Consider the following 115308-nt stretch of genomic DNA (forward strand, 5'->3'; position numbering starts at 1 on the left):
TAAACTTATTTTGAGAAGAACCTATATCTCAATACGCAATTTTGAATACCAAAATTTCGAAAAATTGTATGTTTTTACCATTTTTTACTGTAATTATGAAAATAATTTTATACGTAACCACCCGTTATACACATTTTCAGATTTTTCTATTTTTGCTAGTATTTTTTCCAGATACGGTTTTCCAATAAATATTGGATGTAACAAAATGTGATCGTGAGTAGTGAAAAGCAAGATTGGTCTCACAAGACTTTTAGCCTGTTAAGTACATAGAAAAGTGGCTAGCACACATTCCAAAATAAAAAATATAAAGAAGGTTGTAGTCTGTCTTATCAGGAAATGTTTGTTTTAGAGCGCTACCATCAAACTGCGATGCCATTTGAGTCAAGATACCGAGGAAAACGAGCTCCAGGTGCCATACTAGCCGAAATATGTTGGTGGAGTAAACATATTTTTCAATACGACCAGGAAGAAAATGAAGGAAAATGGAGTAACCAGGAGGAAAAAGAATATGAGGTAGAAGAAGAAGAGACAGGCATGGAATTCTTTACTGATGAATCTGATTACTCTGATAATGATGATGTTGAAATTCAATCAGTGTCGAAAAGAGCTCGTCTCTAAGGTTTTAGTACGTAAAAATTCTTTATTTTAATAAAAAAAAAAAATTATAAGAATTCAAGTCTATATTCTTTTTACTTAATCTATTTAATATTTTTACCTACAGAGTTTTTAGATATTTAAAAAAAAATTTAAAGCAGAGTATAAAAAAATTATTTTTATGAAGAAAAATCTTGTTAAAAATTTATTTTTTTAGAAAATAACAAACTTAAAGTTCAGTTTTATGTTTTTATCTTATAAATGACTTTTTTAGTACATTTTTCAACATTTTTGCTAGAAGAAATAGTGAGAAATTTTAATTATTCTCATAATTACAGTAAAAAATGGTAAAAACATACAATTTTTCGAAATTTTGGTATTCAAAATTGCGTATTGAGATATAGGTTCTTCTCAAAATAAGTTTATTTGTACATGTACGAAATTTCTGCATCAAGCTATGACAAAATAAATCGATTAAATCAAACAAAGGTCGATTTATAAGTCAAATTTAGCGTACAGGTAAAACTCGAAAATCTCATGAAAATATATTAGAAAACTTCAAAACGCAATAAAAAAAAAATCGAGCTAACTTTTAAAAACCCAGCGAGGGTTTTGCTATTGAATAGGTATATTTTCAGAAAAAAAAGGTCCGGTGTGGTTTGATTTTGATGACCCCAAAATTGTCGCACAGTGTTATTATAAACAAACAAATGTAATGTTATTAACAATTTTTATAAACATTATATTTGTCGAAGTTGTTTATCGCACAAAATTCCTAAAATTTTATCAACCATACACATAGTTATTGCTCAAGACTGACTATATTTATTTATTTTTAATAAATTTTTATGCATAGCATTGTTTAAACAAACCTTAATTAACAAATGCCTAGTATTGTTGTTTTTAGTCGCATTAACTTTGTTTTTTTTTTTAATTTTTGCTTATTTGTAAAATATTTTTTTAATCATTTATATAATTTGTCAACTAATAACATTTAGTATTGTTATTAACAATTTAATAAACAATTTTTAAGCATAAACAATTTTAGTTTAAATCAGGTCATTTTTTCAGCTTAAATTAATGAAGTCAAGTGGAAAATCAAGCTATTTAAAAAAATTTCCTTATTAGTTAAAAATTAGACATTTGTTTATATCTTGCCTAATTAACAAACGTATACTCTTAAAATTTGTAGTCTTACAGTCTTCTTCTTTTTTAATTCAGTTTCTAATATTGATAATATTTTTCAAAACTCATTTCATTTCACAATGAGTAATGATACTAATGATTGCCATTACACAAAATTTTATTTATTGATAAGTAAAGCAATTGTTTCTGGCAGCAAGGGTTTTTGTACTTTAGGATACTCTTTCCTTAAGTTTGATATGTACATGTCTGCTGAAATCAAAAGGTAATGAATTAAATCGGTATTAGTTTCAATACGACTGCTTTTTCGGGTATTATCTTGTCTGCATCTTTTGAAATCTTTATTTTTATATTAGCTTCTTGAGCTTCTTCAGATAATTGGCCGATTGGGACAACAAGAGAATCGATAATTTTCGAACCATGAACTAACATTTTGTGCATGGACGCAGGCATAAAGTACCAATCATACTTTTGTATATATAATTTTGCGGTTTGTATTGCAAAGTTATGATAAGCTTTTCTGCAAATAGGTTTTCCTGATGCTAAAGTTTGCAGGAGTACATACAAATTTTTTATAAGAGCTTTATCAAAACCAGTGATTTTTGAAATTGTTTCATAATTTTCAAAGAATCTTCGTGCCGTGTTGCCATCATTAGAAGACCCAGTACCTTGTTTTGGTGTGTCTACTATTAAGCCAAGTTGCTTTTTAATTTCACCTTTAATCTGTAATTTCCTTTTGTCACGATTAGATTTTTCTTCTGCAGTCTTACACGACCATTTTTTAATTTGTATCCTGTAACTGATGTTCAGCACACATTCCATTGGACGAATCCACAAGTGTAAGACTTGTAATCCAAACGAAAATAATTCTATCTTTTCTTCTCTATGCAAAATTTGTGACAAGTTATTCATTTCACTTGGTTTGGCTCCACAAACTATACAATTTGCTGCAGAAGGGGTCTCTGTTAAATGCTGACAAACTTTTCCATCCACCATTGTGCACATTAATTGATGCTCTACATAATAAGTGGTATTATTAATTTTAATTTTACTTGGTTTTAATTTTTTTATTTCATTTTTAATATTCCTAAATTCAGACAGTATTTTATCTTTTGATTCTTTTGCGTACTCAAACATAATTGGTAAGCAATTTTTGGCGAACAAGGTCGAGGATTTTCCCAGATAACAGAGGCCAAAGTATTATTTCCGTATTCAAGACGAAGAGGCACTAAAGACATCAGAAAAATAAAACAATTAAATCCAGACGTACCATCACCACCGTATTTTGAAATCATTTTTACTTTATTTGATTCTAAAAGAGGTGTTATATTTTCGGTACTTAATAATCTTGACGCAGTGTGGTCCAAAAGAGCTTGTAATTTAATAGAAGCTCTAGTTTCAGTAATTTCTATTGACGAACTTGGTGGATAACATTTACTTTTTGCAGATGTTATATGCTTATAGGAAGGTAGTATGTCTACATTCTTTTTCTTTAATACTTCCCTCAAAAGCTCATATGTTCTCTTTGTCAAAGATAGGTCTAGAAACATTGCAAGTGCCTCATCATCAGTGAAGGGAATTGCTTTATCATTTTCGGTCATTATTTTCTGAATGAATCGATAATCCTCTTTTTACTATGTCAACAGCTGTTTCATTATCTACTACTTGCAATGTTTTCACTAAATCTATTTTATCATCTGATAAGGAATGCCTCAATACTTCAATTCTCCTTTTTTTTTTGATTTTTCACAGCATTGATCAAAACTTTTTGATTTTTTTAATACCTGTGAAGAAGACTGTACAGAAACCGATAACTTTAAGTTTAGCCAATCTTTGTTTTCCTTTAAAAAATGGTCTTCTCTACCTTTCTTAATTGGCAAAACTTTCATCCATCTCTTATGGAAGTATGGCATAAAACTGCGGCATAGTTTAAGACGAAACGATTCCACTAAATATTCAGGAATATTGTATTTTTCTTTAAAATAATTTAAAAGCACTCCTGCATTCATTACTTTTGAAGCCAAAAGTACATTGCACATTTCTCTGTACTCAATCTCAATCAGATCCATTTTAAAAATAAAAAATTGTTGCAATCAAAATCAAAACTTAATTCTAAAAATCAAAATAAACTTCTTCAAGTAAATCAAGTTAATAATAATCAAGAAGGCATATGCAAATACAAATACGTGAATTTATATATGTACATTTGCGAATATACATACATATATACGCTCACTTAAATAGGAGAGAGCAAGATGTCGAACGTTGCCTTTCGTTTGATTTGTTTGCTTTGTCGTTCGTTCCGCGCTTTCGCTTGCAGTTCATTCAAGGCAACGGCAATGAGCAAGGTAACGACAAATGAGCAAGGTAACGACAATGAGCAAGGTAACACTAATGAGCAAGGTAACGACACATTTTTTCGTGCGTGCAGCCTGTTAAATCGAATTATAAGACGTTATCACGTCAAAAATACAATAAAACAAAAAATAAATACTGAGCTAATAATTGTAATGACTTGGAAAGAAACACTAGTATATACAGAAGGAATTGAAGTAACCGAAATTATCACTTTAGATTAACAAAAGTTAACAAACCCTGTATTAGACGCTTAACTACTCACACAAAAGTAAAAACTGACTTTGTGATAGGTTCTAGCAGTAAGAAGAAAAACAAATGAAGTATGGAATAAAACAGCGGCTTAGAAAGAAACAGCTCTTTACTTGATGCGGAAGAAAAAGCAGCTATCACAAACCAATTATATCAGTATTATCAATTGAACCACCAACAGATGATAGCATAATGCATATATAGCTAATAAAATCGAATTTTGGTTATACAAATTTTATACTGTTGTATTTCTTTTGAAATTATCCCTGTCTCCTTCTCTTCCTCTCTCGCTCTTTCTCTCTCTCTCTCTCTCTCTCTCTTATTTACACACAGAAGTTTCACTTCTACCACGTGTAGGATGCTGTACATGATTTTTTTTTTTGACAGATGATGCGTGACTACTGCCGAACTAAATACATAACTTTTTTTCAGTATTCATTAAAATTTCATCATGGAAAGAGTTACGCCTCAACAACTTTTACAAATCGTACAATTGTGCTACGAAAATCGGCGCTCTGTGAAAAGTGGTCATCGCGCGGTCAGGCCAACTTATGGTGTACATAACCGTCCTACTGATGAGGCTCATTTTTGGCTTAATGGCTATGTCAATAAATAAATTTGCCGCATTTGGGCTGAAGAGCAACTGGAGGCCATTCAAGAAGAGCCATTGAATCCATTCATTAAAACCAACCGTTTGGTGCGGCCTATGGGCTGGAGAAATCATCGCTCCATAGACGAGGATGGCGCCAATGGCGCCTTTTTGATGCCGCAAATTGAAGCCCGTGATCTCCACAACATTTGGTTCCAGCAAGATGGCGCTAATTGCCATACAGCCCGTGAAACAATGGATTTACTGCGTCGTGGATTGGCCGCCAAGATCGTTGGATATCACACGTTTGGACTTTTGTGGGGGTATATAAAGTCTAAATGTTTGCGCATAAACTTTGTGGATAAAAATTCTACACAAAAATAATAAAGATTATCTAATCAACTTGAATTTTCATTATTTTATTTCAATTTAAAATCCGATACCTCAAAATTGATCACCCTTTACAAGATCTGCCTACTAGCCAGTACGCGTGGTAACTTAAGTCATCCTGTAGTTGGTGCTTGACCAAGTTGTTCCTCAAGCTTGTGGTGTGATTTGTTGTTCTTGTTGTAACATCAAAACTATTCTCGACAAATATTTGGGGAATGCTGCTGGAGTGGCAGTTTTTGGCCGGATATAAAACAGGGCCGTTCCAGTAATGTAGACCCGATTATGATGGGAACATTCAAAAAGGTTTTGTTTATAAATTTTCTGTGAAATGTAATTAAAAAAAAAAATATGTCTGCGCCCAATCAAGTAGTAGTTTAGCAGGTTATTTGCTGATTAAATGCTTTATAAAGCCTAAATATTGATAAAACTTGAAAAAAAATGTTTGTGCTCCATACAAAATTTGCGAGTAAGACATTTTGCAATTGCTTATAACATAATAAAAAAACTCTATCTTTTGAAAAAGGGTTTTAAAATATTCCTTCTTGGGCATAAGGATACCGGTAACTGGTTAGGTTATATGATTACCCACTTGGACGATGAATAAATAAAAAAAAACGTCCTTTGTGATACTATTGTTAGGAAAAAGGGAGATGAAACAAGAACAGAGGGGATAGCTGGATGACGGGGTTTGGAATATAGCGTGTGTGTGGTGCGAGCCTACAAGACGATCCGCCCCCTACAAGACGAGCCACCTGTGACCGGCAGCTATTTTTATAAAAATAAAAAAACAGATTGATATTTTATGCCAACAGCCAATGCAATGGAAATCACACAGAAATCATTCTATTACAATAATCCCTTATATGTTGGTTGGAATTCCTTTCTTTGAAGACCCAACCGTTCCACTATGGTCCAGAAGTCACTCAAAAGTGGCGAAAATTGACCGAAATCAAGTTGTGAAATTGGTTAATTGGACCAGACTCCCTTATTATATTAAAGTAAGTGTAAATTCGGCTCAATCTTTACGTAAATTGATTACATTTTTTAATTACTGGTAGTTACTCACACTTTGGAATTCGTTGAAAATCACGTGCCGGTTTTGCAAAAACAAACCATAATATTCTTTGAATCTTAAAAGCATTTATAAGCCTTCTATCCGCTCTTTTCCTTCAAATGGTTGCCAATTCTTAAAATTCAAGTGTTTCAATCTTGAACTGATTTTTATGCTTACATGAAGTTATGTATGTGAAACTTATAATTTTCACAAATTTCAGCACAGACCCTCTAGTAATTAGCTATTAACCTCCTTTAAACACAATATTCAAATGGCTTTAGGATCATTTGGTTCCTTAGAACTTACGCTATAAGAAATTCATCCCACTTATGCAACTTTTTAGATTCACATCCATCCAATTTGGTTAACTTGGTTGCTTTATTTGCGTTAATTAAAAATTTGGTTGTCTTGTAACGCTTGCAGTTCGCCTACAACAAATGTACAGTTAAGGAAAAAACTCTACATACATCCCCTTATTTTGTATTTCTAAGATATTCGTAAGGTAAATTAATAAAGCGTTTGCATTAATATTTGAAGGACCAAAAACAAAGTTTATTTACAAAACAAAAAGCTAATTCAAAAGCATAACAATAACAGAAATAACAAAAACAATAAAAATGCATGAGAAAAAAGTCTACATACAGTGTTAAAAATCGAATAGAATATTTGATTTCTTTTAAATTAATAAAAGGAAACAATATAAAGGGTAATTTTTTAAGAGCTATAGGAAAGTCTTTCAAAAAAACACACGTCAAATTCAGAAAAATGCATGAAATTTTCATTTAAATCGATAGTACAGTCCATATAATTTAATGTTTGAAGATTATTTCATGCAAATGTTCACCGCGACTGCCCTTCAAATGGTCCATCCGCTTAGTCCAATTTTGGCATACTCTTTCCAATGTTTCGGCCGGTATCTCACATATAAATGCTTTAATGTTGTCTTCCAATGCGTTAATTGAAGCAGGCTTGTCTGACATGAGCTTTAACATAGCCCCACAAAAAATAATCTAAAGGCGTTATATCGCACGATCTGGGTGGCCAATTGACAGGTCCCGAACGAGAAATAAAATGTTCACGGAACTCGCCTCTCAACAAGTCCATTGTTACGCGTGCTGTGCGGCATGTGGCACCGTCTTGCTGAAACCACATGTCATGCAAGTCAAGCTCTTGCATTTTGGGCAAAAAAAGTTGGATATCATTTCACGGTAACGCTCACCATTTACAGTTACGTTACGATTCGCAGCATCTTTGAAGAAGTACGGTCCAATGATACCTCCGGCCCATAAACCGCACCAAACTGTGACCTTTTCTGGATACATTGGTAGCTCTTGCAATTCTTCTGGCTGATCTTTGATCTTCACTCCAAAATCGACAATTCTGCTTGTTTTCGTACCCATTGATCCAAAAATGAGCTTCGTCACTGAACACAACTTTTCGATAAAAAAGTGGATCTTCGGCCAACTTTCCAAGAGCCCATTCACCAAAAATCCTGCGTTGCGGTAGGTCGTTGGGCTTCAATTCTTGCACCAGCTGTATTTTGAAAGGCTTCACACCTAAATCCTTTCGCAAAATTTTCCACGTTGTTGAGTAACAGAGACCCAATTGCTGCGAACGGCGACGAATCGATAATTAATGGTCATCATTAATACTGGCCGATACAGCTGCGATATTTTGTTCAGTTCGCACTCTACGTAAAAGTGTTTTTTTGGTTTGATGTCCAATAATATAAATTTGGTTCTAAATTTAGTCACAATAGCTCGAATAGCCGCTTCAGTGGGTCGATTAAACTGACTATAAAATGGAAGAAGCGCGCGATAAACCTTATTAAGAGAACACGCATTTTTATAATAAAATTTAATGACTTGCAAGCGTTGTTCGTCTGTAAGGCGATTCATGGTTAAATTATAGACCAAACTGAAGATGTTTGACAATGAAACGAAACACGAAGCGTGCGTCAGCTGTTTAAACCAACTGTTTAAAAAGATAATAGCTAAAAAATCACCGGTTATTTTTAATATTTTGTAGGACCACCCTGGGCTCCAATAACCGCCTGAAGACGACGTGGCATAGACATCACCAAATTCTCCGTAATACTGGGCGCAGTTTCCGACCACGCCCGAGTTAGGGCAGTTTTCAGTGTTTCACGACTTCTGATATCATATTTGCGAGCAGATTTTTCCAAAACGTCCCAAATATGGTCAATTGGGTTAAGATCTGGTGACTGGGGAGGTGTTTTGAGCTGTCTTGGTGCATGATAAAGAAGCCAGTCTCGAACAATATGCGCAATATGCTTGGCTTTGCGTTGTCTTGTTGGAAAATCCATTGGTTTCCCAGGCCCAAGCTTTCCACAGATGGCTTCAGATTTTGTTCCAATATTGTCTTATACTGATATCTATCCATAAAGCCTTCAACAAAAACCAATCGACCAACTCCAGATGCCGCCATAGCTCCCCACACCATAACACTACCCCCACCATGTTTCACAGTAGGTATAATAGTTTTGCGATCAAGTGCAGTATTCGGTTTTCGCCAAACCTTGTTTCGGCCGTCATTCCCGAAAATATTATACTTACTTTCATCAGTAAATATAACTTTCCTCCAAAAATCCATTCCTTTCTGTAAATGTGCCTTAGCAAAATCCAGGCGAAGTTGACGATTCTTGGCTGAAACAAATGGCTTTTTCCGTGCTGTTCTATTTTTAAAGCCGCTATCATGCAAAACGTTTATTACTGTTCTTGATGAAACAGTAATATTCGAACATCTTGCAAGGTATTGTATTCGACTAGTTTCGGGGCACTTGTTTTTGGATCTTTGTGGACTTCTTTAAGGACACTACTGACATCGCGTCTTGAAAGCTTCTTCGGCCTTCCAGATCTTGGCTTGTTTTCGGTACTGTTGGGTTTTTTATAGTTTTTGACAATAGTTTGCACTGTAGAGCGACTTAATTTTACTATTTCAGCAATTTCCCCGTAAGATTTGGTTTCTTTTCGAAGATTAACCACCAAATTTCGAACTGATTGCTGATTTCTTTTCTATTTGCCATTTTTAAAGTTAAAACGTGTTTTACAAATCGCTTTCTGAATTTAAATAATTGTTATGTTTGACAGATAAAGCAAATCAAGAAAACTAATGGGTTTTTCCCTTCATTTTCCTATGTATTTTAAGATTTGCCAAAGCTGTATGTAGACTTTTTTCCACACTCGAGCTTGACTTGTTTGCAGTAGCACAGAAAACAAACTATGTGACATATCACGCTGAAATTTGCCATGTAAGCTTATAACAATCCTACCAAAAAATAAAAAAAATTATTTTTGCCATATGTCATCCGCCGACCGTTTTATTGATACCGTCTCCTTCATATTTGAGTAGAAGTTAGTAGGCTGTATGTAGAGTTTTTCCTTAACTGTAATTTCCAAAATTTCTACGAGGAGGTTGGAGTGTTATATTTGAGTCCCATTTTTATTTTATTTTTTTTTTTGCAATTTTTGAAAAGCTTTTTTTTAATTTTATTTTTTGTTAAATTTATTTTAATGTTTTTTTTAATCATATTAATTTTTTTTTTTTACGTTTTGAATATTTTTTTTTTATTTTAAGTTTTATAAATTCGTTTAATTTTTTTTTAATTCCTGTAAAGCATTTTTTTTAATTAAACTTTTGTTAAATTTATTTTAATTTGTTTTGAATTTATATTTATTTTTTTATTATGTTTTGAATAATTTTTATTTTATTTTAATTTTTATAAATTCATTTAGTAGTTTTTTGAATTTCTTTAAATTCTTTGTAACCAGAGAGTGCATTATTTTTTAAGTCGAGCTTTGGAGTATTATTTTTAGGCCCCATTTTTATTTTAATGTTTTTTTTTTAATTTTCGTTAAGATTTTTTTAAATATTAGTTTTTGTTAAATTTATTTTAATTTTTTCTTTAATTTTTTTTTAATTGAGTTGTTGTTAAATTTATTTTAATTTTCTTGAATTTGATTTGATTATCCTGCCGCTACCAGTTCTAACTAGTGGGAATACCCACCTGCCGTTGCTTAGGAGAGTTTAAATTCTTTTAGTCTAATTTTTTTAGTTTCTTTTAATTATTTTCGACCAGAGAGTGCCGGTGCATTATTTTTTATGTCGAGCCCTTCTTTATTTACATATATGAGTAATAATTTGAAATAAAGCAACCCAACCGCGTTGAACTGTAGATGCTGCTTCCAGGAGCGGCACTAAGACCGCCATAAGCTATAGGCACTCACTCGCGCTATGTGAAGTTTCATTAAAAACGGATGATTATTTTTAAAAGTTCGTGATATATTGGATCCGACATTTTGAATTTTAAAAAACTAACTGTAATCCTTCGATGCGAGGTTTCATTAAAATCGAATGATTTTTAAAAGTTCTCGACATCCAGCTCCCATACATGCGATGTTTATTAAAATCTACCTTTTCGCCACTTTTGAGCGGCTTCTGACCCACAGTGAAGGACTGCACTACTTAACATAAATACTATTGATTACTGTATATTCTCGTTAGTATAGTCGCCTAGTGAGCAAAGGATATAAAACACGAAAAATACAAAAAATAAAGCCTTTATTTCAATTCCACTGGAAACAAAAAATATTTTTCTCTAATAAAAACAACAGGTTTTCACAGTATACATGCGTGATGTGCCTGCGGATATATAATGTATGTATTAGTGTCTAACCGTATGTTTGTATGTATGTATGTATGTATGTATGTATGTATGTAAGTGTGTGTGTATGTGTGCGTTCAAGCGCTAGAGTGTTCATGTGCGTAAGGTTTTTATTATTTCTTTTGTTGTAGTCGTCGAATGAGTATAAAGCGATCACATCTCACTTTTACATCGGGCTACCCTGTTATTCACCACTGCTACATTCACGTCCATTTTCTCTTGGTTCTTGGTCCAGCACTTCCAGCACTACCACGATCAACATCGCCATCACCATCGCCGCCTTTGCTAAACGTTACGCATCACATGTGTACGCCTCAGTCGGCATTATCCAGAATGGCATCAATTAGCGCCACCACCTTCTGCCGGAAGCGGCGATTCTGTTTCCCGGACATTTCCTTCAGAAATGGATGCAAGCTGTTGAGAAATGATTGATCAGCATCAGGTGAGGAGGGCATTAAACATTGGCGATGATGTTCATTTTTACTTTTGATCCACTCGGCAAACTCCGTCAGATCGACGGCAGATGCACTACGCGGCGTTGGTTGTGTATCCACTGCTGCAGCAAAAGCGCTACTATTTACCACATTACCGCTACCACTGTTAGCACCACCGGCGATGGCACAAGCATTCATACTGGAAACGGCTGTCGCTGTACATCGTCCATGTTCTGGCGTTGTGGCACCTTGTTCCGTTTTGATGGCTGTCGGAGCCGGCATAACGACTGGTACTGGTATGGCGCACGGGGCCGTCATTGGCGGCTGTACTACTATGCGATGTTGCTGCGTTGTTGCTCCCTCATGTAGCGAAACCACAACGTCCTCCTCGGCTATGCCCACTTCCGTGGCATTGGAATCTTTGGTGTCATCACTGCTGACTATGGGTAATGGTATGTGATTGATGCGCGTCATCGGCGGTTGTGGTGTCGTTTTGCGTTGCGCAATTATGCTTGATGCGGTGCTGCCGTTCTTAAGACGCGTCTTTGTGTAGGGAATCAAGAATTGAAGATATTTAGAGAGGTAATATTTGCGTTTGCCTCGACCAGTACTAGTGCGTGACAACTTCAACGATCGAAGGAAACTACTCCTAATGGTACGCCATCGCTCACGACAGTTTCGCACTGCAAATAAAAAAGTTAAAATTAAATATAAATTATATCAAATATCAAAATTCTACCACTACTTTATAAGCTGCATATATCACTACTACATAGGCGCAGAACGCAAATTGGGGTGGAAGCTTAACGAATATGTGCCATAATCGCATCGCAGAAACATTCCTCTTTTATAAAATACTAGCTTAAACCCGCGGCCCCGCTCGCGTAGGAGTAGTTTTGAGGGATTTAGGATATGCACATAAAAGAATTGCAAACAATAATTTCATAGAAAATAATTATTTATTAAAAACCATAATATTACAATAGCCGGCATCGGTTGCTAGCCTCGTTGAATAAAATCAAAACAACCAATCAGAAAAATATCAAGCAAAATTATTTTTATTAATTTTCTATCTCAAACCGTTTTTGAACTTTGCATTTGGGTCATAGTTGAACAGCTTATGAGGATTATGAAGTCTAGAATGTCCTATAAATAGTGGGGAATAGGAAAAACTAAGATTGTTTAGATTAAATTTAAGCAAATATTCGATAATCAGTGACGAATGAGAGTGGTGGCGCGGATTGGGGGCTGTGGGAAGGGAGTTCTATCATAAAAACATGCCTATAACCTTCATTGGGTGAAAATATGAATGCATAAAAATTTGTACGTCATTGGGTGTTGTCGTTTAGTAGTGATGCGCGCAGTGTTGCCAACGCCAATAAATCTGAGTCGCTAGGGCCAATATCAAAAGTCGCTAGAAAGTCGCTAACTCCCTCAGGGGCGGATCCTAAATTTCATTCTGAGAGGTGCACAAGAGGCCAGCTGCGGACTCAAAATTTTCAGATGAATAATAATACCAACTCTACTGAAATTTGAGATCAACGGAAGTTAGTTTCAATCTCCTGAAATACTGTTTTTTTTTTTCAGAGGTAAATTCATTATTTAAGCAACCTCGAGATAGATTTAAATATTTTATATTTACTTAAAATGAATTAAAAAGTAAGTAAGCTAGAGGAATATTATTAGAAGGCCATTACGCACTGCGACCAGAGCTGATCTATTGTGAAAGGAATATTTTTGGAACCCTAGAGTTTTAGGCTTTTTGAAAATTTTAGTACAATTTTGGGTTTGTTATTCCAAAGATTGCATGGAGATACTACGATACCACCAAGGTGATGAAGTCTCTGTCTGCCCAACGCAGGACATTCACAAAGCACATGTTCTGAGCTTTCTATGTCCATCTCGCAAAAGCGGCAGACATTGGTCTCAGATAGACCAATATTATTTAGATGATACCTCAGGCTGCAGTGACCTGTAAGATATCCTGTTAAAAGACGCAGATCTACTCTGCTTAGTGAGTGAAGCTTGTCAGATATTCCTTTGTTGGGACTTAGGAATAGTTTGGCTTGACGCTGACCGGCACAGTTTAGCCAATGTGCGGCAAATTTTCTTTCTTCCCATTTCCTAAGGAATTCATTAATGTGACCTTTTGTGAGTCCACAGAAGGGCTCAGGACCAATTAGTGGCACATTTGCTCCTTGTTTTGCAAGGTCATCAGCCATTTCATTTCCCTCATGTCCTTCATGTCCCGGAATCCAGCCTAGTGTTACTATGTTGAGGTTCCCTAACGTGTTGAGAAGGTTTAGGCAATCCCTTACCAATTTAGAGGTGATAGTTGTTGATAGAAGGGCTTTTAGAGCCGCTTGGCTATCTGAAAGTATGTAGATGTGAGTACCTCTCATTTTCCTGCTAAGGCATTCTCTCACACATATTTCAATGGCATGTATTTTTGCCTGGAATATTGTTGGGTAGACTCCCATCGGAATTGATTTTTTGAATTTAGGCCCATTGATTCCTGCCCCTGTTCTACCATTTTCCAATTTGGACCCATCAGTAAACCATAGCTGGGAGCCAGGTTTGAAAGTGATAGAGTTAGTTCTCCGGTCTGTTCGTTCATTAATTATAACTTGGAAGTTCCTGAAGAGTATTGGTTTGGGTGATAGTATATCATCCCTATGAAGAGTGGGACTATGTAGGAAGTCTTCAAAGATCTTTAAATGTCCTTTCATATCCCCACTTTTAAGTTCAGATATACCTTTTAATCTTAAGGCGATCGAGCGAGCTTCCCTTTCAGAGGATAGAAAACAATCAACAGAGCCGATATCAATTCAATTGTTTCACGTACAGAACATAATAAAATCCGGGGACTCCCCGACCGCATTGCTCTTATGTGATCAGTGGTAAAAATAATTTGGTTACTCATTACAATTGTGTGACACAAGGTGTAATTGAATTGGAATATATTTTATTATTTCTTAATGGGTACAACGTATGATTTTTGTTAATTTCATAAAAAATTTTAAGGTACAAATAAATTTAGAATTTCAATTATAGATCGATAATTTATCGACGATAACACACCAATAGGTAATGCTTTGTTTTATCTATAGTCAGTAAATTGTTACTCTAGAGTATGGAAGGTAAATGGCATTCACGGGTAATCAAGTTGACAGAAAAGTACGAGTATCTATTGCCTAAAACGGTTTTGATTTGCTCTCCAAAAGTCACTAAATCATTTCTGTCGTCAAAACTTTTTTTTCCCGCCAAGACTCAAGCAAAAGTCGTCAATTCTAGCGACAAAGTCGCTAAATTGGCAACACTGGATGCGCGGACAACGTACAGACATTCATCTTTATAGTATAGATGCACTTAAGAAATATTTTTCGCTTATAGAAAACTAATATTTTCAATTGAATCTGTTTTTTACAATGCCTATAAAAATTATTATATTAAATGAAATACTAAATACTAAATATTTTCCATTGCCGGTAAATAATATTCTCCAGTGTGGAGCCGTCTTTGAAGTTTTTTGGTTTTGAGTAATGACTTTTGAATTAAGTAAATAAATGCCAAGGCACATTTAACAGGCGCGCACACCACACCAAGAATAGTGTCTTTGTTTTTTGCTTTTGTTTTTATACTGTCAAAATCTATAAATTATCTATAAATTTGATATTTTAGAGACCAAATGAATAGCAACAAAAATTAAAGCAGCTGCTATACTGCTGTTACATTTTCCATAGATAAATGCCAAATTTTATTTATTTACATATCGTCATATGAATTCAAAAAAGCCCTAAGTTACACAAAATTCAAAATCGACTTTTTAGTTGATTATCATGTACCGTATCATAATACATGTTCCTTTAAAGTTTTATAATCCAACAACCAATAATAACGTTGCTATAAACGAAATTCGAAAAGCCCTAAGTGCAAGCGTAACAAATTTGCCAACCAAAACTGTAACTTATAGTCCAGTCAAAAGAGCATTTAACTTCATAATTTTAGGAGGATGCGAGTTTATGGTTTTATTATGTAAAGCCCATCACTGTGAACTTAAATTTGAGTTTTCGGGGTCGGGGGTTGTGTCCCGCGGCCGCCATCTTGGAAATAAGGGTGCAACTAGTTTTTGCGATTATCTCGTGAATTTCGAAAGTTACGAAAATTTTGTAAAATACTTTTTTGTAGATAATAATATTATCTACAACTTTCATTCAAAACTTTTTTTTGTATATTAAAATTAATAATAAAAAAGTTATAAACAAAATTACGCGAAAAATTAAGGGATCAATTGTTTTAAAGCGTAATAACTTCTTTTTTATAGATTTTATTGAAAATATACTTTAGAGCTTTTTTATAGAGCATTCTTTTGTGAACATTTTTGTCCATAAGTTTTTTCCGCTATCTTTATTTAGTCGTATGATTTTGAGCTGCTAAGCGGAGCAACCAACACATTAGCGAAGCGCGTACATGATTACACAGGCCGACAAAATTTAACCAACATTCAGACCCAGAAACCAGACTATATATTTCCGAAGGTTTATGATGCGCTGAATCCAAATCTGGCCTCAGAATTGCTCTATCTGCTCTGGTTTTCGAGATATCCTAACCTAAAAGTGCAAAAAACTCCATTTTTTTTTTTTTTTTTTTACCAAAATTAAAGGATGGCATCTTTAAATACAAGCCTTCTTTTTTCAAATGGCGTTTTGTTTGCTCAAATATCATTTTTTTTCGCAGAGATATCGCATTTTGAAATTTTCATGTTTCGAAATTTTCCTACACCTGAAAATCGATTGAGATAACATAGACATGATATAGTCGATTACTAATTTTCTTGGGCTTGAGGGCCTGATATATATGGATTAATAGTATGTAAATTTGGAGTTTGTGGGTAAGCCTGCTTGCGGTTAAGTGGGTTAGCCTGCTCGCGGTATGATAGGGGTGGTTTCTAGGGGTTAGGGCTGTGTGTGACACACTTATGGTGTGAGACAAAATTTTAAGAAAAATAAGACTCAATTCAATAATCGGTCGGCGACGTTTAGCCGCTCGCCTCGAAGAGACTGGCACAACACGAGATGCTGCCAGGCGTGGCAGACCCCGAAGTAGCCGTTCTGCAGAGAATATTGCTGCTGTAGCCGAGGATGTCATGGAAGCGCCGTCGACATCGACCAGACGACGTGCCACGCAAATGGGTATCAGTCGACGGTCTTTACAGCGAATTTTGGTACAAGATTTGAAGATGTTTCCGTACAAAGTCCAGACGGTGCATCAGCTGTTAGCTGCTGACCGCCAATCGTGTCTAACATACGCTCAAGCCATCCTTAATCACCACCAAGAGGAAGATGATTTTTCATCAGAAATAATCATTAGTGGTGAGGCCCATTTCTATCTTAGCGGGTACGTAAATAAGCAAAATTTACGCTTCTGGGGCAGTGAAAATCCGCGTGTAACCCACGAAGAGCCATTACACCCGCTCAAAGTCACTGTTTTCGCTGGAGGAGTCATCGGACCTTTTTTCTTCGAAGACGTCGCGGGCCAAACGGTTACTGTGAATGGTGAGCGCTACAGAGCAATGATCAACGAGCTCTTTTTGCCGCAACTTGATGAATTGGGATTGGAAAACATGTGGTTCCAACAGGACGGTGCAACGGCACACACTGCACGTGCCACAACCTATATGCTGAAGGATGCATTTCCCGGGCGCCTAATCTCCCGTTTTGGCGATTTTCACTGGCCCGCAAGATCGCCTGATTCGACCGCTCCAGACTTCTTTTTGTGGGGCTTTTTGAAGTCGCGGGTTTATGTCAACAAGCCTCAGACTCTTGCAGCTCTTAAAGACAATATCCGTCAAGAATGTGAGGACCTATCGCCGGAATGTTTGGCCAAAGTGATGGAAAATGCCATAAAAAGGGCTCAAATGGCAATCAACTGTGGCGGCGGCCATTTACATGACATCATATTCTCGACTTGATGTCAAAAAAATTAAAATACCAAATAAAAAAAATCCACATGAAAAATCGAAGTTTTGCATTTTTTGTTTTAAATTACAGCCAAAACACATCGCAAGGTTACTTTTGCGCCACCTTGTATTTGTGTTGCTATACTTTTTTTGAAGTATCCGCAAATACCTACATAATTATCAGTGGGATACAATAAAAACAATAGTTACAAAAATCGGGGAGCATAAAATTTGCATTATTAATTTGCCCTCTTATTCCCGGTTATCCCGTTTACGTATGTATGTCGTCCGAATGGATACGAACGCTCCGGCTCTGAAAGTATTCAATGCGACACGAGCTGGTGGTAGCAGAGAAAGAGGAATACCTCTGATTAATGCAGACTGGTAGTAAATATTTCACAGCTTTATAGCAAAAAAAAACAGTACTCTCGTCAATTTGTGTCGGGAAGAAGAATATTTCAGAAGAGATTGGCTTCAAAATACAGAAAACCCTGTGCAAATCGGAGTATCCTGTGCACAGTTATTAGCGTACTTGTGCGCATATTTTATGGCTATATTTTTTAAGAATAGACATAGGCTCAGAGGCTTATCTCGTAATGTTGCAAATACCAATATTGAAGATTTAAAGTGTGTACTACTTAAAGTTACGACGTTCAGCTATACATTTTATTTTCCATTATTTTTCAGAGTTCATAAACTCTATTTATTTCACGTGAACATTTAACAGTGCAGAAAGTGTGGCATTGTTGATTGAGGCGATGAAAACTACCTTCTTTTTTTTATTAACATAGACAAATTTGCTAAGCTGGAGTAAAGACTCATTTTTGTTAATATCCTTTCAAGACTGCCATCTGTTCTTTAATAACATCACTTCACTTCTTCACTTTAAACTTAAATAGAAATTTTAAAATGCATACCAACTTAACTTTCTCGAGAGTTTAACAAACTTTTGTGATAAAAAAAACAATACGTTTCTCGGCTTGATGAAGGGAGCAGTAATATCAGATGCTTACTGAAAATGACCGTTATAATTATTTATAACAAAAGACTTCAAAACAATTTAATTCAATTACAGAGCAAGAAAAGTCTTGCAATCAGTCAAAATTTGTACAAAAAGTATAATAAAGGGTTTTTCAATAAGGGCGGGTAGATGTTGAAATGGAATAAAATGGCGTTTGCTGTGTGGCACGTAGCGCCGTCCTGCTGGAACCACATGTCGTCTAGGTCCATATGGTTTAATATGGGCCATAAGAAATTGGAAGGGCCACCACGTCTACCGAAAAACAGGCGCAATGCGCGCAACGTTTGCGTTAATGAACACTCATTTTGATAATAAAGTTTTATCATTTGAACGTGCTGTTCAATCGTGTAACTTGCCATGATGATTTGGCATAAACAACTGAATAATAAACAAAAGATTTGACAGATGTCACCAAAACAAAATGGCTGCCACAGGGCGCCAAAATCGACCCGCGCCAATTGAAAAACCCTATAGATAATATTCAAGGATCAAGTGCTAAGGATTAAAAAAGTTATTTGGAGGATTGGTTTGAGAAAAGGTGTAAAATATTCAATATGTGAGGGCAAAGTCGTAAGAATTTTCGAACTAAAGGAATTCCCAAAAAGTTTAAGAGTGAAATCGGCTGTTAAAAACTGTTAAATTACGACTTCGTTCGTACCACAGAAACACTGGTAGAGCACAAACGGAATTATAATATTTCATCATTAAGGCCAGTACGCAGATCTCAATAAGCTCGTAAATTCCATAAAAAAATACAAAACAACAAACAAAAAACGCTTAAGAAATGTTTAAGAATTTTTTTTGCATAATATTGTTTTACAGCGTGTATTTAATAATTTTTCTACACTTGTTCGATTTTTTTCAAAAGTTTTTTTAAGGAAAGTGCACACGGCAAATCCGGTTTTGAACAAAAATATGTGTACGTATAAGTGTGTGTGCATGTGTGCTTTATTATGATCAACATTTCTTCAGCACTACAATTCTCACACAAATAATAATAGCAACATGTCTTTAATGCGATGGACCTAAATTTCGGACAATTAGAATACTTTATATACGAGAACCTCACTATACGGCCATTGTATAAACAGCATTTGGTTTTAACGGCTTCTGTTTTTTTTTAATTATTTTTCAATTTCAATTTATTTGATTTGTTTTGTACATATATTAGTAAAACAGAGTCTTGTGGTAGTACATCATCTTATAATTCTAGAATACGAGGATGGTATACATAGAAATGCTACTTAGATTTAAAACTATTTTAACTAATAAACTTATAGACTAAAACTTAGAGTAGTAAGTGAGAAGAAGAGAAGGATGGTGGGAATGGGAGAAGGAAAGGGGGATTTAAGGTTAGAAGTAGTTAGAAACTGCAGTTTTAAAACACCTTGCTTGTTTTATAAGTTTTATTGTAGTTGGTATAGAATTCCATAGTTTTATGGCACTAACAAAGAACATGCGTTCTGATTCCAAGTAAGTGTAAGTCGGAACAATTAGATTCAATGTTCGGGTGCACTGGCATTGTTTAATGTTTTTATACAGGTACAATGGTTTTTGTGTGCATAATAATTTATGCAGGAAGAAAATAGAGCGTATTTTGAGATACGAGTCGAGGTTATGATCGAGAATCTGTTTTGAGTAGATAGATATATGGTCATATTTCCTTTTTTCAAACACGAAACGCGCTGCATTATTTAAGGGGGTGGTAGGGTTTAGCGCTAACAAAAAAAACACTTTTTTTTTGAATTTTTTACAGAAATATGGCTTAAGATACTTTAATAAAATCAGTTGCATGTTATTGTACATCTTTTCAATAAGTTTTTAAAAAATATTAATAATAAAATATTGACAAATAATGACAGAGTTTTTTTGGAGATATGTTTTTCGAGAGGTGCTCTGCGGTGCCAATCGGCATTCGTCGTAGAACCATCTGCAACCAAAAAAGTCGAATTTTTCAGTTAAAGTATGACGTAATGCTCCCCTCCACATGAATACAATTTTTTTTTTTCATTTTTATAGTTTTGGTGGCAAAAAAACGTAAAACGAGCATTTTTGGCGAAAAATTTCGCCATATTTGTAAGTGAAAAACAACCTTAAAAAAAAATAAAAAAAAACAGTGTGGGGGGGAGGTATTTTTGATTTAGAAAACGTGTGCCAAATTTGAAAAGAATCGGTTGAATAGTTTCGGAGTTGTGATTGGCACCGACTTTTAAGAAGTCGTTCCGGGAAAAACGCGTTTGAAAAAATGACTCTGAAAAATTATCTATGCTCCGCATTCGAGGTAGAGTGCCTACAAAGGCTATAACTTTGAGAGTTCTGCTCCGATCCACTTAAAATTTTGACACAACATTCTTGAAATGATTTACTATAAGATGAGTGAAGAAAAAAAATTTCGATTTTGTGACCCTACCCCTCCCTTAAAGGGATTTGCAATTTTTGTTTCGAATTATTATCAAGCCTGCAATATACTAATTCAGCGTATGATACATGAGGAACAATGAGTGATCTAACAAGTTTTAATTTAGTTTGCCGTGGCAGTAAGTAGGCAGTACAATATAGCTTTCTAAGAATATTATATACCTTGTTTACAACAAAGTTTACATGGTCAACGCATGATAATCTTGAATTTATTCTGAAACCCAGGTTAGTTACTATGTCATCAAAGTTAATATTTACTTCATTAAGTAATATTGGCGGCAAAGAGTTAAGGTCATACTTTGAATGAGAAATAGCAATCGCCTTCGTCTTTGACTCATTTAATTTCAAGTTGTTAGATTTTGACCATTTAGAAATACGAGTGAGGTCTTCATTAAGGGGTTAGGTGGGTTTCAAAATTTCAAAACATCGATTAATTTTTTTTTGTCTTATTAAATAGTATAATATGTTTAAAATATTCTCCTAAAATTTCAAATTGATCCGAGTAAAATTCTACGAGATAGACCCTTCAAAAGTTCCGCCCATCAGGCCATGTCAGTGCAGCGTTTCGTTTTTAAACGCGTTTATCTCAAAACTCGATTTTTTAAGTCGGTGGACACGATTTCTCGAAAAGTTATGAAGCGACTTTGTTCAAATTTTGCACACATCTTTGAAATAACATTATCTCGTGCTTGAACGAAGGGATTTTTTTTTTTGTATTCCAAGTAATTTTTCAAGGGCATGAAGGGTGCAAATTCTACTCAAAATAAGGGTTTTTTGTTTTCAACGCCGCTAAAAATGTAATTTTTGTTTTTTTTTTTTTTTTCTTTCGTCCAAGCACGAGTTTGAAACATCTACTAACAGAAAATTTTTTGTTTTTGAATTTCAGATGAATCTGTCATGAGTTATCCTGACTACGCCGAGAAAACTTTTTTTTGAGGGGTCATAGGAGACGACGTGTCCACGCCTTAATTTTCAAAATTTTTCAATGAAAATTTCACAAACTACTTATAAAATATGTATCTTTTATGTGTTAAATTGATGGAATGAAATATTCTGTTGATTAAATAAAAAAAAATCATAAAAATGTACCTATTTTGAGCTTTTGAAACCCACCTAACCCCTTAAGCCTTGCTATTAAATCTTCAATAAGACCTATTGGCCTTGACAGGTAGATCTGGGTGTCATCAGCATAGAGATGAATCGACGAATTTTGGCAACACTCAACAATATCATAAATTAAAATGCAAAATAAAATTGGACCTAAAATAGAGCCCAGCGGCATACCTGACGTAATTGGTTTTAGACTTGAGTAGTTATCACCACACTTCACTTGTTGTAGCCGATTCGAAAGGTAACTTTTTATTAGTTGCAGAGAAAATGCTCCAAACTTATAGTGATCGCACAATTTTTGCAATAAAACGTTGTGATCAATAGTATCAAATGCTTTTGAAAAATCGAGTAATACTAGCACTGTTAGGTAGTTTTTATCATAAGCAGAGCGAACATCTTCAAAAATTTTAAGCATAGCTGTGGAGCAACTATGCAGACTTCTGAAACCCGACTGGAAATTACTCAGCAGATTGTTCTTGTCCAAGTAGCAGGTAATTTGTCGCGCCAAAAATTTTTCAAATACTTTCGATAGGGCAGGTAAAATGCTTATTGGTCTGAAGTGCTGAGGAGCGGTAGAGCATTTTATTTTAGGCACAGGTATTATATTTGCTATCTTCCAAAGATATGGAAATGTATATTAGATGAAGTGATTGAAAAGTTAATTAAATATGTGCGTAAGTGATGGTATTACAAATGGTAGAATAATTTTAAGAAATTTAAGACAAATGCCATCGGTCCCTATGGCATTAGATTTGATAGTATGTACACATTGTATCAAATCCATCTCAGGTGCAGACACAAATTCAAACTCACCGTCATCAACATGCTCTCGTAGAGGAACTTCTACAGGTATGTCGAGTGGAGCCCTGTTAGATGCTAGAAAGTGAGTATTTAAGATTTCTGGGTCCAAACGGCACACGGACTTATTCTCTCCTGAGACACCTAAGGTTTTAAGGTTTTTCCATAGAACTTTCGGAGGTAAACTATCGTTGAGCTTCCATTGTAGATATGCCCTTTTGGCATCTCTAGTGATTGCAGTTACTTTATTTCTTGCTACACGATATTTTTGCCATGAGTGAGTGTTTCTATCATTTTTCCATTTCTTATATGCTTTACTACGCTCTCTAATTAAAGACAATATCTCACGCGTAAACCATGGTTTCCTATTTCCGTGGACTTTAACTTTACGCAACGGAACAAACCTATCAAATAGATGGCTGACTAAAGCATTGAAATGTTGCAGTTTTTCATCCACTGTTGTGAATAACCGACACATATTCCAATTAAGCTCGGCAGCCTCCTTATTTAAGAGATCATGCTGAATAAGCTTAAAGTCTCTAAAAAATATCTCCTTTACTTGATTGTGTCTGTTGAACTGGATGTTGTAAGATAAGAATATCAACTCGTGGTCGGCAACTCCAGCCATAGGAAGTTGATCAATATGACTGACGTAATCTCTGTCACTGACGTAAAATACATCCAAAAGACTTGGTTTGCAGTGGGGTGCAAAGCGAGTAGCATATTCATTAATTAAGGAAATTCCTAATGATTGGAAACTATCTATCAAACTCCTGGAGGAAAAATTATCACAAAGAAGGTCTACATTTAAATCACCACACACAATAATATGTTCATAGGAGATGTGGAATTCCGCTAATTTATCAAATATCACTGAGAGGTCATTTCTATTGCTAGGGTTGTAAATGCATGCAACAAGACGATTAGAAATGAGTTTAAGCAATCCTCTTGCATGTTCTTTGTCTACTTGTTTTGCTATTTCATTACGCATTGACAGTTTATGGTTGGGAGGATACGCAAGGTTCCTCCACCTTTAAATAAAGCAAGGAGATAATGAGATAGATAGGAATGAGATCAAAATAAAAAAGATTATATTGTAAAGCCAAGAATATGAAAAGTACAAATGAGATGAACGAAATAGAAATGATACTAAAATAAAAATGATTACAATGCAAAGCAAAGAGTTTGGAAAACATAAATGATAAATAAGAGAATAAACTTAACGCAGACATAACATTAATAATATAATGCATAAATGTTTTTGTTTTTACATATTAGCAGTTGCAATGCTCTCTATACTCGTTTTTTCAGTTATAAGTACAGCATCAGTTTAGATTTACGGCTTTGGTACATATTGGGTTGGGGGGAAAAGAAATGTCGAATTTGTGATCGAAATTTGACGCTTTATTTAACGTACTTAGAATTATTCGATTCAAGTCAAATATACCCCGTTTTGTTCGCAAACTTGTTGCCATTTAGAAGGCAACTTCATTATCCCCCCTTTATAAAACCCCCCTTCCTTATTTGCAAAAAACTCGGACAACCAGTTTTCGCAAGCCTCTTTTGAGGCGAACTTGGTATCACCAAGGGCGTTTTTCATGGACCGGAAGAGATGATAGTCACTTGGTGCCAGGTCCGGTGCGATTGGACATCCCATCTAAGCTCCCGTAGCTTCTGGCGGGTCATCAAAGATGTGTTAGGACGTGCGTTGTCCTAGTGGAACACAACACCATTCCTATTGACCGATTCTGGCCGCTTCTGGTCAATCGCCTGCTTCAAACGGTCAAGTTGCTCACAGTAGAGGACCGAATTAAGGGACTGGCCATAGTTGAGCAGCTCATAGTGGATAATTCCCTTCCAATCCCACCAAACACACAGCAAAACCTTCCTAGCCGTCAATCCGGGCTTGGCGATGGTTTGGGCCGGCTCGCCGCTTCTCGACCACGATCTTTTTCGCTTGGCGTTGTCGTACGTGATCCACTTTTCATCGCCAGTCACCAGCCGCTTCAAAAATGGGTCAAGTTCGTTCCGTTTTAGCAGAGAATCACAAGCGTTGATTCGGTCCAAGAGATTTTTCTGCGTCGACACGTGTGGCACCCAAACTGTGCTGTGCTGTGCGAATCGTTACAGTATCAGGCCTATAAACTTCATAAATTTTTGCCGCCGCCTTCGTTGCATTTTTACCTCTAAGGTAGTTAAAACGTAAAATATGACGAATTTCTTGCTTGCTGGACTCCATCTTTGACGCGCTATAACTGAATTAGGACTGAAACATACGATCACAACACTGTCAAAGATACACTTGTAGTACAGATTGTCGTCTTCAAATCGGCGTTTAGTGTGACCCAATGCAATAAGTACAACGCAAGATATGTTTAAACGTCGCGCTCAATTGACAAAATACGACATTACTTTTTCCCCAACCCAATATTTCATTATACGGCCCATAGCCGAGCTGTATGAAATAAGCTGTGATTAGCCACTCAGAGCGTCTTTCTTTTAAGGAAATATAATCTCAAAAAATATACGCCAACTAATTCATCTTTTCAATTTGACATTTTAGCATAGTTCTATTGACAGCACTGCCAAATTCGACCACACTTTGCCAAATAATATATATTTTATATTTTTTTATGCTTTGTTACTGAGCAAAACGTCACGCTCACGACAAAGGAGAGTAAATTTCCATACACGTGCATAATGCGGTGAACCGCAAAATCACGTTTGCATTAAAAATATTGAGGAGCCAGAGCTTTCGATATCCAGGCAGCTAACAGCAAAAGCCTTAACGAATGGGCGTTTGATTTCAAAATGACACCGACGACATTAGTTGTTACCGATCATTACACACGCGAAAGGCAAGGAGAGCCAAGCAGACATACAGCCATGGACAGAGAAATAGCACACAAGACTAAGTTCACTTCTAACTTCATTATAAAACATATAAATAACATTTTATTATTTGCAAAAACAATCAATTTATTTATAATATAAAATTTAATTTCAAAAAACAAATGTTTGTCCGTCCGCTTATTCCGTTCTAATCATTATTGTTGCAATGCCACTATATCAGCTGGACACCGCAATAGCACACGCTGTAATTATATTGAAATTTTAATTTAAAAATTTATAGAATCGCATTAGATTCACAAGTTACCTCAATATTTAGTTGGTTGGTCACAACTTTTTATAGTTGCATCACAACTTCGGGACATACCGAGCCATAACCGCCGAAAAAATGTATCCCACAAACTCGAAATTTTACAGGGGAAGGTTTTTTTTAAATTAAATCAGTTTGAATAAAGCCTTTATTTTAAAATTTATAATGTAAATATTTTTTTGTGTAATACATTTAATTTTAATAATTTTAAATAGATATTAGTATCATAAGGGTTGTTTTTTTGCTTTCCTTCTGGCAACCTATTATTAAAAAAGTGTGTGGGTTACACAAAAATTTATTTTAAGGAAGTAACTTCCCGTTTTTTTATTAAATTTTTTTACTTAGTCGTTAAAATTAAATTACATTTGATTTAAAAAAAAATGTATACATTTCTTAGTATATTCAATAAAACAAAAATAAAGTAATGTAATTCATATTAAAATCTTGTAAACTTGAATAACGATAGATAAAAATATATAAAGAACGCTCAATACTGTCTTCCTGGTCGGTTTCAGGTAGCAAATCTTTAACACATCCATCCCATTTTAAATTTAAATACTCGTGTTGGAATTTTACGGGTAAAGTTTTTCTATCGCAAATCGTTTTCAAATCCTTATATTTAGCAGAAGAAATGTTTAATATATCATCATATAATTGAGAAGGTCCCTCACAAAATATTTCGGAGTTTCGTCTGGATCGTGGAATTGAGTCTAGATCATAATTTATGGTTTCAGATTCATCAAAGTAGCCATATTTAAGAGTAATATTTGGAATATTTTTTTCCAATGTAACAGAGCGTAATTTTGAAAATTGAATTTTCACTGAATTTGGAAGTAACGCCTGTGAAAATGTCTTCCAGTCTTTAAAATCACTGTTAGTTAATTCAATACAATTATATTTTGTTGGGTTAGTTCTTGGATTTGATATTATGGGGTACCACTCATTTGGATATTAAAATCGTTTGTGAAATTTTCAACGTTTTCAATAAAAATTGTTGACAAACTTTAAAACTGCTATTATTGATATTGATAAAATAATTCAAGCTGCACTTTTTTCTGTCACTGTCTCCATATCGCCTTTTAATATCGACTTGTTTAACACAAGAAGACAGCCAATCTTTCTGTCTAATTTTGTTGCCGATTCCCCAAAAATGTTCATTTATTCTTACTCTTTCATCTTTAGAAATTTTATCATGACACGAATTTGGACATTTTTTCTTTAAGCACGGGTTGGGCAAAACACTCGTATTGTTTTTGCTTTCTGTAGCCCCTTTTCCCAACACACGTTTCCTCCTCGACTTCTTTTAAACTTTCCAAACTATTTAAATCAACGAATGATTCATCTGAATCGCTATACGGTACCAGGGAGAGCTGTAAAAATATCCAATAATTGAAAACAAAAACATATTTTGCAAAAAAAAACAAATTCATACCTTCGACATATTTTTCTAAAGCTTTATCTTTAATTAAAGTCTCAAAAAATTGTGTTTTTTTTATTTTTTCCCTTGTGTTTCATTTAGCTTAAAAGAGATTTTAATTGTATCCCACACAAGCGTTCAAAGAAATGTAAACATTTACATTAAACTTGTTTTTGTTATAAAATCATAACGGTTTAATCTACAGCCATGAAATTTTGACAGATGATGCAATTGATGTTGAACTATCGATTTCGATAACAAAACAAAAATCGATTATGGTGTGAGATACATCATTTTGGCGGTAATGGCTCGATACTCTCTACTAATGTCCTGCATCTGCTCACCGGTATCGAATTCCACTCTTTTTTGATTCCTTCCCATAATTCATCGGCATTTTTGAAAATTTTTCCCCCGATCTTAACCTTTACATCATTCCAAATGTTTTCTATAGGATTAAGATTGGGGATTTGAGCCGGCCAACTCAAAACTTCTACACGTTGTTTATTGAACCACACTTTCACCACCTTTGATGAATGTTTAGGATCATTATCCAGCATGAATATCCAATTCACAGGCATATTTTCAAAAGCAAATGGCTCCATTGTACTTTTAAGTATATCTAAATAAATATGTTTGTCCATTTTGCCATTAATTCGCACCAATGGACCAACGCCATACCACGAAAACGCACCCCAAGCCATAACACTTCCTCCACCATGCTTAACTGTTTTCTTAGTGTACATACATTGAGTTGTACGCTTGGTTTTTTGGGCGATGAACGAATGATTTTCCATCAGGTGCGATCCTACTAAGGTTAGTTTCATCGCTCCATAGTATTCTTTTCCAAATATTTACATCCTTACTTCTTTGTTGCAGATTTGCAAATGTCAACCGCTCTTTGATATTTTTTTTGTAAGAAGTGGTTTCTTCCTACTAATCCTTCCATACAAATTGCCTTCCATCCAGTCTACTGGATACATCAAGGTTGTGCTCTTCATTAATTTTCGTCATTATGGCATTTGAGGACTTAAAAGGATCGGCCTTACATTTCCGTACAATAATTTTATCTAATCTTGGCGTGGTTTTACGTGGCGGAGGTTTTCGTATTTTTTTGTTTTGCAAAAAACTTTTGTCTGCTTGGATCAATTTAATAGCACTATGCACCATTTTTCTAGAACAATCTAGTAATTCGGCAATTTTCGATTTGTTGGTGCATTTTTCAAAAAAGATTCCAAATAAGTTTTCCTTTTTCAAGAGTACAATGTACTCCTCGACCCATATTTAAAAAAATTGTTTTATTTAAAAAAAAAAAGAATAAATAAATAAATAATTGGCGCGTACACTTCTGTTAGGTGTTTGGCCGAGTTCCTCCTCCTATTTGTGGTGTGCGTCTTGATGTTGTTCCACAAATGGAGGGACCTACAGTTTCAAGCCGACTCCGAACGGCAGATAGTTTTTATGAGGAGCTTTTTCATGGCAGAAATACACTCGGAGGTTTGCCATTGCCTGCCGAGGGGCGACCGCTATTAGAAAAATGTTTTTATTAATTTTGCTTTCACCGAGATTCGAACCAACGACCTCTCTGTGAATTCCGAATGGTAATCACGCACCAACCCATTCGGCCACTTGCACAAAATACACAAAATACTTCAACAACTGACTGACTGGTTAATATTTGATTTAAGAATGGATGCAGAAACAAAACTGAAAATGTGCTATTTCTTTGTCCAAGTTGAATGTGCAATATACCAACAAAAACGTGATTAAAAAAAAAGACGAATCGATAACGGTAAATTTCGAACGGGATCAAGAGAGTATTGATATGACTAAAAACACATGACCAAATAATTGATCAGGCGTAGATATAAAAACATTACAGTAATAAACATTTTAAAATTAGAAGTGTACTATTTCTCTGTCCATGGCTGTAGCTGGACAAATACTTGAAGTTGAGTCAAACAGCAACAACGGAAATTGACGACGACAGCATTTTGATAGATTAAAACAACTTTTAAAAAGTTTTATAATTTATGTGTTCACTTTTTTAAGCACTTTTGCAGCAAGAATAAAATGTCTAATGAAAAAACCTTTTTAATACTAGGCCGGGTCGATTTGTGGGGAGGCAAAAAAATCGCCCATTGCTCTATGAAAATCATATTCTAGGGATCAAAATAAGAAACTTTGCCGAAGGAACCATACCTCTAAAACGAATTCTGATGTCCCCCAATTTGGGTCGAACTTTTTAGTTTCTTTTCTCATGTAAAGGCCAAAAATGGTGATATTTTGAAATGATTGTATGGGGAACCCCCCAGGGGAGTTCCAGGGGGTGTGCCACCGGCATGGATGAATCGGGCGTCCAAAGTTAGTGGGGGTCGGTCATACATTAGGACTCTATTGAAGCACTCTAAATGGGTCAAAGTGGGATTTTTCGTTCGACCCCAATTGGGGGACATCAAAATTCGTTTGAGGTATGGTTCCTTCGGCAAAGTTTCTTATTTTGATCTCTAGAATACGATTTTCACAGAGCAATGAGCGATTTTTAAATCGACCCGCCCTATAATACATAAATTTTTTAATTGCAATCGATCTGATTGAATTTGTATAAAAATATCTTATTCTTTAAGCGGATTTTCGCTCTACGGACATTTTTGTAAACGTTTGTTTAAAGAAGAAATAATAGGAATTAAAATAATGTTATACTATTTTTTGTACTATTTGAGAATTTAAAAAGCAACATATTTTTCAAACATACCTTTATTTTTAAGTAAATGTTTTCACAAACATACATATCAATGGATGTGTGCATATTTGAATACCTAAATGCATGCATGAACTTGTCTATATGTATACGAGTATAGTACTTCTAATTTCACGCTTACTCTGCACTTAACATGAACGAAAGAAGTCACTTAGAACTTTTTTCTTGCTCAAAATAGTAACTCAGTAATCTTCTCTTCTTCGATAAGTAAAAGTTTGCGTTATTAGTGGCGAATGCTTTTAGTGCCATCAAATATCGGAAAACGCATTTTGTAAAGCAAATAAAGTCATAGCAGCGACTGCAACCGCAACCAAATAAAATGAAATTAAATAAAACAAATTAATACAAAAAAAAAAAAACATTATGCACAAACACTGTAGTCGTAAACAACGCAATACGAGCCTAAAATGTACGAAAACAGCAGAGAATTGCATCAACAGCAAATAGAGCGAGAGGCAGAGAGAGAGATTGTGGAAAATCACACAACACAATTGAAGTCTATACACATGAGTGCGGTTGAATGTTTGTTATGGCAAAAGCTCCGAGCACAGAGAATGCAAGCAAAGCTTCTGCAGCAATTGCAGCTGCCGTGCTACCATTGTGGCGCTGATGTATTAATGTACTGCCTTGCGTCGCGTTTCGTCTCATCGTTACGCGTCATGTCGCACATGCAAATGCAGCAAAACACGGCAACAAGTAAACAAACCGATTGACTACTAGTTGGCGAAGCGACGTGGTGCGACGCCCCAGTCGAAGGCACCTACACAATTACACGCTTGCGAAAAACGACATTGTAAGAAGTTGTTGAGAGGGATAGGGGGTAGCAGCCGTGGGTATCGTAACTGAGCGTATTGAGGGCGCTGCTAGTGCCAACTGACCAACATATTGTACAAGCAGGCGACAATCGTAGAGCTGCGCGTACAGCGTACGGCGAGCAATGCTGCTATGGTGCGGTGTGATGGGGTGGTGTGGGCTGAGAGCGAATGACGAGCGTTGAAGTGCAGTGTAGTGCATGCATCGCGAATGCGAATGCGAAAACTTTGAAGAACGAACGGCACGCAATTCTACGCTGCGCTCTATTGTGAGCTGGTAACTCACAGTAGCTAGAAAATGCGAAAGCTCGACCACATGAACATACAAAAGAAGAAAAAATAAATAAAAAAAACTACAGCAATAACAAAAAGAAAAATGCATTGACAACAATAGCAACAAAATGCAAACGCAAATTATTATAATAGCAATAGTGCATACAATTGCAACAAAAACAACCTTGCCAGCACTAACAATTATGGTTATTAGCAATAAAGACGAAATGGGAGCAGCTGCGACGGCGCCAGCCAACAGGCAAACAATGCTTACATACCAGTATCTTTCGTCTCATTGGCGACCTCCTGCCAGGCCTTCTGGGTTTCGTCCTTCTTGCTGTAAGCTGGCAGCGTCGAGTTCCAAAGGCACGGATGGTTTTCGACCATTTGCACAAAGCGCACATTCAAGACGGGATCATCCTTGCGCGCCATGCTGACAGCGAACGACGCAATAGTTGCGCGTCGCTGGCGAACAGACTGACGACGAGAGTGTTGACAACGTTCGATGATGATGACACCGTCCGCCAAATGTACGGTGGCCGCTAGCTGTCGTATTGCTGCTAAGTCTGTCGCACCTGTTATCGTATTACCACCGCACTATATAGTACACACAAATTAAAGCCACAAGCCACTCAGACGGCTGCCCTCGTTCGCGGTTTGTGCGCAGAGTATGGTACGGCGTGGCGTAGATTTTGAGTGAGTAAATGTGTGCGTGTGTTTGTATTTGTATGCGACGCGATTTAAATAGTGAACGACGGTGCAGCAAAATCAACTTGACTGAACGAGCGTTAAGCGAAAACTGAAAAAGCTGCATTGGCGACAGCGGCGCCCCAACAATGACGACTACTGCAATGGCAATTGGCAACAGCAAAAGCAACGGCAACGGCAACGGCGGCACATTTCAGTCAGCACGAAGAACGCGCGCCGTAAGCCAAAACAGTAGCACTGTGTGCTCATTTGTGCATCAAACGTTCTAAAATGAATAATCATTGATGGAAAAATCTTATGATCAGAACCAAGTCCATTTAAGCAGCGCTTCTGGCAAGGGAACTCTCTTCATTCTATGCTGTGATTTGAATTGAAAAGTGGTAAAGAAAAGTTGTATTATTTAATTTGGTAAAAATTGCTACTTATTAAAGGAACACATACGTGTCGTATGAAATTTGTTTATAACCTGATCTTTTGTCGCACAGTACAATAAATCTAACCAAATGAACCTAATATTTTGTCTTATCCTGTCTAAACTCAGCAGCTTATAAGGCGCAACTTATAAGCTCCAAAAGTAAGAACTTTTAAGGCGGCCGATTATTGGCAATTATGCAACAATGCAGATCCAGTCAAAAAAGTAGTGAGGAGGGGGATATTCTAAATAAAAAAATATGTAAGTGTCGAGCATGATTCATAAATTAAAAAAAAAAAAAAAACTGTTGTTCTTATATTTGAAAGTTATGTTTACTTTGAAACGCATCTGACATTGGGTTGATCGATATTGAGCCACAAGAAAATGTGTGGGCCAGTGCATACCAAAAGCATTTACTTTCTTAGTGTACTCGTATGTAAATTGGTTGCATTTTTTATAAATGGAAAGAGTATAAAATTAAGCTATTTTTAATATGCATAATTCAAATTTAAGCGAAACAAATTGGCGACTTCGTGTGAATGGATATTTACATTTCGCACACAATATGGATGGAGGAGAACTATAGTTTGATTATTAAATTTTAAAGCTTGCGAGAATGACGGATGCGAAACGTAGAGAATTAAAGTGGAACGTATGTAGTTACATATAGAAATCATCATTTGCCATAGAACAGTAGCATAATACCTACTAGCATACAGGTACATTGCACGAGCAGTAATAATCTCTTCGGCCATCATGTCGTAAAAAGGAGCTTCTATTCTAATCTTCTAATCTAGCACTTATGAGTATTATTGGAGAAAAAAATTACTTGTTTGCAATTCATCTGGAACCACTGTGTGCTGCCGTCGTCACTGTCGCCGCCCAAATGCAGTTAGAGGTAGGTGTTTCTACGTGCAAGCAAACACTTGCGCTGCACAGCAAAAGTTGCGAGCAAATTGTGTTTCCCCCCTTGATAACACCGTCTCCGCTAAAGTTTAAGAGAATGCAGAATATGACGTCATCAGCAATCGAATACTGCGCGTTGCATTTGCTGTAAGCGGGCGTAAAAGCACAGTCACAAAGGGGAAAAGTTCACCACTAAAATAAGGGCTAAAGGAAGGGTGGAGTGATGAGTTTGGTGAGTGAAAATGCAACAGTACAAAGAACATTTGCGCACCGCAAGGGCATGATGGAGTCATCCTACAAATGAATGCTATTAGCATGTACGAAAGCCCAGTATTCAGTATGCATATGTACATACTATATATGCATGTAGGCATGTTTGAGTGTATGTATGAACATGCATGCATCTGTGTGCTACTAGAGCAATCGTGTTAATTGCATTCGGCCGTCGCCTCAGTGACAGCAGCGGTAACGATCGCAATGACAGTATAGTAGTTTAGCGGCAGAATCAGACGATGGAGCAACATTATCCATGCCAGCAGTAACTGCAGTTCTCTTCATGCAATGAATGCGTTTACAAAGAACATCATCTGCGCCTCACAATAGTTAGAACTTTTGCAATGAGACTGCATTTTGTTGGTTTATTTCTGATATTTAGTAAAGTTTGCGGTATGCATTATAGATTTCTTACGAGCTGTGCCGAATACTCATCGGCGGTAGAGGCAATGCGAGCGAGAGCGAACATCGGTGTAGTGTGACGAATATGCATTTGCTATCATTGTTATTGTTATTATTAGAATTTCCCTATTCTGTAACTTTTGTGTTGACTTTGTCATTCGCATTTTATTTTTGGATTATTTATGACCACTCGTTTGAGCTTTCGCTGGTAAAAATGCAAAAGTTGAGTGTCAGAGTTAATAAAGCCACAAGTATCAAGTTCCAGCACGTGTTTTCATTCACGGCTTTACATTGTAATGGAAAAAATATGTATTTACATGCATATAGACATAGATGTACATACATACATATATACACAAGCACAATGTACGTGTGCATGCCTAAACACTTTCATAAACAAAATACATGCACGCGTTTGACTTTGCTGTTTTGACTGACTATATTTTACTCGTACATACTTCCTATTGACGCGAAAAGCACTGATTAGGTTGAGACAAATCTATACATACACACATATGTACGTACAGGGTGATTCAATAAGGCCGCAGATTTGTGCAGTTATTTTATTTGTAATTAACAACTCATTTAATACCGGCTGAAATTTTTTTTGTGTATTGTTGACATTTAGTAGAATATAAAAAAATAGTCAACTGCGCGGTAGAGGGGGGAAAATACGTTAGCTGAACAAGCGAACTTGTAAAATAAATTAAAAAGTAAAACTACTTTACGCCGATTGAATTTTTTTTACATAATTTTGGACACATATGAAAATATAATAATATAAAGTAATAACCGTTATCCGAAGCATTGAAAATTCCACGCGCTGCCGAGATGTATGAACGCAATGATACGTTCGCACACACCTACCGCGGGTGCGCCAGCTAACGTTCACTTTTGCTGAGATAAATCGTAATTCTCCAAGATTGCATTACAATTTTAAGAAAGTTTTGTATTTGTAAGATAATTTTATATATTTCAAGGATTTTTGTAACCATAAGTGGGGTATTGAGTCAAGTGCTTTTTATAATCGATATAACATGTTACAAGATTTCTTTGAGTCTTTTCGGTTTGTTTCATTATTACACTATCAATAATAAGTTGCTCTTTACACCCTTGACTATTCTTCCTGCATCCTTTCGCTTTATCCTGCATCCTTTTATTATTATTATTATTATTATAAAATGGCTCTTTGTGCACTGCGACCTAAAAATATATATTGTGCAGCCATGTAGCCTACTCAAACAGTTTTAGGCTATTAATAAATCCTTAAGCTGCTGTAGGCTTAATTTCTACCAGATGCTGTAGGTTTGGATCTATAACCCCGCTTCCCAGGTAATTTAGTCTGCGTCGTGCCCCTGCTGGGCAGTCACATAGAACATGTTCTGTTGCTTTTGTGCCTCTTTACAGAGTCTACAATAATCATTTTTTGCCAAAGCACTTGTTTTCATGTGGTAATTGACTCTACAATGTCCTGCTAGTAGTTTAGTAGAGTTCTATGTATTTGCTGGTGAGGTTAAGCAGTACTCGATTAAGCCTCGTTGTTCCCGCTCACGTCAAAAGGCACTCTTGAAGCTGTTGTTTACCTCATAGAAACGTTCAGTACCAATGAAGGGAGTGTTTGCATCATTTTTCGCTAAAGTGTCCACAATTTCAGAAGAACAAAATTTCTTGATGCTAGAGTTTCGAGAATTTTAAAATATTCCCAGACCAACTTTGATTGAAATGTTACTCGTTAGAGCTGCTTGACTGTCAGAGAGAATATTGATATTGACATCACGCGTGCCTCTACGAAGGCGTTCCCAGTCACATAGACCTCCGCCTGAAAAATGGAAGTCGTTTTCCCCATTGCAATTGCCTTCTTGAAGTGTGGTCCGATAATTTCAGCGCCCTATACTGCCATTTTCTATTTTGGCCCCATCAGTTTGGGCCCATTAGATGCCGCCTGGCCAAAATGTGCACCAAACAGTCACTTATTGTACTGACTTGAGCGAAATCTCCGACGAAGTGCCAATCAAATGGCGAAAGAACCGAAAATGTCTGACCGTAGCATCCACCGCATACTGAAAAATGATCTCAAAGTCAAGCCCTACAAGATTCAAGAGGCGCATGATCTCAGTCTAAAGCAGCAACAAGTCGGACTTGAAGAGTGAAGGAGTTGCATCGCTTCGCCGAAAGCGGTAAAACTCCGAACATTGTGTTTTCTGAGGAGCAAATTTTTCAAATCAAGCGATTCGTAAACTTCCAAAACAATAGGGCTTATTTGACCGACCGTTCATACAAGAATTTGAGTCATCGATTGGCCGCCAGGAGGCAGCATCCCCACAGGTAATTGCTTGAGCCACTGTAACCGCAAATGGGCGCTCTCCAATCGTTTTCATCGAGCCTGGCGTCAAGGTAAATGTGAAATATTATCGGGAAAGTTTTCTGGAGATTGCTTTGAAGCCGTGGGCAGACAAACATTTCGGTGGCAGAACATGGACGTTTCAACAGGACTCTGCATCGTCTCACAAAGCTCGAGTGAACTAAGAATGGCTAAAAATCAACGTTCCGAACTTCATAACGTCCACACAATCGCTCTCAAATTCACCAGACTCGAATCCGATGGATAATTCTCTTTGGGTCATTTTGGAGAGCAAGGTTCGAACTAAAAGATGCACCAGTCTCGAGGCGCTGAAAAAAACCATTGTCCGCGAGTGGGCCAAAATACCTGAAAGTCACATTCGGGCAGCTTGCAACTCGTTTCTGGACCGTCTCAAGGCCATAGTCAAGGCAAAATTATTAAAATCGGTTATTTTTGACTAAGTTATTAGCATTTAAAAAAAAAATTCTTATATTATTAAAAAAAATCGATTTTGAGCCGAAAAACAAAATTGCCGATAAAGCTTGAAACAATTTTTTTTCGGGCGAACAAAAAAATACGGGTCTCATTATTTTGACCAGAGAGCAACATATTTGAGTTACATCGGAATCGAAGAACATGTCCCGAATAGCCCTTTTGAATTGAAATGGAAAGAATCTATATAAGAAATTTTTTTTTAATTATTCATAACTTAGTCAAAAATAAGCCGATTTGAATGATTCTGGGTTCAAAATAATTGTAATTACTAACACGAGCGACTTTATGCAGAAACAATTGCAAAAAAGTAGATGAAAATTTTTTATTTTGCAAAAAACAAAAAGTGCAAAACAGGTTTTTTACTCAAAAATTCATTACTCAAAAACAACTCATTTTAGCTACTGGGCATTCAGCTTAATTGAAGTTTGAGGTGTCCTCTTGATTTGGAAAAAGTTATAAAAAAAAAAAATACACTTTTTTAAATATTGAATTTCGAAAAAATTTCAATTTTTTTTCTTTTTTGCTAAATAAAAAATTTTCAACTACTTTTTTGCATTTGTTTCTACATGAAGTCGCTCGTGTAAGTAATTACGATCATTTTGAACCCAAAATTATTAAAATCGGTTCATATTTGACTAAGTTATGGGCGTTTAAAAAAATTTTTTCCTTATACAATTAAAAAAAATCGAGTTTGAGCCGAACAACAAAATTGCCGATAACTCTTGAAAAAATTTTTTTTCGGGCGAACAAAAAAATACGTGTCTCATTATTTTGACCAGAGAGCAACATATTTAAGTTTCATCGAAATCGAAGAACATGACCCGAATAGCCCGGTTGAATTGAAATGGAAAGCATCTGGGAATATTTAAGCCAATGGGGCACTCCATTCGAAGAAGTTGAAATATTTGAATGGGTGCTTTTCATGCAATACCTTCTTGAGATGAAGTGCAACCAAATTGAATGCTTGAATTGGGAAACTGGAAGAAATCCTGTTGGCAGCGCTGTGCTTGATGAACTAACTATCTGGCGTTAAAAGTATTTCACTTTGCACGAGGTAAGAAAAGTGGCTAGATAGTCAGGAACCAGCTGAAGAAAGGTGGGTGGAAATTTTGAAGCATTTTACAGGGTATAACATAACTTTTGTAAACATGGCACAAGTTGTTGAAATCAGTCTTTACTTACAAGGGACAAATACTTCAACAGAAATCTGTTTTTAAAGGAAACTCATAATCTGATAAAACAAATCCATTCTAAGGGAAAATACCTAAACTAGTAAAATTAATTCTTGAAAAAGTTATTGGGTACTACTTAATTTTGCTCAATAATCACCGAGATTATGGAAGGAACTTAGGGATTACTCAGCAACTGGGCCACAGACTGCGATTTAACCCTAGAATCGTAAGATATTTTTACCCTACGTTAATACTAATATACGTAAATTTTACGTACAACACAAAAATTTTAAATAAATGTTCAACAAAAACTTGTATATCTTCTGTTTTGATTTTATTTATTGAAAATACAAAGTTTTATGTTTCTTAAAGTGAATTATAAAACAATTTATGCGAAATTCTGCTTACATTCCTGGCATATTTTTATTTGGTGCTCACCGCATAAGGCCGCTTCATCGCATATCGAGAAATAGGTAGTTGTCATCCGTTTTTTGGAATAGTGACAAAATTTGCAGTATGTCCGTTTGCCTTTTGATGAAGAAGCTGCGCTCACTGCTCCAGTTTCCTTTATATTGAGTATATTACGGACACTGTTCTTCAGTTCTCTAGGAAGGTTTGGTATATTATCAAGTCTCTCTTGTTGCCACGGTCCTGTTAATTGTTCGTGTAGTTTTAACATATACTTTGTTCTATTTAATGGTTTCAATCCCTTTTCCATTACGTTATGAGTGTAGATAACGTAAGAATTCACTGAGGCTATATTTAACATGTTGTAAAATATGCAAAGAGGCCAAAGCCTGGTTTTCCTGTTGCATGAAATATTTTGGGCCATTTGATCAAAGGTATCTACGGCACCTTTAGTGGAATTGTAGGAGTGTATAATTTCTGGCTTTGATATAACTTCGTTCAAAGCGCCAGTAATGTGCATTGTGGATAGTAACATTACCTTCTTGTTTTGCTTAGGCTTGTAAGACACCATTGTCATTTCCTTATCAAACGCAAACATTGATGATCCATTTGGGCGAGATTTTGTTTCCAATAACTCTGGCGGTATTTCTGCTTTATTTTTGCGTAAGGTTCCCACGATAGTCAATTTGTATGGATTAGCCAGTAATTTTTGTGCTAAGGGAATACTGGTAAACCAGCTATCCATTGTAACGTTTCGATGACTTCCATGCAATGATTTGGTCAAATTTTCAACGAAGTAATTGGCTAATGGAGCACCATTGGTTTCAGTGGATTTACCAAGATAAGGACTTGCATTTATTACATATTTTGTCGCTAGCATTACCATCTTTATACCATATTTGTTTGGTTTGTTTGGCATATACATGCGGAAGGGGCACCTTCCCCGGAAACCTACAAGTTGTTCATCAATTGTAACATATGATCCTATCTTGTAAGACTTTGTGCAGTTGTAAATGAAGATGTCCCATATCATGGATATTGGAGCAAAAACCGTTTCTTTCATGCGTTCTTCTCTTGTCAAGTTGCTTTGTACCTGTCGGGGTACCTGTAATTGGGGTCAAACAGTACATCCGTGGTGAGATGATTATTTTTTAAAGTTGCGGAGAGAAATATAAGTCCAAGCAAGGCCTTCAGTTCACAAAGATTTGTATCTGAAACAGTGCAGTCTTTGATCTTATACTTTTCTCGTAGTTGTGCAATTTTTTCGTTCGTTCTCAAAAGCACTTCGTTTAGTATTTCGTCGTTAAAAAATAAGCCAAACGCATCGATGGGTTCGATAGCATCCTTGGCTCCTGGATATGGACCTAGTTTATGTTTTATTTTAATAACAGTGTTTAAAAAACATCCGCTTTTAATAATATTTACCTGGTCGAATATAAACAACATTCATAGCCATTGCTCTTCCGCTACTACGATGCACTGGATTGCTACTCCAAACATGGAATGGTCATGGTCCCAAAAGTGGACTAGAACTGGATACATCTTCAATGTCATTTAGTTGTAGCTGCACAGTTGGTGCTGACTTTTGTTTTTTTGCCGGGGGACCTTTTTTTTCAGATGCCATATTTTGAGCGGACTCCACGGCTTTCATCAGTTCCTCTTCAAAAGTATTATCCTGGAATTCAGGAAAGTAGTCTGGATCCTCCAAACTATCGTCACTGTCAAAATCAACTTCTCCTTCAAGGTTGTCCTCAGTAAAGCTTACATCGCTGTCTATACTGTCAAGGAGGGCTTCTATTTCTGCATCCGCAAGGCAACGACTTGAGTTTTCCATTATTTTCTTTTATTTCTCCTGAAAACCGCACGGAACATAAATTTCATTTACAAATATTTATACGCTAATAACAAGACCACGTAAAACTTACGTACAAAAATGTATACGTTAATGCTAAGACCACGTAAAATTTACGTGCACACTTTTTTTTAAAGAACGATTAAAGCTAAACGCGAAGTAACAACTGATTTATGATTCACTTGTTAATGCAACAATAAAATAAAGGAAGCACTGCCAAGAGGTCGTAGCGATAGCGCCGAACGGTAAAGTGTAACTGACTTTTTTTGCGACATACACGTAAAATTTACGTATATTACGATTCTAGGGTTAAGGGTAAACCCGAGCAAAACTGAACTGATGCTATTCACTAAGAAAACCAAGATACCAGACTTTAATCTCCCAAAATTAAACAGAGTTAGTCTTATGCTAGCAAAATACTTAGCTGCTATCCTTGATCTCAAACTTAGCTGGGGGTCCAATGCAGAATACAGGGTGAAGAAAGCTAATATAGCTCTTTACACGTATAAGAGAATGTTGGGTAAAAAATGGGGTCTTCAACCAAAGTTATTCAGTTGGTTCATATGCGTCACTAGTCTGGTGGCCCGCTATGGAAACAAATACAACCAAACCGAGCTAAACAAGATACAAGGATCAGCATGTATCTTAACCACAGGAGCACTTAGCACCAGTTCTACTGAAGCGCTTAACGTGCTAACACATCTGTTACCATTCGAATTACACCGAAAAACAATCGTCACATGCAGCGCAGTAGATTCGATGGCGAAATCTACACTGGCGGTTTTAATATAATATGAACTGTGGTGTGGTAGCTGGCCTCTATTCGGAACCGCTCAATTTATCCAAATCAATTCGATGTCCTAACGTATTCCAGAGAGAACTATTGCAATCAGGGAAGCATGCAAATCACTAAAACACTACAAAAAAGTTGGTGTAAGTTTTCAGACAGTCAAGCAGCTATCAAGGCCTTAGATTCTACATAATACCATTTCATCCAAACTAGTTTTACAGTGAAGAAAGGAACTAGAATTGCTTGGTCATTGGCTTCAAATTACTCTGGTATGCGTTCCCGGCCATAGGAATATAGAGGGTAATGAGGCAGCTGAGTTAGCCAGAAAAGGTACGGCACTAGACATAGCAGAGGCAGTGGCAGTTGCTACCCCATTCAATACAATAAAAACATCGACTGCTTCACACTACATACTATGCTTTAGCCGAAAGAAGGGGGAAGCAATTAACCGCATGCACGACAACATTCAGAGGACGAATTGCCTGTTAGGATGCGTTCGCGCAAGCATCTCACGTATCACTGCAATCCTTACAGGCCACTGGAAGGCAGGGGATCATGCAGCCAGACTTAGCTTTCCTTTCAGTCCCATCTGCAGAAGCTGTCAGGCGGAGGTGGTGGAATAAAGTATTTTCCACTATCTATGCAAATGTCCAGGCTTAAGCAGAATAAGACTTCGTTCATTCGGTAAGCCTTTCCTGCAACAAATAATCCCAGACATAGAGATAAAAAGACTTACTGTTATACTTGGTTTCTGAAAAAAAGACATTACATGAGAACAGTGGTAGTAAAACGGCACACAGCCGAAAGCCTCTGATGCTAGAGCTGCGTTAGTTGGTAAGTTTATATTTATAATAATTGTATTGTTATGTAAACTTTTATAAACTAAAACAAACAAAAAAAAAATAAATGAATAAAAACCGCGCTAGCCGCTAATTAAGATTATTTCAATAGAAATACTTGACAACAACAACAATTTAATTTTGCTTTATTGATCTAATATACTTTTATTTTATGTAAATTAAAAACTTTGTACGAATAACATGAATTTGAATCGTTTTCCTTTATGCATTATTTACATATGCACCTATGTACATATGTATGTGTATACTTATAGTATAAACGCATTGCCCACGGCACTTCACGACGTATCGACAGCCGAATTTTTCTTGTCTGCGAGTGTCGTCGTAAAGTCAGCTTCATAAATATTTTGAAAGCGACAGCGACAGGCAAAACAAATGCGTTTTTCTTCATTTAAAATTTATTTGGCTAGCATTCGTGTTTGGATAAGAAGAAATTAAATATGGTATGAACGAGCAGCAACTTCTTATCGCATGCCACATAACGAAATTTCTTTCCAAAAAAAGAGAAAATTGCTTCAAGTAAAATTGCCCCATGGTGCTGGACCACTGTACACCCACGCTAGGTCTGAGCGGACCTTTTTCTACTCACATTCCCTCAAGGGATGAGTGGGCTGGGTGCAACATTTGGCGGCAAGGCATGGCAAACATGTTCACGGATGGCTCGAAATTGGACGGAAAGGTTGGTGGGGAAGTATTCTGTAAGGAGCCTCCCATCAAACTTAAATTTAGGCTCCCGGACCACTGTAGTGTTTTCCAAGCGGAGGTATCCGCAATTAAGGAAGCGGTGGACTGGTTGCTTAATTCGGTAATTACCGTTAAGGAAGTAAATATTTACCCGATAGCCAATCGGCAATTAGGGCCTTGGGATCGCTGTTTGTACGTCCGAGATTGGTCGGGGAATGTCTGGCCTCTCTCTCGATTGCATCCGAATACTTTGTCATGAGGCTCGTTAGGGTTCCCGGGCACAGCGGCATAGAGGGAAACTGCTGGGCTGATGAGCTGGCTAGACAGGGAACTTTGGAGACGGTTTCGTCGCGAAATGAGAGAATTGGGGTTCCCCTGAGAACCTGTGGTCTGCTCCTGGAAAGATGGGCCTCGAGTCAACTCAGCGAGCGCTGGGCTAGTGCGCAAACGTGCAAGGTTGCGAGTTCATTCTGGCCACGGGTAGATCGGGGACGCTCAAGGAAACTCCTAAGGCTAACAAAGCCCCAGCTCTCAAATTTGGTGGGCATCCTTACCGGACATTGTCCGTTAGGTGTTCATGCTGTGAGACTTGGGATTGGCTCAAGTCCGTCTGTCTGGAGGGCGAGGTGGAATCATCTCAACACCTTCTTCTCAGCTGCCCTGCTCTCGTCTGGCAAAAACTTAGACATCTGGGCTCTCACTTTTTCGCTACGCCTGCGGATATAGCCGGTGTAAATATCATAAATTTGGTGAAGTTCATCAGTAGCTTGTTGCGGCTAACTACGAATGCAAATCAGCCACCGTCGGCGTCGTCGTAAAATGTATGGTCTTCATCGTCTGAAAACCCAAGGCTCCTTCTTCCTTCCCTTCTCCTTTCTCCTCTCCCATGTATGGCACCACAACGGACGAATTTTTTAATATTTGTCCAAGTGAGCCCTTAGCTAGGGCAGCCATTTAACCTAACCTAACCTAAAATTGTTTATTACCAAAAGGAAATAATATATATATTTATATGTTTAGAATTAACGGGCACTATTATCTACATTTGGCGGCTGCCGTAGCCGAATGGGTTGGTGCGTGACTACCATTCGGAGTTCAGAGAGAACGTAGGTTCGAATCTCGGAGAAACACCAAAATGAAGAAAAAGTTGTTTCTAATAGCGGCCGCCCCTCGGCAGGCAAAAGCAAACCCCCTACAGTGACCATATTTAAAGGTTAGTGATAAAAATTGCACTTCACAATTTCAATAATTACCCTCCGATTGACTGAGTCTGGCCAGATGAAATAGTTTCAGCCATAGGCACTCACTATTCTATGGCAAAAGCTTTGGTGACTTTTCAAATATGAGTTCGCTCTAGATAATAATAACAAAATTGTCAAGAAAAGTCACATTTAAGTGATGCCGTCTAGCTAAACAAAAATGGTTTCCAAGAGATAGGAGCGTATAAGTCGCTATTATTATTCATTGTTTCACAATCAGCACTCGTTTAAAGTCAACTTTAATAAACTATCCTGAAAAAAGCAAACTAAGTTAATAGAACACACACGCATGAGCGTCAAACTGAAAAACCAAAACGTTAACAACTATTGCAAGTATTACAATAAAGTCCGAGCAACAGTTCTCCGTATTCCATACAAATATATCCCAAATTTCATAGCTTACCGACAATCCCGTCACTACAGGAGTGATAGATTACCACGAATGACTTCCGTGGAGAAAAGAATTGAGAAGGTGTCGAGGGTGATAGATACCAGCTTTGCTCGTTATGTATGGTGAAAAAAAAATTTTTATGGGAACTTTGGATTCTACGTCATTCGTGTTGTGCTTCATAAAATTTAGCTTTAGCTTAGTGAAACACAAAGCGAATGTCGTCGGCATATCTGTCAAATTCGCTCAGACCCGAATAACGGTACCCTCTAAAAATCTTTTCACCATGAGAAGATGTAGCGAATAACAGACCGTTATCCTGCTCTCTCTAATAGACTGACGTAACTGCGGTCACTATGGTAAATTGTTTTAGTAATATCCAAAAAAAAAAAATCAACACAACCTACACTCATGTTGCCTCGTTGCCATCTGAACAACGACTGATTGGACAAGTGTGTGAATGCGTGTGAAATGAGCGGGCCGAGTTCCCAGTGACGTGGCAGCCGAAGTCATTCAAAATTGTGCCCGCTTCACACACTTGTCCAATCAGTCATTGATCCGACGGCAACAGAACGATGATTGCGTATATCACCAACACAATCTCAGTTTTTTCGCAAACAAACCACTGTCATGACCTCAGCTACCTCAGCCAATCAACTGATTCCATCAAATTCGCTGAGAGCTGATTAACGGTCCTATATTGGACACACTTCTGAATTTGTTTCACCAAGACTTCACTACCGATACGAGGCCAATTTGATTCGTTCATTTTTCATATTATAGGGATCCACTAGGGGAAGGTTTTTAGCAAAAAACAATTCTTTTAAATATTTTCTTCATATAAAAAAAAGAAAAAATCAAAATATTGTACAAAACAAAACTTGCTCGATTCTTAGATTAAAGTAAGTTTCGAATCGACATTCATTTTATGTGTACAACTTTTTTTGAAAATTTCGTTATTGTGAAACGATTTGTGTCATGATTCAATTATAGAAGGTTAGGTAAGTAGTGACAAGGGCGCTTTGACACTCCCTTATTTTAGGGCTGCATTTACGAAGGATGGGAAAAAGGGAAAAATGTTTTCCCCTTCTTGCCTAAAGGTAGTAAAAAAGCATGATTCAATTATAGAAGGTTAGGTAAGTAGTGACAAGGGCGCTTTGACACTCCCTTATTTTAGGGCTGCATTTACGAAGGATGGGAAAAAGGGAAAAATGTTTTCCCCTTCTTGCCTAAAGGTAGTAAAAAAGTACGTAAAGTAACTAATTAGTCCTGTACTAAGAGAAAAACAAGTATATTGGTTATTTAATCTACATTAAAACAAAACGACAGAAAAATTATAGTTTTTTCTTTAAACAAATGTAATATTTATTTAGAATATTTTCGATGTTTATCTAACACAAGAACACACAGAACTATGTGATGTTACTTATGTATGTGTTTTTTTTTCTGCCGTTCGGAGTCGGCTTGAAACTGTAGGTCCCTCCATTTGTGGAATAACATCAAGACGCACACCACAAATAGGAGGAAGAGCTCGTGTACGCGCCAATTATATATTTATATATATATATATATAAGCTTGCAATAGATTTGAGTATATTTTGTGGAAGAGAACAAAAAATAGTCATAATAAAGGAATTTAATGTGTTTAATTTACTACAATAGTACAAGTCTTTTAATACACCAAAGGTCAAAATATAAAGCGTTTTTCAGTAAGAGCGCTTCAACTTTTGAACTTTTTTGAATAAAACACAAACGGTTTGACTTTTTTAACTAATTTTTTTTTTATTATCGAGTTTGAACATCTACATTTAAGTATGAAATTCGATTTCTTTTACATGACCACCGCGTGCACATTTTACGAAGTCAAATCGTTGAACCAAATTTTCGACCATTCTTTTGCATAAATCGGCCGAAATTCCAGCAATTTCGCGTTCAATATTGGCTCTGAGCTCACAAATCGTCGCCGGCTTGTTACTGTAGACCAATAACTTCACATAACCCCAAAGAAAATAGTCTAGAGGCGTCAAATCACTCGAGCGCGGCGGCCATTCGACCGGTCCATTTCTGGAAATAATGCGCTCATCGAACTTACTCTTCAACAAATCAATTTCAGCGTGTTCTGTGTGGCTTGTGGCCCCGTCCTGTTGAAACCACATGTCGTCTAAGTCCATACCATTCAATTGCGGCCAAAAAATAAAAATTACAAATTTACTAGTTTATAGTTTAAAATTTGTCTACCTTAATATACTTTATTAATATAGACTAAAACTAATACATCGAAAAATTTTAGATATTGGTAATATAATCCACTTTTAGTAATTGTGATGGTTTGTAAATGTACGTATATCAATACCACGTGTCTCAGTAATGAATCGGAGTGGAAATATGAGGAATGTGGGTGCACTTGCTCGTATAGGTGTTGGAACGCTGCACTTACTTCAGGCAGAAATCAAAAACCTGTAAACCAAAAACTTAAAAATAACTCACAAATATATCATTACAACTTATCTGTAATTGTAGACTTAAAGCGCGAGGACTTGCTCGTGTAGGTGTTGCGCATACATCTACGTACAGCAAATTGTTCTAGACGGGGTAAGGTATCGACGTGGACAGCCAGTTCGGAAGTCAAATTCATTTCAGAGGTAGCAGTACTAGGCACATAATAACCGTCACATGTTAAACAGGTATTTGCACCATCATACACAACACGCTCCATGTCTCCTATGAAATTGTCCGTAGCACCACATGAGACAATGGTAGAAATACGCGCATACGAGCTTTCCTTTCTAAAAACCACAATAGTTGGGCCACCTAGCTCTTCAACACACACCTTCCGCAGCAATTGCTCGTCTGTGAAGTCCTACAAATAAAAACTTTTTATTTATTACAATTTATTAGCAAATATTCTAAAAGAACTTACTAACTGTAGTTTATGTATTATATGTTAGGTGGTCTCTGTTATATTTGCAAAAACGCTGCTATAAAAACCTATGAATGAAAAAGTTTAATAAGAATTTTTACAAATGTCTGATCTGGACTTACATGTATGAAAATTTACAAACCGGTGGTTTTCTGCACCAGAAAGCCGACTCCAAATAATCGACTATCACCATATGTAAGACATAATCGACCTAAATAGTGAAAAACGACATTAATTTACAAAATAATTAGCTTTTATTATTATACTTACTTGAATGTTTATAAACAGATAAAAGATTTTCAACGAATAATAACAAAGCAAAGCGTCAAAGTGGAAACGGTGTTGCCGACCAAATAATTTGCACCAAAAGTTTAGTTTTTACTACAATTTAAAAATTTTTTTGTGAAATAGGTACTTTTTTTTGTAAAGAAGCAACACGTTTTCAAATAAGGGAGTCGATATGTCAAGAGGGAGCGAGAAAGCTGTTTACTTACCTAACCTTCTATAATTGAATCATGGATTTGTGTCGTGTTGTAATTAAAGAGTCGAATACAGAAATTTCAAATGATTCGAATGAAATTTTTTTTTTTTTTTTATTTCTTCCATAAAATATTACACCTGTCGTTAGACAATAAGTAATTTGATTTACAAAAAGATGGAATGAGAGTGATATTGAAGGGCCAATGCCCCCAAGCTCATTTAGAAGAAATATATACATATTATTTAAAAACAAGTGGTTAACAAACAATGACATATACGATTAGTTGACAATTGATTACAAGGATTTTGCAAGATCTGTTGGTGTTTGACGGTTAAGCCGACTTTGGGTAGATTTTTCTTTATTTGGTAGTCTTCTCATCATAGGATTTGTATGCGTTAATAGTCTATTTATGTGTCTTCTGCTAGCGCTTTGTATTGTTTCATCAATAGTATCGATGTCAAGGTCGCGATGAATATCTGCGTTAGGTATGTACCAAGGTGCATTAGTTAAGGTCCTAAGTATTTATGAAAATAATGTTTCAATTCAATTGAGTAATGCTTTCTTTGACCAATTCTATATGGAAATGAATGCGTTTGCAAACGATGTTTTCGGCTATGAACAAATGTTGGAATCGAATGAAAAAGGAAAGAAACGCGAAATGATAAAAAAAATTCTTGGAAAATTTAAAATGAATGGTGCTTCATTGGAAAAATTCAAAGGTAATAAGAACATACACAAGATAAAGTCAGAATTTGAATTTTTAGATTTATTTTGTTTATTTCTCATTTTTTTCAGAAGTACACCACACAACAACTCATTCCAACTCTGATTTTGAAATCCTGTTGGAATTGATGATCGATAATTTTGTCACTATAATGGTCAATGGAAATTTGCGTGTATCAGACCCTGCATATTATTTACCATTTCAACTTTTTATGGAACATATGGACCAAATGAACACAAAAAAATAATTTAGTTTTGTTTTGATTTTTTGCAACATTTTGGTTTTCAGTTAATACAATAAAAACAATACTGTTTTTTCGTGAACACAAAATTCTAAATTTATTACGTTGTTTGTTTAGAATTTTTTTAGAAAAAAAGTAAATTTTTTGGTTTTGAGGAAATTTGTTTATTGTTGCTATTTGTGAAAGCGTAGATATTTGTAAGTATTTGACTATAATACTAAAAGTTAATGGAATACCACTATGACACATAGAAAACATTTTTTCAAAGGGGTGTTTTTCGAAAATTATATTGTAAAAAAATTGTTTTCAAAAATTTTGAAGAAATAAAGTAAAATAAAAAAATTTCGAAAGCGTGAAATTTTTTCAAAACCAAATTTTCCTCAAAAAGATAAAAGAAATTTCTTCGAAGAGGTGTTTTTCTAAAATTACAAAAAAAAAAATTTCAAAAATTTTAAACAAATAAAATAAAATAAAACTTTTTCAAGGGTATGAAATTTTTTCAAAACAAAATTTTCTGAAAACCAAACAAAATTTAAAAAAAAAATGGTGTTTTCAAAGCATTTTATATTCCACTATTAATAGAGAATACATTTTTTCGAGGGGGTGTTTTTCAAAGCGGAAAAAAATCTTTTTTAACAAATCAATTTTAACTTTTACAAAAGTATGAAATCATGAAGATCTATACACTTTTGCATGCGTTTGAACCAATTGTCGAAGCACTTTTGCGACTCTGAATGAGGTACCTCCAAAACATGCATTCTGAATGCCGCAACCGCTTTTTCAGGTGTCGAAAAACGTTGACCTCTCAGTTTGTTTTTTACGCACGGGAATAAAAAGAAGTCATTCGGTGCCAAGTCAGGACTATACGGCGGATGACCCATTAATTCGATGCTTTGGGTGCTCAAAAATGCAGTTGTTTGAGCCGATGTGTGAGAGCTCGCATTGTCCTGGTGAAGAGTGATCGGTTTCCTAACTTCTTGGAAGACAACTGGCAAGCAAATGGTGTGTACCACTCAGAATTTACTGTTCTGCGTTGTTCTAGTGGTACGGTTGCGACATGTCCAGTTTTTCCGAAAAAACAGGCGACCATTTGCTTGGAAGTGCTTCGTGCGCGAACAACTTTTGTTGGATTTGGCTCATCTTGAAACACCCATACAGTCGACTGCTGTTTACTTTCGGGCTCATACGCGTAAATCCATGATTCATCACCTGTCACGATGTCCGATGTCACAGACGTGTTTCGAAGCCCTGCGATCGTATTTTTTGAGCATTTCCTTCGACCAATCGACACGAGCCTTTTTTTGAGCGATTGACAAATTGTGTGGGATCCAACGCGAACAAATTTCTTTGACAGTCAAATGTTTATGCAATATTGAATGTATGCTGGTCCCACTAATGCCTAAGATTGTCTTAATCTCACGATAGGTCACATGACGATCTTGCAATATCAGTTCGCGCACAGCATCAATGGTTTTCGGAACAACAACTGATTTTGGACGACCTTCACGAAATTTGTCTTGGAGTGAAGTACGACCACGATTCAATTCACCATACCATCGATAAACACTGGTCCTTGATGGAGCTTCATCGCCAAAAAATGAATTAAGTTCATACATGCAATGTTGCTGAGTTACGAGTAATCCACGTCGAAAGTTGTAAAAAATAATCGCACGAAAATGTTCACGATTTAATTCCATTTTTGGACCGAGATGAATCTTTTAAGTTACTGTAAACAACACAAAAAGCGCTGGTATTTCAAAACGTTCTGAGTACGTAAAAGCCAAAAAATGTCAAACTTTGGGATACAGTTGTCAGTTGCCAGATTGCAACACCAGGGTTGCCAAGTCCCGACACATAAAAGGCACCCCTCGTAAACAACTTATCAGTTGTAAACGATTTTGCTGAACGTGGTGTAAAATTAATGCAAGAATACAGCGATTTGTTTACAAAAGATTATAATTAAAATTTTGGATGATTACAGAGCTCGAAACATAAAAAATACCAAAGAGAGCTTACTTAAACCTTGGAATTGGTAAATTAATCCGCAGAAAGTAATATTGTACTTTTTCGTTCTTTAAATAAATTAATAATTTCAAATATAACTTGATAATCATTAACTAAATGTATTTAAATCAATACTTGTGAATAGAAGTTAGAAAATTGTTCAAATTTTAGGAAAAGCAAAATTTTTAGCTCTAAATATGGTGATAAAAAGAACATTTTTGTAGAGAATTTAATTTCCTACAAGCCGTTTTTCATGATTTTTTACGCAAGTTTAACTACTGTGACGAATTACAAAAAAAAACTATAGTTTTATCGAAAAATGAACTTCAATTGGCCGTCGGCACGTGTTCTTTTTGTTTATAAATATTAAATATATAAAATATATAAAACAAAACTACCATATATAACTTTTAAGCTAAAGAAAACAGACAAAATACTTACAAAGCTAACACCAGAGAATCTTATTGCATTAACATTCTCTGCTAACACTGTTAAGTACGGAATGAGTGGCGCTGTAAACAAAAAGGTCCACTCGTTAAATCAGAGAATGTTAATGTTACTACAAATCTTTCAAATCTGAATTGTACTAAAAAAAGTTAACAGTAACATTTGCACCTTCTCATTCCATTAACATTCTCTGTTAGCACTCGAAAAAAAGTTATTTAACATTTGCACTTTCTCATTCCATTAACTTTCTCTGCTGTTAGTACTCGAAAACGAGTTATTTAACATTTGCTCCTCATTCCATTAACATTCTCTGGTGGCAGTGTTTGTTGTCGCGCGTGCTCCACCTGTTGAGCGATAGCAATACTGTGGAGTGCACATTGCCTGATTTTCTTGTTATGTCAGTTCGAGCACTGCCTTACCTACTTGAACAGCTGTTAGATAAAGTAAATCTGTCACTCCTTGTGTTGAGTATAATAAGCTATGGCTTCAATTCAGAAATTTGGATCGCTATTATGCAGAAATATTCGATTCCCCAACAATATACAAGTAAGTTCTTATATTAATATATTCAATTTTATAATTAAGTGCCATTTCCCATTCAAGTCTGTGTCTGCTACCAACGCCATTCGATGCTCTAGCTACCTATCTTCACAAGAAGTAGGTCCCCGCGAGCAGTACCCTGAAATAGAAATTGTACATAATGCACCCGAATGGAAATATGTTGAGCGGTTACTTCCACCAAAGACAGTTCCAAAACCTATTACAAAAGCCGAGTACCCCTCCGGCTGGAAGCCACAAACCGCTGCTACACTGCCAGATCTAAAGTATTTTGTGGCTCGTACTAAAAACCACATGGTACCGGTATATCTGCAGACAACCTTCCGTGGCCAGCGACGGATTACAGTGGTGAGACGCATTCAGGGTGATATATGGGAATTGGAAAAGGAGCTACGTATTGTAGTGGAGAAAGCGCGTAATGGGAAATTGTGTGCCAGTCGAGTAAATGAAATGAGTGGACAAATACACTTTCATGGCGATTATGTTGACGTCATCCGGGAACACCTCAAAGAGAAAGGATTCTAAACTATTTTGGTGTCTGGTGTTGCTGCACATTAAATAAAACATTGTGTTTCTATAAAAGCGCAGTTGCACATGCCTTTACTGTCTTTAATTTATTATTCATTTTCTATAATATGTTAGTACTTAAATTAGAATTTCACTTATACGCTAAGCATTAATTCAGGATAACTAAAGTAGTAAAGAGCATCGATATTTCTTTGATTATACTAGTTTAATTATTATGCCCTGAGTAATTTCAACACGCCACACAACTTTGACATGGCTTTCTGGATGAACTATAACAATTCACTTTGATGAAAACGTATTGGAAACAGAAAAATTAAACTACTATATATAGTGTATCAGTGCGTTTTTTAAAATGATCATATGGGCGCAGCAGTAGCTGTATGTGTTGACCGATTGAGGGATTTTCGAATTATGGTCCAGTCCTCCATGATTTCTTCTTCCCGTAGCATATATACAATGTAAGGACCGGTAACTGTGACCGGTTTTTTTCTACCAGGCCCACGAACTTTACTTGCACGTTTGTCAACCGCCCAGTCCGTCCAAGATATGTCGACATTGTTCCGGTCTTCTTCCAGACGTCTTATCTTGTCTACAATGTCTTCATCTAACTGATCCCGAAGGAGTTGTTTTTCGCTCTGAAATGAAAAATTATATTTGTACAAATTTTTCCATCAAAATATGTTGCAACAAAATTTCTGCGATTTTTTAAGAATTCTAGACTAAATAATTAACACGAGCCGATTGAAACATTTTCTAGGTCTTATAACTGTATAGGCCTGTAAAGCGAACAGGGTCTGGTCACGTTGAATTCATACAAGGTTTATTCCTACGATTTGGTGGTTTGAATGTTAAAGTGACCTACTTTGCTCGCTTGATTGCAACCTCACAGAAATTAGATATTCAAAATGCTAAATTGTTGTTGTTTTAGTGCCATGACCTTGAATAGATCAGCCTGGAGCCAGCGAATTTGCTACAGCAACAATTGAATAACAACAACCAAGTGTTGAAGGCATTTTGGATTTCAGCGCAATATTCAGCTACAAGATTTGTCAGCTAAATAAAGCATTGAAAGCTTCTGGAGTTTTAGCTCAGCAATGTTTACCAAGTTCAATCTAAATCTTCCTCTGTAACTGAAGCATTTTATTGAATCCCCGTCCTTATTGAATCACTTTTGTCTACCAGTTGTTGTTGTTGTTGTAGCAGTATCTTCGCCCTGTCAGTGTAGTGTAATCACCGGTCGTCTTCGTCTAGCTCATCTAACGGTAGGCCCAGGAAACTAGCTGTTTCGACGGGTTGGGTCCCGTTTCCACGACAGTGGCTTCTACGTAACCGAAACGACCCGGATTTATATCCGGCCAAGGACTGTCACTCTAGCACCATTCCCCGTATGTAAGTATGGGGAATGTTTATGCTGCTACAACAACAACAACGGGTTGGGTCCAGAGGGAGAGAGGTGTTAGATGAGTCGGTTTTAGGGGGCATGTGAAAAGGTGGTTAGTATTGTTGTTGTTGCAGCAGCATAAACATTCCCTATATTTACATACGGGAAATGCTGCTGGAGTGACAGTCCTTGGCCGGATATAATTTCGGGTCGTTTCGGTAACGTAGAACCGACTGTCGTGGAAACGTGGTTAGTGTCGTGCGGGGTGCCTTCACATGCCGGACACATGTTTAGTATGTCGGGGTCGATTCTGGATAAGTAGGAGCTTAACCTGCTACAGTATCCAGAATGTAATTGTGCCAAGGTTACGCGGGACTCTCGGGGAAGCTGGAGGTCTTCGTCTGCAATAGGTGGCGGTTGGACTCCGATAACGGCATTCGGGGGTCGGGAGCTTAAGAAGGTGGTAAGGGTCTCCCGATGAATGTCGTTTATGGCCTGTCTGTACACTGTCTGATCATGGAGTGGTCTGTCTGTTTTGTCCAGGATCTCGTCCATGTAGTTGAGGAAGTGCCTCCTGATATGCCTGGGAGGTGGCTCAGGCTCAAGCAGGTGTCTGCATGGGTGCATGGCCTACAGTGACACCCTAGCAGAAACTGCTTGCTGAGCAGTTTGTTATGCTCTTTCACAGGAAGCATTTGAGCCTCGTCATGCAGGTGTTGTATTGGGGACATCAGCAGACATCCTGTCGCAGTCCTAATAGCAGTATTTTGGCAGGTCTGGAGCTTCGTCCACTGCGTATCACTGATTCCGGGCGACCAGACAGTATAGTTCAGAACCGGTCGGCCTATTGCTTTGAAAGTCGACAGTAACATTTCTTTGCCTTTGCCCCAAGTGCTGCCGGTAAGCGACTTGAGGACCTTGTTGCGATTCTGTACTCTCGTTGCAATAGCGGTTGTGTGCACTGAGAAGGAGAGCAAGCTGTCAAAGGTGACTCCCAATATTCTGGAGTTGTTTACCGTCGGTATTGGGGTATCATCGACGTGTACCTGAAGTTGCAGCTGCAGACCTCCTTTGTCCAGGTGGTAAAAAGGGTCGCCGTGGATTTGGTGGGAGAAAGTTTTAGGTTTCTCGCAGTGAAGAAGCGAGAAAAGCGGGCGAGGTAGTCGTTTACTTTTGTGCATAGGCCATCAGTGTCATTGCCCGACGCCATTATCGTGCAGTCGTCGGCATATGAGACCAGTGAGACTCCCTCTGGTGGCTGGGGGAGTTTCGAAATATAGAAATTAAAAAGCAAGGGTGAAAGGACACCACCCTGCGGTACGCCTTGCTTTATTTTTCTCTGTTTTGAGGTTTGGTCTCGAAATATTACCGACGAGTGACGACCACTCAGGTAGTTCGCGGTCCACGTCTTCAGCCCTGGCGGGAGTGTCGACTGTAAAATGTCATCTAATAGCGTGGCGTGGCTGACTGTGACGAAAGCCTTTTGTAGGTCCAACGCTACTAGGACAGTCCTCTCGCATGGGCGGTTTTGGTTTAGTCCGCAGTTTACCTGGGTGTTTATGACGGTGAGTGCCGTGGTGGTACTGTGCACTCTACGGAAACCATGCTGGTGTGGGGCTGGAGTCAGGTGTTCAGTGAGGAGTAGGAGTAGAAGGGCTTCAGCTGTCGTCGCCGATGCTATGTAACGCAAGGCTCAAAAAACGCACTGCTAGTTATTTTGGTTTAAGATATTAAGTTGGGCCCCATCATAAGCTGGAAATATTTTCAGATTACATTTTAGATAGCTTAGGAACCTAATCTACTGAAATATTTAGAACGTAGTTGTGCCAGTGCTTATGCTGCTGTAACGTCATAAAACATTCCCCATAGATTGTTTGGTGATATTGCTTAAGTGGCAGTGCTTGGTTGGATATAAAGCCGGGCTGCTGAGGTAATGTGCAATGTTGTTGTTGTTGTTGCTGTAGCAGCATAAACGTGCCCCATATTTACATAAGGGGAAAGCTGCTGGAGTGACAGTCCTTGGCCGGATATAAATCCGGGTGGTTTCGGTAACGTAGAAACGAGGTAATGTATAATCGACTGTTGTTGTTGTAGCAGCATAAACGTGCCCCATACAGGTACGAGGAAATCTGCTGGAGTGACAGTTCTTGGGCGGATCATTTAACCGACTTTCGTTGTGTCAAGTAGCTCTTCACACTCAGCTTGCTATGCTTGTGCATAGAACAACGTGAAAGCTGTCGGAGAACTGGTAATTGCAAATATTTGATAATAATATATGCGCTCACTTGTGTTGTTTCAGCGAAGTTGCATTGCAAATCGTTAATTTAAAGCAAATAATGTCGATCTTAATAAACAACTTTGCGAATATCATATTCATTTCGCTAGCATATTTAGATAAATAAATTGTTTAAACAATGAGTCCAATTATTTACCTCCAAGTTTTGCATTGCTGCTTGTTCTTCAGATTGATGCTTATGGTCAATATTTTCTAATCGAAATTGACGTAGTTTTTCTGCCACTTCTATCCGATTGCGGTAGGCTTTGTCCAGCTCCTTCAGTGGAATTAAGTACTCGTCGGATCGTTCATTTCGTACGTCTGCTATTTGTTTCTCGATTAGTTTGCTACGTTCTTGGTAGTACTGCTCGCGTAATTGTTCAAATTGCAACTCGAGGCTGGCTACAAAGGTACAACATTTGGTTACATTACACTGTAAGACACCTAACAACAATCAAATGGAACATACCTAAATCTTCGACGTGCTCCGCCCGCCTCCTCTCCATTTCTATGGCATCCATCTCTGAGGCATCATCCGACTCTATTTCGTTGGGCTCATCATCTGTTGATTCGCGGCCCTGACTAGAGTTCGAGTGATCTGATTCAGCTCCGGACACCTCTTCGGCATCAGTCACCTCCCCTTCGTTTTTAACAGGCATTTTGTTAGCGGGGTTGGGAACTATTCCCCTTTGCGAGCAAAAATATTACAACTATGACCTTAAACAGTTATTTTATTAAACTAAACAGTGTTTTAGTAACTTTGTTTAATGCGTCTCCATGCTATAAGGCTACTGCCAGCTCCAAATTGTATTGTTGTTAAATGCCATGCAAACCAGTGTTGCCAACTATCAAAACTTCAAAAAACATCAAAACTTGTAAGATGTGTTTTGCCATGCTAAATAAATAAAAGATTTTTTCTAAAAGTATTTTACAAGTATTTATTGCACTGCAAATCTTCTTCTGTATTTCAGTGCGGTAATGACAGGAGCAGATTACTCAAATTTGCCACATTTTCAAATGGATTCAGACTAGTTGAAACTTTATACGTCTTAACTTCAACTCATTTTAGAGCAATTAAATTTGTAGATTCATGTAAATTCAGTGTTGGCACAGCATAAAATATTTAAAATTTTTTCCCAGTCCAGTGGGCTTCGCACCACCATACATAAAATGTTTTTTTTTTTATATCGCAAGAAATTTTTCATATTAAGTTTTCTTCATAAAACTCGTAAAATGTTTAAACAGTTGAATTAGTTGATTTTTTTCATTCTGTACTACCTTTTCTGTACTTTTTTAAAATTTGATTGTGGTGGTCGCCTATATACAGGTAAGGTGAAAGAGCCGATAAAACTTGTAATTAAACTTTGATTCTTTAATTTCCATTTCAATTTTTGACGTGATAACGTAACCTACCTATTTGTAGATAGGGTCTCCAGATATAGGTCAAAACGTGGACCCGGGTAACCTTCGGATGTGTATGTACATTATGGGTATCAAATGGAAGCTGTTGGTGAATGCTTTAGTTCAGAGTATTTCCATCCGCTCCGTGACTAGGGTCTCGAGATAGAGACCAAAACGTGGACCCTAGAATGTGTTTGTACAATATGGATATCAAATGAAATCTGTTGATAAGTGCTTTAATACGGGGTAATTTTCATACCTATTGATGACTAGGGTCTCGAAATATATGCCAAAACGTGGACCCACCGTGTCTTTGAACCGAATTAAACCAAACTTACACACATTGTTAAGTAGGTATGCTATGTTATGTTATGTTATGTTATGTTATGTTATGTTATGTTATGTTATGTTATGTTATGTTATGTTATGTTATGTTATGTTATGTTATGTTACGTTATGTTATATATGTTAATGTTAACTCATTCTCTATATCCATACAAAATATCTATCAAACAAATAAAATTAAAATTTTCTTTTGAAAAATGCAACCATTCAATCAGTATTTTCTTATGACGTTATCACGTTAAACTATCGTCAGTAAACCGACAACCTCTTTTTACGCTAAATAAATTATGCTAAAATAAATAAAGTTAAAAATGTTTTTCCAGTTCCTTGAATGCTTCAGTTTTTATTATATTTTCGTGCAAAATTAATATTAACATAATACACTTACAACCACACAGTACAACAGAAACGCTCATAAGCGGCTGTGTATTTGTTGTTGTTTTTCCCATACAGGCATTTCGTATGAGAGGAAACCATTACTCACATAAAATGCCATAACTTAGGAACGGCTGCACCGATTTCAATCAAACTTCACGCAAACCACCTCCTCAAAGATAGAAAAGAACTCTAAAATTTTTGTGTCAATCGGTTCGGCGGTTCTTAAGTTATAAGATTACCAAGGAAATGTAACTTCTTTTTATATATTATATATAGATTAAACTATCTATGAGAAATGCATGTAGATTGCAATTAAGAAGAGAAAAAAAAAATTCGAATAAGGCACTAAATAATTCTTTTGGCGTTTTAATTTTCAGAAAGGAAGTTGGCAACTATGAGCCAAACGTCAAAGTATAGTATCAGCTGTGGTATGTGGCAGGTATGTGGAATGTATCACGGATTTCAAAAATCATGCAGCGGTGGCGCTGCTGACGTTTAGATATTTACCATGCGAGTTGAAAAAAGACATGCTATAAAACTTTATATTTATTTATTTTATTTATTTATTTACAGACGTGAAATAATAATACACTTATTCTTACACGTAAAAAAGGAGCACTGGCTGCCAGGACCTTCGGCTCGCTGATGTAAAAGTAACAGATAGTTAGCTTGAAGGTCTTACATGTAAAAGGAGACTAGAAAACTTAATTAATTACGACTATGGTAAAAATATAATAACTTTGTTAGAGGAGCAAACATCAAATCAATTTTTTCAATCCTGATTTAACTAGAAATTCTGACATTTTTGATATATTTTCTGAGGAAGTAGGGCTTAACAGTGTAGAAGGTCTTTGATTTCGGAAGATACTTTTCCTGATTTGTTCAAAATGTGGGCAGTTGACGAGTAGGTGGCAGACCTTTAACTCTTTGCGGGGCGCTGGTATAAAATTTATACCACTTATTTAAATGTTTTTCCTGCATTTTATGCGCATTGGTATAATTCTTTTATCACTTATACAGGCAAATTTAAGCTTATATTTTCTAAAAAAAAGAGGTTGTCTGTAAAGTCGGTTTACTGACGATAGTTTAACGTGATAACGTCATAAGAAAATACTGATTGAATGGTTGCATTTTTCAAAACAAAATTTTAATTTTATTTGTTTGATAGATATTTTGTATGGATATAGAGGAGGAGGTAAATGGAATTACAATGGAATAGGTCAAGTTACATTTACACAAACGTGAAAAATGACGAAACATTTATCAAATTAATGAAAGATATCTTCAATTTCGATTGTGCATCAGACGTTAATAAGTGAACAACACTAAGAGGCACCATCATCGATTTGCCTTTTTCAAGACACTTTACACTCGAAACACTCCCTTTCATTTCCTACTTTTTCTATCATCGTCCTATTCTCAACAGAGAAATGGTTCATTACCATGCACACAGCACGAAGGCATATGCAAATGCAAGTATGTGAATTTATATACAAATGCGCATATACATACATATATACGCTCACTTACGTAGGAGAGAGTTGCCGTTCGTTTGCTTGGTTTGCCGCGTGCAGCTGGCTAAATCGCATTAAAAGACGTTATCACGTCAATAATAAACTGTTTTCCACAATTAAAATTATGTGACTGAGCCACAAATCAGATAGTCAATTCATACTCAAATCATTTTCAGTTTGGACTTTTCAAAAGCGTGGGACAAAGCCGATCACTCAATACTTTTGTGAAGGCTGAAGCATTGTGGAGTCAGCGACAAATTTTTGGAATTCCTGGTCAACTTTTGTGTGGTCGTAAATTAATTGTAAGCGTTAGATCCAAGACTTTAGTCGGAGCGTGGTCGGACATTCCGCAAGGAACCCACTGTTGTCCATACTTGTTTATCCCAAAATAAGAAATCTGTTTGCTCATTTTGATTCCAAGTTACCATTCACCTATAACCTAGGATTTTACACTCAGGGCTACGCTGATGACCTAGTAGTTTATGTATTAGGCTAGCATGAGGAAACCATTTCGGATCGCATGCAGCAAACCCTTACAATAATAAACAAATGGTGCACGGAAAAAGGGCTCTCAATTAACCCATCCAAAACAGCACATGTACCGTTTATTAGAAGAAGGAACATAAATCTCAAATGTCCGACTCTTAATGGAACAACACTTCAACTCTCGACAGAAGCGAACTATCTTGGCGTCAGTCTTGACAAAACGCTTACGTGGAATTCCCATATTGAGAGAGTTACTTCAAAAGCCACAAGGGCATTCTTTGCCTGTACAAGGCTTTTTGGTAAGACATGGGGACTAAACCCTAGAATGACTTTCTGGACATTCACCACAGTTATGAAACCCATAGTCACTTATGCATCCTTAGCATGGTGGCCCAAGGTCAAGCAAAGAAAGGCAGCAAACGAATTAAGCAAACTGCATCGCCTGGTATGTGTTGGTATTACAGGGGCTATGAAAACATGTCCCACGGATGCATTGGGTGTGCTCCTGAACATACCACCGCTTCCAATTCTAATTGAAAGGGAAGCTCGCTCGAGTGCCTTAAAATTAAAAGGTATATCTGAACTTAAAAGTGGGGATATGAAAGGACATTTAAAGATCTTGGAAGACTTCCTACATAGTCCCATTCTTCATGGGGATGATATAGGTACTATCACCCAAACCAATACCCTTCAGGAACTTCCAAGTTATAATTAATGAGCGCACAGACTGGAGAACTAACTCTATCACTTTCAAACCTGGCTCCCAGCTATGGTTTACTGATGGGTCCAAATTGGAAAATGGTAGAACAGGGGCAGGAATCAATAGGCCTAAATTCAAAAAATCAATTCCGATGGGATTCTACCCAACAATATTCCAGGCAGAAATACATGCCATTGAAATATGTGTGAGAGAATGCCTTAGCAGGAAAATGAGAGGTACTCACATCTACATACTTTCAGATAGCCAAGCGGCTCTAAAAGCCCTTCTATCAACAACTATCACCTCTAAATTGGTAAATGATTGCCTAAACCTTCTCAACACGTTAGGGAACTTCAACATAGTAACACTACGCTGGATTCCGGGACATGAAGGACATGAGGGAAATGAAATGGCCGATGACCTTGCAAAACAAGGAGCAAATATGCAACTTACTGGTCCTGAGCCTTTCTGTGGACTCACAAAAGGCTACATTAATGAATTCCTTAGGATATGGGAAGAAAGGAAATTTGCTGCACACTGGCTAAACTGTGCCGATCAGCGTCAAGCCAAACTATTCTTAAGTCCCAACAAAGGAATATCTGACAAGCTTTACTCACTAAGCAGAGTAGATCTGCGTCATTTAACAGGATATCTTACAGGTCACTGCAGCCTGAGGTATCATCTAAATAATATTGGTCTATCTGAGACCAATGTCTGCCGCTTTTGCGAAATGGACATAGAAAGCTCAGAACATGTGCTTTGTGAATGTTCTGCGTTGGGCAGACAGAGACTTCATCACCTTGGTGATATCGTAATATCTCCATGCAATCTTTGGAACAACAAACCCAAAATATTGCTAAAACTTTTAAAAGGTCTAAAACTCTATGGTTACAAAATAGGCCTTTCACAATAGATCAGCTCTGGTCGCAGTGCGTAATGGGCTTCTAATAATAATAATAATACCATTCACCAAACACACTGAATTGATTGTCTCTAAATCATACGCGATATTGGGTTTCATTCGAAGAAACACTGGCTGTTTAAAGATCTTCGATTCTATAGGCTCTTTATATCGCCTTGGTCAGAAGTCGCCTCGATTACTATTCATTAATATGGAATCCATACTAGGAGGTTCATTCCAAGAAAATTGAGAGAATACAAAAAGTATTCACCAAATTTGCAACTAATTTTGTATGTGCTGAGGACACAGTATTGAACACAAAGTGCACTTAATTAGTTCGAAAGCAACCGAACTCGTCAGATGCTACGTGTCGAAAGCTCATCTATTTATATCGTATCGCCCATCAAGGATGGACAAGGGCTTCGGAAACAAAGGTAACGTTACACATATCCCTAAAGAATAGAAATTGAAGATTATGCTCTTCGGACTCACTTCAATTGGAGAGAATTGTGACGTTTGAAAAAGTGACTTCAAGTGTTGTTGATGGCGGGATATTCAAATTTTATATGGGCTACACCACAGATATTTTGGTTTCAAAATATTCAGAGAGTATATTACTCAGGGGCGTATTCATAGTTAAAATTAAGTCCACACTAAAGCAAATTACCCATTGAACCCGTGCAATAAACTTCTGTACGGATTTAGATTTTACTATTAAAATTATTTAGTGTTTAGGTATGTACGTTACGTTCTCTCAAATTGGAGGATATTTTCAGATTTACCAAATAATCTGAAAAATTCTCACAGGTCTAGTTACATCTATTTCTATATTCTATACTATACTTTTCCTTCTGTCACTTCTCTCCTTTCCTCCTTGACTATCTACCCTTTCACTTTCCAGAGCTTTGAATACAATTGGCTTTTTAGACTGAGTGTTTTAGGAATTACCAAATCTCTCAGTGTTTCTTGGCCCAACTTTTCAAATTAAAAAAAAATTCAATACTTTACATATAGGAAACAATCTAAATGTAAGAGTTAATAAATTTTTTATTTCAAAGGACTTATATGGGAAAAAGTAGCCAACAACAGATGGTAACCTCCCTGGGTTTCTGGGTAACTCCCAAAATTGCCCTTAATAGCGAACGAATAACAAAGAAGGTAACCAGTAAAACCATAAACTGAAATATTCTTTGCTGATAAATATAATCTCTAAGCTAGCCGCCCATAGCAGCCGGCTAACAGCGCTGGTACAGAACGAGCACGATGCTGTTAACAAGCGGCGCTCAAGCTATCTAACCAATATGTGTGTTTATGAAGGGCGAGAGAGCTTCACACCCGCACGTGAAAAGGTGGGGAAATTTGTTACTTTTTTCACATAGCCATAACAAAGGTAACCAATTGTCAAACCCATACACGAGTGACCGCTTATAGACCGTTATGTATGCTGGATAGCGCAGGAAAACTCTTTGCGAAACTGATACAGCATAGGCTTAGCGAAGCCGTAGAGAACAGCGGCGGCCTCTCCGACAGGCAGCATGGTTTTAGAAGTGGCAGATCTACCTTAGGAGCCAACCGAGATGTAATAGCTAGCGTAGAACATGCCCAGGCAGGTAATCGATACTCCAAGCGCTTAGTATTACTAGCCACACTGGATATTAAAAATGCTTTCAACAGTTTAAGTTGGGACGACGTAATTGAAACCTTAAAGGTAAAATTCAAGATCCCGAATAATCTATTGAAGATTATTCGCAGCTATCTAAGCAATCGCGTGCTCTTATACGAAACGCGAGCAGGGTGTAAAACCAAATAAATAACAGCAGGTGCGGCCCAAGGATCAATACTCGGACCTGAACTCTGGAATATAAGCTACGATGAAATCATTCGAATTAAGATGTCTGAGGATGTGCATTTAGTGGGATACGCAGATGACATTGCAGCTGTAATAATCGCCCGAAACACTGGCGAAGCCAAAAGGAAGTTAAATCAGGTGATGATCCCAGTTCAGACATGGCTAGAAGACCATAGATTAAAGCTGGCCACAGAGAAAGCAGAGCTAATCCTTCTAACGAACAGACGTATCCCATTAGAAGTAGACATACAAGTACTCGATGCCACGTTATCGACAAAAAGAGTGGTCAAGTACCTAGGAGTGCAATTAGACACAAGGCTAACCTACTGGGCGCATATAAACCATGCTGCCACAAGAGCTGCCAAAGTAAGCGGCATGTTAAGTAAGCTCATGGCAAACCTTTGAGGTCCAACGCAGAACAACCGAAAACTTTTAATGGACACGACGAACACGATTCTCTTATACGGATGCGAAATATGGGCAAATTAGCTAAGGGTGCAATGCCGGCGGAAAATTCTGCAATCTGTGCAACGCACCTGTGCTCTCAGAGTGGCTTCGTCATACAGAACAGTATCTGAAGCAGCGGTGTTAGTTATCAGCGGAACCATCCCTATAGATATTCTAGCACAAGAGCGCAAACGGAAATGGTAGGCAAAAAACACAGGAATCCCAGTACCACGCTTCCCCGATATTAGAGTTCAAACGCTCACACTTTGGCAGGCAAGATGGAACTCTGAACGGTATGGTAGATGGACAGCGAGACTAATATATATATATATAATTGGCGCGTACACCCTTTTTGGGTGTTTGGCCGAGCTCCTCCTCCTATTTGTGGTGTGCGTCTTGATGTTGTTCCACAAATGGAGGGACCTACAGCAATCTGTGCAACGCACCTGTGCTCTCAGAGTGGCTTCGTCATACAGAACAGTATCTGAAGCAGCGGTGTTAGTTATCAGCGGAACCATCCCTATAGATATTCTAGCACAAGAGCGCAAACGGAAATGGTAGGCAAAAAACACAGGAATCCCAGTTCCACGCTTCCCCGATATTAGAGTTCAAACGCTCACACTTTGGCAGGCAAGATGGAACTCTGAACGGTATGGTAGATGGACAGCGAGACTAATACCCGACCTAAAAAAGTGGATAGAAAGAAAATACGGTGAGGTTAACTATTACCTCACACCGTTTTTGTCCGGACATGGGTCCTTTCGCAAGTATTTGTGGCGAATGGGAAAAGTGAACCAACCAAACTGCATATATGGAGATACTGAGTATGATGATGCGGAGCACACCTTCTTTAAATGCGAGAGGTGGAACGTAGAGAGAACAGGTCTGCAACGAGCTATTGGTGTATTTACACCTGCAGAAATTATCGAGAAAATGATGATAGACGAAGAAAAATGGAATGCCGTCCAAAATTTTGTGGAGGATATTATCCGAAAAAATAAGCGCAAAATGGAAAGTTCTGCTGAAGAGCATTGAGCATAGGTTTCTCAAAACAGGCGACCCTGGGCGCAGGGTGAGTAAGTAAGTGTCCTTCTTAGGACGCCGCACACTGGGGATTTTTGTACAGAGATGCGGAAAAAAGTATACATCCCAAAAAATATTTACATTTTTACTACTAACGAAGTTGTATATATTTGTGTATGAAAAGAACATGTTTAAAAACTTTTTTTTTTTAATTTAAAAAAACAATGTTTTTTAAAATTCATAAATTTAAATTTTTTTTTATTTTTATTAATATAAGCCAGCAAATATAATATTTACGCACAGGATACATGTAAGTTCATAATTCTGAATTACCCTCAAAATATCAAAACAAAATTAAAAGTGTTTCGTTATCATTACACTGTGGAACAAATTCAGGTTAGCAAAAATTAGGTCCATTCTGAGAGTGGCGGGTGAAAATAGAGGCGAAATTAGAAGACCCGTATCGCGGCGTTTTTTTATGTTAGTTCGAATTTTTTTTTAATCGGCCTTCAAAGTTCGAAATCGGAGCCGATTTTCGGTATATTGTTTCATAAGTACCACAAAAATTTTCGAAATCAATTTTTTCAAAAATTGTAATTATTGCACAGGTCTCTAGCAATAATTTGGCTTTTACAGATTGAAAAAATATCAATTAGTCGACGAGTTATAGCCAAAAAACCATATAAACAATTTTGCTCCGATTTCGAACTTCGAAGGCCGATTAAAAAAAAATTCGAACTAACATAAAAAAACGGCGCAATACGGGTCTTCTAATTTCGCCTCTATTTTCACCCGCCACTCTCAGAATGGACCTAATTTTTGCTAACCTGAATTTGTTCCACAGTGTTATGCACACACTAGAAAGCGTTTAGTTATTATCATTGCCAAAAAAATAATCAGTGGCGAATGGTGGCACCTGCAATTGATTAAAACTGAAAGAGACGTTATTAAGCAACACGTTGATACTAGTTTCTGACCGTAGGTAAATGTAGCTCAACTTGCAGATCCAAGAATATGAAGGAATATGATTTTTTGTTTTTTTTTTCGTAAAATTAATTATAAATAGATAATCAAATGCTTCACAGCCTTTGTTCTTCCGGCTAAAATATATAAAAATATCGTACCCTAAATGAAAAATAAAAAATTGGAAGTCGGCTCAAGCAAAAGGAAAAAAATTACCTTGGGCTTTGAAGTTTTTTCTTAGTCAGTTCAATACTATAAAAAAATTATACTTTTGACATATCTATAAAAAAAACTGTAAGTCGGAGTTTAGTAATTCTTTTTGATTTTATTGTTGGTTCTATTCTGGAATTTAGAAATACCATTAAACATTGCGTAGGTGGTATGTTGCAAATTTGACTTTCTTCCGCGGTGCGCCGTCTTGGCCCTCTACCTCGAAGCAATGCGGAAGCAGTCCCGGGCTGGAGGGAAAAATCCAAGAGAAGAGGAGGGATATTTTTAGTGGAATCACCACACACGTAGTAGCGACCGTTACTATATGGTGCGAAGGCATTTTTAACCCAACCTCACCACCAAAAAAAAAAGACCCGAGTGAGTGGGCATTTAGTTAACTTGGTAATTATCGCTACCCGTCTTGTAGGAAAGCGAGCAAAGCCAGTAAAGCAGGCCCACATTGTTCTTGTAGTGCAACAGTCTCGTATGGTATTAGGCGGTGTACTCGACAAAAGATGAACGCCTAATTTGGCATCTTGTCGTGAGCATTTTTTGGCATCAGGTGGTCAGAGTGGGAGGACGAAGATGAGATTGTATGAAAGCTGCAAATTGCTTCATAACTTTTGCATTTCGCTAATATTCAATGCTGATGGTACAAATTTAAGTTCACGGATTAATGAATTACATAACTAAACATATACATATGCATATATGTATGTATATAAATTCGTGCACATGTGCACATATACAGGGTTGGCCATATTAAACTGACCCATTGAGTAACCCTATAACTTTTTATTGTAATTTGAAATCTAAGGTTTACGTCAACAAGCCAAAGACACTAGGCGCACTTAAGGCCAATATCCGACGGGAAATAGCCGCCATATCGGCCGAGACGCTGGCCAAAACTATGGAAAACGCCGAAAAACGGGCACATTACGCTATACGAGCTAAGGGCGACCACTTGCGCGATATCATATTCAAAAAGTGATGTAAACGAATCTCCTTGAGCTAAATTAAATGTTTTTCACAATGAAACACAAAAAAATGTTTCTTTTTCCATATTTTTTTAATAATCACATGGGTCAGTTTAATATGGCCAACCCTGTATATGTTTGTACGTAGCTTCCAAAATACTTTATTTCGTCCCCTTAGTATTAAAATAGCCTATAAATTTTTTGATGTTTTGAGAAAATGAATTTCAAACTTTTTGTCGAAAGTAGCTCTCACTCAAATCTCGTTATGTCTGTAAATATTTATTATTTTCGACGTTTTTTTTTAAGACTGTGTAAAAATGAGTCTATTTTGTTAACTGACCAATTTTTATTATTATAATCATCCTTTTAGTGAACAAAAAAGAGGTGTAAACTACAAATACATCAGATGGGCTATTTTATTTTTTAATGTTTTCTATTAAGTTTCTGATATGTTATTTTATTTTGTATGGTATACACTATTTTATTCAAGAAATACACCAAAATAATAAGTAAATTTAATATAATATGAATTTTTATTACTATAAAATTATGTTTTAATTACAGTATTTATTGTCGTCTTCGTCCTCTTCTTCGAATCTGTCTGGTTCATCTGAACAATCGTGATTATTCCCTCCTTGTAAATTCAAAAAAAATGTCTGTGAGCCGGGAGGAATTACATTTTTTTTTGCATAAATCTTTGAGATCCTTCAATCTTGTGTCAGAAATTGGTAGTTCTTTTTTATGTTTGTGAGTTAATGTAAAATTTGTGACTCCTTTCTTTTTCATTCTCGAGCTATCTATATCAATCACTTTGAAGTCTTCGTTCCATTGTTCCTTGTATAACAACTGTCTCTTTTCACTTTTTATTACTTGGAGAACCTTCAATTTAAGCCAATTTACCGATTCATTGTTGACATTTTTCTTCAAGTTATGGTTCAATTTTGAGAACGCCATTTTGAGATCAATAATATCACTGTAGTTAAGCCTTTCTACAGCATACGGATTTTTTCGTCTTGCCAGTCTAAGTATAGTTGGCCATTCTTCTGGTGAATATACACAAATATTTCTCTTAGCTCGTTCTATAGCCGAATGCATGGAATCTGCTTCCATTTGTGTGTGTCCACTTTGAAGATATTTAATCGTTAGGTAGGAGACATCTTCTTAAATTACCTATTAATTAACTCACCTTTCTTTTTCGTGTTACTGTCAATTCTACATTTTCATCATTGCTTTCTTCCGCGATTTCGCAGAGCACTTCATGTTGCTTTACCGAAGATTTTTCAATTTTCCCCTCGAGATTATCCTCCTCTTCATCCGTTTCTGGAATATAATAATCTGACGATTCTGCTGACAACTCTTCTCCATCCTCTTCGTCATTTTCCGATATATTTGAATCCACTGGTTCCACAGATAATCCAACAGAGTTTGGAGCAAGTTTCACACATAGGGCTCCTGTTGGTTCCGTCGCAAATTCTGTTGACAATTAATATACCTAAATATTCTTTCCTGCAATTTAAGATAGCAGATACTCACCAGAGCTTGACAAATCCATGATTAAATGAATGATTGGGAACGAATGAACGACTAAATGATTATGAACGAGCGAATTTCAACAACGAACTGAAATCTTAAATTACACAAATTATTTCTATTGCAGTTACATACATGATAAAACAACGTAAGCATTGCATAGACTACTTTTGTTTTTTGTAATTTTAAAACACATGTTAATTGTTCTGCGAATATAACGGCCTATAAGATTCATACAAATGAACAAATTGAAAATATTTGTTGAACAACAACGTATATCATTATACGTCATTTTAGGTGTTTGTGTCATGACAAAAATGATTTTTTTCCTAAAAGTTAAAATAGAGTATGTGAGTGTACATTACTATTCTATTGAATAAACAGAAAATTTAGTTTATGTAAAAATAGCGTATATGCGTTTACATGATTTTGAGGAAAATAATTTAATACATATTTATACTATATTTTTTTGACTGACGTTTTGACCCACTTTGTGGAACTAGAATTTGACAAAATTTTGATCGCATATAAAATCCACGATCGAGAATCCAAAAATTCAATAAAAAAATAATAGCCTATGAGCACATAGGCTATTGTTATACTAAGGGGACGATTTCATTGATGCGCCGTTCTCCAAATAAATAATAATAATCGAATAATTAACTATGTAAGTATGCATACGAGTGTACAAAGTAGATTCACATATATTTATATACAACTGTTTGCCATGCTAATTTACATCTGCAAGTACATTCACACATACATGCACTTGCTTGTATCTACATATATGCATATAGGTACATTGAGCCAATTGATTACTCCAATCTAAGGCGGCCGTAAGCACTTCTACGGAAACATGAACTTCTTTATTTGATCACGCATACAAATTAGGAGCACATATGACGCATCACAATTATTCTTGATTCCATTGGCAGCGTCTTTGCAGTTTGTTAAGCCATTGCGGTACTCATCCTTGTAATCATCCGGCATCAGCAAGTCGACCTGTTTCAATGAGCTTTCTAAGAGAAACTTGCCTTTCTTCATCTAAGTGGGGATAAAAAAATTCCAAAATTATTCTGAATACTGCTTAAAATGGGTTTTTCAAAGTAGTTCTAATACCGTCTGCATCATTTCCATAACACAATTAATATAGCATTTCACATCTTTTGTGTCGGGAACATTACCCAGCTTGATGCCATCGGCCACTTCTGCAAAGGAAAAAAAAGTATTTGGAGTAAAAATGTTAATAATTTTTCAATTTATTTCCCTGCCTTTGGGTCAATTTTTAAGTTTTTGAGAAATTGTATTATTCAATTTGCATTTCGAAAGCAGTTAAATAATTTTCCGGATTTTTGGTTAAGAACTTATGCATCCATAAAAAATAAATAACTAATAATAATTGGCGCGTGCACTTCTGTTAGGGATATTGTTTCGCAAATGAAGTGTCCTAAAATTTTATTCAGATGTTTTTCGTGAGGAGGTTTTTCATGGCAGAAATATTCGTACACTCGGAGGTTTGAGATTGCCTGCCGAGGGGCGACCGTTATTAGAAAGAACTTCTTCTATCATTTGGATCTATGGGTTGGTTTAAGGGTGACCCCGCATCGGAGTGCCACATAGACCGCAAGTTGGGTCTGTTGTGTTGCCCTAGAGCTCATTATGTTGTATGATTTCCCCACCTAACCGAGATTTTTTATTATAGATTTTGGTCAAAGATATTAATTCGTTTCGAGAATTTGATGAAAGATTCGAGAGTCCGAGAGTACTGAAAGATTGTCAATTGTTGGAGAGCCTAGAAGAGCGAGTCGACTTCTGGCTAGACCGGGACAACTGCGACAACTGCACAGCAAATGCCTGCTCGATACTTCCTTATCTTTGTACTCGCAGTATCTGCACAGGCCGTTTTGAGGAACCCCGAGCCGACGTGCATGAGTGAACAAAAGGCAGTGGCCGGTGACAAGAGATATTATATGCATTAGTTCGTGTTTCGAATGACTTATAAGGGTTTTTGTCTGTTTCAGATTGTAGGATGGCCAGATTTGTCTGGTCGTGACGCAGCAGCAATCAGCAATGCTGTGAAATTCTCGATCAATGATCATTTTACATGTTGAGAGCGAAATGTGGATTGTGGGTAAGTTACTAACATTTGATTGCGCAGCTCCAGCTCTCGCGAGCTCTTCAGCTTTGCAGTTACCTTCGAATCCACTGTGACTCGGTATCCATATAACTTGGACAGAATTCTGAACACTTATCTCGTTAAGAGATAAGAGACAGGATCGAACCACATCTGAGTGGGTATAAGAGGAGCTGAGTGCTCGAACGGCCGCTTGACTGTCAGTGAAAAAGCGGATGTCCTCTAGTGATATTCTCTTTTCTAAGATAGTTTTCGCAGCATACCAGTTAGCGCATACTTCCGCTTGGAATACACTACAGTAGTCGGGTAATCTATGTAAATGAAAGATTGATGTGAGGGGAATTGGAAAAGATTACAAATCCCACTAATCAGATGGCCATCGATTTCGGTAAGATTTGTCTTCCATTCTTCCCTGGTTGGGAGTGAAGAAGAGAATAGCAGGGGTGGTGATGGAAGACTTACACGATAGTCTATGTCGGAAGCGATAACAGTGTTCCTGTTCAGTATGGCCGAATGGCCAAGATACTTTTTCCATTTCGATATGGCATTCATGCGTGTCGCTGTTTTCGCTGCAATCGTTTTGCCAGCCAGATCGATAGGGAACAAGTGAAGTAACGTATTTAGAGCCTTAGTAGGTGTTGTACTTAAGTATCCTGTTATCAGGAGGCAGGCTGTTCTTTGGCTCGATCAATTGTGGCTACTCTACACCGTTTTTCGAGTGCTGTTCACCATACAACCAGACCGTAGAAGAGTATCGGTTTGATGATCGAGGTATAGGTATATCCAATAAATGATCCGAGGTGAAAAACCCCAGGTTTTGCCTATAGTACAAAGAGCCATGAAAGCTTTTTTACATCTGTTTCAAATGTGAGGGTATTCAGGTGTTTGCCTGACACGCAGAGAGCAATGCCATCTGCATAGGCTACAACCTTGCAGCCTGATTTTTCGAGATTTCGAAGCAAACTGTTTACTTGGATCTGTTTATTTGGATCTATACTAACAATTTGAATTATTGGGTGTATTTTGAGAAAGTAGTTCGAAACCTCGAGCATGAAATACCAACCAATAGAAAACGTTTTTTCTAATAACGGTCGCCCCTGAGCAGGCACTGAAAAACCTCCGAGCGTAATTCTGCCATGAAAAGCTCACCATAAAAAATATCTGCCGTTCGAAGTCGGCTTTAAACTGTAGGTCCTCCATTTGTGGAACAACATCAAGATGCACATCGCAAATTGGAGGAGAAGTTCGGTCAAGCAACCAACAAGAGATATAAGCACACATTTTATAATTAAATTATATACACACACGGCCATTAAAATAGGTATCCCCATGTTCATTTGGAACATGCAAGTTTTTTAAATTAATAAATATAACAAATGTAAATAATAATTCAAGGATCTTTTAAAATTTAAACTAGTGAAAAAAAGGATATATTCATGGGTCCATTAAAATAGATATGAAATAGGAACGATACAAAAAGATCTTAGTTATTTTATTCTTTGAGTGTATAGGAATCAAGCCCTTCCTTGCTATGAGACAATACACCATCAAGGCGAAATCCTCGTTTCTGCGACCAATTCTCCTTGAATATAGCGCAGAAGGAAGGCAGATTCCCTCAATCCAAACCCTGCTCTATCCAGAGTTTAATAATAGATTGCCAATGACTTTTTGTGCTCAATTTGATAATTTTACGGTAGGTTACTGTACCAGTGACATACCATAGCTCTGATTTTTCGCCATAAATCCTTCTTATTTTTGCATGCTTCCTTTCCGATTTATATATATATAATTGGCGCGTACAACCTTTTTTGGGTGTTTGGCCGAGCTCTTCCTCGTATTTGTGGTGTGCGTCTTGATGTTGTTCCACAAATGGAGGGACCTACAGTTTCAAGCCGATTCCGAACGGCAGATATTTTTATGAGGAGCTTTTTCATGGCAGAAATACACTCGGAGGTTTGCCATTACCTGCTGAGAGGCGACCGCTATTAGAAAAAACTTTTCCTGCATTTTGGTCTTTCACCGAGATTCGAACCAACGTTCTCTCTCTGAAATCCGAATGGTAGCCACGCACCAACCCATTCGGCTACGGCGGCCACCGATTAGCCTCTTTAAATCTCCCCAAAGGTTTTCAATGTGGCTTAGGTCTGGTGACTGACATGGCCAAACCATTATTTTGACACTCTTTTGTAAAAGCAATTAGCATACTAAGGTTGATATTAAGTGATATTAAATTCTGGAAAGATTCAATTTTTTTTTCTGTTAACTTTTTGGTTCTATTGAGTATGTAAGCCGTTTTTTTAGTTCGTTTTCATCCATAATGTTTTACATCAAAACCAATAAAATGTTCAAACAGATGGAGAAAGAGCAAACCAGTAACAACTAGTAACAGACTAGACTAGACGAGTATCAACTAGTCTGCTCTTTCTCCTTTTGTTTGAACATTTTATTGGTTTTGAGGTGATTAAGTTCTATTCCATACAAAGACAAGCATCACCAAATCATTATGTATCCGCCGGTCAGAACTCTTGTCCTTTAGGACGTCTGAGATTTCGTCGAGCATTATTTCCAAATAATTTTGTTTCGTTGCTCCAAGGTATTTAATACCATTTTTTCACCCCCTCTGGTCCACACCATGACTTGCTCTCTGGAGCAAAACTTTTCCTCTTCCTTAAATTTGCTTGCTTCAACAAAGGAACTTTACAAGCTATTCTGCCTGGTAGTTTCATGTTGCACAATCGACGCCGGTGCAGTTCGACGCCGTACAGTTCTTGCTGATTTCAGCTGCAATGACCTTTGGCTTTAACATTTTGACGTGATAACGTCTTATAATTCGATTTAACAGGCTGCACGCACGAAAAAATGTGTCGTTACCTTGCTCATTGCCGTTACCTTGCTCATTGCCGTTACCTTGAATGAACTGCAAGCGAAAGCGCGGAACGAACGACAAAGCAAACAAAGCAAACGAACGGCAACGTTCGACATCTTGCTCTCTCCTACTTAAGTGAGCGTATATGTGTATGTATATGCGGATATGTACATATATAAATTCACGTATTTGTATTTGCATATGCCTTCTTATTGATTTTTATTAATTTGATTTACTTGAAGAATTTAAAATAAAACCAAGTTTGTTAATAATACCTGTTGTTTTAATGTTATTATTATTTTTTGACGTGATAACGTCTTATAATTCTATGTAGCCGGCTGCACGCACCAAAAAATACGTCGTTATCTTGCTCATGCGTCGTTACCTTGCTTGAACAGCATGTTGTGTTATGTTATGATATGTTATGTTATGTTATGTTATGTTATGTTATGTTATGTTATGTTATGTTATGTTATGTTATGTTATGTTATGTTATGTTATGTTATGTTATGTTATGTTATGTTATGTTATGTTATGTTATGTTATGTTATGTTATGTTATGTTATGTTATGTTATGTTATGTTATGTTATGTTATGTTATGTTATGTTATGTTATGTTATGTTATGTTATGTTATGTTATGTTATGTTATGTTATGTTATGTTATGTTATGTTATGTTATGTTATGTTATGTTATGTTATGTTATGTTATGTTATGTTATGTTATGTTATGTTATGTTATGTTATGTTATGTTATGTTATGTTATGTTATGTTATGTTATGTTATGTTATGTTATGTTATGTTATGTTATGTTATGTTATGTTATGTTATGTTATGTTATGTTATGTTATGTTAAAGTATATTATGTTCTGTTAATGTTACCTCATTCTCTATATCCATACAATATATCTATCAAACAAATAAAATTAAAATTTTCTTTTGAAAAATGCAACCATTCAATCAGTATTTTCTTATGACGTTATCACGTTAAACTATCGTCAGTAAATCGACTTTACAGACAACCTCTTTTTTGAGCGGCACAAGGAAATCGATAGGTAAAGACAACGTATCTATTTTAATGACCATATGTGTATATATATGTATGTATATACAATAAAGATAAGCATAAGGATAACAACTTTCTATATTCATGTCATCGTCGAAACATTTTTTGGGAACTCTTTACTTCACTTAATATGTAGTAAAGAACCCAGTGGGCACCAGGCCAGTTAATTTACGTGTAGATATTAGCATCGTCAACAAACCCATATATACATATTTTCAATTTAAGTGTCCAAATTGTTTTAAAATTCAATTTAAATAATGCATACTCGAACTTACGTACCTGTTGAAACTTTAGAAAATTTGGGCAGGCAGACGTCCCGCATTAGTTTTCCAGCAGCAATCATTTGTTCTTCCGTAGCCTTAGAAATATATAAATACGTACGCATGTATAAGTATGTACATAAATAAATATGAAAAAAATGTATCTATTACAATAATTTTTATTAACATTATATTTTTTCATTATTAATCAAAAGAAGCACTTAGGAAAGAGAGGGGAGACTAGAATAATTGTACTGGCACATCACAATGGGGCAACGCCAGGTGAAATTCTTACTGTGATTGTATAACTTCAGACGGTTTAAACGCTTTATTCACCTCTAGTTGCTTACACTCATTTTACGGGCCACCGACAATTGCAAAGTCATCTGCCCAGGCCCCATTAATATGGTCGACCCACTTATGCGACTCCGCCTTGTAGATATCCTTTAATGCAATGACAATTTGAGATAGACAACACCAAAAGGAGGCCAAAGGAAGGTCACTTGCGTTGGCTATAAATTAATGTTCCCTTAGTTTTTATAAGAGCATGGGATTTTGGGCGAAGTAATGCTAATGGTTGAATGGGTTAGGCTAAGGCCTTTATGCGCTGAGACCAGATTGATCTATTGTGCGCCCTAAGTGCTTAACTTTAATATTTAGTTTTGTGGGGAATTGAGCCAGCTCCTTAGGAGGGTGCATCTGTAAGTCTTTATCCTCTAGTAGGTACGAGCCCAGAATTGTGTGTCTCCTGTGACCTTATGCTTCACAATTGGTGTTTAAATGTTCCATGGACTCCTCTTTATCACAGCAGTACCTGCGTAAACTAGTGCTAGATAGTCCTATTGTATTGAAATGTTTACGGCTGACAAAGTGGTAACTTGAGGCCCTTTTTGTCTAGGGTAAGAGCAGATTTTGCTCTGTTGGTATTAAAATTCAGGAACTTTTTGGAGTGATTAAGGACGTTTGTGCTGTTCTAGTATTCCTTGGTTTTTATTTGGATCTATTTTTTGGTTTCCTATTTCAGGTTGTTTTTGATCAAGCCGAAAAATGGGGTTGGTTCAATAAATGGCTCTTCCGCCCCTTTTTCGACATAAAAGTCTGCCTTCTCGTTTTCTTCGTGTCCCTCGTGTCGTGGTAGCGAAATCAAGCAAACCTGATTCAGAGTCGCCAGTGTTGTATAAGGACTTTTGCATTAAACGTAAAGCTATTTAAGGCTTTGCAGCAGGAATAGTAGGACCTAGAGCACACAAATGTTTAATACTGAGTACAGATACTACAAGGACGGATTGTAGTATCTGTACTCAGTGTTAAACATGTGCGAGCTCTAGGCCCTACTATTCCTGCTGTTAATCTCTGAAGCGAGTCATCATGTAGCCACGTTGGGCTAGTGTTCCACTCTTCCCTAGACGGGAAATTGCTGTATCTTCAACCTTGTTTAGGATATTGAGGTGTTCAGTAAAATCTCCTGGTTTACATTTTTCTTTCATATTGTGCGAATATGAAAAAAATATTTTTTCCTGACTAAAATTTTAGATCGATATATTTAGGCGCTGAGTTCCAAATGGAGTCATCCAACTACTTTATTAGGTGTGTTGGTTTTAACGCAAAGCCAATGGGACTCATTCTGATTCGGTCTCTATAAGACGCACTCACTCAGTTAAAGTGCCGATTCCGAAGTTTTAACGGCTGCCGGAAGTGGAGTGCTCCTCACCTTAACAATCATCTGAAATATAAGTTTCTTGAAGCTCTTGCGATAACAGGATATTTGAAAATTAACCTAGCAACGAGTGATCTACTTTTTTTATCATATTTTTTCTCTAATACGTTTTATTAAATTCAGTGTTGCGTTCTCTGGAAAATGTTTACGGACGATTTTGCTTATCCTTAAACTTTTGTGAAACATATTTTTTGCTCGAAGTATTGGCTAACTGTTTGAGTTTACTCGTATTAGGGTGTATTCGTTAGCTAATGAACCCTGATTCTTAGTAATATGACATACATATTTGTATCACAAGTTTATAGAGAATCGGTATAACTACCTGTGTTATATAATTTTATTTTCTATTTTGGGAAACTGTAATTGCCATACTTTATTTTTTTCATATTTCGAAATTTCAAAACTGACCACAAATTTTTGATGACGTTCAAGTCCGATGATTGACCAGGAGTATTATTTGTGACTTATTTTGACGTTATCTTGATAAAAGCGAAACTCATTTGCAATTTGTAATTTTCTAACGCTTTGAACCGAATTTTCTTGCAGAAGTTTTAAATAAACATATTTGTTCATTATTTCTTCGATGAAGGGAAAATTTCCAACTCTATTTAATGGTAATCATGCCTAAAATATAACGTTACCTCTGCCGTGTTTTTTTAGTAGCTCGTAAATTTTGGAGTTTGAGCTGCGAATTGGCCTCGCGCCATATAAAAGCTCTGCCATCTGGTCCGAAAAAGTTTCTGTTTACCTCGTCTGCAAAAAGTGCGGGCCTCCAAAATGCTGGTGTCTTATTTAGATGGTCACGTGAAAACTGTACTCTCTTACTTCTATTCCTGGCACTTACGAGAGGTTCATTACCATTTACGGGCTATTCTACCATTTAAATTTGCTTTCCTCAGTTTCTGGATGGCAAGTCTTACTTAAAGTTATTTTTGCCATTTCAGCTAACTTTGGAGCGCTTGTTGCTGGATTTTTCTTCACTTGGCGCACTAACCACTGACACGCCTTCTCTGTAAAAGTTTTATTTGGGGCCTGTCGTCCCTAATTTACCAAACAATTTTAATGCATAAGGCGCTGAACTGTTACGAACTTAAATGTACAATGTCAGCTATTTTACGATGCGACATTTCTTTTTCGAACTGCTCCAAAACTAACTCCCGCTTTTCTATCGAAGTACGTGCCCCCAGGGTAAAAAAACAACAAGCGTACGAATTTAATATTGCTTGATGTCAAACTCACTCTACAAACTTTCGCACAAGGTGAAGCTATTAAAGGTGGTATCGGTAAATCAGCTGCCTTATTTGGATGTCAGCCCAGAATGAAATAAGACGAATTCATTCCTTGTTTTGACAATACAACGTACAAAATATTGTTGTTGTTCCAGTGCCGCCACCTTTAATGAATAAGCCTTGCTTTCGTATACTAAAAATACAATTTCATTTGCGGAAATTTGCGCCGGGAATAGCGGTACTTTAAAATGTATCATTTAAGCTGTGGCGGGAATTCCCTGTATGTTTATTTTTTGCATTCCAATGAAATAAGTGGACACTTTTTTGTATTTTGTGTTGAGAAATGAAATCAAACAAAATAAATAAAATATCTGCATACTCTGTTTCTCCATTCTCGCAAAATATTATGAAAAGTAGTGCACTTTGCAAAAAATAGTATCTGTATCAATTAAGGTGTGAGTGACTGTACATTTTTGTAATTTATTTGAGACTCACACCGCCAGAAATCCGGGTCACCTGCAGCACCAATATGATAAACACCGTTATAAGGATACAAAAAATTAATTTACGTGACATATCGACTTAATTGCTTCTTTTTTAATATTCACAAAATATCTTCCGTTTATTTTTAAAATATGTACTAATATATATGAATATGTATGTATGTACGATTGTATTACAACGTAAAATTTTATTCGCGCCTAGTCTCGTTGAAATGCTTCAAAATTTATTAAATGCTTATCTGCTCCCGGAAACTTTTCTTTTATATCTGCCATGACAGCTGTAAGTATGGAAAATTTGTATTTGTATGTATGAGTGCATGTGTGTAATCAAACAATACGCTTGATTTCAAGAGCTAATAAATGTGCAAGTTGAGGCGCATACAAAATTGTTTGGGATGAAACGTTTAGCTAGTTAATAACGGTTTACAGTTGTCATGAAATGATTGAATTGAATACAAAGGAAATGCGAATGTGCTGAAAAGTGATGGAAACCGATTACAAACGTTCAATTAGTAGTGAAAATGTGCATGAGTGATAGAAAAGTAATTCATTTTTTATACGCGATGCATTTCAAATGCAATAGGATTTTATAACTGAGTTTACATAAAGATCGCTTGCAATCGCTTAACGAAATCGACAGATGTATATGCAAATGCGGTTGTCATTACATTTTTTGCCATGTGAAGACCTCCTACTCTCCAAAAAATTTGTTTGTCAGTTGGTGTCCTAAGATTTTTTTTATTACAGTCGAACTTCGATAACTCGAACTATGACATGCCATAAAAAAAATTGAGCTATCAAGATTTCGAGTTATCAAATATAATATAAATATGTAAATACATACATACATACATAAAAATTCATAAACAAAATAAAACCTGATGGAAAAATAAAACAATCCATAAAACTGAAGGGTTAGCCAACCATTTTTTATTGATAAAACAGTACATGCTTCAAATTATGTATAGTTGCTATATAATATTGTGTGTGTATATTTTAAAATTATATATACATATATAATTAAGAACATTGTATGAATAGGTGTATAGCTTTCATTCGTTTAAAGTAAAAAAGTCAGTTATTTGGGATTGACGAGAGGATTTTTTATTATGATCTTCAAAAAAAGCTTCAATATAATTTAAACCATTGTACAGAGAATCGGTTGTATGTTCATTGGTTTTTAAATATGACCGCAAAATCTTGAACGAATTTGCAACTAGCTCGTTTGAAACTGGTTGCAGCATATCACATTTTAAATTTTGTATGACACATTGATCGTGTGGTTGTAATTGTGATGCCATATTCGGGGGAAAAATTGCAAGTTTGATAAACTTTAATCTCTGTTGGATGTCTTTAGGATGGGCTGGGTAGTTGTCAATAAAAAGTAGAATATTTCTTCCGGCTTTTCCAAATTGTTTGTCTAAGTTAAGAAGCCATTCTTCAAAAAAGGCTTTCGTCATCCACGCCTTTGAATTTGCTTTATAGTCGAGAGGTAACCATTTAACACCTCTATTGATTACTTTTACCTATCAAGAGTAATTTCAATTTTTCTGATCCATCCATGTTTGCAGCAATCATCAACGTAACTCTCTATTTATTGTGCTTCCTCCATGGCATTTCTGGTTTTTAAAAGTTAAGGTGATATCTGAAAGACATTTAAAGAATAAGCCCGTCTCGTCTGCATTGAATACGTCCCGTGCTTGATAACCTTCTAATAAATGAGGTAAAACATCACGTTGCCATTTCATACAGTCTTCTTCGCTTACATCATTAGTCTCACCACACGCCTTTTTATGACATATCCAGATCTTAGAAAAAAAAAATAACTTTAGGTGCCAGCTTGCACATTTATTTTATGAATGTACATACCTTCCATTCCAATTATCGAGCCAACCAGTGCATGCCTTGAAATTCGGTTGTTCTAATTTTTGACTAAATTCTAATGCTTTTTCTTTAAGTAATCCTCCGGATATAGGCAAATTCCGTGTTCTTGCTGATTTAAACCATTCTAAAACTGCTTTGCCCACATTTACGTATGTTGGCTTTTTTAGTCTCTTTGAACTCCCACTTGCACCACCACTTTCGATTGCAGTAATAACCGTTTGTTTATTTTTTAAAATAGTTGACACTGTATTTGCCGGAATAGCATACTTTACAGCTACATCTTTTTTTCGCGCACCGATTTCTACTTCCTTTATTAGTTTAAATTTTTCATCAATAGATAAAGCTTTTAAACAACGCACGTAGGTAGATTTTGCATAATTAGGCGGCCAAAAAGATTTTTTCAATAGAATACATTTTAAATGAAAAGAATAATTAAATATAAGTATTTTCTGTTAAAATACATTAATTTAAGACATTTACTTTTATTGGTAGGTACAAAAAAATTTGTTTAATGTACTTTACTAAAATATATATATTAAAGCTGATGGCCTAGTCGCTAATGCTTTTTAATTCATTGAGATTGTAATTCATTACATTTCCAATTTTCAAATTAAAAAAAAAAAAAAAAAAAAAAAAAAAAAATATATATATATTCCCATTTATAAATACTTCGGTTAAAGTTAGACCTTTAATAGCATTTTCCACAAATGTTATTTCGTCCTTGGTTACATCAGGGGTCTCTTTCACGAACCTAAACCGAATCGGCCGACAAAAGCGTGGCGAAGAAGGTGTAGGATTTTGCCAAACAATATTTTTATCATTCTTTCCACAAACCACTTGCAAGGGAACAAACAAACTTAAAAATATATTTGCATCAGAGTCGACATCATCTACAAATTTTTGTTTAAACCTCTGTTGTTGTGAGCCATCACAACCCCATTTGCAAATAATATTTAACGACTCTCTTTCGGTTATACTAAGAGTAATTAACAACTCTTCTAGGTAAAGCGATAAACGGGTTACTGTATGATCCATTAGACTTTGAAGGTCCGTTTCCGCGCAGGTAGCTGTAATTTTCATAGCCGTTTCAGGTGGATAGCATTCTTTTTTAGCTCTTAATAAAAGATCATAACAGGGATAATGACCTTTGTTTGTTGCCCTTACTATTTCGTATTGTCGCCTTGTGAGATCAGCCTCAACAAACATTTTGAGAGCTTCAAAGGGGGTGAGTGGAGGAATTGTCTCATTACTCTTAGAGTATGACTTTATGTATTTGCTAGCCCGTGTAGGTGAATAAGTTATGTCCTTAAGGACTTTAGAGGCATTTCTTTTTCCCTCAGTTTGTAAAATCACTTGCGCAGCATGAACAATCACCTCAGGATTTACCAAACTACGTATTTCCTTAGTTTTCCTTCTCTTGCTTCGATCACTCGATTCAGAAAACGATGTACATGGACGACCTTGGCGATAAGATGAATCCATTGGTATTTCAAAAGTCCCTTCTAACCATGAATGATTATTTTTAAGGAATACTTCTTTAGTTTTTCCTGCTCCTGACCATCTTTGTTTCATTTGTGATTTAAAATAGGAATATTTATGCTTTAAAGCTTTTTTACAATTTTCAGAAACTTTACAACACTCGAGAAGGTAATTTTCCAAAAAATCTAATTTTTTATCCAAGGTAGGTAAGTTTTGACCTTGCATCAGGTCAAATAAATATCTTCGCGTCACTACTTTCACACTAGAGGCGCTTGATGAACCTACGACAAAGAAAAACTTACTTTAGAAATAATGTGCTAATAACATAATTTTTTTAAGGTATTTCCTTTAAGTCTTTGATTAACTAGTTTTTGTTAATAGGCGGGAGTTGGCGGCTAATTATAACTTTATATAATTGTTTAAACTATGCACAAATTATGAAATTAAAGAATATTACAGGGACGAACAGGGAAAATAGTGATAAACCCCTTTAAAATATTTAATTTACAAAAATCTAACTCAAAAAACGTGATCTTTTATAATGATTCTAATATATACAAAACAATCTTAAAATTGGTGACTACTACATAACAAATGAAGATACATACCTGGATTATTGATATCCATCACAATCACTGTGAAAATAAATTTGCAAAAATAAATATTGACTTTGTAAAAATGTATCACGGAAAACGCCGAGAATTATATATGCACACTGTGAATGACAATTGAAATTCGACTACCTGTAATTCGGCGCGTGCGCTATTCTGAGAGCTGAAATTAATGGGGTGGGTTTCTAAGAAGTGTCAGGTAACAATGTGCATCAATAGTTTCTTCTTAAGTTGATTTATTTTTTTTAACTTTTGGCCGCCTAATTATGCAATATCTACGTCTGTGCAACGTTTTGATGACATGTCACCAGAGTTTATTTTCGCGTAAGAACTACTAATAAAATACCTGTGGACTTAAACAGTGCAGCGACCCAACTGCTGACATCTGTTTGCTATAAAATAAGCAACACGTAATAGGGGGACTCCCCCGGAAATTCGACTTATCAAAGCTGGCGCCAAATATTCTGTTCGAGTTATCAAGTAAAAATTACACACAATTCTCACTCTAAACGCCATTGCCAAACAATTTGATTCGAGATATCAAATATTCGAGATTTCGAAGTTCGACTTATTGAGGTTCGACTGTATTTCTGTTATAAATAACAATCTGTTAATATTAACAATAAGTAATTGGTGTGAGAGTTGGAATTAAAATGTCCCTTGCCTTTGGAAGAAAGCATTATTGGTTTTACGGGTATTTAGTTATAATTTTCCTAACGTAAAATGTATTCCTATAATTATAATTATATTTATACTAAAATACGATTAAAATCTGTGGGTGTTTTGCGCTATCGTCTTCCAGGTTGAAGTTCCATTCCCGAAATTAGACTAATTTTTTCGTTTTTGTGCTCCAGTAGCCGCAAGATATGCTTACTGCTGCTTCTCTTTACTGCTTCAGTGACTGTCTCTATGCCGAGGCAGTGGTGAATATCGTCATTTACTATGTTTTTTTTTTCATAGGCGTTATGGTAGCGCGCTACCTTCAAGTGACCTTCTGAAACCAGGCTGTTTATTTCCATCACCTCTATCGCCATATTTCTGGGCTTTGTCCACATCGTGTATATTACATGTTGTGCTTAGTCTTCATGGACCTCGATGCAGAGTGTAAATACAGTTAATGGTTTGGTAGTATTGTAATTTGTGAGATTTAAACTAATTAAATCAATGGAAACGAAGTACCGCATGTTAAATTCTGAAAGCACAAATTAATATAAAGCCTCCAAATTCAGTTTGTTTGCGTTTTTATGCGGCAGACGCCGTGGTGTGTGTCTAATTTCTTGTGTTTGGTGGTTTCCATTGCTTTCTACTCTTCTTCTTTACAAACAATTAATTCCCCTTCCTTTTGCTTGTTTACTCATGGTCTTTTACGACTCGGCGAATTCGGAAGGCGCAATCGTGTATTCTATCATTCTTGAGGTTGCGTCTTCTCAATCAGTTGTGTTGTCAGGCTCCATGATTAAACAAACAAAAGGAAGGGGAATTACTTGTTTGCGAATAGAAAGAGTAGGCGAAAGCAATAGAAACTACCAAACACAAGAAATTATACACACAAGGAAATTGCTCCAAAATTTTCTCACAGAAATTTTTACGCAAATTATAATCGTTAGGCTTAAGCGCTGGCATGATTTGAATTTTTAATGAGGGAAATCTAAGATTCTTCCTCAATATTTCATACATAGTTGCACAATAGCAGCCGCTCTCTTGGGCACAGACTGACGAGGCTAATCGTGCAAACTTGTAGCGACTTCGTTTTATTTTTGCTTTGCAATTCATTTGTTGCAATCAATTTTAAAAATACGAAATTTCCAAGCCAATGTGGTGGTTCTAAACTGTAAATCGTTGTTTATAGATTTTGACATTCTAGAGAGCAAAAGCAAAAACGAAATACATTACTTTTGTTGGTTTTGCTCTGCTGCTGTTACCTTTGCCTTGGTACGTGCATACGCTCATTTCGTTTTTATAAAATAAAAAAATGAAAAATTCCTATAAGGAGCTTCCCGGAGAAGCGCAGATTTCTTTGAATGAAATATACACTCAAATTATGGCATGACTGTAGCTTCCAGGTCCTGCAGTTTCAACGCCGCATTGGGCTTCAGCCAAAAGTTCATTTAGGAAGAAGTCATTTCGTCACTACCGAACAAGTTAAATTTATTCCAGTACAGGAAAATGATGACCACACCAAGACTGGCCAAAAAAGAAAAATAAATAAATAACGCGTAAACTTCTGTTAAGTGTTTGGCCGATCTGCTCCTCCTATTTGTGCCGTGCGTCTTGATGTTACTCCACAAATCGAGGGACCTACAGTTTTAAACCGAGTCCGAGCAGCAAATATTTTTTACGGGAAGCTTTTTCATGGCAAAAATACACACGGACGTTTGTGATTGCCTGTCGACGGGCGACCGCTATTAGGAAAGACTTTTCATTTTGCTGTTTCATGCACGGATATTCGAACCATCGCACTACCGATTGATAGTCACGCACCATCACCACTTTATTACGGTGGCCGCCGACCATTTTATTTACTGTTCGGCAAAATCCAACCTGGGTTTTCTCATACGTTCGGTTATAAATGGGTTTTCCTTGCTATACGGCCGTTCTAGATGAACGGTTTTAATATAAAGTTACCCACTGTACTATATATACATTAGACCGGGTCGATTTGTGAAGAGGCAAAAAAATCGCCCATTGCTCTGTGAAAATCGTATTCTAGGGATCAAAATAAGAAACTTTGCCGAAGGAACCATACCTCTAAAACGAATTCTGATGCTCCCCAATTTGGGTCGAAATTTTAGTGTCTTTTGTGGGGAGGCAAAAAAGTCGCCCATTGCTCTGTGAAAATCGTATTCTAGGGATCAAAATAAGAAACTTTGCCGAAGGAATCATACCTCTAAAACAACATCAATTTGGGTCGAACTTTTTAGTTTCTTTTCTCATGTAAAGGCCAAAAATGGTGATATTTTGAAATAATTGTATGGGGAGCCCCCCAGGGGAGTTCCAGGGGGTGTGCCGCTGGCATGCGGCATTGGAGCACTCTAAATGGGTCAAAGTGGGATTTTTCGTTCGACCCAAATTGGGGGACATCAGAATCCGTTTTAGAGGTATGGTTACTTCAGCAAAGTTTCTTATTTTGATCCCTAAAATACGATTTTCACAGAGCAATGAGCGATTTTTAAATCGACCCGCCCTAATATACATACATATGCATCTATATTGGGGAACCACACCAAAAAAATGTTGCGAATTTCCGTCCGGAATCATAAAACAAATCATATTTCAAGATTTCCGCTAAAGTATTTCGGAAAAGTCTTAAAATTTACTAGAACTATACCGGTTTCACAATGCCTCCGAAAATCTTGTTTTTTATAAACAAAATTAGTTCTTAAAATTATTTTTTATAAAAAATCTCCATCAACTTAAAAAGTTTGCATACATATTTTTAAGACATTTGTGGGAAAAAGTGTCGCGCATTCGTTATTTGAAGAAAATACGTAATACCGTAGTGGGACAAATTATTATAAGTCGACGAGACTAACTTCAAACTTGCATTAGAATTGAATAAGCTATGAAACGGCATACCCAACATTTTTCTAAAAATATTAATTATAAATCGTGTGAAAACCGAATTGTGAGGAAATTATTCTAATTTTTGCCTAAAGTTTGAAATTTATATGATGAGATATTTAAAAAAAAAAAACAATGAACATTAAAAAAAAGAAAAATAATCATATGTGGTTCTCGCTATCCGTGAAGAGATTGCAGGCTTCGCTGATTGCCGGTAATCCCGCTGGAAAATGCTAACTTTGTCTGGAATGCGCATTGATTTGGACTGTTGTGGAGATTCGGAGTAGAATACTACCCCGACGCCGCAGCCGATCTTGCAACCGTCGATGTATATTTCTGCATCAAAATTTCTGAAGATTCGCCTTCTACTCTTATCTGCTCTAAATGGACACAGAGAAATCTTTAGTAAAGTGAAGTTGATAGGTCAACTCTACTGGAAAATACTAACCATTTGCTTTAGCGAAGAAGCGTTGTAATAATATTAGTACACGAAGGTTTTGAGATGCTTTTTAGTTAAGTTAGTTTAGATGCATACATACATATTGTACATATCTATACTTATATGCATATATTGTACAAATAATATATACACAGTATGTTCAATAAATAACAGAACTTTATATTTAAATCATGGAACACGTAGAGCTATCTATTAAACTTTGATCATATAGAAAAGGTGCAAGCGTCAGCTTTCAACCGCAGCCAACTTCATGTAAATCGTTTGACAGGTTATAAAGTTACGCGCCTTTTATTGACAGTATGATTCGTGCTTATGTCGTAAAACTACAATGGACCAAAGAGCAAATATTAAATTCTGTGTTAAACTTGGAAAAACATTTAGTGAGACGTACGAACTGATGTAAAAAGTTTATGGTGATGATTGTTTAGCTCGTTTAAATGTATATAATTGGCCGTGAAGATTTGAATGATGATGAAAGACCTGGTCGTCCAGAGGCAAGTAATCGTGCTGAATTGGTGGAAAAAGTCCGCGAAATCATTGCTGTTGACGGAAATTTCACTGTAAGAATGTTGGCTGAATAATTAAATTCATCTACTGGTACTTTATGGGGGGGGAGGGGGGGGGGTAACGTTTTAAAATTTTTTTTTTTTGCATTTTTTTTATTTGATTTTTTAAATGAAGAACCTTTCAAGAATATTCTGTGAAAATTTTAGATGAATCGGAGCAAAACTTACAAAGATACAACCATGTAAGTGTTGCTACCTACCTGGCTCAACCGCGTTTAGCGTTAGCGTTAAAGCGTTTTTCCCACAACTTACGTTTTCAAAGTCGGTGCCCCTCATAACTTTGAAACTACTGCACCGATCCTTTTGAAATTTTGAACACTTTTTCTGTAGATGTTTTACGAGGTAACTCCGAAGAGTTTTTTTCGAATTTGTTGATACTTTTGTTTTTACGGTAACTAATTCACCGATTTTTTACGCGAAAATCGTGTTTTTGACTTTAACGTGTTCCCAAAAATCGAAAAAATTTTAATTTCAAAAAGCCCTCTCGTCGTTACCCGGAGAAAACGATTATCTAACGAAATAACTTTGGTTTTTTGATTTCAGATGATTTAACACCGAGTTATGAGGGGCACCGCAAAACTACTTTTTTTGAGATGCGTTCGAATAATTTCTGCCATTGCCGTATTTTTAAATATTTTTGGATGGAAATTTCACAAAATATACTTCAAGTGCTATAGTTTTATGTAGTAAAAGATTTGACGAATAAATTTTAACTGTGTCATAAAAAAAAAATCATAAAAATGTGCCTTTTTTTCCATGAATTAACGTTACCCCCCCCCCCCCTTAATGGAGAATACTATTTACAAATTTTACATCGTTTGTGGTCAAGAATTGTTCGTGTAAGACCTGAACATCCAGAGGCGAAACAGCTATTTTTATTGCATGATAATGCACCACTTCACAAAACCAAAAATGTTCATGAATTTTTGATGCAAAAACATATTTGTGTCATCGACCACCCTCCGTATTCTCCTGATCTATCACCATGCGACTATTTTCTGTTCCCTAAATTGAAAACTGCCATGAAAGGTGCGTTTTATTCAAGCAGCCGTGACACAGGTGTTAAAGAACATAAAGATGCATAGACTGCAGAAATTGGTTGATCGTTCTTTACGTTATATCGAGTTAAATGGAGACTATTTTGAATAAAAAATAACTTTCGAACACAGTACGAAACGTGTTTTATTCTACATCTGAAAAGTTATGTTATTTATTGAACATACTGTGTAGATATGTATGTATGTGTGTTTTGTAATAGTCTAGAATTTGCTCACTTCATTTCCACGTTTTTTTTCGTTTGTTTTGTAGGTGATTGACCTAATGATGAGCTGATTAATTATTTTTTGTGATTTTCTTTTTAATCAGACTCCGTTCTCAGACAATTTTTAATTGACTTGCACCCGTTAATTTAGCATTTTATAATTTTTGGTTGTCATTCGTGCGAGTAATTGCCAAAAATTCCTGATATATTAAAACAGAATTTCCAACTCTTTTTCAGTTTCAATTGAATTTTATTGGTGGTGTGTGCGGCATTCTTCTTTTTAAGCTTTTAAGAATCAGTTAAATTATATAAAATGAATTATTCTAAAGTTTTGCTAACATCTTTCATTGCGCTTTTTTACGCTTATCCAGCTTTCGCAGGCGTAAGTTGGAAAATTCTGTGGCTGATCAAGAATTTCTATTTTAGGGTTAAAGTACTCGTACCCATCAAAGGCAAATATTTTAAGCCAAAATTGCTAAGAGGCAGGTCAATTAAATGGTAAAAGAGTTAAGTGAATAAAGAAATTACTATTCAACAACAAACCGCTTTGAATTAAAATTTACGCGTTTACACAATATACTCGTACAGCAGACTGAAAACTTCCTAATCCGGTGTGAAATGGCGTTGGTTTTAAGCAAGAGGTTTCAAATATATTTTTTAACGAAATTCGCCCTAAATCTGCTGAAGTTAAATACTACATTTGTAAATATTGAAACTGAATGCATTGAAATTAAAAATTTTATAAAAAGTGTTAGGGAAGTATAATAAATACAGATATGTATGTATATCGCTCATTTACTTCAATTGTGCCATAATCCAAAAAACCAAATTTTGTGGAGAAAAAGGTTTAGATTAATCTAACTATTCATTGCGGCAGAGCTTGCATTAGGCAATTCGCAAGAAAGCTAAGATCTGTAGCTAGGCTATTCATGCCCAAGAAAACTGGTCAACAAATGTGTTTTTGGTCAACTGGCGAGTCGAAGGATCTGCTCAATTGTATAATGCTCTTTCCTGAAACCGATGCTTCAAATTCATGTTTTAAATTATTTGTTTGCGTTCAATAACAACCAGCAGAAAAAATGTGCGTAATCATTTATTAGCTGAAGGTAGTTCAGAGCTTCATTTAATACGGATCGCCAAAAATTAGAGAGATTTATATGTGGAGTTCATGCTTGAGTTTACTAGTTTGTAATGAAGATTCTTCTCTCGAAAATAGTCATAATGACAGAATACAAGATTCTCCAAATTGTAGTAGAAAAATTAGAGTAACTTTGCCGTGACGTATAATAAATACAAATGAGATGTGTGAGATATACGAAGAGAGTGTCAAAATAGCGAAAGTTTTAGGTTTTTGCCAACAAGGCAGTTATCAACGGGTGAGCCATATAGCGTTTGCTTTTTGAACCACCTGTTTTTTTGAGAATGGTAACACAAATTACATGTCAAATGTGTTCATAATTTACTTAAAGGTTTGACATTTACGAAATGGGACGCTATACGCTTGAACAAAATTGGGAAGTATTGAAAACCTATTTCCAAAGTGGTGAGTCTTCTACTCAAACTGTGAAAAATTTGAAAAAAAAATTAAAAAAAAAAAAAGATTTGCCAACAAGACAGTTTGTGGATCAATTTGTTAATCGTGTTCGTGAAAGTGGATCGTTAATGGATAAAACAACACGTGAACGCACTGTAGGTACACCCGAAAACATTGCTGCTGTAGCCGAAAATGTGCGTGAACATCCAACAACCTCAACTCGTCATCATTGAACATTTCACGCACTTCTTTGAGGTTACAGTAAATGGCGAGCGTTACCGTGACATTGTTTCTAAAAATTGAAGAGGATGACATGGACGACACTTGGTTTCAACAGGATGGTGCCACTTGTCACACTGCCAAAGTTACTATACCCTCGAACTTTTGACTACCGTTTTTGAAAACCGAATAATCCGCCGAAATTCCGATATCAATTCTCCGCCTCGGAGCTGTGATTTAAGCCCGTTGAACTATTTTTTGTGAGGAGCCGTTAAGGACAAATGCTATGCGAACCATCCAGAGACGATTGATGCTTTAAAACACGAAATCGAGGTTGCCATTCATGAAATTGGAGCCCAAACAATCGAAAATGTGCTTAAAAATTGGGTTGATCGATTGGCCGACTGCAAGGCCAGTCGTGGCAGCCATTTACACGATATTATTTTTCATTCATAAATAACAATGTTCAATCTTCAAATTAAAAAAAAAAGTTCGAAAAATATTGACTAGTTTTTTTTTTATAGCCAAATCATAAAGCAAATTTTACATGGCCCACCCTATACAAAAGATTTACAATTTGTTTGCTAACCAAAATCCAAAAATTACGTTAGCTCAACTGCTGATTCTGTTATAGTCAAGTGTGGAAGGTTTTGAGGAGAGGTTATAGCTGAATGAACAAGAATGATAGAATGCAAGACTAGGTATACCTTCCCAAGGGGCGTGACGGAAACATAATCAAACAAAAAGAAGAGCAAAAGTTAGCGAAAGCAAGTGACAAACATAAGAAATTACCCACACAAATATAAATTGTTGGCACGGCACCGCGTTTAAGTAAGCGCTTTTGGTACGAAAAACGAACAAAAAACTGCATTTGGAGTTTTTGTGTTCGTTCGTGATTTCACAATTTCGCAACATTTATCGCAACAATATATCGAGAAAACCGGCCTTAAAATATTGAATTAACGAATTTTGTTAATAGATTTTGCTTAGAATTTTTGCTACAGTGCAGGAGAACTGCTGGCGATAATTTCTGCGTACTTATCTCAAATTAAAATTTTTTGGACTATGATACTCGTACTCTTCCTGCAAATGAGTGATATTTACATGTACAAGACCTGCAAGAGCATATAAAATTTATAAACAATCATGTAAATTTATTAAGCCAGGTTTTTGCTTATTGTGGCGATTCCTAACGGAAGTGAAACTACTTGGGCTTTAAAAAAGTAATTAAAAACGGATGCTCATTTTTTGACTTTAATTTACTTTTTTGTTTCTAGTTCGGTTTTTAAATCTAATGTTATCGATTTTTATTTCATTTTTCATTTTGCATTTTTAAAACTTTTTTTCAGGTCACTGAGGCACAAATGTGGACCACAGCCAAATTAATGCGAGATGTGTGTTTGCCAAGATTTCCAAAAATTTCTATAGGTAAAATCATATTTTAATATTATTTTTTTTACCTACTATTTTTGGTAGAAGAACATTTCACTTTGTTCAATTGAAAAAGGCAGACCCGAAAATTACTTAATATAATATTTTATATGGCTTTCCTTGGCTTATGAAAAGTAACTTCTGCTCAAATATGAACGAGACGGTATCAATAAAACGGACCGCGGATGGCATATGACAAAAATAATTTTTTTGTTTTTTGGTAGGACTGTTATAAGCTTACATGGCAAATTTCAGCGTGATATGTCACATAGTTTGTTTTCTGTGCTACTGTAAACAAGTCAAGCTCGAGTGTGTTCTTCGAATTTAACGATGGAAATTCAAGTTGAACAAAGAATTTGTTTGAAATTTTGTTAGAAGGCTTCAGACGCCTTAAAAATGTTGCAGACAACCTATGGAGACTCTGCTCTATCGCGTGCACGTGTTTTCCAGTGGTACAAATCGTTCAAAGAGGGCCGTACATCGGTTGAAAACCTGCCTCATGAACGTCGTCCAGAAACATCAGTAAACGACGAAAACATCGGAAAATTAAAGGAAATTGTGCTTGAAAATCGCACAAATCGCAAAATCGGTTAACGCTGAATATTATTTAGACGTTTTAAAGCGTTTGCGCGAGAACATTCGTCTTAAAAGAAGGAATTGTGGGACAACAAGTCATGGTTCTTGCATCACGATAATGCACCAGCTCACACATCACGCCTTGTTCGCGATTATTTGAACAAAAATAATGTTAATATCATTCCGCAAGCACCGTATTCGCCTGATATGGCTCCATGTGACTTTTTCCTGTTTCCCAAGCTCAACACATTTGAGACAATTGAAGTCATAAAAGAGAATTCGAAGAACACACTCGAGCTTGACTTGTTTACAGTAGCACAGAAAACAAACTATGTGACATATCACGCTGAAATTTGCCATGTAAGCTTATAACAGTCCTACCAAAAAACAAAAAAATTATTTTTGCCCTATGTCATCCGCGGACCGTTTTATTGATACCGTCTCGTTCATATTTGAGTAGAAGCTATGGTACATACAACGCGCTTTTCAAGACATAAAATACGGCAATTAAAGCTCTAGAATATTTGTTTTTTGATTTCGTTCATAATTAGTTATTATCCCTACAGCACTTCACGTGAATCTTACATCTTTCGAAATAGTGTTTGTTGTCTTCTTTCTTCGGCAAAGCTCTACTACTTTCTCTTCACACCTTAAACGAACTCAAATTTTATTAATTTTTAACGCAAGTTTCAACTTAGGAAAAAGTTAGTCATCTCACAATGCAAGATCCCGCATGTTCGGTGTGCTGTACTTGGCTAGAACCCTTTTGGGTTCAGTTTTTCGATTAATTGGCATTTTTTGTTCCAGTTTTAAAGTTTACCGATCTTAGAAACCACAAAAAACTAGCCAAGTGTTTGCGTTGGCGGTGACCTTTTAAATTCGAAGGTGTTATTTCAAATTTTACCAACACGCCACATATCTTACAAGTGATTTCTTTGTTGGTATTTGTTGTGAAATACGAGTATAGCCGCAGAGAACTTAAGTCGCCATAATTCTAATAGTTTTGAATGACATTTTGTTCTACTTAACAGTTAAAACCACTATTCAAAATCGGTAGATAAGCCAAAAAACAAAACTGCCATACAAATTAAGTCTTCTCCCGAATACATACAAAATAATTATGGGCATGTACAAACCCAAATTTGTTTTCGGTTTAGAGCGGGGAAAAAAATATTAACACCCGAAAAAAAAACATTTAAAAAGTGGATTAATCAAATAAAAAAACGGGTTTTAGAAACAGCGATCTTTATGGAACATTCCTATCTATTCTCAGGCGATGCATGCCTTGATGGAGTACCAATGACTTTTTCTTTCAAAATTCGGGTCGTTCAGCTCCTTTTTGGTTAGCCGAGTTCAGCCAGATCAGCAAGATAGGTATTTTGAATACTTTGGAATAAGAATGCACTGACAACAAAAAAAAAAAACAGTTAACATTTTCATCTCTCTAGACCGGTGAAATAAACAACAAAAGACTATTGCGATCGAAGGCTATGGCTATATTGAGTTGCGTACAGTTGGTCTAGTCTTCTATTGGGTGTTTTATAGTTGCATGAGAATTATCGATATCGATAACTATGGTTTAACAGCCGAGAATGATAAACTGTGTTTACATTTCTGTTCAATAAGGTTTGTGAAGTCATCATGAATCGTTTAACGCTAGAACAAGGCTTCAAAAATGTGGAAATTTACTTTGAAAAAATAAAAAATAAAACAAATAAATCTGTTCACGAAGTTCATAGAGCGAAGTGATATAGAAGACGCTAAAATGTCGATTTGTCTCGTTTTCAGTTTATTGGAAAATTTGACATAAAGATCTTGGCTTACGTGTTTATAAATACAGCTCATGCAAGAATTGAAGCCAAATTACCATCGGTCGCGTCGCATTTTTGCTGATTGGGCTTATTTAGACTTATTATTCAGATATGTAAAAAAAGTATTTAAATATTATATTATATACCAGATTATAATAAAAAAATTCAATCCAACAGTATTTCTGTTTTGTATATACTGTATTATAATTTAAAATTCTCAAGCTCTTAAAAACACCCGGTTCTCTGGAAGTGGGTGCTATAGTATGCCGATTACAGTATTGCAGGCAAAATCTACACTTTCTTCTAAGCAAAATTAAAATTTGAACAGGCTGCTGAAAATTTCGCCATTCTCTTTTACTGTTTTTTGTAACCACTTCTCAAAGTTGGTTTATATATCGTCCCCTAAGTATTAAAATAGCCTATAAATCGACAATGGAGAATCCAAAAATTCAATAAAAAAATAATAGCCTATGAGCACATAGGCTATTGTTATACTAGGGGACGATATATACAGGACATATCCTATTTCCTTTGTACCACGTCTGAAGGAATTTTGAATTTCAGTAAGCTCATTTATATTCTTACACAAAGAGAAATGGCAAGTTGCAATAGACAAAACTTCGCCTTCAGAGTCACGCTGTGGCCGAGCAGAATGAATATGTTTGGGGGGTGTTGGAAGAGTAAATGATATATCACATAGGTACTTTTCAAAATCGCATTTCTACAGTTTTACTATACATATATGTATATACATATGCATATATGTATATATAAATACTGAATATCTCTGCCAAATTTCTGGCAAAAAAATTATGCTATAATACATGAGCTGAAAAGTCCCGGGCCTAACACATAGATGGCACTAGATTTACAGCACTGCATCCAGTCCTCTGTTTTAATTTTTAGCTGGTGCCATTAATGCTTAGAACAAGGAATTTAACAACGTTTTTTCTTTTTCCCTGAAGGTGTCTTAAGTGATGGAGGGCGCCATATTGAGATACAGAACGCCGTTTAGATCGCAATCACTCTATGTTTTCATACTACCCAACCTCCTACTTTTACTTTATCTTTTATGACTGGCGAGGTATGAAAGGTTCCAACAAAAATATTCAATGGTCACATAGGCTGACTTCTTAAATGAATATATACATCCACTTCAATCCACTCCACTTAATGAAATACGTCGATTGTAATATTAAGTTAAGTTGTGTGTTCCAAATTGAATATTCCCATAATAGTGTAAGCTAGTTTGAGTATTTTTAGAACAATAATTTTTTGGTCTGAAATCCGAAGATTTTTCTTTTGCTTAGCAAATGAGATAATTAATTATTGACGTGATAACGTCTTATAATTCGATTTAACAGGCTGCACGCACGAAAAAATGTGCCGTTACCTTGCTCATTAGTGTTACCTTGATCATTTGTCGTTACCTTGCTCATTGCCGTTACCTTGAATGAACTGCAAGCGAAAGCGCGGAACGAACGACAAAGCAAACAAAGCAAACGAACGGCAACGTTCGACATCTTGCTCTCTCCTACTTAAGTGAGCGTATATGTGTATGTACATATATGCGCATATGTACATATATAAATTCACGTATTTGTATTTGCATATGCCTTCTTATTGATTATTATTAATTTGATTCACTTGAAGAATTTAAAATAAAATCAAGTTTGTTAATAATACCTGTTGTTTTAATGTTATTATTATTTTTTGATGTGATAACGTCTTATAATTCCATGTAGCCATAACAGCATGTTATGTTATGTTATGATATGTTATGTTATGTTATGTTATGTTATGTTATGTTATGTTATGTTATGTTATGTTATGTTATGTTATGTTATGTTAAAGTATATTATGTTATGTTAATGTTAACTCATTCTCTATATCCATACAAAATCAAACAAATAAAATTAAAATTTTCTTTTGAAAAATGCAACCATTCAATCAGTATTTTCTTATGACGTTATCACGTTAAACTATCGTCAGTAAACCGACTTTACAGACAACCTCTTTTTATTGTCTTTTTTTAATTGTTAAAAATTCTCAAACTTTCTAGCTAGATTTTATTTTATGCTAATACTTATTACGGTTTCTAGCAAACAAAAATTTTAAGTTGTATCTATTTTGTCTGTCTGGTTTGGCCCTACGCTCCACCTGGAATGAAAGGAATTCATATATTGGGTAGTCGAAAAAGTCTTTTCGTATTTCTAATCAAACTTCAACTCATTTTTTTATATTTATAGTGAACTTTATTAAACCAAATATGTACCATTTTGGTTGACCACTTTTTGCCATTTTTCTTCTAGAGACATTATTCCATCAGTGTAAAACTTTTGTGGTTTCTCGTCGAAAAACTGCGACAAGTAATTTTCACAGGCTTCTCTTGAAGCCAACTTTACTCCATTAAGGGAGTTTTGCATTGACCGAAACAAATGGTAGTCCGATGGTGCAAGATCAAGGCTATATGGTGGATGCATCAAAACTTCCCAGCCAAGCTCACCCAGTTTTTGCCGAGTCATCATAGATGTGTGTGGCCTAGCGTTGTCCTGATGGAAGACGACGCCCTTTCTGCTGATCAGTTCTGGCCGTTTTTTTCGATTGCTTGTTTCAATCTCATCAGTTGTTGACAGTAAAGTGTAGAATCATTCGTTCGAGCAGGCTGGAGCAGCTCATAGTGGATGATTCCTTTCCAATCCCACCAAACACACAGCATAACCTTTCGAGGCGTCAATCCTGGCTTTGCGACCATTTTTTGAGCTTCACCACCCTTGCATCAAGATCTTTTTCGCACATTATTGTCGTATTTGATCCACTTTTCATCTCCTGTTACCATTCGCTTCAGAAATCTGATTTCATTTCGTTTCAGCAAAGAATCGCAGATGTTAATTCGGTCCATTAAATTTTTCACAGACAATTCATGTGGTACCCAAGCATCGAGCTTCTTTTTGTAACCAGCCTTTTTTAAATTGATCAAAACCGTTTGATGATGACTGTTTAGTGCCTTGGCGATGTCATGGCAGCTTATGTGACGGTCCTGGTCAATCTTTTCCATAATTTCATTGACTTTTTCAACGATAGGTGCATCTTTCACATCGAATGGACGGCAGTCAGCATCATGGACAGAAAAATCTCATTTTATAGCAAAAAGCGACATTGACTTTAACTTTTTAACATATATGGACATGTTTGAAGGTTTTAATAAAGGGTTTTTCAATAAGGGCGGGTAGCCGTTTGCTGTGTGGCACGTAGCGCCGTCCTACTGGAACCACATGTCGTCTAGGTCCATATGGCTCAATATGAGAAATTGGTTATCATCGTTGATAAGAAATTGGTTATCATCGTTGTGTAGCGCTCGCTGTTGACGGTGACCGCCTCACCAACGTCGTTTTCAAAAAAGTACGGACCAATGACGCCGCCGGCCCAAAATCCACACCAAACGGTAACTTTTTGAGGATGCATTATCACCTGGTGAACCTCGTGTGGATTGGTGTCGTCCCATATACGGCAATTTTGTATGTTAACACAGCCATTCATTCAAAAATGCGCCTCGTCACTAAAGATGATTTTTCGCCCAAAACTGGGGTTCTCTTCCAAACGATTCGAAGCCCAGTCAGCGAACAAACGGCGTTGTCTGTGGTCATCAACTTTGAGCTCCTGGGTTAGTTGGATCTTGTACGGGTGTAGGCCCAAGTCCCGACGCAAAATTCGCCAAGTTGAAGTCTGCAAAAGCCAAGTTCTTGTGCACGGCGAGGAATAGACTGCCTCGGGTTCTGCTGTACACTTTCACGGACCGCGGCAATGTTCTCGGCTGATCTTGCGTTCCTTGAACGTACGGGTGTTGGCTGATTGTTTACTGACCCGGTCGTCTCAAATTTGGCCGCCAAACGTTGAAGAGTCGACTTTGAAGGGCTACCACGTCTACCGAAAAATGGGCGCAATGCGCGCAAGGTATAATAATAAAGTTTGATAATAAAGTTTTATCATTTGAACGTGCTGTTCAATCGTGTAACTTGACATGAAGATTTGGCATAAGCAACTGAATAATAAACAAAAGATTTGACAGATGTCACCAAAACAAAATGGCTGCCACAGGGCGCCAAAATCGACCCGCGTCAATTGAAAAACCCTTTATAAAAAGCAATACATATACTTGTAAGTCTCTGTTGTTAAAAGTTTCACTGGCTTAAGTAGTTTCAGCTTTCAGCTTTCAACCAGTTCTGCTTAAGTTGCTTGAGATTAAAGGATATATGAACTTCTTTCAACCACAAAGTCCATTTGTTTACTTTTTAAGGTTTTTTTGATAGATATTTTTCCAACATACATACCTTAAATTATTTGATCAGATATGTACACCCTAAAGTATTATTAAATGGGTATAAACTTAACTATTGCTTTTGGTTTTGTTACTAATGACATAATATTTAAGTAATTTATTATTTATTAAATACGAGGGGTGCATTTTATATGTCGGGGTTTGGCAACCCTGGTGTTGCAATCTGGCAACTGACAGCTGTATCGCAAAGTTTGACATTTTTTGGCTTTTACGTACTCAGAACGTTTTGAAATACCAGCGCTATTTGTATTGTTTACAGTAACTTAAAAGATTCATCTCGGTCCAAAAATGGAATTAAATCGTGAACATTTTCGTGCGATTATTTTTTACAACTTTCGATGTGGATTAACTCAGCAACATTGCATGGATGAACTTAATTCATTTTTTGGCGATGAAGCTCCATCAAGGACCAGTGTTTATCGATGGTATGGTGAATTCAATCGTGGTCGTAGTTCACTCCAAGACGAATTTCGTGAAGGTCGTCCAAAATCAGTTGTTGTTCCGAAAACCATTGATGCTGTGCGCGAACTGACGAACTGATATTGCAAGATCGTCATGTGACCTATCGTGAGATTGAGACAATCTTAGGCATTAGTGGGACCAGCATACATTCAATATTGCATAAACATTTGACTGTCAAAAAAATTTGTTCGCGTTGGATCCCACACAATTTGTCAATCGCTCAAAATTTGTCAAAGGCTCGTGTCGATTGGTCGAAGGAAATGCTCAAAAAATACGATCGCGGTGCTTCGAAACACGTCTATGACATCAGACATCGTGACAGGTGATGAATCATGGATTTACACGTATGAGCCCGAAAGTAAACAGCAGTCGACTGTATGGGTATTTCAAGATGAGCCAAATCCAACAAAAGTTGTTCGCGCACGAAGTACTTCCTAGCAAATGATCGCCTGTTTTTTCGGAAAAACTGGACATGTCGCAACCGTACCACTAGAACAACGCAGAACAGTAAATTCTGAGTGGTACACAACCATTTGTTTGCCAGTTGTCTTCCAAGAAATTAGAAAAACCAATCGCCAAAGACGAATCACTCTTCACCAGGACAATGCGAGCTCTCACACATCGGCTCAAACAACAGCATTTTTGAGCACCCAAAACATCGAATTAATGGGTCATCCGCCGTATAGTCCTGACTTGGCACCGAATGACTTCTTTATATTCCCGTACGTAAAAAACAAACTGAGAGGTCAACGTTTTTCGACACCTGAAGAACGGTTGCGGCATTCAGAATGCATGTTTTGGAGGTACCTCATTCAGAGTGGCAAAAGTGCTTCGACAATTGGTTCAAACGCATGCAAAAGTGTATAGATCTTCATGGAGAATATTTTGAAAAACAATAAAGTGATTTTCGATGATTAAAATTTGTTTTTGTTCTCTAATCCCGACATATAAAAGGCACCCCTCGTAGTAGGAGAGGTTCCAAAATTTTTTTCATTTAATTTTTTTCGAGATAAGCAAAAAATATAAAATTTTTAATTCGCAGGACTAATCCCGGGAGAACGGGGTTCTAATAACTGAATCCCGAAAATCCTAGAATTGTAAAAATTGGCATTCCTAGTATTCATGGTTGCCTGCTGGAGTTAAAGTCCCAAGAAAAGGGATTCTGAAATTTAAAAAAAAAAAAAAATGTAAATAAAGTATTTTTTGAGGGGTTTTATGAAATACTGAAGACCGTCATCAATCAGTCTATAATATTTTCCTCATCGCTGTCATGCAATTACCTTCAGAGTTCAAATTAAATTCTAAAGAGCTTTAATAATCACATTTCGCCTTGTAAAAACTGTTTATGTAGTCCTAACATTTGCTCTAACTGTATAAAAATGTAACTAAAGTAGAAATGTTTTTCAGAACTGGCCGACCAATTGCGTGATGGCAATATACCGGACAACAACAAAGATGTAAAATGCTACATTAATTGCGTTTTAGAAATGATGCAAACGGTAATGTACTAACAACAGTTGCTTACATATATTAATTTAGATTTAACAGATAACTGTTTTTTTTCGAACCACAATTATTCTATTACAACGTAGATGAAAAAGGGAAAATTTCTGTACGAGGCCTCGTTAAAGCAGGTGGATTTAATATTGCCCGATAACTATAAGGATGATTACCGCGCCGGATTGATGAAATGCAAGGATGCCAGTGTGGGCATAAAAAACAATTGTGAATCGGCGTACACAATTCTAAAATGTTTGCGTGGTGAGATTACAAAATTTATATTCCCTTAAAATATATGTAAAAATAATATTGTTGGAAGAAATGTGCAAGAACGTTGATCAAATATTACTAGTTGAACAAATAGTTGCGTTTTAATTAGCTTCCCAGTGGTTGACAATTGTAATAATGTCTGTTGAAATCAGGTGTGAGATCAGATCATTTGTGAAAGCCTAGGCAAGAGTTTTTACTTGATTTTGGAGAAAGCATTTCCGCGGCCGCAGTAGCCGAATGAGTTGGTGTGTGATTACCGTCGGTGGTGCCATGAAAGCCTCCGATTGTATTTCGGCCATGAAAAATATCCTCATAAAAATCCATTTGATAAAACTTGATAGAAGGGAGAGCACGATCAAATATCTGTACGCACCAATTATATAAATTTGGTATAAACATCCATCTAATGAAGTGGTTAAAATAATTGTGTTTGCTTCTTTTGAAATTTGTTCGAAACCATTTGAATGATAGTTGGTTTATCTTCAACGGTAATAATTATAACATTTTAAACTCTAAAGCAAGTACTTCATTCCTCCTCCAAATCTGGCATACCTAGATCTGGCGCATCGTGTTTGCATTCCAACAACTCTTATTACGCTTTTCTGAGACTGAATTCTTCGTTTAAACCACTCAGATTTGATGGTTTTCATCTAAATTGCTTTTGAGGAAATGTATAGGGTCCGCCATATAACTTTACGAAATTAAAAATGCTATAAAAAAGAAACTACTCAATATTTTTCCAAACTGTTTTTTTATTTTGAAGTACAATCCTTCCGCTTAATGATGGAACACAACTTCATTCACATGGCTGCCTCGGCTTTGTACGGCGTCATACGGCGAGTTATTTTTAAAAACTCGTATGATAAAGGAATTTCGCAGCTCTACTTCAAGCATGTGAACTGGCAATCAATCACACCATCTATCAAAATACTGTAAGGTCTCGTTTGTGGACTATTGTTATGCGATTTTGAAGTTGTGCGGTTTGTATTTTATACGAAAATTTCTTGGACAATCATAGCAAAGTTTAATTATCGATTACATTGTCAGAAAAGAAAGAGCCACACAACACGGTAAGTTTGTGAAAGCGCGAGAGTTTGTGAAAATCCATCGCCTTTACCGTAAATATATGTATGGTAATATATATTGCAGAGACAGTCTCTGCTGATGATGAAGGTGATTGGAACCACTTCGCAAATGGTGCAAACCATTATCAGATAGCGATTAGATGAATAAAAAATTTAAAACTCTATGGCTTTTCAATAAAACAAAATGAATTAAGTTTGAATACAACTTTATTTTAAGCTTTTATATGAAATTCTTTCAGACATTCGAAATAATTTATTATGCAGGCTATTTCTTTTAATTTCTGCAAATTTTTTTATGCGGCTTTAAGTTAATTTTAGCTTGTTGTTTTGTGCGATTTTATGCGATTTTAGAAAATTACGGAACGTACCCCTACTTTTTCAAGGCAAGTAAAGTCTTTTTTAATGCGAATTTTTTATGTGTGTTATTCTGTAGAACCTGTCCCCCGCATAAAAGGAGACCTTACAGTAATTGATGATGTGCGTAAATACAGAAATCGCTTTGGTGCGAAGGCTGGAATGCTCAAAATGTGATACAGTTGACACGTCGCATACGAAAATACCTTATGGAAATTGACATAAATGGCGTACAACGCGCTTGCTCCCAACTTCGCACAGAACTACGACGAGATGCGGGTAAAGGAATATATGACTTAAAGTCATTGTTGTAAAAACATTGTTGTCCGCCGTAGCCGAATGGGTTGATGCGTGATTACCATTCGGAATTCACAGAGCGAACGTTAGTTCGAATCTCGGCGAAACACCAAAATTAAGAAAAACATTTTTCTAATAGCGGTCGCCCCTCGGCAGGCAATGGCAAACCTCCGAGTGTATTTCTGCCATGAAAAAGCTCCTCATAAAAATATCTGCCGTTCCGAGTCGGCTTGAAACTGTAGGCCCCTCCATTTGTGGAACAACAAGACGCACACCACAAATAGGAGGACTAGCTCGGTCAAACACCCAAAAAGGGTGTACGCGCCAATTATATATATATATAAAAGTACATACAAGTTTTAAAATAATTTACAGAATAATTTCCATACAACATTTTCTTTAATGATAAGAAGTAGGAAACACTTAGTGAAAAATCGTTAACTCGAAGCTTTGCCAAGGAGTTTAATTAAAGTTTTTTGGTGATTTTTATTGATTAACGTACTATTTCATTAAAAATAGAAACAGAGTCGGACGAAAAAAAAAATTATTTTCTCAAATAATCTTTAGAATTGAATATCTTAAACACGGTTAATTTTTTGTAAATTAATCAGTGATGACATAAACAATAATGTATCTAGATCGACTTTCCTGTTTGCAAACAGTTTTTTTTGTTTTGGAAATTAACGCGAAATCTATTCAATTACCAAATTTGTCACGTCAAGTACTAATGTCGAGAAAACATGAAATTGCTTTGAAATACTCATCAGTCATGGTAATGAATTCATTAGCAGGATACCGATTTGGAAGCAGAATACTGTCCTACAGGGTCATGCATATATATTCACTTGTGTAACCCCTTACTAATTTTATGTACAGGGTCCGGCACCCGAAGTGTAACCAACTTCAGACCGCACGCGCAGCTGATGCACGGGCATCAGGTGTCTGCTAGTTGGCTAAAAGTCAGGCCAGAGTATTGTTTATAAGCGCGCGGAACCATTTTGCCGAGAGTAAACGAAAAAAAAATCAGTAATGGATTTCAAACGTAATACATAGTGTGATTGTATTATATTTTGCTGGAAAATCACAACCAGCGCATGTTCGTGAGCTCAAGCACCTTTTACAATGCACTCGTGCTCTCGTTACAATGATACCCGTCACGAAGCGGGTGGTCATCAAAAGACTGCAACGTCACGTGAAATGGCTCAAAAAGTGAAGAAACGACTTGAGCGAAGTCCCCGAAGAAATGCCAATCAAATGGCGAAATAACTGAAAATATCTGACCGTAGCATCCACCGTACCTATACTGAAAAATGATCTCAAAGTCTAGCCTTTCAACATCCAAAAGGCGCATGACCTCTCTTGGGAGGGCGAAGGAGTTGCTTCACTTGGCCGAAAGCGGCCAATTTCCGAACATTGTATTTTCTGACGAGAAAATGTTTCAAATTGAGCATTTTGTAAACTCCCAAAACCATAGGGTTTATTTGACTGTTCGTTCATACGAGAATTTGAGTTATCGATTGGCCGCCAGGAGGCAGCACCCCCACAGGTAATTGTTTGAGCCACTGTAACCGCAAATGGGCGCTCTCCAATCGTTTTCATCGAGTCTGGCGTCAAGGTAAATGCGAAATATTAGCGGGAAAGTATTCTGTAGGTTGCTGTGAAGCTGTGGGCGGACAAACATTTCGGTGGCAGACCATGGACGTTTCAACAGGACTCGGCACCGTCTCACAGAGCTCGAATGAACCAAGAATGGCTAAAAAAACAACGCTCCGAACTTCATAACGTCCACACAATGGCTCTCAAATTCACCAGACGCGAATCCGATGTATTTTTTTTTGGGTAATTTTGGAGAGCAAGGTTCGAACTAAAAGCTACACCAGTCTCGAGGTCCTGAAAAAAAAAACCATTTCCACGAGTGGGCCAAAATACCTGCAAGTCACAATCAGCAGCTTGCGATTCGTTTCTGGACCGTCTCAAGGCCATATTCAAGGCAAAAGGTGGTCATATCGAGCAAAAGTAAATTGATTCTTAGTTTTGTATTATTTTCACACATTATTTACTTTGAATTGAATAAAAGAAATTTTCCAAACTAAATTTATAGCCTTTTTAATTGGTTACACTTCGAGTGCGCCGAGCCCTGTAATGTGCAGTGCTTTGTTTGACTGACAAGTGTTGACAGAGAGTTGAACGCCAAAAATGGATGACAATGATGACAATCTAATAATATGTAGCGCGGCATCAGAGATTGTGGAAATAAATATATGTACATACATACAAACGAATGCATATTTACTCGTACATATAGAAATCGAGAATTACTTGCACAATGCCAGTGGAAACATATTCAATAAACTGAGGCAGTAATGAGTGGGTGGACCAAATTATACTTTGTTATTAGTGACAATACTAATAGCACGTGCGTGTTTTGTGGTGTTTGTGGTTAATGTATGTATGTATTTATGATTAATAATAAATCAATAATGCATGAATAATTTTTTTTACTGCAATGGGCAATGGGCAATGGGTGCCGGCGCATTGTTTTTGGTGTGGTGGTGATGCACACTTGCGGCGCTGTGTGATAACCAGCAAATTTCGCTCGGCAGTCAACGTGATAAAGATGCACCTCACACAGGTAGGTTCGTCGTTGAAAATGTCGATAAAATCACAGAAATAATCCAAATTGACCAGCATTTTAGTAGTCGTAGTATCGCCCAGAAGCTACAGATCGACTATAAAAATGTTTCAAACCGTTTGCGCAAAATAAAAACATAATGGATTTCTTTTCCCCACAGTACAATAATATTGGTAGTCGAAAAAGTCTTCTCGTATTTTGCCAATAGATGTCGTTGGAGTCATCTATCTCCACCGCTACCAATCACATTGTGTCATATCATATGATGTTAGAAAGGTGACATTTTAAGCTTGGGAGAAGTTGAAAAAAAGTTATAGCTGTTGAAAAATGAATGAAAATAATGAGGAAATTCGCTATATTTTGAAATTTTTGTATAAAAAAAGGAAGAATGCCACGCAAGCCACCAATGAATTTTGTGAAGTTTACGGAGACGATGCTGTACCAGTTCGTGTAGCACAACAATGGTTCGCTCGCTTCCGTTCTGGAAATTTCGATTTGAAAGATGCACCTCGCTCCGGTCGACCTATCGTTGGAAAAGTCGATGAAATTATGGAAAAGATTGACCAGGACCGTCACATAAGCTGCCATGACATCGCCAAGGCACTAAACAGTCATCATCAAACGGTTTTGAACCATTTAAAAAGGCTGGTTACAAAGAGAAGCTCGATGAATTGTCTGTGAAAAATTTAATGGACCGAATTAACATCTGCGATTCTTTGCTGAAACGAAATGAAATCGAACCATTTCTGAAGCGAATGGTAACAGGAGACGAAAAGTGGATCAAATACGACAATAATGTGCGAAAAATATCATGGTGCAAGGGTGGTGAAGCTCAACAAATGGTCGCAAAGCCAGGATTGACGCCTCGAAAGGTTATGCTGTGTGTTTGGTGGGATTGGAAAGGAATCATCCACTATGAGCTGATCCAGCCTACTCGAACGATTGATTCTACACTTTACTGTCAACAACTGATGAGATTGAAGCAAGCAATCGAAAAAAAACGACCAGAACTGATCAGCAGAAAGGGCGTCGTCTTTCATCAAGACAACGCTAGGCCACACACATTTTTGATGACTCGGCAAAAACTGGGAGAGCTTGGCTTGGAAGTTTTGATGCATCCACCATATAGTCCTGACCTTGCACCATCGGACTACCATTTGTTTCGGTCAATGCAAAACTCCCTTAATGGAGTAAAGTTGGCTTCAAGAGAAGCCTGTGAAAATTACTTGTCGCAGCTTTTCGCCGAGGAACCACAAAAGTTTTACACTGATGGAATAATGTCTCTAGAAGAAAAATGGCAAAAGGTGGTCGACCAAAATGGTACATATTTGGTTTAATAAAGTTCATTATAAATATAAAAAACATGAGTTGAAGTTTGATTAGAAATACGAAAAGACTTTTTCGACTACCCAATATATAACATTTTTTCTAAATTATAAGCAAAAGGGTTTGAGAAATCTATGGTATGTGGGAATCCGGAGTACAAAAACTTTTCATGATTCTAGTTTTAAAACTGTCTCCACAAGTTTCTTTACATATTGTCATATTTTTCTCTTTTGAATACTTACCATTTATAATCCCGTGAACCAAAATTTTATTAAAAATAATTGATTTTAGTATTGATTTGAATTGAAAATTTCTTTAAATAAAAATTTGTTTCGTTTGTTGATTTTCTTGTGTGATTTTAAAAATATATTATGCATTAAAACTTGTTGTTACTACGAGGGTTGCCTTTTATGTTTTGCGTCACTATGTGTGCAACACCACGTGTAACGATCAGCAATTTGACTCCGGCATGTGAAGTTACCCCGCACGACACTAACCACCTCTTCACATGCCCCCTAAAACCGACTCATCTAACACCCCTCTCCCTCTGGACCCAACCTGCCGAAACAGCATGTTTCCTGAGCCTACCCCTAGATGAGCTAGACGAAGTCGACCGGTGATATGCCCTACACTGACGGGGCTACCATTACTGTTAAAACCACAACAACAACAAACACCAATTTGACATTTTTACCGAAAAGTATGGTATTTTTTATCATAAACTTACTTGAAGTGTTTCAGTTGCGAGTTTTATTTGTTATTTTTTCAGTGAGTTGAAAAATTTATCGCGCTCAAAGGATGAAATTAACTCGTGAAAATTTGCATGCGTTGATTTACCATTTTTGACGTTGATTATCGGGATAGAACTTCGACCTTTTGCGTTGAAGCATTACACTTAGCCGCTGTGAAACGATGAATTCCGTGAACGTCGTCCAAAGACGGAGTTTGCGCCAGAAACAATTGATAACGCAAGATCATCATGTGGCATATCGCGAGATAGAGGCATCCCTGAGCATTAATGGGACCAGCATACATTCAATATTGCATGAGCATTTGGTCGTCAGGAAGTTTTCGTCGGATACTTCATAATTTGACAATTAGCCAAAAAAAGGACTTGTGCCGATTAGTGTAAAGCAATGTTGAAGAAATTCAGCCACTGAGGTGCAATGCACGGATGGGACATCCTAACGAATTTTGGATCTATGCGCATGAGCCGGAAACAAAACAGCAGTCGACAGTATGAGTATTCAAAAACGATCTTAATACAAAAAAAAAAAAATTGTTCACGGAAGAATCACCTCAAAGCAAATGATCGCCTGTTTTTCAGAAAATCTGGTCATGCCACAATTGTACTACTAGAGAAACTTAGAACATTGATTTCTGAGTGCTACACAACCATTTGTGTGCCAGAAGTTTTGGGAGAATTAAGAAAAAGTAATCACCAAAGAGGAATCATCCTCCATCAAGACTATGCGAGCTCTCACGTACCGGCTGACAAAAGAGGGTTTTTGATCACTCACAATATCGAATTAATGGTTCATCCGCCTTACAGCTTTGATTTGGCTCCTAATGATTTCAAAAATAAAATATAAGGTCAACGTTTTTCAACACCTGAATAAGCTGTTGAAGCCTTTAAACAGCTCGTTTTGGAGGTATCCACTTCTGGGTGTTAAAAGTGCTTCCAAAATTAGTTCAAGCGCTTCTAAGGAGAGTATTTTAAAAAGAATAAAGCCATTTTCATTTTTATTTTGCTGGGTTTTCAATATGGAGTGCTAAATATAAAAGGCAGCACTTTAATGCATTACCAATATCTTGAATTGAATTGAATTTGAATTTGAAAAGGTCGAGCCAAGGAGCACCAGGAGATTTGGTGGCTCCTAAAACACTCAGGCTAAAGATCCCATTGTATTTAAAGCTCTGGAAAGGGGGTAGATAGTCAAGGAGGGAAGGAGAAAAGTATCAGAGAGAAGAGATAGAAATAGAGATAGTTAGTCCTGTGAGAATTTTCTAGATTCTTTGGCAAATCTGTAAATATCCTCCAGTTTTAGAGAACGAATATTACTCATTCTCATGACATCGGAATCCAATACTCGTAGCCTTGCTCTAGCAAAGGCAGGACACTCACAGAGAAAGTGCTCAGTGCTATCCGCCTCCTCCAAGCATGACAGGCATACCGGGTCCTCGATGATTCCAATGGTGGTCATATGCTGACCCCATGGGTTGTGTCCTGTAATGATGCCGACCATCAACCGAATATCTTTCCTTCTAAGTTTTAGTAGAAAGTTTGACAGTTTTCTGTTCGGACTTGTCACAAAACACTTTGCAGTTCTGCAGCGTTCTAGACCGGACCATCGCTCTTTATGTAGATTGCCTACATAATCGCTGATCCAATTCTTGATTCCTGCGGGACTGATTCCGATTATTGGCTCTGGCCCCTGTGGGGGCACCGCTCATCCATGGTTGGCCAATTCCTCGGCAATTTCGTTTCCTTGAACACCGGAGTGTCCCGGAACCCATAAAAGTACAAGCCTGTTTTGTCTTGCGACAGAATTAAGCTTCTTCTTACATTCTTGAACAATCTTTGAGATTTGCTTCGCGTTCTCCAGGGCCTTCAATGCAGCCTGACTGTCACTGAAGACTCCAAACCTCCTTGAGTGCATTCTGGATTGCTCCATTCATCACGCAATGGAAATCTTGTTCCTATCTATCTGTTCATGAGTGTAGTTAACGCCGGAAATGCGAAGTATGCATTGAAATTAATTGCAACTGGCTTTCATGAATTAGTATGTTGTGTAAGTATTTAAATTATTTTATCATAGAGAACTTCAACAACTATCTAAGTGCATAATAAGTTGGGTTGTGGGGTTGGTAATTACATACTTTTGTTAAACAGTTAATGATAGACTCTTATAACGAGCTTAATTGGCAAAAAGAGAGAGATACATTCTGTTAAAAAAATATCGGGAATTGTTCATTTAAAAAGCACGCGTAAATCTTTCTTGCTGGAATTTTGATACAACTGTCCTCTATAGTGCCGCAGAGTTTGAGCGTGATCTGCCAATTAGCTTGTTTTTGGTATTTAATTATATCAGTCAAACGCAGGTGTGCCCTGCGATTTTCACTATGAATAAAAATAACGAACAAAGAGTTTGTCTTAAATTTTGGGTTTTGAACGGGATTTCGTGTGCCGAATCGTTGAAAATGTTGAAGAAAGCCTATGGCGAGTGTGCTTTATCAAAAACGGCCAAAGAGGGTCTACGAGTAGTATAAGGCTTTTGCTGAGGGGTGAGAAGTCATGGAAGATTTGCCACGATCTGGTCGCCCATCAACGTTTTCAACGGATGAAAACGTCGACAAAGTCAAGGTGCTGGAAAACCGTAATTTAAGTTTGAGAGAGGTAGCTCGTGACCTCTTAGCGTGTCTCACGAATCGATTCGCAACATTTACACCATCAATTGGGCATGAGAAGCGTGGCTGCTCGACTCGTTGTAAGAGAGTTGAATTTCTTTCAAAAAATTCATCGGAAGAAGGTGGCTGAAGACATGCTTAAGCACGTGAATTCGGACCCAACGTTTATGCAGCGCATCATAACAGGTGATGTGACGTGGGTATAGGTATAAGTTTGATATGTAAACCAGTCAACAGGCGGCTGAATGGCGCTATCCACATGAGCCGAAACCTAAAAAACCATGTCAAAGTCGGGGCAAAAGTGAAAGTCATGCTACTCGTTTTCTTTGATTATCATGGTGATGTGCACTCGGAACTCGTTCGAAATGGTTCTACGGTAAATATTAAAAAATATTATTTGGAAGTTATGCGACGCTTTGAGTCGATAGAGACCATTAAGGAGAATTCGCTGAAGGAGCTGAAGGAGCTGAAGAAGATCTCTTCAAACGCGTTTAAAAGGTGCTTTGATGACTGGACTAATCGTTGGCATATGTGTATTGTTTCGAATTGACCCTATTTCGAAGGCGACAAAATAAGTTTTGATGATTAAACAAGTATTTTGCGTTTATTGAACTAATTCCCGATACTTTTTTGACAGAATGTAAGTAAATGAAAAAGGCCGTTTAGTAGAAAGTGCAATGAGCTCAGATTTCCTGATACAGGATGAAGGTTGAATATTTGCCTGATGGCAGAATACAAAAATACTTTCATAGGTGGGCAATTAAATTTTATACAAGTATAGTACTCGTATATGTTAAACGTTTCTTCTGCAATCTGTAAAGCTACAAAAAAAACAAAGATTGACTTGACTTCGTTAAAGCGGCCCTACTTCGGGTGATCGGTAACCAGGTTTAGGCAACCGAAGCAATATTGTGAGAGAAACTTCGGATACCACGTCATCGGGGATTCGGTTACATCAGTAAATCAGCTGATTCCTCCAAATTGCTAAGAGCCGGTTAACAGTCTGATGTTGGCAACACCTCTGCATCTGTACATCGTTAGCCCTACCCAGTTTTATGGGCGAATGAAAAATGGGCAAATGGAAGGCATTGGGAGATATAAATTAGGTAGAGATCTAGTTAGAAAACCTGGCACACATATTGAGGCAAGAAATATCTGTTTTGTGCCCTTTCAAATAGATAATTTTCATAGTGTACGAAGTATGTTTAAGGGGTAAGACCACCTTGAAATTTTTAGAAATTTGAATTTTTTACTGAAATTTAAAGAGATTAAAGTGAAATTGTTCCCTTGTACTCGTACACTCGGAACTCGACCTATTTACGAGGAAATGCAAAGTACCCACACCTCAACTCCCCTCAATAGGGGTACTGGTGCTTTCTGACAAGTAGCTGGGTCTAATCGTTGACAGTAAGCCCAACATTGAGGAGAGGATAAGAAATGCAACAATAGTGTTTTTTTATGCTTTGTTGTACCATGATAAAGCCAATTCAGTTGTATCAAGTCGTTGTCTGGTGGAACTCACTGGAAAAGATGACATCGGTGAAGAAGCTGCAAATAATCCAAAGGTTTGCCATCATTGGAATCAATGGGGCGATTCGAACTACTCCTACTCTATCGCTTAAAGCAATGCTAAATGTGGTACCTATAGACATTGCAGGCAAAGCTGCGGCTACACGGGCCACAATCAGACTGAGACACTCAGGCTAAAAGCTTGGCCTCAATTATGGATACTCAAGTGTCTTTATGAACTTTGTGTTCATCCCTTTGGCGACTGATCAATGCGCACCCCTGCTGAGTCCGACCGGAACATTTTCCACTTATATTCCTTCTAGGGAAGAGTGGCCGGGGTGCAGTATTTGGAGACGGGGCCTGGTAAACCTTTATATGGATAGTCCAAATTGGGTAGAAAGGTTGGCGCAGGAGTATTCTGCAAGGATCTCCCCATCAGACTCAAGTTCAGGTTACCAAACTACTGCAGTGTATTCCAAGCGGAGGTAGCGGGAATTAACTGTCACGGAGGCTAATATCAATTCCGACAGTCAAGTGGCAATCAGGGCGCTGGGCTCGATGATGATGCAGTTAAAACTGGTTGTGGAATGTCTGACTTCACTTTCGCTTGCATCCGAATTCTGTAATATAAAACTCATCTGGGTACAGGAATCTGCGAGGCAAATGATTAGCCACATCAGGTAGGACCTGCGAGGTAGCTACCCCGCAAAACCAAAGGATTCGTTTCCCGTTTACTACGGTCAGATCCTAGAGAGATGGGATTCGCGTCAACTCAGCGAGCGCAGGGCAACTACAAAAACTTGTACGGTCGCGAAATCTTTCTGGCCACGAGTGCATCGCAGGCACTCGAGGGGCCTCTTGCGATTAACAAAATTTCAGCTCTCGAATTTTGTGGGTACCCTTACATTACTTAGAGTCCTTTTTGCTTCAGTCGCATGGAGGATGAGGTGGAGGATAACTGCTTTTGCGGGCATAAGATTTAATCATCTCGGCTCTCATCTCTTTGCCACACCTGCTGATTCAGCAGGCATTAATATTAAACACCTCATGCATATCATCAGTAGTTCGAAGCGGCCACACCACAGTAAATTAGTCACATCCCCTCTTCATTTATTTCTTCCCAGACTTCTTATATCCTTAACAATAGTATCGCAAAGGATGAATTTTTGATTTTCGCCCAAGTGTGCCCTCTCTATGGGCAACTATTTCAACCTAACCTAACCTATACAATTAAAATATTATATGCGGCTTGCGTTCGCTCCAATTTGGAATACGCTACTTTCCTTTAAAAGACAAGTTATACTATACAATAATGCAGATGCACACGGCGAGAGTACAATCTAGCGAGTCTCTGAGATTAATTTAAATGCTTCGTATACGGCGGCCGCCGTAGCCGAATGGGTTGGTGCGTGATCACCATTCGGAATTCACTGAGAGGTCGTTGGTTCGAACCTCGGTGAAATACCAAAATTAAGAAAAACATTTTTCTAATAGCGGTCGCCCCTCGGCAGGCAATGGCAAACCTCCGAGTGTATTTCTGCCATGAAAAAGCTCCTCATAAAAATATCTGCCGTTCGGAGTCGGCTTGAAACTGTAGGTCCCTCCATTTGTGGAACAACACCATGACGCACACCACAAATAGGAGGAGGAGCTCGGCCAAACACCTAACAGAAGTGTACGCGCCAATTATTTATTTTTTTATACGCGCCAAAAAATCTCGCACTATTTGTTCTATGAGATTAAAGAAAAATCACAAAGTAATTCGTGTGAAAAGAGTATTTTTTTCCTTTTTAGCTGTGTAAAAATATAATTAGAAGTGCATACTTTGAAATTAAATACTTGAAATCATAATCAACTAGAAGGTGTCGCAAAATTAAATATCCAATTTTGTTTTTGAATAACAATTTTACAATAAATAATTAAAAAGTAAATAAATTATTCTAAAAAAAAAAAGAATTCGAGTGTTGCAAATCTTTATTTCGACCTTTACGCGCTCCATTCCTAATTTTTTTCCTCCAGCTGTCTAATTCACAAGTGTCGAATATGATTGACGTACGAGGGGTGCCTTTTATATTTCGGGATTTGGCAACCCTGGTGTTGCAATCTGGCAACTGGCAGCTGTATCGCAAAGTTTGACATTTTTTGGCTTTTACGTACTCAGAACGTTTTGAAATACCAGCGCTATTTGTGTTGTTTACAGTAACTTAAAAGATTCATCTCGGTCCAAAAATGGAATTAAATCGCGAACATTTTCGTGCGATTATTTTTTACAACTTTCGACGTGGATTAACTCAGCAACATTGCATGGATGAACTTAATTCATTTTTTGGCGACGAAGCTCCATCAAGGACCAGTGTTTATCGATGGTATGGTGAATTCAATCGTGGTCATAGTTCACTCCAAGACGAATTTCGTGAAGGTCGTCCAAAATCAGTTGTTGTTCCGAAAACCATTGATGCTGTGCGCGAACTGACGAACTGATTGCAAGATCGTCATGTGACCTATCGTGAGATTGAGATAATCTTAGGCATTAGATGAGCCAAATCCAACTAAAGTTGTTCGCGCACGAAGCACTTCCAAGCAAATGGTCGCCTGTTTTTTCGGAAAAACTGGACATGTCGCAACCGTACCACTAGGACAACGCAGAACAGTAAATTCTGAGTAGTACACAACCATTTGTTTGCCAGTTGTCTTTCAAGAAATTAGGAAAACCAATCGCCAAAGACGGATCACTCTTCACGAGGACAATGCGAGCTCTCACACATCGGCTCAAACAACTGCATTTTTGAGCACCCAAAACATCGAATTAATGGGTCATCCGCCGTAAAGTCCTGACTTGGCACCGAATGACTTCTTTTTATTCCCGTACGTAAAAAACAAACTGAGAGGTCAACGTTTTTCGACACCTGAAAAAGCGGTTGCGGCATTCAGAATGCATGTTTTGGAGGTACATCATTCAGAGTGGCAAAAGTGCTTCGACAATTGGTTCAAACGCATGTAAAAGTGTATAGATCTTCATGGAGAATATTTTGAAAAACAATAAAGTGATTTTCGATGATTAAAATTTGTTTTTGTTCTCTAATCCCGACATATAAAAGGCACCCCTCGTACAACGCTATTTGCAGAAGTTATACATTTTTCGATAGTCTGATTACTTTTGCGCCACATTGATCTCAATCAAACTTGGCGAAGTTTTTCATGCTCCTGAAATGCTATCACCTCTGAATGTAATCGATGAGCAGAGTAAGGAAGGCGACATCACGCTACTAATTAACCTCAGCTCAGAGGAGTTACCAGGTGAAAAAACAAACAATACACAGTAGAAAAAACTTTACTTTTTATTAAAAAAATTTGTTTAACATTTTGGCATCCCCACGCATTTTTGGTTTTAATTTATTGTGCAGTATTTTTGATATCTATGTTATTATGCATATATACCAGGACGTTCAATAATGTGTGTGACTGACACATAGATGGCGGCACTAGTACTAAATCAATATTTTTTTCGAAAGTTGGCAACCTTTTTAGGCTTACTGTCAAAATCATATGTTAATCCGACCATTTGTTTACAAGTTACAGTGCTTTAAGTGACGCTACTTTTGAGTTTTTAAAAAAAATGAATTCAAAGCAATTCCGTGTGCTGATTTATCATTGTTTTTTAATGAAAAAAAATACTGTTCAATGCCAGGAATGGCTTGAAAAACATTATTTGGACTCTGCTCCATCAAAAAGAAGCATTTGTTATTGATATGCCGAATTCAAACGTGGTCGTACAGACACCGATGACATTCCATCTACTGGAAGGCCAAATGACGCTGTTATTCCGGAAAACGTTGAAAAAACACTGAAAATCATTATGTCCGACCGTAAAGTGAAAGTGAGGGAGATTGCTGACATTCTAAAGATATCAGTAGGCAGTGTACACACCATAATACACGAACATTTGGGTATGAAAAAGGTGTTTTCCAAATGGGTGCCGCGTTTGCACACACCGGAGCAAAAACAACAACGAATCGATGATTCAAAGAGCTGTTTGGACATGTTTACGCGCAATAAGTCGGAGTTTTTGCATCAGTACATCACAATGGATGAAACATGGATCCACCATTTCACTCCAGAGTCAAATCGGCAGTCTGCTGAGTGGCATGCAGCCGGTGAAAGCAAGTCGGCTGGCAAGATTATGGCGTCTGTATTTTGGGATGCGCATGGAATAATATTCATCGACTATCTCCAGAAGGGGCAGACCATCAATTATATAGCGTTATTGGAGCGTTTGAAAGACGAAATCGCAAAGAAACGGCCTCACATGGCGAAGAAAAAAGTGCTGTTCCACCAAGACAATGCACCGTGTCACAAATCAATGAAAACGATGGCAAAATTGAACGAATTGGGCTTCGATTTGCTTCCCCATCCACCGTATTCTTCAGATTTGGCCCCCAGCGACTACTGGCTCTCCGCAGACCTCAAAAAGATGCTCCGTGGTAAGAGATTTGGCTCAAATGAT

At 36.8% G+C, this 115308-nt stretch overlaps 5 protein-coding genes and 1 long non-coding RNA gene across 7 annotated transcripts; 2 read left to right on the top strand and 4 right to left on the bottom strand.

The window, feature by feature from the left end:
* Positions 1–10941: 10941 nt before the first annotated feature.
* LOC129238975 (uncharacterized) lies at positions 10942–32034 on the bottom strand. 2 transcript variants are annotated; one of them, XM_054874227.1, is made up of 3 exons: positions 31500–32034; positions 11546–12178; positions 10942–11475 (listed from the first exon to the last, which is right to left on the bottom strand). In XM_054874227.1, exons 1-3 carry the CDS (start codon positions 31651–31653, stop codon positions 11459–11461), a joined length of 804 nt encoding a protein of 267 aa, XP_054730202.1. In that variant the 5' UTR covers positions 31654–32034; the 3' UTR covers positions 10942–11458. The 2 variants fall into 2 exon arrangements, with proteins under 2 accessions (XP_054730202.1, XP_054730201.1); XM_054874226.1 differs by having other exon boundaries at positions 10942–12178; positions 31500–32033.
* Positions 32035–46386: 14352 nt separating this feature from the next.
* On the bottom strand, positions 46387–47390 carry LOC129238520 (uncharacterized). Its single transcript, XR_008581795.1, has 4 exons — positions 47362–47390; positions 47214–47302; positions 47092–47159; positions 46387–47031 (listed from the first exon to the last, which is right to left on the bottom strand). It is a non-coding gene; the product is annotated as an uncharacterized LOC129238520 (long non-coding RNA).
* Positions 47391–51403: 4013 nt separating this feature from the next.
* On the top strand, positions 51404–52133 carry LOC129238979 (probable 39S ribosomal protein L49, mitochondrial). The gene is made up of 2 exons (XM_054874230.1): positions 51404–51534; positions 51592–52133. The coding sequence occupies exons 1-2, from the start codon at positions 51469–51471 to the stop codon at positions 52069–52071; spliced, it is 546 nt and encodes a 181-aa protein (XP_054730205.1). The 5' UTR covers positions 51404–51468; the 3' UTR covers positions 52072–52133.
* A 297-nt stretch (positions 52134–52430) lies between these two features.
* On the bottom strand, positions 52431–56540 carry LOC129238978 (breast cancer metastasis-suppressor 1-like protein). The gene is made up of 3 exons (XM_054874229.1): positions 56200–56540; positions 55888–56132; positions 52431–52709 (listed from the first exon to the last, which is right to left on the bottom strand). Exons 1-3 carry the CDS (start codon positions 56387–56389, stop codon positions 52431–52433), a joined length of 714 nt encoding a protein of 237 aa, XP_054730204.1. The 5' UTR covers positions 56390–56540.
* Positions 56541–69122: 12582 nt separating this feature from the next.
* LOC129237831 (general odorant-binding protein 19a) lies at positions 69123–78456 on the bottom strand. Its single transcript, XM_054872782.1, has 4 exons — positions 78222–78456; positions 74800–74878; positions 69574–69662; positions 69123–69498 (listed from the first exon to the last, which is right to left on the bottom strand). Exons 1-4 carry the CDS (start codon positions 78300–78302, stop codon positions 69301–69303), a joined length of 447 nt encoding a protein of 148 aa, XP_054728757.1. The 5' UTR covers positions 78303–78456; the 3' UTR covers positions 69123–69300.
* Positions 78457–88364: 9908 nt separating this feature from the next.
* On the top strand, positions 88365–100213 carry LOC129238011 (general odorant-binding protein 19a-like). The gene is made up of 4 exons (XM_054873038.1): positions 88365–88433; positions 91154–91232; positions 99831–99922; positions 100016–100213. The coding sequence occupies exons 1-4, from the start codon at positions 88365–88367 to the stop codon at positions 100211–100213; spliced, it is 438 nt and encodes a 145-aa protein (XP_054729013.1).
* The last annotated feature ends 15095 nt before the right edge of the window (positions 100214–115308 follow it).

The sequence above is a fragment of the Anastrepha obliqua genome, chromosome 2 (assembly GCF_027943255.1).
Source record: "Anastrepha obliqua isolate idAnaObli1 chromosome 2, idAnaObli1_1.0, whole genome shotgun sequence".
Lineage (NCBI taxonomy): Eukaryota > Metazoa > Arthropoda > Insecta > Diptera > Tephritidae > Anastrepha > Anastrepha obliqua.

What these genes read in the sequence shown, in the direction of transcription:
- LOC129238975 (XM_054874226.1), bottom strand. Translation starts at nt 31,653, where the DNA reads ATGGCGCGCAAGGATGATCCCGTCTTGAATGTGCGCTTTGTGCAAATG. An exon ending in CAATGAGACGAAAGATACTG is followed by an intron (nt 12,179 to 31,499) that starts GTATGTAAGCAT and finishes TTTTATTTGCAG; the next exon opens with TGCGAAACTGTCGTGAGCGA.
- LOC129238979 (XM_054874230.1), top strand. Translation starts at nt 51,469, where the DNA reads ATGGCTTCAATTCAGAAATTTGGATCGCTATTATGCAGAAATATTCGA. An exon ending in GATTCCCCAACAATATACAA is followed by an intron (nt 51,535 to 51,591) that starts GTAAGTTCTTAT and finishes TTCCCATTCAAG; the next exon opens with TCTGTGTCTGCTACCAACGC.
- LOC129238978 (XM_054874229.1), bottom strand. Translation starts at nt 56,389, where the DNA reads ATGCCTGTTAAAAACGAAGGGGAGGTGACTGATGCCGAAGAGGTGTCC. An exon ending in GGAGCACGTCGAAGATTTAG is followed by an intron (nt 56,133 to 56,199) that starts GTATGTTCCATT and finishes GTACCTTTGTAG; the next exon opens with CCAGCCTCGAGTTGCAATTT. An exon ending in CAGCAATGCAAAACTTGGAG is followed by an intron (nt 52,710 to 55,887) that starts GTAAATAATTGG and finishes TTTTCATTTCAG; the next exon opens with AGCGAAAAACAACTCCTTCG.
- LOC129237831 (XM_054872782.1), bottom strand. Translation starts at nt 78,302, where the DNA reads ATGTCACGTAAATTAATTTTTTGTATCCTTATAACGGTGTTTATCATA. An exon ending in TGACCCGGATTTCTGGCGGT is followed by an intron (nt 74,879 to 78,221) that starts GTGAGTCTCAAA and finishes TATATTTCTAAG; the next exon opens with GCTACGGAAGAACAAATGAT. An exon ending in TTATGGAAATGATGCAGACG is followed by an intron (nt 69,499 to 69,573) that starts GTATTAGAACTA and finishes ATCCCCACTTAG; the next exon opens with ATGAAGAAAGGCAAGTTTCT.
- LOC129238011 (XM_054873038.1), top strand. Translation starts at nt 88,365, where the DNA reads ATGAATTATTCTAAAGTTTTGCTAACATCTTTCATTGCGCTTTTTTAC. An exon ending in ATTTCCAAAAATTTCTATAG is followed by an intron (nt 91,233 to 99,830) that starts GTAAAATCATAT and finishes AATGTTTTTCAG; the next exon opens with AACTGGCCGACCAATTGCGT. An exon ending in TTTTAGAAATGATGCAAACG is followed by an intron (nt 99,923 to 100,015) that starts GTAATGTACTAA and finishes ATTACAACGTAG; the next exon opens with ATGAAAAAGGGAAAATTTCT.